Raw genomic sequence first — 144,179 nt, forward strand, 5'->3', positions numbered from 1 at the left:
TATGCAGCACCCCAACTCACCTTTCCCCTTAAGCAAGCATAAGTTGATTTTCTAAATTTGGGACCATGTTCTGTTTTGAAATTCAGTTCCTGTGTAGCCAAGTTTACATTCCGTGTATTAGTGATATCTTATGATGTTTCTTTTTCTGTGTGACTTATTTCAGTTAGAATCATCATACCTGAATCCACTCATTATGCTGCTATGGGCCTGATGACATAGATGTCATTGCTGAGTGATATTGCATTGTACGTAAGTACCACAACTTCTTTATCCATTTTTTGCTTTATGCGATATTGAACTTGTACCGTAAACGAGTTTCTTGTAAACAGAGCCATCCCAAACTTTGGGGTGGCTGTGTCTTTTTGATTTTAATTTCCCTAAGCTGCAGGACCATAAGTGGAAGTGCCCTAGGCTCTGTTGCTTTGTTTTTTAGATGTTTCAGGAAACACCATACACTTCTCCCGAGTGGCTGTTGGCAATTTACATCCCGCCCATCAGCATAACAAGGCTCCCATTTCTCCATGACCTGTCCTGCCTTTCTGGATTTTACACTTTTTTCAGATGGCCCTTTTGACGGGGGGGAAGTGAGACTTCATTGTAGTGCAGATTTCCTTTGCAAGCTTGCTTGGTTGGCCAAAAAGGGCGTATGCGTTTTTTCCTGAATATATTCAGGAAAAAACGCATACGCCCTTTTTGGCCAAGTGCATCATTGTCGACCTTCTGCCTCTTTTCCTATGCTTTAAATGCAATTCCAGTCTACCTCCTGAAATCGGTTTCCTGCAATTCTGCCCGGCTTTCAAGTCCTCTTGGCAGCCTTACTTCAGTATATTTTTGGATGATAGCTGTCATTTATAACTCTGCAGGTTTGTGAATTACAGTGCCCCTGAGCTCCTTTCTTCAACTCGCTTTCTTGTGAGCTGGCCGCAACACCGCAGGATTGCTTCAGGCCCTAATCTGGTTCCGGCATGGCACGCTGAGCCTTTGGTTAATTCCTCTTCCTGGTGGGAAATGAGAGTTAAATTTGCCCGTCCAGACACCTCCAGCTAGTCTCTCATTGGTTCTCCCTATTCCTGTTCATCTTCCGCGGAATTTGCAAACTGGGCCAAACAGGAGGTTAAAGGCACTGACTCTCCAAGTCGGGAGAGTGTTAGTAAAGCATCTGGAATGTTGCACCCGAGTACCAGGGGACGAGAACTGAGACATATTTCAACACGTCTCCTGATCACACGGTTGATCATACTCTGGGTTCCTCATGCATGTTTTAGCTGAAGGAAGAATCCCTTAAACCTGGAGAGTTGAGACCCGTGGAATGGGTACCATGCAATATGACTTCAAAGGGTCTTCATTTGCTCACCAAAACTCTCCAATCCTATCACTGCTGCGTTTTTGCCCCTGTACTCACGATTGATTCACTTTCAGAGACATAGCAATCCATAGGTTTTAAGATACTTACTAGTCAGGTACATTATTAGGCGTTTAATATGGGGTTTTGAGTCCATTTCGTTGAGCAAGGAGTAGCTCTTGTCTATTACATATTTGGCTTAAGGAACTTTATCTGTGCTCATTTCAATCTCTGGTTTTATGCAGCACCCCAACTCACCTTTCCCCTTAAGCAAGCATAAGTTGATTTTCTAAATTTGGGACCATGTTCTGTTTTGAAATTCAGTTCCTGTGTAGCCAAGTTTACATTCCGTGTATTAGTGATATCTTATGATGTTTCTTTTTCTGTGTGACTTATTTCAGTTAGAATCATCATACCTGAATCCACTCATTATGCTGCTATGGGCCTGATGACATAGATGTCATTGCTGAGTGATATTGCATTGTACGTAAGTACCACAACTTCTTTATCCATTTTTTGCTTTATGCGATATTGAACTTGTACCGTAAACGAGTTTCTTGTAAACAGAGCCATCCCAAACTTTGGGGTGGCTGTGTCTTTTTGATTTTAATTTCCCTAAGCTGCAGGACCATAAGTGGAAGTGCCCTAGGCTCTGTTGCTTTGTTTTTTAGATGTTTCAGGAAACACCATACACTTCTCCCGAGTGGCTGTTGGCAATTTACATCCCGCCCATCAGCATAACAAGGCTCCCAGTTCTCCATGGCCTGTCCTGCCTTTCTGGATTTTACACTTTTTTCAGATGGCCCTTTTGACGGGGGGGAAGTGAGACTTCATTGTAGTGCAGATTTCCTTTGGAAGCTTGCTTGGTTGGCCAAAAAGGGCGTATGCGTTTTTTCCTGAATATATTCAGGAAAAAACGCATACGCCCTTTTTGGCCAAGTGCATCATTGTCGACCTTCTGCCTCCTTTCCTATGCTTTAAATGCAATTCCAGTCTACCTCCTGAAATCGGTTTCCTGCAATTCTGCCCGGCTTTCAAGTCCTCTTGGCAGCCTTACTTCAGTATATTTTTGGATGATAGCTGTCATTTATAACTCTGCAGGTTTGTGAATTACAGTGCCCCTGAGCTCCTTTCTTCAACTCGCTTTCTTGTGAGCTGGCCGCAACACCGCAGGATTGCTTCAGGCCCTAATCTGGTTCCGGCATGGCACGCTGAGCCTTTGGTTAATTCCTCTTCCTGGTGGGAAATGAGAGTTAAATTTTCCCGTCCAGACACCTCCAGCTAGTCTCTCATTGGTTCTCCCTATTCCTGTTCATCTTCCGCGGAATTTGCAAACTGGGCCAAACAGGAGGTTAAAGGCACTGACTCTCCAAGTCGGGAGAGTGTTAGTAAAGCATCTGGAATGTTGCACCCGAGTACCAGGGGACGAGAACTGAGACATATTTCAACACGGCTCCTGATCACACGGTTGATCATACTCTGGGTTCCTCATGCATGTTTTAGCTGAAGGAAGAATCCCTTAAACCTGGAGAGTTGAGACCCGTGGAATGGGTACCATGCAATATGACTTCAAAGGGTCTTCATTTGCTCACCAAAACTCTCCAATCCTATCACTGCTGCGTTTTTGCCCCTGTACTCACGATTGATTCACTTTCAGAGACATAGCAATCCATAGGTTTTAAGATACTTACTAGTCAGGTACATTATTAGGCGTTTAATATGGGGTTTTGAGTCCATTTCGTTGAGCAAGGAGTAGCTCTTGTCTATTACATATTTGTCTTAAGGAACTTTATCTGTGCTCATTTCAATCTCTGGTTTTATGCAGCACCCCAACTCACCTTTCCCCTTAAGCAAGCATAAGTTGATTTTCTAAATTTGGGACCATGTTCTGTTTTGAAATTCAGTTCCTGTGTAGCCAAGTTTACATTCCGTGTATTAGTGATATCTTATGATGTTTCTTTTTCTGTGTGACTTATTTCAGTTAGAATCATCATAGCTGAATCCACTCATTATGCTGCTATGGGCCTGATGACATAGATGTCATTGCTGAGTGATATTGCATTGTACGTAAGTACCACAACTTCTTTATCCATTTTTCGCTTTATGCGATATTGAACTTGTACCGTAAACGAGTTTCTTGTAAACAGAGCCATCCCAAACTTTGGGGTGGCTGTGTCTTTTTGATTTTAATTTCCCTAAGCTGCAGGACCATAAGTGAAAGTGTCCTAGGCTCTGTTGCTTTGTTTTTTAGATGTTTCAGGAAACACCATACACTTCTCCCGAGTGGCTGTTGGCAAGTTACATCCCGCCCATCAGCATAACAAGGCTCCCAGTTCTCCATGGCCTGTCCTGCCTTTCCGGATTTTACACTTTTTTCAGATGGCCCTTTTGACGGGGGGGGAAGTGAGACTTCATTGTAGTGCAGATTTCCTTTGCAAGCTTGCTTGGTTGGCCAAAAAGGGCGTATGCGTTTTTTCCTGAATATATTCAGGAAAAAACGCATACGCCCTTTTTGGCCAAGTGCATCATTGTCGACCTTCTGCCTCTTTTCCTATGCTTTAAATGCAATTCCAGTCTACCTCCTGAAATCGGTTTCCTGCAATTCTGCCCGGCTTTCAAGTCCTCTTGGCAGCCTTACTTCAGTATATTTTTGGATGATAGCTGTCATTTATAACTCTGCAGGTTTGTGAATTACAGTGCCCCTGAGCTCCTTTCTTCAACTCGCTTTCTTGTGAGCTGGCCGCAACACCGCAGGATTGCTTCAGGCCCTAATCTGGTTCCGGCATGGCACGCTGAGCCTTTGGTTAATTCCTCTTCCTGGTGGGAAATGAGAGTTAAATTTTCCCGTCCAGACACCTCCAGCTAGTCTCTCATTGGTTCTCCCTATTCCTGTTCATCTTCCGCGGAATTTGCAAACTGGGCCAAACAGGAGGTTAAAGGCACTGACTCTCCAAGTCGGGAGAGTGTTAGTAAAGCATCTGGAATGTTGCACCCGAGTACCAGGGGACGAGAACTGAGACATATTTCAACACGTCTCCTGATCACACGGTTGATCATACTCTGGGTTCCTCATGCATGTTTTAGCTGAAGGAAGAATCCCTTAAACCTGGAGAGTTGAGACCCGTGGAATGGGTACCATGCAATATGACTTCAAAGGGTCTTCATTTGCTCACCAAAACTCTCCAATCCTATCACTGCTGCGTTTTTGCCCCTGTACTCACGATTGATTCACTTTCAGAGACATAGCAATCCATAGGTTTTAAGATACTTACTAGTCAGGTACATTATTAGGCGTTTAATATGGGGTTTTGAGTCCATTTCGTTGAGCAAGGAGTAGCTCTTGTCTATTACATATTTGGCTTAAGGAACTTTATCTGTGCTCATTTCAATCTCTGGTTTTATGCAGCACCCCAACTCACCTTTCCCCTTAAGCAAGCATAAGTTGATTTTCTAAATTTGGGACCATGTTCTGTTTTGAAATTCAGTTCCTGTGTAGCCAAGTTTACATTCCGTGTATTAGTGATATCTTATGATGTTTCTTTTTCTGTGTGACTTATTTCAGTTAGAATCATCATACCTGAATCCACTCATTATGCTGCTATGGGCCTGATGACATAGATGTCATTGCTGAGTGATATTGCATTGTACGTAAGTACCACAACTTCTTTATCCATTTTTTGCTTTATGCGATATTGAACTTGTACCGTAAACGAGTTTCTTGTAAACAGAGCCATCCCAAACTTTGGGGTGGCTGTGTCTTTTTGATTTTAATTTCCCTAAGCTGCAGGACCATAAGTGGAAGTGCCCTAGGCTCTGTTGCTTTGTTTTTTATATGTTTCAGGAAACACCATACACTTCTCCCTAGTGGCTGTTGGCAATTTACATCCCGCCCATCAGCATAACAAGGCTCCCAGTTCTCCATGGCCTGTCCTGCCTTTCTGGATTTTACACTTTTTTCAGATGGCCCTTTTGACGGGGGGGAAGTGAGACTTCATTGTAGTGCAGATTTCCTTTGGAAGCTTGCTTGGTTGGCCAAAAAGGGCGTATGCGTTTTTTCCTGAATATATTCAGGAAAAAACGCATACGCCCTTTTTGGCCAAGTGCATCATTGTCGACCTTCTGCCTCCTTTCCTATGCTTTAAATGCAATTCCAGTCTACCTCCTGAAATCGGTTTCCTGCAATTCTGCCCGGCTTTCAAGTCCTCTTGGCAGCCTTACTTCAGTATATTTTTGAATGATAGCTGTCATTTATAACTCTGCATGTTTGTGAATTACAGTGCCCCTGAGCTCCTTTCTTCAACTCGCTTTTTTGTGAGCTGGCCGCAACACCGCACGATTGCTTCAGGCCCTAATCTGGTTCCGGCATGGCACGCTGAGCCTTTGGTTAATTCCTCTTCCTGGTGGGAAATGAGAGTTAAATTTTCCCGTCCAGACACCTCCAGCTAGTCTCTCATTGGTTCTCCCTATTCCTGTTCATCTTCCGCGGAATTTGCAAACTGGGCCAAACAGGAGGTTAAAGGCACTGACTCTCCAAGTCGGGAGAGTGTTAGTAAAGCATCTGGAATGTTGCACCCGAGTACCAGGGGACGAGAACTGAGACATATTTCAACACGTCTCCCGATCACACGGTTGATCATACTCTGGGTTCCACATGCATGTTTTAGCTGAAGGAAGAATCCCTTAAACCTGGAGAGTTGAGACCCGTGGAATGGGTACCATGCAATATGACTTCAAAGGGTCTTTATTTGCTCACCAAAACTCTCCAATCCTATCACTGCTGCGTTTTTGCCCCTGTACTCACGATTGATTCACTTTCAGAGACATAGCAATCCATAGGTTTTAAGATACTTACTAGTCAGGTACATTATTAGGCGTTTAATATGGGGTTTTGAGTCCATTTCGTTGAGCAAGGAGTAGCTCTTGTCTATTACATATTTGGCTTAAGGAACTTTATCTGTGCTCATTTCAATCTCTGGTTTTATGCAGCACCCCAACTCACCTTTCCCCTTAAGCAAGCATAAGTTGATTTTCTAAATTTGGGACCATGTTCTGTTTTGAAATTCAGTTCCTGTGTAGCCAAGTTTACATTCCGTGTATTAGTGATATCTTATGATGTTTCTTTTTCTGTGTGACTTATTTCAGTTAGAATCATCATACCTGAATCCACTCATTATGCTGCTATGGGCCTGATGACATAGATGTCATTGCTGAGTGATATTGCATTGTACGTAAGTACCACAACTTCTTTATCCATTTTTTGCTTTATGCGATATTGAACTTGTACCGTAAACGAGTTTCTTGTAAACAGAGCCATCCCAAACTTTGGGGTGGCTGTGTCTTTTTGATTTTAATTTCCCTAAGCTGCAGGACCATAAGTGGAAGTGCCCTAGGCTCTGTTGCTTTGTTTTTTAGATGTTTCAGGAAACACCATACACTTCTCCCGAGTGGCTGTTGGCAATTTACATCCCGCCCATCAGCATAACAAGGCTCCCATTTCTCCATGACCTGTCCTGCCTTTCTGGATTTTACACTTTTTTCAGATGGCCCTTTTGACGGGGGGGAAGTGAGACTTCATTGTAGTGCAGATTTCCTTTGCAAGCTTGCTTGGTTGGCCAAAAAGGGCGTATGCGTTTTTTCCTGAATATATTCAGGAAAAAACGCATACGCCCTTTTTGGCCAAGTGCATCATTGTCGACCTTCTGCCTCTTTTCCTATGCTTTAAATGCAATTCCAGTCTACCTCCTGAAATCGGTTTCCTGCAATTCTGCCCGGCTTTCAAGTCCTCTTGGCAGCCTTACTTCAGTATATTTTTGGATGATAGCTGTCATTTATAACTCTGCAGGTTTGTGAATTACAGTGCCCCTGAGCTCCTTTCTTCAACTCGCTTTCTTGTGAGCTGGCCGCAACACCGCAGGATTGCTTCAGGCCCTAATCTGGTTCCGGCATGGCACGCTGAGCCTTTGGTTAATTCCTCTTCCTGGTGGGAAATGAGAGTTAAATTTGCCCGTCCAGACACCTCCAGCTAGTCTCTCATTGGTTCTCCCTATTCCTGTTCATCTTCCGCGGAATTTGCAAACTGGGCCAAACAGGAGGTTAAAGGCACTGACTCTCCAAGTCGGGAGAGTGTTAGTAAAGCATCTGGAATGTTGCACCCGAGTACCAGGGGACGAGAACTGAGACATATTTCAACACGTCTCCTGATCACACGGTTGATCATACTCTGGGTTCCTCATGCATGTTTTAGCTGAAGGAAGAATCCCTTAAACCTGGAGAGTTGAGACCCGTGGAATGGGTACCATGCAATATGACTTCAAAGGGTCTTCATTTGCTCACCAAAACTCTCCAATCCTATCACTGCTGCGTTTTTGCCCCTGTACTCACGATTGATTCACTTTCAGAGACATAGCAATCCATAGGTTTTAAGATACTTACTAGTCAGGTACATTATTAGGCGTTTAATATGGGGTTTTGAGTCCATTTCGTTGAGCAAGGAGTAGCTCTTGTCTATTACATATTTGGCTTAAGGAACTTTATCTGTGCTCATTTCAATCTCTGGTTTTATGCAGCACCCCAACTCACCTTTCCCCTTAAGCAAGCATAAGTTGATTTTCTAAATTTGGGACCATGTTCTGTTTTGAAATTCAGTTCCTGTGTAGCCAAGTTTACATTCCGTGTATTAGTGATATCTTATGATGTTTCTTTTTCTGTGTGACTTATTTCAGTTAGAATCATCATACCTGAATCCACTCATTATGCTGCTATGGGCCTGATGACATAGATGTCATTGCTGAGTGATATTGCATTGTACGTAAGTACCACAACTTCTTTATCCATTTTTTGCTTTATGCGATATTGAACTTGTACCGTAAACGAGTTTCTTGTAAACAGAGCCATCCCAAACTTTGGGGTGGCTGTGTCTTTTTGATTTTAATTTCCCTAAGCTGCAGGACCATAAGTGGAAGTGCCCTAGGCTCTGTTGCTTTGTTTTTTAGATGTTTCAGGAAACACCATACACTTCTCCCGAGTGGCTGTTGGCAATTTACATCCCGCCCATCAGCATAACAAGGCTCCCAGTTCTCCATGGCCTGTCCTGCCTTTCTGGATTTTACACTTTTTTCAGATGGCCCTTTTGACGGGGGGGAAGTGAGACTTCATTGTAGTGCAGATTTCCTTTGGAAGCTTGCTTGGTTGGCCAAAAAGGGCGTATGCGTTTTTTCCTGAATATATTCAGGAAAAAACGCATACGCCCTTTTTGGCCAAGTGCATCATTGTCGACCTTCTGCCTCCTTTGCTATGCTTTAAATGCAATTCCAGTCTACCTCCTGAAATCGGTTTCCTGCAATTCTGCCCGGCTTTCAAGTCCTCTTGGCAGCCTTACTTCAGTATATTTTTGAATGATAGCTGTCATTTATAACTCTGCATGTTTGTGAATTACAGTGCCCCTGAGCTCCTTTCTTCAACTCGCTTTTTTGTGAGCTGGCCGCAACACCGCACGATTGCTTCAGGCCCTAATCTGGTTCCGGCATGGCACGCTGAGCCTTTGGTTAATTCCTCTTCCTGGTGGGAAATGAGAGTTAAATTTTCCCGTCCAGACACCTCCAGCTAGTCTCTCATTGGTTCTCCCTATTCCTGTTCATCTTCCGCGGAATTTGCAAACTGGGCCAAACAGGAGGTTAAAGGCACTGACTCTCCAAGTCGGGAGAGTGTTAGTAAAGCATCTGGAATGTTGCACCCGAGTACCAGGGGACGAGAACTGAGACATATTTCAACACGTCTCCCGATCACACGGTTGATCATACTCTGGGTTCCACATGCATGTTTTAGCTGAAGGAAGAATCCCTTAAACCTGGAGAGTTGAGACCCGTGGAATGGGTACCATGCAATATGACTTCAAAGGGTCTTCATTTGCTCACCAAAACTCTCCAATCCTATCACTGCTGCGTTTTTGCCCCTGTACTCACGATTGATTCACTTTCAGAGACATAGCAATCCATAGGTTTTAAGATACTTACTAGTCAGGTACATTATTAGGCGTTTAATATGGGGTTTTGAGTCCATTTCGTTGAGCAAGGAGTAGCTCTTGTCTATTACATATTTGGCTTAAGGAACTTTATCTGTGCTCATTTCAATCTCTGGTTTTATGCAGCACCCCAACTCACCTTTCCCCTTAAGCAAGCATAAGTTGATTTTCTAAATTTGGGACCATGTTCTGTTTTGAAATTCAGTTCCTGTGTAGCCAAGTTTACATTCCGTGTATTAGTGATATCTTATGATGTTTCTTTTTCTGTGTGACTTATTTCAGTTAGAATCATCATACCTGAATCCACTCATTATGCTGCTATGGGCCTGATGACATAGATGTCATTGCTGAGTGATATTGCATTGTACGTAAGTACCACAACTTCTTTATCCATTTTTTGCTTTATGCGATATTGAACTTGTACCGTAAACGAGTTTCTTGTAAACAGAGCCATCCCAAACTTTGGGGTGGCTGTGTCTTTTTGATTTTAATTTCCCTAAGCTGCAGGACCATAAGTGGAAGTGCCCTAGGCTCTGTTGCTTTGTTTTTTAGATGTTTCAGGAAACACCATACACTTCTCCCGAGTGGCTGTTGGCAATTTACATCCCGCCCATCAGCATAACAAGGCTCCCATTTCTCCATGACCTGTCCTGCCTTTCTGGATTTTACACTTTTTTCAGATGGCCCTTTTGACGGGGGGGAAGTGAGACTTCATTGTAGTGCAGATTTCCTTTGCAAGCTTGCTTGGTTGGCCAAAAAGGGCGTATGCGTTTTTTCCTGAATATATTCAGGAAAAAACGCATACGCCCTTTTTGGCCAAGTGCATCATTGTCGACCTTCTGCCTCTTTTCCTATGCTTTAAATGCAATTCCAGTCTACCTCCTGAAATCGGTTTCCTGCAATTCTGCCCGGCTTTCAAGTCCTCTTGGCAGCCTTACTTCAGTATATTTTTGGATGATAGCTGTCATTTATAACTCTGCAGGTTTGTGAATTACAGTGCCCCTGAGCTCCTTTCTTCAACTCGCTTTCTTGTGAGCTGGCCGCAACACCGCAGGATTGCTTCAGGCCCTAATCTGGTTCCGGCATGGCACGCTGAGCCTTTGGTTAATTCCTCTTCCTGGTGGGAAATGAGAGTTAAATTTTCCCGTCCAGACACCTCCAGCTAGTCTCTCATTGGTTCTCCCTATTCCTGTTCATCTTCCGCGGAATTTGCAAACTGGGCCAAACAGGAGGTTAAAGGCACTGACTCTCCAAGTCGGGAGAGTGTTAGTAAAGCATCTGGAATGTTGCACCCGAGTACCAGGGGACGAGAACTGAGACATTTTTCAACACGTCTCCCGATCACACGGTTGATCATACTCTGGGTTCCACATGCATGTTTTAGCTGAAGGAAGAATCCCTTAAACCTGGAGAGTTGAGACCCGTGGAATGGGTACCATGCAATATGACTTCAAAAAGTCTTCATTTGCTCACCAAAACTCTCCAATCCTATCACTGCTGCGTTTTTGCCCCTGTACTCACGATTGATTCACTTTCAGAGACATAGCAATCCATAGGTTGTAAGATACTTACTAGTCAGGTACATTATTAGGCGTTTAATATGGGGTTTTGAGTCCATTTCGTTGAGCAAGGAGTAGCTCTTGTCTATTACATATTTGGTTTAAGGAACTTTATCTGTGCTCATTTCAATCTCTGGTTTTATGCAGCACCCCAACTCACCTTTCCCCTTAAGCAAGCATAAGTTGATTTTCTAAATTTGGGACCATGTTCTGTTTTGAAATTCAGTTCCTGTGTAGCCAAGTTTACATTCCGTGTATTAGTGATATCTTATGATGTTTCTTTTTCTGTGTGACTTATTTCAGTTAGAATCATCATACCTGAATCCACTCATTATGCTGCTATGGGCCTGATGACATAGATGTCATTGCTGAGTGATATTGCATTGTACGTAAGTACCACAACTTCTTTATCCATTTTTTGCTTTATGCGATATTGAACTTGTACCGTAAACGAGTTTCTTGTAAACAGAGCCATCCCAAACTTTGGGGTGGCTGTGTCTTTTTGATTTTAATTTCCCTAAGCTGCAGGACCATAAGTGGAAGTGCCCTAGGCTCTGTTGCTTTGTTTTTTAGATGTTTCAGGAAACACCATACACTTCTCCCGAGTGGCTGTTGGCAATTTACATCCCGCCCATCAGCATAACAAGGCTCCCAGTTCTCCATGACCTGTCCTGCCTTTCTGGATTTTACACTTTTTTCAGATGGCCCTTTTGACGGGGGGGAAGTGAGACTTCATTGTAGTGCAGATTTCCTTTGCAAGCATGCTTGGTTGGCCAAAAAGGGCGTATGCGTTTTTTCCTGAATATATTCAGGAAAAAACGCATACGCCCTTTTTGGCCAAGTGCATCATTGTCGACCTTCTGCCTCTTTTCCTATGCTTTAAATGCAATTCCAGTCTACCTCCTGAAATCGGTTTCCTGCAATTCTGCCCGGCTTTCAAGTCCTCTTGGCAGCCTTACTTCAGTATATTTTTGGATGATAGCTGTCATTTATAACTCTGCAGGTTTGTGAATTACAGTGCCCCTGAGCTCCTTTCTTCAACTCGCTTTCTTGTGAGCTGGCCGCAACACCGCAGGATTGCTTCAGGCCCTAATCTGGTTCCGGCATGGCACGCTGAGCCTTTGGTTAATTCCTCTTCCTGGTGGGAAATGAGAGTTAAATTTTCCCGTCCAGACACCTCCAGCTAGTCTCTCATTGGTTCTCCCTATTCCTGTTCATCTTCCGCGGAATTTGCAAACTGGGCCAAACAGGAGGTTAAAGGCACTGACTCTCCAAGTCGGGAGAGTGTTAGTAAAGCATCTGGAATGTTGCACCCGAGTACCAGGGGACGAGAACTGAGACATATTTCAACACGTCTCCCGATCACACGGTTGATCATACTCTGGGTTCCACATGCATGTTTTAGCTGAAGGAAGAATCCCTTAAACCTGGAGAGTTGAGACCCGTGGAATGGGTACCATGCAATATGACTTCAAAGGGTCTTCATTTGCTCACCAAAACTCTCCAATCCTATCACTGCTGCGTTTTTGCCCCTGTACTCACGATTGATTCACTTTCAGAGACATAGCAATCCATAGGTTTTAAGATACTTACTAGTCAGGTACATTATTAGGCGTTTAATATGGGGTTTTGAGTCCATTTCGTTGAGCAAGGAGTAGCTCTTGTCTATTACATATTTGGCTTAAGGAACTTTATCTGTGCTCATTTCAATCTCTGGTTTTATGCAGCACCCCAACTCACCTTTCCCCTTAAGCAAGCATAAGTTGATTTTCTAAATTTGGGACCATGTTCTGTTTTGAAATTCAGTTCCTGTGTAGCCAAGTTTACATTCCGTGTATTAGTGATATCTTATGATGTTTCTTTTTCTGTGTGACTTATTTCAGTTAGAATCATCATACCTGAATCCACTCATTATGCTGCTATGGGCCTGATGACATAGATGTCATTGCTGAGTGATATTGCATTGTACGTAAGTACCACAACTTCTTTATCCATTTTTCGCTTTATGCGATATTGAACTTGTACCGTAAACGAGTTTCTTGTAAACAGAGCCATCCCAAACTTTGGGGTGGCTGTGTCTTTTTGATTTTAATTTCCCTAAGCTATAGGACCATAAGTGGAAGTGCCCTAGGCTCTGTTGCTTTGTTTTTTAGATGTTTCAGGAAACACCATACACTTCTCCCGAGTGGCTGTTGGCAAGTTACATCCCGCCCATCAGCATAACAAGGCTCCCAGTTCTCCATGGCCTGTCCTGCCTTTCTGGATTTTACACTTTTTTCAGATGGCCCTTTTGACGGGGGGGAAGTGAGACTTCATTGTAGTGCAGATTTCCTTTGGAAGCTTGCTTGGTTGGCCAAAAAGGGCATATGCGTTTTTTCCTGAATATATTCAGGAAAAAACGCATACGCCCTTTTTGGCCAAGTGCATCATTGTCGACCTTCTGCCTCTTTTCCTATGCTTTAAATGCAATTCCAGTCTACCTCCTGAAATCGGTTTCCTGCAATTCTGCCCGGCTTTCAAGTCCTCTTGGCAGCCTTACTTCAGTATATTTTTGGATGATAGCTGTCATTTATAACTCTGCAGGTTTGTGAATTACAGTGCCCCTGAGCTCCTTTCTTCAACTCGCTTTCTTGTGAGCTGGCCGCAACACCGCAGGATTGCTTCAGGCCCTAATCTGGTTCCGGCATGGCACGCTGAGCCTTTGGTTAATTCCTCTTCCTGGTGGGAAATGAGAGTTAAATTTTCCCGTCCAGACACCTCCAGCTAGTCTCTCATTGGTTCTCCCTATTCCTGTTCATCTTCCGCGGAATTTGCAAACTGGGCCAAACAGGAGGTTAAAGGCACTGACTCTCCAAGTCGGGAGAGTGTTAGTAAAGCATCTGGAATGTTGCACCCGAGTACCAGGGGACGAGAACTGAGACATATTTCAACACGTCTCCCGATCACACGGTTGATCATACTCTGGGTTCCACATGCATGTTTTAGCTGAAGGAAGAATCCCTTAAACCTGGAGAGTTGAGACCCGTGGAATGGGTACCATGCAATATGACTTCAAAGGGTCTTCATTTGCTCACCAAAACTCTCCAATCCTATCACTGCTGCGTTTTTGCCCCTGTACTCACGATTGATTCACTTTCAGAGACATAGCAATCCATAGGTTTTAAGATACTTACTAGTCAGGTACATTATTAGGCGTTTAATATGGGGTTTTGAGTCCATTTCGTTGAGCAAGGAGTAGCTCTTGTCTATTACATATTTGGCTTAAGGAACTTTATCTGTGCTCATTTCAATCTCTGGTTTTATGCAGCACCCCAACTCACCTTTCCCCTTAAGCAAGCATAAGTTGATTTTCTAAATTTGGGACCATGTTCTGTTTTGAAATTCAGTTCCTGTGTAGCCAAGTTTACATTCCGTGTATTAGTGATATCTTATGATGTTTCTTTTTCTGTGTGACTTATTTCAGTTAGAATCATCATACCTGAATCCACTCATTATGCTGCTATGGGCCTGATGACATAGATGTCATTGCTGAGTGATATTGCATTGTACGTAAGTACCACAACTTCTTTATCCATTTTTCGCTTTATGCGATATTGAACTTGTACCGTAAACGAGTTTCTTGTAAACAGAGCCATCCCAAACTTTGGGGTGGCTGTGTCTTTTTGATTTTAATTTCCCTAAGCTATAGGACCATAAGTGGAAGTGCCCTAGGCTCTGTTGCTTTGTTTTTTAGATGTTTCAGGAAACACCATACACTTCTCCCGAGTGGCTGTTGGCAAGTTACATCCCGCCCATCAGCATAACAAGGCTCCCAGTTCTCCATGGCCTGTCCTGCCTTTCTGGATTTTACACTTTTTTCAGATGGCCCTTTTGACGGGGGGGAAGTGAGACTTCATTGTAGTGCAGATTTCCTTTGGAAGCTTGCTTGGTTGGCCAAAAAGGGCATATGCGTTTTTTCCTGAATATATTCAGGAAAAAACGCATACGCCCTTTTTGGCCAAGTGCATCATTGTCGACCTTCTGCCTCTTTTCCTATGCTTTAAATGCAATTCCAGTCTACCTCCTGAAATCGGTTTCCTGCAATTCTGCCCGGCTTTCAAGTCCTCTTGGCAGCCTTACTTCAGTATATTTTTGAATGATAGCTGTCATTTATAACTCTGCATGTTTGTGAATTACAGTGCCCCTGAGCTCCTTTCTTCAACTCGCTTTCTTGTGAGCTGGCCGCAACACCGCACGATTGCTTCAGGCCCTAATCTGGTTCCGGCATGGCACGCTGAGCCTTTGGTTAATTCCTCTTCCTGGTGGGAAATGAGAGTTAAATTTTCCCGTCCAGACACCTCCAGCTAGTCTCTCATTGGTTCTCCCTATTCCTGTTCATCTTCCGCGGAATTTGCAAACTGGGCCAAACAGGAGGTTAAAGGCACTGACTCTCCAAGTCGGGAGAGTGTTAGTAAAGCATCTGGAATGTTGCACCCGAGTACCAGGGGACGAGAACTGAGACATATTTCAACACGTCTCCCGATCACACGGTTGATCATACTCTGGGTTCCACATGCATGTTTTAGCTGAAGGAAGAATCCCTTAAACCTGGAGAGTTGAGACCCGTGGAATGGGTACCATGCAATATGACTTCAAAGGGTCTTCATTTGCTCACCAAAACTCTCCAATCCTATCACTGCTGCGTTTTTGCCCCTGTACTCACGATTGATTCACTTTCAGAGACATAGCAATCCATAGGTTTTAAGATACTTACTAGTCAGGTACATTATTAGGCGTTTAATATGGGGTTTTGAGTCCATTTCGTTGAGCAAGGAGTAGCTCTTGTCTATTACATATTTGGCTTAAGGAACTTTATCTGTGCTCATTTCAATCTCTGGTTTTATGCAGCACCCCAACTCACCTTTCCCCTTAAGCAAGCATAAGTTGATTTTCTAAATTTGGGACCATGTTCTGTTTTGAAATTCAGTTCCTGTGTAGCCAAGTTTACATTCCGTGTATTAGTGATATCTTATGATGTTTCTTTTTCTGTGTGACTTATTTCAGTTAGAATCATCATACCTGAATCCACTCATTATGCTGCTATGGGCCTGATGACATAGATGTCATTGCTGAGTGATATTGCATTGTACGTAAGTACCACAACTTCTTTATCCATTTTTTGCTTTATGCGATATTGAACTTGTACCGTAAACGAGTTTCTTGTAAACAGAGCCATCCCAAACTTTGGGGTGGCTGTGTCTTTTTGATTTTAATTTCCCTAAGCTGCAGGACCATAAGTGGAAGTGCCCTAGGCTCTGTTGCTTTGTTTTTTAGATGTTTCAGGAAACACCATACACTTCTCCCGAGTGGCTGTTGGCAATTTACATCCCGCCCATCAGCATAACAAGGCTCCCAGTTCTCCATGGCCTGTCCTGCCTTTCTGGATTTTACACTTTTTTCAGATGGCCCTTTTGACGGGGGGGGAAGTGAGACTTCATTGTAGTGCAGATTTCCTTTGCAAGCTTGCTTGGTTGGCCAAAAAGGGCGTATGCGTTTTTTCCTGAATATATTCAGGAAAAAACGCATACGCCCTTTTTGGCCAAGTGCATCATTGTCGACCTTCTGCCTCTTTTCCTATGCTTTAAATGCAATTCCAGTCTACCTCCTGAAATCGGTTTCCTGCAATTCTGCCCGGCTTTCAAGTCCTCTTGGCAGCCTTACTTCAGTATATTTTTGGATGATAGCTGTCATTTATAACTCTGCAGGTTTGTGAATTACAGTGCCCCTGAGCTCCTTTCTTCAACTCGCTTTCTTGTGAGCTGGCCGCAACACCGCAGGATTGCTTCAGGCCCTAATCTGGTTCCGGCATGGCACGCTGAGCCTTTGGTTAATTCCTCTTCCTGGTGGGAAATGAGAGTTAAATTTTCCCGTCCAGACACCTCCAGCTAGTCTCTCATTGGTTCTCCCTATTCCTGTTCATCTTCCGCGGAATTTGCAAACTGGGCCAAACAGGAGGTTAAAGGCACTGACTCTCCAAGTCGGTAGAGTGTTAGTAAAGCATCTGGAATGTTGCACCCGAGTACCAGGGGACGAGAACTGAGACATATTTCAACACGTCTCCTGATCACACGGTTGATCATACTCTGGGTTCCTCATGCATGTTTTAGCTGAAGGAAGAATCCCTTAAACCTGGAGAGTTGAGACCCGTGGAATGGGTACCATGCAATATGACTTCAAAGGGTCTTCATTTGCTCACCAAAACTCTCCAATCCTATCACTGCTGCGTTTTTGCCCCTGTACTCACGATTGATTCACTTTCAGAGACATAGCAATCCATAGGTTTTAAGATACTTACTAGTCAGGTACATTATTAGGCGTTTAATATGGGGTTTTGAGTCCATTTCGTTGAGCAAGGAGTAGCTCTTGTCTATTACATATTTGGCTTAAGGAACTTTATCTGTGCTCATTTCAATCTCTGGTTTTATGCAGCACCCCAACTCACCTTTCCCCTTAAGCAAGCATAAGTTGATTTTCTAAATTTGGGACCATGTTCTGTTTTGAAATTCAGTTCCTGTGTAGCCAAGTTTACATTCCGTGTATTAGTGATATCTTATGATGTTTCTTTTTCTGTGTGACTTATTTCAGTTAGAATCATCATACCTGAATCCACTCATTATGCTGCTATGGGCCTGATGACATAGATGTCATTGCTGAGTGATATTGCATTGTACGTAAGTACCACAACTTCTTTATCCATTTTTCGCTTTATGCGATATTGAACTTGTACCGTAAACGAGTTTCTTGTAAACAGAGCCATCCCAAACTTTGGGGTGGCTGTGTCTTTTTGATTTTAATTTCCCTAAGCTGCAGGACCATAAGTGAAAGTGTCCTAGGCTCTGTTGCTTTGTTTTTTAGATGTTTCAAGAAACACCATACACTTCTCCCTAGTGGCTGTTGGCAATTTACATCCCGCCCATCAGCATAACAAGGCTCCCAGTTCTCCATGACCTGTCCTGCCTTTCTGGATTTTACACTTTTTTCAGATGGCCCTTTTGACGGGGGGGAAGTGAGACTTCATTGTAGTGCAGATTTCCTTTGCAAGCTTGCTTGGTTGGCCAAAAAGGGCGTATGCGTTTTTTCCTGAATATATTCAGGAAAAAACGCATACGCCCTTTTTGGCCAAGTGCATCATTGTCGACCTTCTGCCTCTTTTCCTATGCTTTAAATGCAATTCCAGTCTACCTCCTGAAATCGGTTTCCTGCAATTCTGCCCGGCTTTCAAGTCCTCTTGGCAGCCTTACTTCAGTATATTTTTGGATGATAGCTGTCATTTATAACTCTGCAGGTTTGTGAATTACAGTGCCCCTGAGCTCCTTTCTTCAACTCGCTTTCTTGTGAGCTGGCCGCAACACCGCAGGATTGCTTCAGGCCCTAATCTGGTTCCGGCATGGCACGCTGAGCCTTTGGTTAATTCCTCTTCCTGGTGGGAAATGAGAGTTAAATTTTCCCGTCCAGACACCTCCAGCTAGTCTCTCATTGGTTCTCCCTATTCCTGTTCATCTTCCGCGGAATTTGCAAACTGGGCCAAACAGGAGGTTAAAGGCACTGACTCTCCAAGTCGGGAGAGTGTTAGTAAAGCATCTGGAATGTTGCACCCGAGTACCAGGGGACGAGAACTGAGACATATTTCAACACGTCTCCCGATCACACGGTTGATCATACTCTGGGTTCCACATGCATGTTTTAGCTGAAGGAAGAATCCCTTAAACCTGGAGAGTTGAGACCCGTGGAATGGGTACCATGCAATATGACTTCAAAGGGTCTTCATTTGCTCACCAAAACTCTCCAATCCTATCACTGCTGCGTTTTTGCCCCTGTACTCACGATTGATTCACTTTCAGAGACATAGCAATCCATAGGTTTTAAGATACTTACTAGTCAGGTACATTATTAGGCGTTTAATATGGGGTTTTGAGTCCATTTCGTTGAGCAAGGAGTAGCTCTTGTCTATTACATATTTGGCTTAAGGAACTTTATCTGTGCTCATTTCAATCTCTGGTTTTATGCAGCACCCCAACTCACCTTTCCCCTTAAGCAAGCATAAGTTGATTTTCTAAATTTGGGACCATGTTCTGTTTTGAAATTCAGTTCCTGTGTAGCCAAGTTTACATTCCGTGTATTAGTGATATCTTATGATGTTTCTTTTTCTGTGTGACTTATTTCAGTTAGAATCATCATACCTGAATCCACTCATTATGCTGCTATGGGCCTGATGACATAGATGTCATTGCTGAGTGATATTGCATTGTACGTAAGTACCACAACTTCTTTATCCATTTTTCGCTTTATGCGATATTGAACTTGTACCGTAAACGAGTTTCTTGTAAACAGAGCCATCCCAAACTTTGGGGTGGCTGTGTCTTTTTGATTTTAATTTCCCTAAGCTATAGGACCATAAGTGGAAGTGCCCTAGGCTCTGTTGCTTTGTTTTTTAGATGTTTCAGGAAACACCATACACTTCTCCCGAGTGGCTGTTGGCAAGTTACATCCCGCCCATCAGCATAACAAGGCTCCCAGTTCTCCATGGCCTGTCCTGCCTTTCTGGATTTTACACTTTTTTCAGATGGCCCTTTTGACGGGGGGGAAGTGAGACTTCATTGTAGTGCAGATTTCCTTTGCAAGCTTGCTTGGTTGGCCAAAAAGGGCATATGCGTTTTTTCCTGAATATATTCAGGAAAAAACGCATACGCCCTTTTTGGCCAAGTGCATCATTGTCGACCTTCTGCCTCTTTTCCTATGCTTTAAATGCAATTCCAGTCTACCTCCTGAAATCGGTTTCCTGCAATTCTGCCCGGCTTTCAAGTCCTCTTGGCAGCCTTACTTCAGTATATTTTTGGATGATAGCTGTCATTTATAACTCTGCAGGTTTGTGAATTACAGTGCCCCTGAGCTCCTTTCTTCAACTCGCTTTCTTGTGAGCTGGCCGCAACACCGCAGGATTGCTTCAGGCCCTAATCTGGTTCCGGCATGGCACGCTGAGCCTTTGGTTAATTCCTCTTCCTGGTGGGAAATGAGAGTTAAATATTCCCGTCCAGACACCTCCAGCTAGTCTCTCATTGGTTCTCCCTATTCCTGTTCATCTTCCGCGGAATTTGCAAACTGGGCCAAACAGGAGGTTAAAGGCACTGACTCTCCAAGTCGGGAGAGTGTTAGTAAAGCATCTGGAATGTTGCACCCGAGTACCAGGGGACGAGAACTGAGACATATTTCAACACGTCTCCCGATCACACGGTTGATCATACTCTGGGTTCCACATGCATGTTTTAGCTGAAGGAAGAATCCCTTAAACCTGGAGAGTTGAGACCCGTGGAATGGGTACCATGCAATATGACTTCAAAGGGTCTTCATTTGCTCACCAAAACTCTCCAATCCTATCACTGCTGCGTTTTTGCCCCTGTACTCACGATTGATTCACTTTCAGAGACATAGCAATCCATAGGTTTTAAGATACTTACTAGTCAGGTACATTATTAGGCGTTTAATATGGGGTTTTGAGTCCATTTCGTTGAGCAAGGAGTAGCTCTTGTCTATTACATATTTGGCTTAAGGAACTTTATCTGTGCTCATTTCAATCTCTGGTTTTATGCAGCACCTCAACTCACCTTTCCCCTTAAGCAAGCATAAGTTGATTTTCTAAATTTGGGACCATGTTCTGTTTTGAAATTCAGTTCCTGTGTAGCCAAGTTTACATTCCGTGTATTAGTGATATCTTATGATGTTTCTTTTTCTGTGTGACTTATTTCAGTTAGAATCATCATACCTGAATCCACTCATTATGCTGCTATGGGCCTGATGACATAGATGTCATTGCTGAGTGATATTGCATTGTACGTAAGTACCACAACTTCTTTATCCATTTTTCGCTTTATGCGATATTGAACTTGTACCGTAAACGAGTTTCTTGTAAACAGAGCCATCCCAAACTTTGGGGTGGCTGTGTCTTTTTGATTTTAATTTCCCTAAGCTGCAGGACCATAAGTGGAAGTGCCCTAGGCTCTGTTGCTTTGTTTTTTAGATGTTTCAGGAAACACCATACACTTCTCCCGAGTGGCTGTTGGCAATTTACATCCCGCCCATCAGCATAACAAGGCTCCCAGTTCTCCATGGCCTGTCCTGCCTTTCTGGATTTTACACTTTTTTCAGATGGCCCTTTTGACGGGGGGGAAGTGAGACTTCATTGTAGTGCAGATTTCCTTTGCAAGCTTGCTTGGTTGGCCAAAAAGGGCGTATGCGTTTTTTCCTGAATATATTCAGGAAAAAACGCATACGCCCTTTTTGGCCAAGTGCATCATTGTCGACCTTCTGCCTCTTTTCCTATGCTTTAAATGCAATTCCAGTCTACCTCCTGAAATCGGTTTCCTGCAATTCTGCCCGGCTTTCAAGTCCTCTTGGCAGCCTTACTTCAGTATATTTTTGGATGATAGCTGTCATTTATAACTCTGCAGGTTTGTGAATTACAGTGCCCCTGAGCTCCTTTCTTCAACTCGCTTTCTTGTGAGCTGGCCGCAACACCGCAGGATTGCTTCAGGCCCTAATCTGGTTCCGGCATGGCACGCTGAGCCTTTGGTTAATTCCTCTTCCTGGTGGGAAATGAGAGTTAAATTTGCCCGTCCAGACACCTCCAGCTAGTCTCTCATTGGTTCTCCCTATTCCTGTTCATCTTCCGCGGAATTTGCAAACTGGGCCAAACAGGAGGTTAAAGGCACTGACTCTCCAAGTCGGGAGAGTGTTAGTAAAGCATCTGGAATGTTGCACCCGAGTACCAGGGGACGAGAACTGAGACATATTTCAACACGTCTCCCGATCACACGGTTGATCATACTCTGGGTTCCACATGCATGTTTTAGCTGAAGGAAGAATCCCTTAAACCTGGAGAGTTGAGACCCGTGGAATGGGTACCATGCAATATGACTTCAAAGGGTCTTCATTTGCTCACCAAAACTCTCCAATCCTATCACTGCTGCGTTTTTGCCCCTGTACTCACGATTGATTCACTTTCAGAGACATAGCAATCCATAGGTTTTAAGATACTTACTAGTCAGGTACATTATTAGGCGTTTAATATGGGGTTTTGAGTCCATTTCGTTGAGCAAGGAGTAGCTCTTGTCTATTACATATTTGGCTTAAGGAACTTTATCTGTGCTCATTTCAATCTCTGGTTTTATGCAGCACCCCAACTCACCTTTCCCCTTAAGCAAGCATAAGTTGATTTTCTAAATTTGGGACCATGTTCTGTTTTGAAATTCAGTTCCTGTGTAGCCAAGTTTACATTCCGTGTATTAGTGATATCTTATGATGTTTCTTTTTCTGTGTGACTTATTTCAGTTAGAATCATCATACCTGAATCCACTCATTATGCTGCTATGGGCCTGATGACATAGATGTCATTGCTGAGTGATATTGCATTGTACGTAAGTACCACAACTTCTTTATCCATTTTTCGCTTTATGCGATATTGAACTTGTACCGTAAACGAGTTTCTTGTAAACAGAGCCATCCCAAACTTTGGGGTGGCTGTGTCTTTTTGATTTTAATTTCCCTAAGCTGCAGGACCATAAGTGGAAGTGCCCTAGGCTCTGTTGCTTTGTTTTTTAGATGTTTCAGGAAACACCATACACTTCTCCCGAGTGGCTGTTGGCAATTTACATCCCGCCCATCAGCATAACAAGGCTCCCAGTTCTCCATGGCCTGTCCTGCCTTTCTGGATTTTACACTTTTTTCAGATGGCCCTTTTGACGGGGGGGAAGTGAGACTTCATTGTAGTGCAGATTTCCTTTGCAAGCTTGCTTGGTTGGCCAAAAAGGGCGTATGCGTTTTTTCCTGAATATATTCAGGAAAAAACGCATACGCCCTTTTTGGCCAAGTGCATCATTGTCGACCTTCTGCCTCTTTTCCTATGCTTTAAATGCAATTCCAGTCTACCTCCTGAAATCGGTTTCCTGCAATTCTGCCCGGCTTTCAAGTCCTCTTGGCAGCCTTACTTCAGTATATTTTTGGATGATAGCTGTCATTTATAACTCTGCAGGTTTGTGAATTACAGTGCCCCTGAGCTCCTTTCTTCAACTCGCTTTCTTGTGAGCTGGCCGCAACACCGCAGGATTGCTTCAGGCCCTAATCTGGTTCCGGCATGGCACGCTGAGCCTTTGGTTAATTCCTCTTCCTGGTGGGAAATGAGAGTTAAATTTGCCCGTCCAGACACCTCCAGCTAGTCTCTCATTGGTTCTCCCTATTCCTGTTCATCTTCCGCGGAATTTGCAAACTGGGCCAAACAGGAGGTTAAAGGCACTGACTCTCCAAGTCGGGAGAGTGTTAGTAAAGCATCTGGAATGTTGCACCCGAGTACCAGGGGACGAGAACTGAGACATATTTCAACACGTCTCCCGATCACACGGTTGATCATACTCTGGGTTCCACATGCATGTTTTAGCTGAAGGAAGAATCCCTTAAACCTGGAGAGTTGAGACCCGTGGAATGGGTACCATGCAATATGACTTCAAAGGGTCTTCATTTGCTCACCAAAACTCTCCAATCCTATCACTGCTGCGTTTTTGCCCCTGTACTCACGATTGATTCACTTTCAGAGACATAGCAATCCATAGGTTTTAAGATACTTACTAGTCAGGTACATTATTAGGCGTTTAATATGGGGTTTTGAGTCCATTTCGTTGAGCAAGGAGTAGCTCTTGTCTATTACATATTTGGCTTAAGGAACTTTATCTGTGCTCATTTCAATCTCTGGTTTTATGCAGCACCCCAACTCACCTTTCCCCTTAAGCAAGCATAAGTTGATTTTCTAAATTTGGGACCATGTTCTGTTTTGAAATTCAGTTCCTGTGTAGCCAAGTTTACATTCCGTGTATTAGTGATATCTTATGATGTTTCTTTTTCTGTGTGACTTATTTCAGTTAGAATCATCATACCTGAATCCACTCATTATGCTGCTATGGGCCTGATGACATAGATGTCATTGCTGAGTGATATTGCATTGTACGTAAGTACCACAACTTCTTTATCCATTTTTCGCTTTATGCGATATTGAACTTGTACCGTAAACGAGTTTCTTGTAAACAGAGCCATCCCAAACTTTGGGGTGGCTGTGTCTTTTTGATTTTAATTTCCCTAAGCTGCAGGACCATAAGTGGAAGTGCCCTAGGCTCTGTTGCTTTGTTTTTTAGATGTTTCAGGAAACACCATACACTTCTCCCGAGTGGCTGTTGGCAAGTTACATCCCGCCCATCAGCATAACAAGGCTCCCAGTTCTCCATGGCCTGTCCTGCCTTTCTGGATTTTACACTTTTTTCAGATGGCCCTTTTGACGGGGGGGGGGGGGAAGTGAGACTTCATTGTAGTGCAGATTTCCTTTGCAAGCTTGCTTGGTTGGCCAAAAAGGGCGTATGCGTTTTTTCCTGAATATATTCAGGAAAAAACGCATACGCCCTTTTCGGCCAAGTGCATCATTGTCGACCTTCTGCCTCTTTTCCTATGCTTTAAATGCAATTCCAGTCTACCTCCTGAAATCGGTTTCCTGCAATTCTGCCCGGCTTTCAAGTCCTCTTGGCAGCCTTACTTCAGTATATTTTTGGATGATAGCTGTCATTTATAACTCTGCAGGTTTGTGAATTACAGTGACCCTGAGCTCCTTTCTTCAACTCGCTTTCTTGTGAGCTGGCTGCAACACCGCAGGATTGCTTCAGGCCCTAGTGTGGTTCCGGCATGGCACGCTGAGCCTTTGGTTAATTCCTCTTCCTGGTGGGAAATGAGAGTTAAATTTTCCCGTCCAGGCACCTCCAGCTAGTCTCTCATTGGTTCTCCCTATTCCTGTTCATCTTCCGCGGAATTTGCAAACTGGGCCAAACAGGAGGTTAAAGGCACTGACTCTCCAAGTCGGGAGAGTGTTAGTAAAGCGTCTGGAATGTTGCACCCGAGTACCAGGGGACGAGAACTGAGACATATTGGAACACGTCTCCCGATCACACGGTTGATCATACTCTGGGTTCCACATGCATGCTTTAGCTGAAGGAAGAATCCCTTAAACCTGGAGAATTGAGACTCGTGGAATGGGTACCATGCAATATGACTTCAAAGGGTCTTCATTTGCTCACCGAACCTCTCCAAACCTATCACTGCTGCGTTTATGCCCCTGTACACACGCTTGATTCTCTTTCAGAGACATAGCAATCCATAGGTTTTAAGATACTTACTAGTCAGGCACATTCTTAGGCGTTTAATATGGGGTTTTGAGTCCATTTCATTGAGCAAGGAGTAGCTCTTGTCTATTACATATTTGGCTTAAGGAACTTTATCTGTGTTCATTTCAATCTCTGGTTTTATGCAGCACCCCAACTCACCTTTCCCCTTAAGCAAGCATAAGTTGGTTTTCTAAATTTGAGACCCTCTTTTTTTTGTAATCCAGTTCCTGCGTAGCCAAGTTTACATTCCATGTATTAGTGATATCTTATGATGTTTCTGTTTCTGTGTGACTTATTTCAGTTAGAGTCATCATACCTGAATCCACTCATTATGCTGCTACGGGCCTGATGACATAGATTTCATTGCTGAGTGATATTGCATTGTACGTAAGTACCACAACTTCTTTATCCATATTTTGCTATCTGCGATATTGAACTTGTACCGTAAACGAGGTTCTTGTAAACAGAGCCATCCCAAACTTTGGGGTGGCTGTGTCTTTTTGATTTTAATTTCCCTAAGCTATAGGACCATAAGTGGAAGTGCCCTAGGCTCTGTTACTTTGTTTTTTAGATGTTTCAGGAAACACCATACACTTCTCCCGAGTGGCTGTTGGCAATTTACATCCCGCCCATCAGCATAACAAGGCTCCCAGTTCTCCATGGCCTGTCCTGCCTTTCTGGATTTTACACTTTTTTCAGATGACCCTTTTGACCGGGGGGAAGTGAGACTTCATTTTAGTGCAGATTTCCTTTGCAAGCTTGCTTGGTTGGCCAAAAAGTGCGTATGCGTTTTTTCCTGAATATATTCAGGAAAAAAAGCATACGCCCTTTTTGGCCAAGTGCATCATTGTCGACGTTCTGCCTCTTTTCCTATGCTTTAAATGCAATTCCAGTCTACCTCCTGAAATCGGTTTCCTGCAATTTTGGCCCGCTTTCAAGTCCGCTTGGCAGCCCTGCTTCAGTATATTTTTGGACGATAGCTGTCATTTATAACTCTGCAGGTTTGTGAATTACAGTGTTCTTGAGCTCCTTTCTTCAACTCGCTTTCTTGTGAGCTGCCCGCAACACCGCAGGATTGCTTCATGCCCTAATCTGGGTCCGGCACGGCACGCTGAGCCTTTGGCTAATCCTCTTCCTCGTGTGAAATATGAGTTAAATTTGCCCGTCCAGACACCTCCAGCTAGTCTCTCATTGGTTCTCCCTATTCCTGTTCATCTTCCGCAGAAATTGCAAACTGGGCCAAACAGGAGGTTAAAGGCACTGACTCTCCAAGTCGGCAGAGCGTTACTAAAGCGTCTGGAATTTTGCACCTGAGTACCAGGGGACGAGAACTGAGACATATTGGAACACGTCTCCCGATCACACGGTTGATCATACTCTGGGTTCCACAAGCATGTTTTAGCTGAAGGAAGAATCCCTTAAACCTGGAGAATTGAGACCCGTGGAATGGGTACCATGCAATATGACTTCAAAGGGTCTTCATTTGCTCACCAAACCTCTCCAATCCTATCACTGCTGCATCTACGCCCCTGCACACATGCCTGATTCTCTTTCGGAGACATAGCAATCCATAGGTTTTAAGATATTTACTAGTCAGGTACATTCTTAGGCGTTTAATATGGGGTGTTGAGTCCATTTCGTTGAGCAAGGAGTGGCTCTTGTCTATTACATATTTGGCTTAAGGAACTTTATCTGTGTTCATTTCAAACTCTGGTTTTATGCAGCACCCCAACTCACCTTTCCCCTTAAGCAAGCATATGTTGGTTTTCTAAATTTGAGACCCTGTTCTGTTTTGTAATCCAGTTCCTGTGTCGCCAAGTTTACATTCCGTGGATTAGTGATATCTTATGATGTTTCTTTTTCTGTGTGACTTATTTCAGTTAGAATCATCATACCTGAATCCACTCATTATGCTGCTGCGGTGCTGATGACATAGATGTCATTGCTGAGTGATATTGCATTGTACGTAAGTACCACAACTTCTTTATCCATTTTTCGCTTTCTGCGATATTGAACTTGTACCGTAAACGAGGTTCTTGTAAACAGAGCCGTCCCAAACTTTGGGGTGGCTGTGTCTTTTTGATTTTAATTTCCCTAAGCTACAGGACCATAAGTGGAAGTACCCTAGGCTCTGTTGCTTTCTTTCTTAGATGTTTCAGGAAACACCATACACTTCTCCCGAGTGGCTGTTGGCAATTTACATCCCGCCCATCAGCATAACAAGGCTCCCAGTTCTCCATGGCCTGTCCTGCCTTTCTGGATTTTACACTTTTTTCAGATGGCCCTTTTGACCGGGGGGAAGTGAGACTTCATTGTAGTGCAGATTTCCTTTGCAAGCTTGCTTGGTTGGCCAAAAAGGGCGTATGCGTTTTTTCCTGAATATATTGAAGAAAAAACGCATACGCCCTTTTTGGCCAAGTGCATCATTGTCGACGTTCTGCCTCTTTTCCTATGCTTTAAATGAAATTCCAGTCTACCTCCTGAAATCGGTTTCCTGCAATTCTGCCCCGCTTTCAAGTCCTCTTGGCAGCCTTACTTCAGTATATTTTTGGACGATAGCTGTCATTTATAACTCTGCAGGTTTGTGAATTACAGTGCCCCTGAGCTCCTTTCTTCAACTCGCTTTCTTGTGAGCTGGCCGCAACACCGCAGGATTGCTTCAGGCCCTAATCTGGTTCTGGCACGGCACGCTGAGCCTTTGGTTAATTCCTCTTCCTGGTGGGAAATGAGAGTTAAATTTGCCCGTCCAGACACCTCCAGCTAGTCTCTCATTGGTTCTCCCTATTCCTGTTCATCTTCCGCGGAAATTGCAAACTGGGCCAAACAGGAGGTTAAAGGCCCTGACTCTCCAAGTTGGGAGAGAGTTAGTAAAGCGTCTGGAATGTTGCACCCGAGTACCAGGGGACGAGAACTGAGACATATTGGAACACGTCTCCCGATCACACGGTTGATCATACTCTGGGTTCCACATGCATGTTTTAGCTGAAGGAAGAATCCCTTAAACCTGGAGAGTTGAGACCCGTGGAATGGGTAGCCTGCAATATGACTTCAAAGGGTCTTCATTTGCTAACCGAACCTCTCCAGTCCTATCACTGCTGCGTTTATGCCCCTGTACACACGCTTGATTCTCTTTCGGAGACATAGCAATCCATAGGTTTTAAGATACTTACTAGTCAGGTACATTCTTAGGCGTTTAATATGGGGTGTTGAGTCCATTTCGTTGAGCAAGGAGTAGCTCTTGTCTGTTACATATTTGGCTTAAGGAAATTTATCTGTGCTCATTTCAATCTCTGGTTTTATGCAGCACCCCAAGTCCCCTTTCCCCTTAAGCAAGCATAAGTTGGTTTTCTAAATTTGAGACCCTCTTCTGTTTTGTAATCAGGTTCCTGTGTAGCCAAGTTTACATTCCGTGTATTACTGATATCTTATGATGTTTCTTTTTCTGTGTGACTTATTTCAGTTAGAATCATCATACCTGAATCCACTCATTATGCTGCTACGGGCCTGATGACATAGATTTCATTGCTGAGTGATATTGCTTTGTACGTAAGTACCACAACTTCTTTATCCATTTTTCGCTTTCTGCGATATTGAACTTGTACCATAAACGAGGTTCTTGTAAACAGAGCCGTCCCAAACTTTGGGGTGGCTGTGTCTTTTTGATTTTAATTTCCCTAAGCTATAGGACCATAATTGGAAGTGCCCTAGGCTCTGTTGCTTTGTTTTTTAGATGTTTCAGGAAACACCATACACTTCTCCCCAGTGGCTGTTGGCAATTTACATCCCGCCCATCAGCATAAATAGGCTCCCAGTTCTTCATGTCCTGTCCTGCCTTTCAGGATTTTACACTTTTATCAGATGGCCCTTTTGACCAGGGTGAAGTGAGACTTCATTGTAGTGCAGATTTCCTTTCCAAGCTTGCTTGGTTGGCCAAAAAGGGCGTATGCATCTTTTCCTGAATATATTCAGGAGAAAATGCATACACCCGTTTTGGCCAAGTGCATCATTGTCGACCTTCTGCCTCTTTTCCTATGCTTTAAATGCAATTCCAGTCTACCTCCTGAAATCGGATTCCTGCAATTATGCCCCGCTTTCAACTCCTCTTGGCAGCCTTACTTCAGTATATTTTTGGACGATAGCTGTCATTTATAACTCTGCAGGTTTGTGATTACAGTGCCCCTGAGCTCCTTTCTTCAACTCGCTTTCTTGTGAGCTGGCCGCAACACCGCAGGATTTCTTCAGGCCCTAATCTGGCTCCGGCACGGCACGCTGAGCCTTTGGTTAATTCCTCCTGCTGGGGGGAAATGAGAGTTAAATTTGCCCGTCCAGACACCTCCAGCTAGTCTCTCATTGATTCTCCCTATTCCTGTTCATCTTTCGCAGAAATTGCAAACTGGGCCTAACAGGAGGTTAAAGGCACTGACTCTCCAAGTCGGGAGAGTATTAGTAAAGCATCTGCAATGTTGCACCCAAGTACCAGGGGACGAGAACTGAGACATATTTCAACACGTCTCCCGATCACACGGTTGATCATACTCTGGGTTCCACATGCATGTTTTAGCTGAAGGAAGAATCCCTTAAACCTGGAGAGTTGAGACCCGTGGAATGGGTACCATGCAATATGACTTCAAAGGTTCTTCATTTGCTCACTGAACTTCGCCAGTCCTATCACTGCTGCGTTTATGCCTCTGTACACATGCTTGATTCTCTATCGGAGACATAGCAATCCATAAGTTTTAAGATACTTACTAGTCAGGTACATTCTTAAGCGTTTATTATGGGATGTTGAGCCCATTTCGTTGAGCAAGGAGTAGCTCTTGTCTATTCAATATTTGGCTTAAGGAACTTTATCTGTGCTCATTTCAATCTCTGGTTTTATACAGCACCCCAACTCACCTTTCCCCTTAAGCAAGCATAAGTTGGTTTTCTAAATTTGAGACCCTGTTCTGTTTTGTAATTCAGTTCCTGTGTAGCCAAGTTTACATTCCATGTATTAGTGATATCTTATGATGTTTCTTTTTCTGTGTGACATATTTCAGTTAGAATCATCATACCTGAATCCACTCATTATGCTGCTACGGGCCTGATGACATAGATTTCATTGCTGAGTGATATTGCATTGTACTTAAGTAACACAACTTCTTTATCCATTTTTTGCTTTCTGCGATATTGAACTTGTACCATAAACGGGGTTCTTGTAAACAGAGCCGTCCCAAACTTTGGGGTGGCTGTGTCTTTTTGATTTTAATTTCCCTAAGCTATAGGACCATAAGTTGAAGTGCCCTAGGCTCTGTTGCTTTCTTTTTTAGATGTTTCAGGAAACACCATACACATCTCCCAAGTGGCTGTTGTCAATTTACATCCCACTCATCAGCATAACAAGGCTCCCAGTTCTCCATGGCCTGTCCTGCCTTTCTGGATTTTACACTTTTTTCAGATGGCCCTTTTGACCGGGGGGGAAGTGAGACTTCATTGTAGTGCAGATTTCCTTTGCAAGCTTGCTTGGTTGGCCAAAAAGGGCGTATGCGTTTTTTCCCTGAATATATTCAAAAAAAACGCATATGCCCTTTTTGGCCAAGTGCATCATTGTCGACGTTCTGCCTCTTTCCCTATGCTTTAAATCCAATCCAGTCTCCCTCCTGAAATCGGATTCCTGCAATTATGCCCCGCTTTCAAGTCCTCTTGGCAGCCTTACTTCAGTATATTTTTGGATGATAGCTGTCATTTATAACTCTGCAGGTTTGTGAATTACAGTGCCCCTGAGCTCCTTTCTTCAACTCGCTTTCTTGTGAGCTGGCCGCAACACCGCAGGATTGCTTCAGGCCCTCATCTGGTTCCGGCACGGCATGCTGAGCCTTTGGTTAATTCCTCTTCCTGGTGGGAAATGAGAGTTAAATTTGCCCGTCCAGACACCTCCAGCTAGTCTCTCATTGGTTCTCCCTATTCCTGTTCATCTTCCGCAGAAATTGCAAACTGGGCCAAACAGGAGGTTAAAGGCACTGACTCTCCAAGTCCGGAGAGTGTTAGTAAAGCATCTGGAATATTGCCCCTGAGTACCAGGGGACGAGAATTGAGACATATTGGAACACGTCTCCCGATCACACAGTTGATCATCCTCTGGGTTCCACATGCATGATTTAGCTGAAGGAAGAATACTTTAAACCAGGAGAGTTGAGACCCGTGGAATGGGTACCATGCAATATGACTTCAAAGGGTCTTCATTTGCTCACCGAACCTCTCCAATCCTATCACTGCTGCGTTTATGCCCCTGTACACACGTTTGATTCTCTTTTGGAGACATAGCAATCCATAGGTTTTAAGATGCTTACTAGTCAGGTACATTCATAGGCATTTAATATGGGGTGTTGAGTCCATTTCGTTGAGCAAGGAGTAGCTCTTGTCTATTACATATTTGGCTTAAGGAACTTTATCTGTGCTCATTTCAATCTCTGGTTTTATGCAGCACCCCAACTCACCTTTCCCCTTAAGCAAGCATAAGTTGGTTTTCTAAATTTGAGACTCTGTTCTGTTTTGTAATCCAGTTCCTGTGTAGCCAAGTTTACATTCCGTGTATTTGTGATATCTTATGATGTTTCTTATTCTGTGTGACTTATTTCAGTTAGAATCATCATACCTGAATCCACTCTATGCTGCTACGGGCCTGATGACATAGATTTCATTCCTGAGTGATATTGCATTGTACATAAGTACCACAACTTCTTTATCCATTTTTCACTTTCTCTGATATTGAACTTGTACCGTAAATGAGGTTCTTGTAAACAGAGCCGTCCCAAACATTGGGGTGGCTGTGTCTTTTTGATTTTAATTTCCCTAAGCTGCAGGACCATAAGTGGAAGTGCCCTAGGCTCTGTTGCTTTGTTTTAGATGTTCCAGGAAACACCATACACTTCTCCTGAGTGGCTGTTGGCAAGTTACATCCCGCCCATCAGCATAACAAGGCTCCCAGTTCTCTATGGCCTGTCCTGCCTTTCTGGATTTTACACTTTTTTCAGATGGCCCTTTTGACTGGGGGGAAGTGAGACTTCATTGTAGTGCAGATTTCCTTTGCAAGCTTGCTTGGTTGGCCAAAAAGGTCGTATGCACTTTTTCCTGAATATATTCAGGAAAAAACGCATACGCCCTTTTTGGCCAACTGCATCATTGTCAACGTTCTGCCTCTTTTCCTATGTTTTAAATGCAATTCCAGTCTACCTCCTGAAATCGGTTTCCTGCAATTCTGCCCCGCTTTCAAGTCCTCTTGGCAGCCTTACTTCAGTATATTTTTGGATGATAGCTGTCATTTATAACTCTGCAGGTTTGTGAATTACAGTGCCCCTGAGCTCCTTTCTTCAACTCGCTTTCTTGTGAGCTGGCCGCAACACCGCAGGATTGCTTCAGGCCCTCATCTGGTTCCGGCACGGCATGCTGAGCCTTTGGTTAATTCCTCTTCCTGGTGGGAAATGAGAGTTAAATTTGCCCGTCCAGACACCTCCAGCTAGTCTCTCATTGGTTCTCCCTATTCCTGTTCATCTTCCGCAGAAATTGCAAACTGGGCCAAACAGGAGGTTAAAGGCACTGACTCTCCAAGTCCGGAGAGTGTTAGTAAAGCATCTGGAATATTGCCCCTGAGTACCAGGGGACGAGAATTGAGACATATTGGAACACGTCTCCCGATCACACAGTTGATCATCCTCTGGGTTCCACATGCATGATTTAGCTGAAGGAAGAATACTTTAAACCAGGAGAGTTGAGACCCGTGGAATGGGTACCATGCAATATGACTTCAAAGGGTCTTCATTTGCTCACCGAACCTCTCCAATCCTATCACTGCTGCGTTTATGCCCCTGTACACACGTTTGATTCTCTTTTGGAGACATAGCAATCCATAGGTTTTAAGATGCTTACTAGTCAGGTACATTCATAGGCATTTAATATGGGGTGTTGAGTCCATTTCGTTGAGCAAGGAGTAGCTCTTGTCTATTACATATTTGGCTTAAGGAACTTTATCTGTGCTCATTTCAATCTCTGGTTTTATGCAGCACCCCAACTCACCTTTCCCCTTAAGCAAGCATAAGTTGGTTTTCTAAATTTGAGACTCTGTTCTGTTTTGTAATCCAGTTCCTGTGTAGCGAAGTTTACATTCCGTGTATTTGTGATATCTTATGATGTTTCTTATTCTGTGTGACTTATTTCAGTTAGAATCATCATACCTGAATCCACTCTATGCTGCTACGGGCCTGATGACATAGATTTCATTGCTGAGTGATATTGCATTGTACATAAGTACCACAACTTCTTTATCCATTTTTCACTTTCTCTGATATTGAACTTGTACCGTAAATGAGGTTCTTGTAAACAGAGCCGTCCCAAACATTGGGGTGGCTGTGTCTTTTTGATTTTAATTTCCCTAAGCTGCAGGACCATAAGTGGAAGTGCCCTAGGCTCTGTTGCTTTGTTTTACATGTTCCAGGAAACACCATACACTTCTCCTGAGTGGCTGTTGGCAAGTTACATCCCGCCCATCAGCATAACAAGGCTCCCAGTTCTCTATGGCCTGTCCTGCCTTTCTGGATTTTACACTTTTTTCAGATGGCCCTTTTGACTGGGGGGAAGTGAGACTTCATTGTAGTGCAGATTTCCTTTGCAAGCTTGCTTGGTTGGCCAAAAAGGTCGTATGCACTTTTTCCTGAATATATTCAGGAAAAAACGCATACGCCCTTTTTGGCCAAGTGCATCATTGTCAACGTTCTGCCTCTTTTCCTATGTTTTAAATGCAATTCCAGTCTACCTCCTGAAATCGGTTTCCTGCAATTCTGCCCCGCTTTCAAGTCCTCTTGGCAGCCTTACTTCAGTATATTTTTGGACAATAGCTGTCATTTATAACTCTGCAGGTTTGTGAATTACAGTGCCCCTGAGCTCCTTTCTTCAACTCGCTTTCTCGTGAGCTGGCCGCAACACCGCAGGATTGCTTCAGGCCCTAATCTGGATCCGGCACGGCACGCTGAGCCTTTGGTTAATTCCTCTTCCTGGTGGGAAATGAGAGTTAAATTTGCCCGTCCAGACACCTCCAGCTAGTCTCTCATTGGTTCTCCCTATTCCTGTTCATCTTCCGCAGAAATTGCAAACTGGGCGAAACAAGAGGTTAAAGGCACTGACTCTCCAAGTCGGGAGAGTGTTAGTAAAGCATCTGGAATGTTGTACCCGAGTACCAGGGGAGGAAAACTGAGACATATTTGAACAAGTCTCCCGGTCACACGGTTGATCATACTCTGGGTTCCACATGCATGTTTTAGCTGAAGGAAGAATCCCTTAAACCTTGAGAGTTGAGACCCGTGGAATGGGTACCATTCAATATGACTTCAAAGGGTCTTCGTTTGCTCACCAAACCTCTCCAATCCTATCACTGCTGCGTTTATGCCCCTCTACACATGCTTGATTCTCTTTCGGAGACATAGTAATCCATAGATTTTAAGATATTACTAGTCAGGTACATTCTTAGGCGTTTAATATGGGGTTTTGAGTCCATTTCCTTGAGCAAGGAGTAGCTCGTGTCTATGATATATTTGGCTTAAGGAACTTTATTTGTGCTCATTTCAATCTCTGGTTTTATGCAGCACCCCAACTCACCTTTCCCCTTAAGCAAGCATAAGTTGATTTTCTAAATATGGGACCATGTTCTGTTTTGAAATTCAGTTCCTGTGTAGCCAAGTTTACATTCCGTGTATTAGTGATATCTTATGATGTTTCTTTTTCTGTGTGACTTATTTCAGTTAGAATCATCATAGCTGAATCCACTCATTATGCTGCTATGGGCCTGATGACATAGATGTCATTGCTGAGTGATATTGCATTGTACGTAAGTACCACAACTTCTTTATCCATTTTTCGCTTTATGCGATATTGAACTTGTACCGTAAACGAGTTTCTTGTAAACAGAGCCATCCCAAACTTTGGGGTGGCTGTGTCTTTTTGATTTTAATTTCCCTAAGCTATAGGACCATAAGTGGAAGTGCCCTAGGCTCTGTTGCTTTGTTTTTTAGATGTTTCAGGAAACACCATACACTTCTCCCGAGTGGCTGTTGGCAATTTACATCCCGCCCATCAGCATAACAAGGCTCCCAGTTCTCCATGGCCTGTCCTGCCTTTCTGGATTTTACACTTTTTTCAGATGGCCCTTTTGACGGGGGGGAAGTGAGACTTCATTGTAGAGCAGATTTCCTTTGCAAGCTTGCTTGGTTGGCCAAAAAGGGCGTATGCGTTTTTTCCTGAATATATTCAGGAAAAAACGCATACGCCCTTTTTGGCCAAGTGCATCATTGTCGACCTTCTGCCTCTTTTCCTATGCTTTAAATGCAATTCCAGTCTACCTCCTGAAATTGGTTTCCTGCAATTCTGCCCGGCTTTCAAGTCCTCTTGGCAGCCTTACTTCAGTATATTTTTGGATGATAGCTGTCATTTATAACTCTGCAGGTTTGTGAATTACAGTGCCCCTGAGCTCCTTTCTTCAACTCGCTTTCTTGTGAGCTGGCCGCAACACCGCAGGATTGCTTCAGGCCCTAATCTGGTTCCGGCATGGCACGCTGAGCCTTTGGTTAATTCCTCTTCCTGGTGGGAAATGAGAGTTAAATTTTCCCGTCCAGACACCTCCAGCTAGTCTCTCATTGGTTCTCCCTATTCCTGTTCATCTTCCGCGGAATTTGCAAACTGGGCCAAACAGGAGGTTAAAGGCACTGACTCTCCAAGTCGGGAGAGTGTTAGTAAAGCATCTGGAATGTTGCACCCGAGTACCAGGGGACGAGAACTGAGACATATTTCAACACGTCTCCCGATCACATGGTTGATCTTACTCTGGGTTCCACATGCATGTTTTAGCTGAAGGAAGAATCCCTTAAACCTGGAGAGTTGAGACCCGTGGAATGGGTACCATGCAATATGACTTCAAAGGGTCTTCATTTGCTCACCAAAACTCTCCAATCCTATCACTGCTGCGTTTTTGCCCCTGTACTCACGATTGATTCACTTTCAGAGACATAGCAATCCATAGGTTTTAAGATACTTACTAGTCAGGTACATTATTAGGCGTTTAATATGGGGTTTTGAGTCCATTTCGTTGAGCAAGGAGTAGCTCATGTCTATTACATATTTGGCTTAAGGAACTTTATCTGTGCTCATTTCAATCTCTGGTTTTATGCAGCACCCCAACTCACCTTTCCCCTTAAGCAAGCATAAGTTGATTTTCTAAATTTGGGACCATGTTCTGTTTTGAAATTCAGTTCCTGTGTAGCCAAGTTTACATTCCGTGTATTAGTGATATCTTATGATGTTTCTTTTTCTGTGTGACTTATTTCAGTTAGAATCATCATACCTGAATCCACTCATTATGCTACTATGGGCCTGATGACATAGATGTCATTGCTGAGTGATATTGCATTGTACGTAAGTACCACAACTTCTTTATCCATTTTTCGCTTTATGCGATATTGAACTTGTACTGTAAACGAGTTTCTTGTAAACAGAGCCATCCCAAACTTTGGGGTGGCTGTGTCTTTTTGATTTTAATTTCCCTAAGCTGCAGGACCATAAGTGGAAGTGCCCTAGGCTCTGTTGCTTTGTTTTTTAGATGTTTCAGGAAACACCATACACTTCTCCCGAGTGGCTGTTGGCAATTTACATCCCGCCCATCAGCATAACAAGGCTCCCAGTTCTCCATGGCCTGTCCTGCCTTTCTGGATTTTACACTTTTTTCAGATGGCCCTTTTGACGGGGGGGAAGTGAGACTTCATTGTAGTGCAGATTTCCTTTGCAAGCTTGCTTGGTTGGCCAAAAAGGGCGTATGCGTTTTTTCCTGAATATATTCAGGAAAAAACGCATATGCCCTTTTTGGCCAAGTGCATCATTGTTGACCTTCTGCCTCTTTTCCTATGCTTTAAATGCAATTCCAGTCTACCTCCTGAAATCGGTTTCCTGCAATTCTGCCCGGCTTTCAAGTCCTCTTTGCAGCCTTACTTCAGTATATTTTTGGATGATAGCTGTCATTTATAACTCTGCAGGTTTGTGAATTACAGTGCCCCTGAGCTCCTTTCTTCAACTCGCTTTCTTGTGAGCTGGCCGCAACACCGCAGGATTGCTTCAGGCCCTTACCTGGTCGGGCATTGCACGCTGAGCCTTTGGTTAATTCCTCTTCCTGGTGGGAAATGAGAGTTAAATTTGCCCGTCCAGACACCTCCAGCTAGTCTCTCATTGGTTCTCCCTATTCCTGTTCATCTTCCGCAGAAATTGCAAACTGGGCCAAACAGGAGGTTAAAGGCACTGACTCTCCACGTCGGGAGAGTGTTAGTAAAGCATCTAGAATGTTGCACCCGAGTACCAGGGGAGGAAAACTGAGACATATTTGAACACGTCTCCCGATCACATGGTTGATCATACTCTGGGTTCCACATGCATGTTTTAGCTGAAGGAAGAATCCCTTAAACCTGGAGAGTTGAGACCCGTGGAATGGGTACCATGAAATATGACTTCAAAGGGTCTTTGTTTGCTCACCGATCCTCTCCAATCCTATCACTGCTGCGTTTATGACCCTCTACACATGCTTGATTCTCTTTCAGAGACATAGCAATCCATAGATTTTAAGATATTACTAGTCAGGTACATTCTTAGGCGTTTAATATGGGGTTTTGAGTCCATTTCATTGAGCAAGGAGTAGCTCTTGTCTATTACATATTTGGCTTAAGGAACTTTATTTGTGCTCATTTCAATCTCTGGTTTTATGCAGCAACCCAACTCACCTTTCCCCTTATGCAAGCATAAGTTGATTTTCTAAATTTGGGACCATGTTCTGTTTTGAAATTCAGTTCCTTTGTAGCCAAGTTTACATTCCGTGTATTAGTGATATCTTATGATGTTTCTTTTTCTGTGTGACTTATTTCAGTTAGAATCATCATACCTGAATCCACTCATTATGCTGCTACGGGCCTGATGACATAGATGTCATTGCTGAGTGATATTGCATTGTACGTAAGTACCACAACTTCTTTATCCATTTTTCACTTTCTGCGATATTGAACTTGCACCGTAAACGAGGTTCTTGTAAACAGAGCCGTCCCAAATTTTGGGGTGGCTGTGTCTTTTTGATTTTAATTTCCCTAAGCTCTAGGACCATAACTGGAAGTGCCCTAGGCTCTGTTGCTTTGTTTTTTAGATGTTTCAGGAAACACCATACACTTCTCCCGAGTGGCTGTTGGCAATTTACATCCCGCCCATCAGCATAACAAGGCTCCCAGTTCTCCATGGCCTGTACTGACTTTCTGGATTTTACACTTTTTTCAGATGGCCCTTTTGACGGGGGGGAAGTGAGACTTCATTGTAGTGCAGATTTCCTTTGCAAGCTTGCTTGGTTGGCCAAAAAGGGCGTATGCGTTTTTTCCTGAATATATTCAGGAAAAAACGCATACGCCCTTTTTGGCCAAGTGCATCATTGTCGACCTTCTGCCTCTTTTCCTATGCTTTAAATGCAATTCCAGTCTACCTCCTGAAATCGGTTTCCTGCAATTCTGCCCCGATTTCAAGTCGGCTTGGCAGCCTTACTTTAGTATATTTTTGGACGATAGCTGTCATTTATTACTCTGCAGGTTTGTGAATTACAGTGCCCCTGAGCTCTTTTCTTCAACTCGCTTTCTTGTGAGCTGCCCGCAACACCGCAAGATTGCTTCAGGCCCTAATCTTGTTCTGGCACGGCCTGCTGAGCCTTTGGTTAATTCCTTTTCCTGGTGGGAAATGAGAGTTAAATTTGCCAGTCCAGAAACCTCCAGCTAGTCTCTCATCGGTTCTCCCTATTCCTGTTCGTCTTCCGCAGAAATTGAAAACTGGGTCAAACAGAAGGTTAAAGGCACTGACTCTCTAAGTCGGGAGAGTGTTAGTAAAGCGTCTGGAATGTTGCACCCGAGTACCAGGGGACGAGAACTGAGACATATTGGAACACGTCTCCCGATCACACGGTTGATCATACTCTGGGTTCCACATGCATGCTTTAGCTGAAGGAAGAATCCCTTAAACCTGGAGAGTTGAGACCCGTGGAATGGGTACCATGCAATATGACTTCAAAGGGTCTTCATTTGCTCACCAAAACTCTCCAATCCTATCACTGCTGAGTTTGCCCCTGTACTCACGATTGATTCACTTTCAGAGACATAGCAATCCATAGGTTTTAAGATACTTACTAGTCAGGTACATTATTAGGCGTTTAATATGGGGTTTTGAGTCCATTTCGTTGAGCAATGAGTAGCTCTTGTCTATTACATATTTGGCTTAAGGAACTTTATCTGTGCTCATTTCAATCTCTGATTTTATGTAGCACCCCAACTCACCTTTCCCCTTAAGCAAGCATAAGTTGATTTTCTAAATTTGGGACCATGTTCTGTTTTGAAATTCAGTTCCTGTGTAGCCAAGTTTACATTCCGTGTATTAGTGATATCTTATGATGTTTCTTTTTCTGTGTGACTTATTTCAGTTAGAATCATCATACCTGAATCCACTCATTATGCTGCTATGGGCCTGATGACATAGATGTCATTGCTGAGTGATATTGCATTGTACGTAAGTACCACAACTTCTTTATCCATTTTTCGCTTTATGCGATATTGAACTTGTACCGTAAACGAGTTTCTTGTAAACAGAGCCATCCCAAACTTTGGGGTGGCTGTGTCATTTTGATTTTAATTTCCCTAAGCTGCAGGACCATAAGTGGAAGTGCCCTATTCTCTGTTGCTTTGTTTTTTAGATGTTTCAGGAAACACCATACACTTCTCCCGAGTTGCTGTTGGCAATTTACATCCCACCCATCAGCATAACAAGGCTCCCAGTTCTCCATGGCCTGTCCTGCCTTTCTGGATTTTACACTTTTTTCAGATGGCCCTTTTGACGGGGGGGGAAGTGAGACTTCATTGTAGTGCAGATTTCCTTTGGAAGCTTGCTTGGTTGGCCAAAAAGGGCGTATGCGTTTTTTCCTGAATATATTCAGGAAAAAACGCATACGCCCTTTTTGGCCAAGTGCATCATTGTCGACCTTCTGCCTCTTTTCCTATGCTTTAAATGCAATTCCAGTCTACCTCCTGAAATTGGTTTCCTGCAATTCTGCCCGGCTTTCAAGTCCTCTTGGCAGCCTTACTTCAGTATATTTTTGGATGATAGCTGTCATTTATAACTCTGCAGGTTTGTGAATTACAGTGCCCCTGAGCTCCTTTCTTCAACTCGCTTTCTTGTGAGCTGGCCGCAACACCGCAGGATTGCTTCAGGCCCTAATCTGGTTCCGGCATGGCATGCTGAGCCTTTGGTTAATTCCTCTTCCTGGTGGGAAATGAGAGTTAAATTTTCCCGTCCAGACACCTCCAGTTAGTCTCTCATTGGTTCTCCCTATTCCTGTTCATCTTCCGCGGAATTTGCAAACTGGGCCAAACAGGAGGTTAAAGGCACTGACTCTCCAAGTCGGGAGAGTGTTAGTAAAGCATCTGGAATGTTGCACCCGAGTACCAGGGGACGAGAACTGAGACATATTTCAACACGTCTCCCGATCACACGGTTGATCATACTCTGGGTTCCACATGCATGTTTTAGCTGAAGGAAGAATCCCTTAAACCTGGAGAGTTGAGACCCGTGGAATGGGTACCATGCAATATGACTTCAAAGGGTCTTCATTTGCTCACCAAAACTCTCCAATCCTATCACTGCTGCGTTTTTGCCCCTGTACTCACGATTGATTCACTTTCAGAGACATAGCAATCCATAGGTTTTAAGATACTTACTAGTCAGGTACATTATTAGGCGTTTAATATGGGGTTTTGAGTCCATTTCGTTGAGCAAGGAGTAGCTCTTGTCTATTACATATTTGGCTTAAGGAACTTTATCTGTGCTCATTTCAATCTCTGGTTTTATGCAGCACCCCAACTCACCTTTCCCCTTAAGCAAGCATAAGTTGATTTTCTAAATTTGGGACCATGTTCTGTTTTGAAATTCAGTTCCTGTGTAGCCAAGTTTACATTCCGTGTATTAGTGATATCTTATGATGTTTCTTTTTCTGTGTGACTTATTTCAGTTAGAATCATCATACCTGAATCCACTCATTATGCTGCTATGGGCCTGATGACATAGATGTCATTGCTGAGTGATATTGCATTGTACGTAAGTACCACAACTTCTTTATCCATTTTTCGCTTTATGCGATATTGAACTTGTACCGTAAACGAGTTTCTTGTAAACAGAGCCATCCCAAACTTTGGGGTGGCTGTGTCTTTTTGATTTTAATTTCCCTAAGCTGCAGGACCATAAGTGGAAGTGCCCTAGGCTCTGTTGCTTTGTTTTTTAGATGTTTCAGGAAACACCATACACTTCTCCCGAGTTGCTGTTGGCAATTTACATCCCACCCATCAGCATAACAAGGCTCCCAGTTCTCCATGGCCTGTCCTGCCTTTCTGGATTTTACACTTTTTTCAGATGGCCCTTTTGACGGGGGGGAAGTGAGACTTCATTGTAGTGCAGATTTCCTTTGCAAGCTTGCTTGGTTGGCCAAAAAGGGCGTATGCGTTTTTTCCTGAATATATTCAGGAAAAAACGCATACGCCCTTTTCGGCCAAGTGCATCATTGTCGACCTTCTGCCTCTTTTCCTATGCTTTAAATGCAATTCCAGTCTACCTCCTGAAATCGGTTTCCTGCAATTCTGCCCGGCTTTCAAGTCCTCTTGGCAGCCTTACTTCAGTATATTTTTGGATGATAGCTGTCATTTATAACTCTGCAGGTTTGTGAATTACAGTGCCCCTGAGCTCCTTTCTTCAACTCGCTTTCTTGTGAGCTGGCCGCAAAACCGCAGGATTGCTTCAGGCCCTAATCTGGTTCCGGCATGGCACGCTGAGCCTTTGGTTAATTCCTCTTCCTGGTGGGAAATGAGAGTTAAATTTTCCCGTCCAGGCACCTCCAGCTAGTCTCTCATTGGTTCTCCCTATTCCTGTTCATCTTCCGCGGAATTTGCAAACTGGGCCAAACAGGAGGTTAAAGGCACTGACTCTCCAAGTCGGGAGAGTGTTAGTAAAGCGTCTGGAATGTTGCACCCGAGTACCAGGGGACGAGAACTGAGACATATTGGAACACGTCTCCCGATCACACGGTTGATCATACTCTGGGTTCCACATGCATGCTTTAGCTGAAGGAAGAATCCCTTAAACCTGGAGAGTTGAGACCCGTGGAATGGGTACCATGCAATATGACTTCAAAGGGTCTTCATTTGCTCACCAAAACTCTCCAATCCTATCACTGCTGCGTTTTTGCCCCTGTACTCACGATTGATTCACTTTCAGAGACATAGCAATCCATAGGTTTTAAGATACTTACTAGTCAGGTACATTATTAGGCGTTTAATATGGGGTTTTGAGTCCATTTCGTTGAGCAAGGAGTAGCTCTTGTCTATTACATATTTGGCTTAAGGAACTTTATCTGTGCTCATTTCAATCTCTGGTTTTATGCAGCACCCCAACTCACCTTTCCCCTTAAGCAAGCATAAGTTGATTTTCTAAATTTGGGACCATGTTCTGTTTTGAAATTCAGTTCCTGTGTAGCCAAGTTTACATTCCGTGTATTAGTGATATCTTATGATGTTTCTTTTTCTGTGTGACTTATTTCAGTTAGAATCATCATACCTGAATCCACTCATTATGCTGCTATGGGCCTGATGACATAGATGTCATTGCTGAGTGATATTGCATTGTACGTAAGTACCACAACTTCTTTATCCATTTTTCGCTTTATGCGATATTGAACTTGTACCGTAAACGAGTTTCTTGTAAACAGAGCCATCCCAAACTTTGGGGTGGCTGTGTCTTTTTGATTTTAATTTCCCTAAGCTGCAGGACCATAAGTGGAAGTGCCCTAGGCTCTGTTGCTTTGTTTTTTAGATGTTTCAGGAAACACCATACACTTCTCCCGAGTTGCTGTTGGCAATTTACATCCCACCCATCAGCATAACAAGGCTCCCAGTTCTCCATGGCCTGTCCTGCCTTTCTGGATTTTACACTTTTTTCAGATGGCCCTTTTGACGGGGGGGAAGTGAGACTTCATTGTAGTGCAGATTTCCTTTGCAAGCTTGCTTGGTTGGCCAAAAAGGGCGTATGCGTTTTTTCCTGAATATATTCAGGAAAAAACGCATACGCCCTTTTCGGCCAAGTGCATCATTGTCGACCTTCTGCCTCTTTTCCTATGCTTTAAATGCAATTCCAGTCTACCTCCTGAAATCGGTTTCCTGCAATTCTGCCCGGCTTTCAAGTCCTCTTGGCAGCCTTACTTCAGTATATTTTTGGATGATAGCTGTCATTTATAACTCTGCAGGTTTGTGAATTACAGTGCCCCTGAGCTCCTTTCTTCAACTCGCTTTCTTGTGAGCTGGCCGCAAAACCGCAGGATTGCTTCAGGCCCTAATCTGGTTCCGGCATGGCACGCTGAGCCTTTGGTTAATTCCTCTTCCTGGTGGGAAATGAGAGTTAAATTTTCCCGTCCAGGCACCTCCAGCTAGTCTCTCATTGGTTCTCCCTATTCCTGTTCATCTTCCGCGGAATTTGCAAACTGGGCCAAACAGGAGGTTAAAGGCACTGACTCTCCAAGTCGGGAGAGTGTTAGTAAAGCGTCTGGAATGTTGCACCCGAGTACCAGGGGACGAGAACTGAGACATATTGGAACACGTCTCCCGATCACACGGTTGATCATACTCTGGGTTCCACATGCATGCTTTAGCTGAAGGAAGAATCCCTTAAACCTGGAGAATTGAGACCCGTGGAATGGGTACCATGCAATATGACTTCAAAGGGTCTTCATTTGCTCACCGAACCTCTCCAAACCTATCACTGCTGCGTTTATGCCCCTGTACACACGCTTGATTCTCTTTCAGAGACATAGCAATCCATAGGTTTTAAGATACTTACTAGTCAGGCACATTCTTAGGCATTTAATATGGGGTTTTGAGTCCATTTCATTGAGCAAGGAGTAGCTCTTGTCTATTACATATTTGGCTTAAGGAACTTTATCTGTGTTCATTTCAATCTCTGGTTTTATGCAGCACCCCAACTCACCTTTCCCCTTAAGCAAGCATAAGTTGGTTTTCTAAATTTGAGACCCTCTTTTTTTTGTAATCCAGTTCCTGCGTAGCCAAGTTTACATTCCATGTATTAGTGATATCTTATGATGTTTCTGTTTCTGTGTGACTTATTTCAGTTAGAGTCATCATACCTGAATCCACTCATTATGCTGCTACGGGCCTGATGACATAGATTTCATTGCTGAGTGGTATTGCATTGTACGTAAGTACCACAACTTCTTTATCCATATTTTGCTATCTGCGATATTGAACTTGTACCGTAAACGAGGTTCTTGTAAACAGAGCCATCCCAAACTTTGGGGTGGCTGTGTCTTTTTGATTTTAATTTCCCTAAGCTATAGGACCAAAAGTGGAAGTGCCCTAGGCTCTGTTACTTTGTTTTTTAGATGTTTCAGGAAACACCATACACTTCTCCCGAGTGGCTGTTGGCAATTTACATCCCGCCCATCAGCATAACAAGGCTCCCAGTTCTCCATGGCCTGTCCTGCCTTTCTGGATTTTACACTTTTTTCAGATGGCCCTTTTGACCGGGGGCAAGTGAGACTTCATTTTAGTGCAGATTTCCTTTGCAAGCTTGCTTGGTTGGCCAAAAAGTGCGTATGCGTTTTTTCCTGAATATATTCAGGAAAAAAAGCATACGCCCTTTTTGGCCAAGTGCATCATTGTCGACGTTCTGCCTCTTTTCCTATGCTTTAAATGCAATTCCAGTCTACCTCCTGAAATCGGTTTCCTGCAATTTTGGCCCGCTTTCAAGTCCGCTTGGCAGCCCTGCTTCAGTATATTTTTGGACGATAGCTGTCATTTATAACTCTGCAGGTTTGTGAATTACAGTGTTCTTGAGCTCCTTTCTTCAACTCGCTTTCTTGTGAGCTGCCCGCAACACCGCAGGATTGCTTCATGCCCTAATCTGGGTCCGGCACGGCACGCTGAGCCTTTGGCTAATCCTCTTCCTCGTGTGAAATATGAGTTAAATTTGCCCGTCCAGACACCTCCAGCTAGTCTCTCATTGGTTCTCCCTATTCCTGTTCATCTTCCGCAGAAATTGCAAACTGGGCCAAACAGGAGGTTAAAGGCACTGACTCTCCAAGTCGGCAGAGCGTTACTAAAGCGTCTGGAATTTTGCACCTGAGTACCAGGGGACGAGAACTGAGACATATTGGAACACGTCTCCCGATCACACGGTTGATCATACTCTGGGTTCCACAAGCATGTTTTAGCTGAAGGAAGAATCCCTTAAACCTGGAGAATTGAGACCCGTGGAATGGGTACCATGCAATATGACTTCAAAGGGTCTTCATTTGCTCACCAAACCTCTCCAATCCTATCACTGCTGCATTTACGCCCCTGCACACATGCCTGATTCTCTTTCGGAGACATAGCAATCCATAGGTTTTAAGATATTTACTAGTCAGGTACATTCTTAGGCGTTTAATATGGGGTGTTGAGTCCATTTCGTTGAGTAAGGAGTGGCTCTTGTCTATTACATATTTGGCTTAAGGAACTTTATCTGTGATCATTTCAAACTCTGGTTTTATGCAGCACCCCAACTCACCTTTCCCCTTAAGCAAGCATATGTTGGTTTTCTAAATTTGAGACCCTGTTCTGTTTTGTAATCCAGTTCCTGTGTCGCCAAGTTTACATTCCGTGGATTAGTGATATCTTATGATGTTTCTTTTTCTGTGTGACTTATTTCAGTTAGAATCATCATACCTGAATCCACTCATTATGCTGCTGCGGTGCTGATGACATAGATGTCATTGCTGAGTGATATTGCATTGTACGTAAGTACCACAACTTCTTTATCCATTTTTCGCTTTCTGCGATATTGAACTTGTACCGTAAACGAGGTTCTTGTAAACAGAGCCGTCCCAAACTTTGGGGTGGCTGTGTCTTTTTGATTTTAATTTCCCTAAGCTACAGGACCATAAGTGGAAGTACCCTAGGCTCTGTTGCTTTCTTTCTTAGATGTTTCAGGAAACACCATACACTTCTCCCGAGTGGCTGTTGGCAATTTACATCCCGCCCATCAGCATAACAAGGCTCCCAGTTCTCCATGGCCTGTCCTGCCTTTCTGGATTTTACACTTTTTTCAGATGGCCCTTTTGACCGGGGGGAAGTGAGACTTCATTGTAGTGCAGATTTCCTTTGCAAGCTTGCTTGGTTGGCCAAAAAGGGCGTATGCGTTTTTTTCTGAATATATTCAGGAAAAAACGCATACGCCCTTTTTGGCCAAGTGCATCATTGTCGACGTTCTGCCTCTTTTCCTATGCTTTAAATGTAATTCCAGTCTACCTCCTGAAATCGGTTTCCTGCAATTGTGCCTTGCTTTCAATGCCTCTTCATAGCCTTATCTCAATATGTTTTTTGAAAATAGTTGGCCTTTATAACTCTGCAGGTTTTTGAATTGCAGTGGCCCTTAGCTCCATTTTTCAGCTCTTATTTTTGTTATCTTGCCTCATAACCACAGGATTCCTTCAGGCCCTATTCTTCTTCTGGGGCACCTTGCTGTGCCTTTGGTTTATTCTTCTTACTGATGTGAAATTAGAGTGACATGTGCCCATTGACACTGTTACAGCTAGTTTCTCCTTGGTTCCCCCTATTCCCATTCATCCTCCGCACTAACTGCAGACTGTGCGATACCAGATCTTAAAGGCATTGACTCTCCATGTGGGGATATTGTTAGTAAAGCGGCTGGAATGTCGATCTGGAGCCCCAGTAGAGGAAAAATGATGTGTGTTTTAGAAACCTTTCCCGATCATATGGTATACCAGTCGCTGGGTTTCCCAAGCATGGTTTAGCTGTAGGAAGATTCCCTTCAACCTGGATTGTTGGGACCCTTGGAATGAGTAGCATGAAGTATTGCATTAAACTTTTGGCAGTTGCTCACCAAAGCTCACCAATCCTCTCAGCCCCAAGTGTCCAGCCTTATGTCTTATCCAGCTGTGGGTTTATATGTGGTCAATCCAGGTTGCATCACAGCCCCTGAGCAAATTTTGTAAGAATTTTTCTCTCTTTCATTGTTTCTGCGTTTTGTTTTTAAAATTTATTTCTATAATGGGGTTTAGCTCATTTTCACTGCTGTGTTTGTGCCGCTCTGCACACACTTGATTCCCTTATGGAGATATATCAATACATGGGTTTTAAGATTCTTATTACTCAGATATATTTCTCTGCGGTGTATAGGGTGTGTTGAGGCCAGTTCATTGAGCAAGGTGTAGATCTTGTCTAATATCTATTTGGTTTATTGAACGGTATCTGTGCTAATTTCAAACTCTGGTTTTATGCATCACCCCACCTCTCCTTTCCCCTTAAGCTGACATAAGTGTGTTTTCTAAATGTGAGACACTGTTCTGTTCTGTAATTCATTTCTTGTGCAGCCATATTTACCCTCCCTCTATAAGTGATATCTTATGATATGTTTCTTTTTCTGTTTGACTCATTTCAAGTAGTATTATCGGACCTAAATCCACTCTTTATCCTTCTACTAGCCTTATTACCTTGATTTCATGGTGAAGAGATATTCCATTGTACATAAGTACCACATCTTCTTTATCCATTGTTCTCTTTCCTGGGATATTTAAGGTGTACTGAAGTTGAGGTTCTTGTAAACAGAGTAGCCCTAAACTGTGGTGTGCTTGTGTCTTGTTGATTTTTAGACTTCCCTAGATATACTCCCATGATTGGAAGTGTCCTATGCTCTGTAGCTCTGTTTTTTAGATGATTTAGGAACCACCATACACTTCTCCAGAGTGGCTCTTGGCAGTTCACACACTGCCCATCAGCGTATAAAGGCTCCCTGTTCTCCATGGCCTGTCCTGCATTTCTGGTTTTTACAATTTTTTAGGATGGCCCTTTTGACTGGTGGGAAATGAGACTTCTTTGTTGTGCACATTTGCATTGCTTGCTTGCTTCGTTGCCCATAAAGTGCGTATGCGTTTTTTCCTGGATATAATCAGGAAAAAACGCATACGCCCTTTTGGGCCAACTGCATCATTGTCGAAATTCTGCCGCTTTTCATGTGCTTTAAAGACGAGTCCAATCTATCTCTTGAAATCTGTTTCTTGCAATTCTGTCTTGCATTCAGATCCTCTTCTTTCCCTTACCTCAACATATTTTTGGACGTTAGTTTTCATTTATAACTCTGCAGGTTTGTGAATTGCAGTGACCCTGAGCTCCATTTTTTAAGTTGCTCTTTTGTGAGCTGGCCTCAAACCCGCAGGATTGCTTCAGGCCCTATTTTGGCTCCGGCGAGGCGGGCTGAGCCTTTTTTCAATTCTTATTCTTAATGGGAAATTAGAGTGATATGTGCCCGTCCAAACCCCTACAACTATTCTCTCATTGGTTCCCCCTCTTCCCATTCATCCTCCTCACAACTTGCAAAATGTGTGAAACAGAAGTTGAAATGTGCTGATTCTCCAAGTGGGGAGATTCTAAGTAACGTGGCTGGAATGGTGAACAGGTGCACCAGGAGAGGATAAATGAGCTGCATTTTAGACACATCTCCCGATCACATGGTGTACAGTCCTCTGGGTTTTCCATGCATGTTTTAGCTGTAGGAAGATCCCTTGAACCTGCAGATTTGGGACCCATTGAATGGGTACCAGGTAGTATTACTTTAAAGGGTGTGCATTTCCTCACCCAACCTCACATTTCTCTTAGTGCAAACAGTTTCCAGCCTTATGTCTCATCCTGCTGTGGGTCTAGATGTGTTCAATCCATGTTGCATCACCATCCCTGAGGAAAAGTTGTAAGAGGTTTTCTCTGTCTCTCTGTCGTTTATTTTTTTCAATTTATTACTATATTGGTTACAGCTGATTTTCAAAGCTCTGTTTCTTGCTGCTGTACATCCACTTGATTCACGTACAGAGAGACATCAGTAAATTCTTTTTCAGATTCTTACCAGTCGTATATATTCTTTTCCGGTGACTTGAGTGTGCTGAGTGCAGTTCTTGTAGCTACCGTGTAGGCCTTGTTGATTATCAGTTTGGTATTTGGAATGGTATCTTTGCTAATTTCAACCTCCTGGATGATGCCTCACCCCTCCCCACCTTTCCCGTTTAGCAGCCTTATGCGTGTTTTCTACATATTTGACTATGTTTTTGTTTTGTAATTTATTTCATGTGTAGCCATTTTGGATTCCACCTTTAAGTGATATCTTATGATATGTGTCTTTTTCTTTTTGAATTATGTCACTTAGAAAGATCATACGTAACTCCTCCGGAGTTGTTACAACTGGCCATATTTCATTGATTTCCAGGCTGAATAATATTCCACTCTACCTAAGTACCACATCTCTATCCATTTTTTCCCTCCAGAGACATTTAAGTTATATCCTAGTCGAGGATCTTTTAAACAGAGAGGGGGTAAACATTGGGGTGCCTGTGTCCTCTCAATTTTTGTTTTTCCCAAGATATACGCCCATGAGTGCAAGTGCCCTATGCTCTGTAGCTCATTTTTTAGATGCTTTAGTAAACACAATACACTTCTCCAGAATGGCCGTTGGCAATATACATTTCCACTATAAGTCTCACAGGGCTCCCTCTTCTCCTTGCCCTGTCCTGCATTTCTGTTGTTTACGCTTTATGAGGATGGCTCTTCTGACTGATGCGAAGTGATATCTTTTGTAGTATTGACTTCCAGTGCCCACCTGTTTGGTTGGCTAAAAAAGTGTATGCCCTTTTCTTGAATATATACAGAAAAAAACGCATACACCCTTTTTGGCCAACTGCAATGTTGGCAATGTTCAGCTCCTTTTCTCGTGCTTAATGGTGAGTCCTTTCTACCTCCTCAGATCCCTTTCCTGCCATTCTCCCTTGCTTACAAGTCCTTTTCTCTGACTTTCCTCAAGACATCTTTCAGTGATGGATATTTTCAACTCTGCAGTTTCGTGAATTTTACTGCCCCTGAGTTCCATTGTTCAACTTGTGTTTATGGGAACTGGCCACAAAGCAGTGGGATTTCCTCAAGCCCTATACTGTTTCCATGGGCAACCCTAGCCTTTGGTCAATTCGTCTTCCTGATTGGAAATTAGAGTGACATGTGCCTGTCTGAACACCTAGGAATTGTCTCTCATTGTTCCTCATCCTTCCGCTTCATCCTCTGGACAAATTCCAAACTGTACGCAACAGGATGTTGACAGTGCTGACATCTCCAAGTGGGGAGACTGTTAGTAAAGACGCTGGAGGGGTGAACCTGAGCACCAGGAGATGAGGAGATGAGATGCCTTTTCCAAACTCTTCCCGATCAGACGGTATACCATCCTCTGGGTGTGACAGACATGTTTTAGCAGTAGGAAGAGTCCCATTCATGTAAGGAGAACACCAGGGCTTTTTCAAAATCAGTGTCTGCCCAAAACCCAAACTGGGGAATTTTTAAAGCTACGGCTACACATATGTTCATTAAGGGCCTGGGGAAGTAGGCAGAGTCCAAACTTTAGATGATTGAAGTCTTCAGGGTCAGAAGCACTCACCACCAGCTTCCCTTAGGTTACACTTTAACTGTCATTGATAGATGACAATGACAATAAAAATATCTATTCTTTTCCAGATTATTTCCCCTTATAGCTTATTGCAAAATGTTGAGTGTAGTTCCCTGTGCTATACAGTAGTTCCTTGTTGATGATCTATTTTATACATAGCAGTGTGTATGTGTTAATCCCAAACTGTTAATTTATCCCTCCTCCCACCTTTCCCCTTTGGTAATAATAAATTATAAGATTTTATACTTCTCAGAAATGGGGGAGCTGAAAGAGAGGTATCATTTTCAATGGAAAAGCATTTAAAACAAGATTGAAGCTTTAACCAAGATTATTAGATGTACATCCTTGGAAAGAAATCACTTCGTTTCTCTAATATTGACCTGACAAATAAGACAAACCTTTTCACTGAACTTGCTTATAATAAAGTGATGGAAATATCAAATGGAAGTGTTAGAAACATCTTATTTTACCCGAGCCTTATACACTGTTCTATGTTAACTACAGTTTGGCTCACACATCTGTTCATTGAGGTTACAATAGTCTCAATTTCTGTTACTGATCCTCCAGAGTGGACCCCAACAAGTGTCCCCCTGCCCAGTGTCATTGGGGCCAACAGATCGAGACTGAGTTTGGTTCACAAGCAAAGGAAACTTTATATTTTGATCAGAGAATGGAGAGGTGAGAGCATGCACTACCCCGTGGGCTGTGGGCTGGGCTGTTGTGTAGAGATCCTGTCAGAGTCAGTGGGAGGGAGGGGGCGGAGCTCTCGAGGGCCGGGTTGGCTGCAGCTCAGGCTCTATATCACGGAGTCTGCACTGGGCCCCAGGAGCTGAGGTGTCGTCCCAGCCATTCTGCACTAGGAAATCTGGTCTGAAGTGCCGGGTGTGGAACCTCTGCATGTGGGACCCTAGGAGCACATGAAATTAGACAAAGCACAAAGGATAAAAACGGTTAGACTTGACTTTATTGCCCAGATTCTATTTTTATCTCCCAGGGATTTTTAATGGGCTTTGCTGGGGACAAACCCCTCCTCTGCCTTTTGTCCCGTTCCTCATTCTTGGAGTGCTGAGGGTGCAGACCCTTCTTTTGTAACTGCTGAGTGCTGAGTTGGGAGCCCTCATACCCGGGGGCGAGGGTCAGAGCTTCTCCCCAGCAGCCTCCAGATGACGTTGATTGTCCCCAGGCCCCCTGCCTCCCTGCTCGTCCACCTGAGCACCAGCATTGGAAGTGTTATAGATTCTAATGACCTTTAAGGGTCCAGGAAAGAGATGTGCAGAGACGCTGTGTGGACCGGTGTCACCCCGCCCCACATTTGTTCAGCCACCTTAGGCTGAGCGTTTCTGCCAGCCTAGATGCTCTGACCAGTAGTCTGCGTTTTCTTCAATTAGGCCCCTGAATTAACGTACAAACAGCACCAGGTGTCAGAGCCCTGCCCGCTCAACTCCCAGACAGTCCAGGGTCAGTGCTGATCAAGGACCATGATGGCCACTGAGTCAACAGCCTTTTTTTTTTGAACAGTAAATTAAAGGACCATTTTGGGGGTTTTTTTGTATTTATTTATTTGTTGGCTATGCTAGGTCATTTCTGTGTGAGGGCTTTCCCTATTTGTGGCAAGCGGGGGCCACTCCTCATCGCGGTGCACAGGCCTCTCACTATCGCGGCCTCTCTTGTTGTGGAGCACAGGCTCCAGACGCGCAGGCTCAGCAGTCGTGGCTCACGGGCCTAGTTGCTCCGCGGCATGGAGGATCCTCCCAGACCAAGGCTCGAACCCGTGTCCCCTGCATTGGCAGGCAGACTCTCAACCACTGCGCCACCAGGGAAGCCCACCTCAACAGCCTTTTGAAGTAAACAGGAGTCCAGCCAGTCTCATTGGCCACCATCATCACGGTGTCTGTAGGCTTTTCTATGGTGACAGTGTGATATACGGTTCCCCCGCCAAGATTATTAGCTCCCCTCTGGGTGCAGTAAGTCCTGCAAGCAGTAGTCTACTCTTTTGGGACACACTCTTGTTGTTTTATGAGAGAAACTCCAGGTCAAGTGATGTTCACATGAGTCGTCATGGTGCCCTGTTGCCCCCGGTTATCTCTCTGGATGTTGGAGTTGGAAGGCCTCCTCACTCGAGGTTGGTGTGCCCACAGAGCGAACCCTGCAACTTCAGAGCATGGTTGGTGGTTAGGATCACCATGTGGGGTCCTTTTCCCTTAGGAGGGAGGTGGCCTTTGGGGCTGCTGATTTCCAGGTTTTTAGATACCGCCAGTATCTTGGCCAGATGTGGCAGTGGGCCAAGCCCCTTGGTGACCGTAGTTTATCCTACCTGGATGGCATTCTTGCATTGTTCCATTTCAAGTGGTCCCAGTTTTTGCACTAATTCTCCAATGGCGATTCACCTTTCACCGGGAATGTAAAGGTCAAAGGGTTTAGCTAAATTAGGGAGTTCCAGGGCAAGGGTCTGAATTGACTGCTCTTTCCATTCTTGAAAGGCCACTTCTGGATTCTATTCAAAAGGATCATCAACTTTTCCTTTCAGTGTTTCATATAGAGGCCCAGCTAGTAGACTGTAGTTAGGGATCCAGAAGCAGCAAACCCTGGCCTCCCCAGGAACCCCTAAGCTGTCTTCTAGTTTTAGAAAGGGGTAAGGCTGAAAATGGTTTCTTTCCTTTCCTGGGATGGGCTTCTCCGACCTTCTGTGAGAATGAAGCCCAGGCAGGTCACCGCAGTCTGTGATATTTGAGCTTTTTCTTGGACAACTTCTATCCTTTATTGGCTTGGTAGTTCAGAGGCCTCCTTAGTAGGGCTGGCGATCAGAATGTCATCTGTGTACTGAAGGAGAGTTTCCTTTTCCAGAGGTAGAACTTTTAGGTCTTTAGCTAAGCTTTCCCCAAAGATGGTGTGGGAATTTTTGCACCCTTGGGGCAAGACGGCCCAGAAGTATTGTTTTAGTTGTATGTTGAGTCCTGCCACTCACAAGCCAAAATTTCTTGTGACTCTGGGACTAATAGAATACAAAAGAAGGCATCATTGAAGACTAATACAGAATACCATGTCCTGGTGGTTGGTAGAATGACCAGCAGGGTGTAGGAATTAGGAGCAGTTGGAGGTATATCCTCGGTGGCTTCACTGACTGTCCTGACATACTTTACCAGGTCCCCAGCGCCCATGGGGCTCTCGTGGTCAGACCAATCCCAGAATATGGAGCTCACCTGGGCAGGTACCCCACCCCCACCCCAGCCCACGGGGCTCTCGTGGTCAGGCCCCTCCCAGGATACAGAGCTACCCTTGCAGGTACCGTGGCAGGGCTGGGCACACAGGAACCGTGCACATAGCCCTCATTGCAGAGCACCCCCAGCTCACCTGTCGCTCAGAGCTGACACAGAGCACCTCAGAGCAGGACTGGAACTAACAAACAGCAGCTGCGACAGGTCTGTGACCCTGGGCATCACTCTGTGCGGCCTCCCTCCACCTGGTCTTCAAGAGACTTCCACTGCACCCGGGGCACCAGGCCTCTGTCTCCAACCACCACCCACCCCTCCTCTCCCTGACTCCTGGGTTCCTCTCATTAGGAGAGGGTTTTCTTGAAGTTGTCTCCCACTCATGGGCCAGATAAAATGATTAGAAAACAAGCCAAAGCTGCAGCCCCTTGTCTATCCTGACTCTCAGGAGCCCACACCTGTTCCTTGGACCTGGCCGGTTCAGCAAGTTCCATTTTCTGCAACTGTGAGCCCCTGAGGGGTGATGATTGGCTGACCTGGGCAGCCTTACCGTGCCGGCCAGCCCTCCCCAGGTGTGCCTGGGTTGAGATCAATATAAATACCACTCCAGGCAGCAAGAGCCCCTGCAGCCGTGCCTGACGCCATTTTCTCTGCCCTGTCAGCAGTCTCGGGGCTGGGCTGGTGGGAGGGAGTGAGAGGCCACGGCTTTGTGGGTGGCCCAGTGTGAGTGGGGCTCTGCTGGACTTTCTGCAGCAGTTGCCAGGCTGCCACCTGCTAAAGAAGAGGATGTGTCACCCATACCTGCTGCTGGAATTTCTCCCTGGGCAGAGGTGAGAAAGGAAAAAAGCAGTGGGGGCAGGGACAGGACGGGTATCTCAGGCAGGGAAATGGAAATCTTCCAGAAGAGCACCCAGGGCCAGGACCATCCTGGCTGGCCTGCAGGCACCAAGTCGGCCAGCATGCTGTCACTCGTGTGGCTCTATGGCCCTTCCTCTAGGCTTTCAAGTCCTTGTATATATTCAGGTGTTTTACCTGGGACGGGTGGGAATAGTTCAGCAGCAACTGGCCTGGGGCTCAGCTCACGTTTACTCACAGATGCCTCGGCACGGTGCCCCAGCTTTGCAATGAGGACGCTTGTTGCGTGGGGGCTGCTGGCTGAATGGGAGACGATTCCCCACCACTGACCAACTTCAGAATTGTTTACAACTGGAGCAAGTGCCCTGATACGGTTTTCCTCTGTGGAACTGGTGGGTTCTGTGATTTTTTTCTCTTTTTCGTTTTTGGTTCAAGGTAGATTTTATTCCTCTATTTTGTATTTACAGATATAAGCATGGAAATAATTTATTCATATAAATACATGTATGTGAAGGGAATAATTGTTTTTTCTGTTTTATTTTTTAAATTTTATTTCTTTTTAATTTTGAATTTTATTTTATATTTTTATACAGCAGGTTCTTATTGGTTATCTATTTTATACATATAAATGTATACATGCCAATCCCAGTCTCTCAACTCCTCCCACCACCACCCCCCCAACAGCTTTCCCCCCTTGTTGTCCATACGTTTGTTGTCTACATCTGTTGCTCTATTTATGCCTTGCAAAATGGTTAACCTGTACAGTATTTCTAGGTTCCACATATATGCATGAATATACAAGATTTGTTTTTCTCTTTCTGACTTACTTCACTCTGTATGACACTCTCTAGATCCATCGACGTCTCTACAAATGACCCAATTTCATTCCTTTTCATGGCTTACTAATATTCCATTTTATATATGTACCACAGCTTTATGCATTCGTCTGTCTGTGGGCATTTAGGTTGCTTCCATTACCTCGATATTGTAAAGAGTGAGGCAATGAACATTGCGGTGAATGTCTCTTTTTGATTTATGGTTTTGTCTGGGTATATGTCCAGAACTGGGATTGCTGTATCATATGGTAATTCTACTGTTAGTTTCTTAAGAAACTCCATATTGTTCTCCATAGTGACTGTATCAATTTATATTCCCAACAATAGTGGAAGAGGGTTCCTTTTCTCCACACCCTTTCCAGCATTTTTTGTTTGTAGATTTTCTGATGATGCCCATTCTACCAGGTGTGAGGTGATATCTCATTGTTGAGTCCATTTCCTTGAGCAAAGGGTCGGTCTTGTCTATTACATATTTAGCTTATGGAACGGTATCTGTGCTAATTTTAAACTCAGGTTTTATGCAGCACCCCAACTCACGTTCCCCCTTAAGCAAGCATAAGTTGGTTTTCTAAACATGAGACCCTGTTCTGTTTTGTAATTCAGTTCATGAGTAGCCAAGTTCTCATTCCATGTATTAGTGGTACCTTATGATGTTTTTTTTCTGTGTGACATTTTTCACTTAGAATCACCGTGCCTCAATCCACTCATTATGCTGGTACGGGCATGGTGACATAGTTTTCATTGCTGAGAGGTATTCTGTTGTACGTAAGTACCGCAACTTCTTTATCCATTATTTGCTATCTGACATATTTAACTTGTGCTGCAGAAGAGGTTCCTGTAAACAGAGCCATCCCAAATTTTGGGGTGGATGTGTCTTTTTTATTTTAATTTCCCTAAGCTATAGGACCATAAGTGGAAGTGCCCTAGGCTCTGTTGCTTTGTTTTTTAGATGTTTCAGGAAACACCATACACTTCACCCTAGTGGCTGTTGGCAATTTACATCCCGCCCATCAGCATAACAAGGCTCCCAGTTCTCCATGGCCTGTCCTGCCTTTCTGGATTTTACACTTTTTTCAGATGGCCCTTTTGACGGGGGGGGAAGTGAGACTTCATTGTAGTGCAGATTTCCTTTGCAAGTTGCTTGGTTGGCCAAAAAGGGCGTATGCGTTTTTTCCTGAATATATTCAGGAAAAAACGCATACGCCCTTTTTGGCCAAGTGCATCATTGTCGACCTTCTGCCTCTTTTCCTATGCTTTAAATGCAATTCCAGTCTACCTCCTGAAATCGGCTTCCTGAAATTCTGCCCCGCTTTCAAGTCCTCTTGGCAGCCTTACTTCAGTATATTTTTGGACGATAGCTGTCATTTATAACTCTGCAGGTTTGTGAATTACAGTGCCCCGAGCTCCTTTCTTCAACTCGCTTTCTTGTGAGCTGGCCACAACACCGCAGGATTGCTTCAGGCCCTAATCTGGTTCCGGCACAGCAGGCTGAGCCTTTCGTTAATTCCTCTTCCTGGTGGGAAATGAGAGTTAAATTTGCCCGTCCAGACACCTCCAGCTAGTCTCTCATTGGTTCTCCCTATTCCTGTTCATCTTCCGCGGAATTTGCAAACTGGGCCAAACAGGAGGTTAAAGGCACTGACTCTCCAAGTTGGGAGAGTGTTAGTAAAGCGTCTGGAATGTTGCACCCGAGTACCAGGGGATGAGAACTGAGACATATTTGAACATGACTCACGATCACATGGTTGATCATAGTCTGGGTTCCACATGCATGTTTAGCTGAAGGTAGAATCCCTTAAACCTGGAGAGTTGACACCCGTGGAATGGGTACCATGCAATATGATTTCAAAGGGTCTTCATTTGCTCACCAAACCTCTCCAATCCTATCACTGCTGCGTTTATGCCCCTGTACTCACGCCTGATTCTCTTTCAGAGACATAGCAATCTATAGGTTTTAAGATGCTTACTAGTCAGGTACATTCTTAGGCGTTTAATATGGGGTTTTGAGTCCATTTCGTTGAGCAAGGAGTAGCTCTTTTCTATTCCATATTTGGCTTAAGGAACTTTATCTGTGCTCATTTCAATCTCTGGTTTTATGCAGCACCCCAACTCACCTTTCCCCTTAAGCAAGCATAAGGTGGTTTTCTAAATTTGAGACCCTGTTCTGTTTTGTAATCCAGTTCCTGTGTAGCCAAGTTTACATTCCGTGTATTAGTGATATCTTATGTTTCTTTTTCTGTGTGACTTATTTCAGTTAGAATCATCATACCTGAATGCACTCATTATGCTGCTACGGGCCTGATGACATAGATTTCATTGCTGAGTGATATTGCATTGTACATAAGTACCACAACTTCTTTATCCATTTTTCGCTTTCTGCGATATTGAACTTGTACCATAAACGAGGTTCTTGTAAACAGAGCCGTCCCAAATTTTGGGGTGGCTGTGTCTTTTTGATTTTAATTTCCCTAAGCTATAGGACCATAATTGGAAGTGCCCTAGGGTCTGTTGCTTTGTTTTTTAGATGTTTCAGGAAACACCATACACATCTCCCGAGTGGCTGTTGGCAATTTACATCCCGCCGATCAGCATAACAACGCTCCCAGTTCTCCACGGCCTGTCGTGCCTTTCTGGATTTTACACTTTTTTCAGATGGCCCTTTTGACCGGGGGGAAGTGAGACTTCATTATAGTGTAGATTTCCTTTTCAAGCTTCCTTGGTTGGCCAAAAAGGGCGTATGTGTTTTTTCCTGAATATATTCAGGAAAAAACACATACGCCCTTTTTTGCCAGGTGTATCATTGTCGACGTTCTGCCTCTTTTCCTAGGCTTTAAATGCAATTCCAGTCTACCTCCTGAAATCGGTTTCCTGCAATTCTGCCCCGCTTTGAAATCCTCTTGGCAGCCATTCTTCAGTATATTTTTGGATGATTGCTGTCATTTATAACTCTGCAGGTTTGTGAATTACAGTGCCCCTGAGCTCCTTTCTTCAACTCACTTGCTTGTAAGCTGGCCGCAACACCACAGGATTGCTTCAGGCCCTAATCTTGTTCTGGCACGGCAAGCTGAGCCTTTGGTTAATTCCTCTTCCTGGTGGGAAATGAGAGTTAAATTTGCCCGTCCAGACACCTCCAGCTAGTCTCTCATTGGTTCTCCCTATTCCTGTTCATCTTCCGCTGAAATTGCAAACTGCGCAAAACAAGAGGTTAAAGGCACTGACTCTCCAAGTCGGGAGAGTGTTAGTAAAGCATCTGGAATGTTGCACCCGAGTACCAGGGGACGAGAACTGAGACATATTAGAACACGTCTCCCGATCACACGGTTGATCATACTCTGGGCTCCACATGCATGTTTTAGCTGAAGGAAGAATCCCTTAAACCTGGAGAGTTGAGACTTGTGGAATGGGTACAATGCAATATGACCTCCAAGGGTCTTCATTTGCTCAGCGAACCTCTCCAATCCTTTCACTGCTCCGTTTATGTCCCTGTACACACACTTGATTCTCTTTCAGAGACATAGCAATCCATAGGTTTTCAGATACTTACTAGTCAAGTACATTCTTAGGCGTTTAATATGGGGTGTTGAGTCCATTTCGTTGAGCAAGGAGTAGCTCTTGTCTATTCCATATTTGGCTTAAGGAACTTTATCTGTGCTCATTTCAATCTCTGGTTTTATGCAGCACCCCAACTCACGTTCCCCCTTAAGCAAGCATAAGTTGGTTTTCTAAACATGAGACCCTGTTCTGTTTTGTAATTCAGTTCATGAGTAGCCAAGTTCTCATTCCATGTATTAGTGATATCTTATGTTTCTTTTTCTGTGTGACTTATTTCAGTTAGAATCATCATACCTGAATCCACTCATTATGCTGCTATGGGCCTGATGACATAGATTTCATTGCTGAGTGATATTGCATTGTACGTAAGTACCACAACTTCTTTATCCATTTTTCGCTTTCTGCGATATTGAAGTTGTACCGTAAATGAGGTTCTTGTAAACAGAGCCGTCCCAAACATTGGGGTGGCTGTGTCTTTTTGATTTTAATTTCCCTAAGCTATAGGACCATAAGTGGAAGTGCCCTTGGCTCTGTTGCTTTGTTTTTTACATGTTTCAGGAAACACCATAAACTTCTCCAGAGTGGCTGTTGGCAACTTACATCCCGCCCATCAGCATAACAAGGCTCCCAGTTCTCCATGGCCTGTCCTGCCTTTCTGGATGTTACAATTATTTCAGATGGGCCTTTTCCCCGGGGGGAAGTGAGACTTCATTGTAGTGCAGATTTCCTTTGCAAGCTTGCTTGGTTGGCCAAAGAGAGTGTATGCGTTTTTTCCTGAATATATTCAGGAAAAAACGCATACGCCCTTTTTGGCCAAGTGCATCATTGTCGACGTTCTGCCTCTTTTCCTATGCTTTAAATGCAATTCCAGTCTACGTCCTGAAATCGGTTTCCTGCAATTCTGCGCCACTTTCAAGTCCTCTTGGCAGCCTTACTTCAGTATATTTTTGGACGATAGCTGTCATTTATAACTCTGCAGGATTGTGAATTACAGTGCCCCTGAGCTCCTTTCTTCAACTCGCTTTCTTGTGAGCTGGCCGCAACACCGCAGGATTGCTTCAGGCCCTAATCTGTTTCCGGCACAGCACGCTGAGCCTTTGGTTAATTCCTCTTCCTGGTGGGAAATGAGAGTTAAATTTGCCCGTCCAGACACCTCCAGCTAGTCTCTCATTGGTTCTCCCTATTCCTGTTCATCTTCCGCAGAAATTGCAAACTGGGCCAAACAGGAGGTTAAAGTCGTTGACTCTCCAAGTTGGGAGAGTGTTAGTAAAGCATCTGGAATGTTGCACCTGAGTACCAGGGGACGAAAACTGAGATATATTTGAACACGTGTCCCGATCACACCGCTGATCATACTCTGGGTTCCACATGCATGTTTTAGCTGAAGGAAGAATCCCTTAAACCTGGAGAGTTGAGACCCGTGGAATGGGTACCATGCAATATGACTTCAAAGGGTCTTCATTTGCTCACCGAACCTCTCCAGTCCTATCACTGCTGCGTTTATGCCTCTGTACACACGCTTGATTCTCTTTCGGAGACATAGCAATCCATAGGTTTTAAGATACTTACTAGTCAGGTACATTCTTAGGCGTTTAATATGGGGTGTTGAGTCCATTTCGTTGAGCAAGGAGTAGCTCTTGTCTGTTACATATTTGGCTTAAGGAAATTTATCTGTGCTCATTTCAATCTCTGGTTTTATGCAGCACCCCAACTCCCCTTTACCCTTAAGCAAGCATAAGTTGGTTTTCTAAATTTGAGACCCTCTTCTGTTTTGTAATCAGGTTCCTGTGTAGCCAAGTTTACATTCCGTGTATTACTGTTATCTTATGATGTTTCTTTTTCTGTGTGACTTATTTCAGTTAGAATCATCATACCTGAATCCACTCATTATGCTGCTATGGGCCTGATGACATAGATTTCATTGCTGAGTGATATTGCTTTGTACGTAAGTACCACAACTTCTTTATCCATTTTTCGCTTTCTGCGATATTGAACTTGTACCATAAACGAGGTTCTTGTAAACAGAGCCGTCCCAAACTTTGGGGTGGCTGTGTCTTTTTGATTTTAATTTCCCTAAGCTATAGGACCATAATTGGAAGTGCCCTAGGCTCTGTTGCTTTGTTTTTTAGATGTTTCAGGAAACACCATACACTTCTCCCCAGTGGCTGTTGGCAATTTACATCCCGCCCATCAGCATAACAAGGCTCCCAGTTCTTCATGTCCTGTCCTGCCTTTCAGGATTTTACACTTTTATCAGATGGCCCTTTTGACCAGGGTGAAGTGAGACTTCATTGTAGTGCAGATTTCCTTTGCAAGCTTGCTTGGTTGGCCAAAAAGTGCGTATGCATCTTTTCCTGAATATATTCAGGAGAAAATGCATACACCCGTTTTGGCCAAGTGCATCATTGTCGACGTTCTGCCTCTTTTCCTATGCTTTAAATGCAATTCCAGTCTACCTCCTGAAATCGGATTCCTGCAATTATGCCCCGCTTTCAACTCCTCTTGGCAGCCTTACTTCAGTATATTTTTGGACGATAGCTGTCATTTATAACTCTGCAGGTTTGTGATTACAGTGCCCCTGAGCTCCTTTCTTCAACTCGCTTTCTTGTGAGCTGGCCGCAACACCGCAGGATTTCTTCAGGCCCTAATCTGGCTCCGGCACGGCACGCTGAGCCTTTGGTTAATTCCTCCTGCTGGGGGGAAATGAGAGTTAAATTTTCCCGTCCAGACACCTCCAGCTAGTCTCTCATTGATTCTCCCTATTACTGTTCATCTTTCGCAGAAATTGCAAACTGGGCCTAACAGGAGGTTAAAGGCACTGACTCTCCAAGTCGGGAGAGTATTAGTAAAGCATCTGGAATGTTGCACCCAAGTACCAGGGGACGAGAACTGAGACATATTTCAACACGTCTCCCGATCACACGGTTGATCATAGTCTGGGTTCCACATGCATGTTTTAGCTGAAGGAAGAATCCCTTAAACCTGGAGCGTTGAGACCCGTGGAATGGGTACCATGCAATATGACTTCAAAGGTTCTTCATTTGCTCACCGAACTTCGCCAGTCCTATCACTGCTGCGTTTATGCCTCTGTACACACGCTTGATTCTCTATCGGAGACATAGCAATCCATATGTTTTAAGATACTTACTAGTCAGGTACATTCTTAAGCGTTTATTATGGGATGTTGAGCCCATTTCTTTGAGCAAGGAGTAGCTCTTGTCTATTCAATATTTGGCTTAAGGAACTTTATCTGTGCTCATTTCAATCTCTGCTTTTATACAGCACCCCAACTCACCTTTCCCCTTAAGCAAGCATAAGTTGGTTTTCTAAATTTGAGACCCTGTTCTGTTTTGTAATTCAGTTCCTGTGTAGCCAAGTTTACATTCCATGTATTAGTGATATCTTATGATGTTTCTTTTTCTGTGTGACATATTTCAGTTAGAATCATCATACCTGAATCCACTCATTATGCTGCTACGGGCCTGATGACATAGATTTCATTGCTGAGTGATATTGCATTGTACTTAAGTAACACAACTTCTTTATCCATTTTTTGCTTTCTGCGATATTGAACTTGTACCATAAACGGGGTTCTTGTAAACAGAGCCGTCCCAAACTTTGGGGTGGCTGTGTCTTTTTGATTTTAATTTCCCTAAGCTATAGGACCATAAGTTGAAGTGCCCTAGGCTCTGTTGCTTTGTTTTTTAGATGTTTCAGGAAACACCATACACATCTCCCAAGTGGCTGTTGTCAATTTACATCCCACTCATCAGCATAACAAGGCTCCCAGTTCTCCATGGCCTGTCCTGCCTTTCTGGATTTTACACTTTTTTCAGATGGCCCTTTTGACCGGGGGGGAAGTGAGACTTCATTGTAGTGCAGATTTCCTTTGCAAGCTTGCTTGGTTGGCCAAAAAGGGCGTATGCGTTTTTTCCCTGAATATGTTCAAAAAAAACGCATATGCCCTTTTTGGCCAAGTGCATCATTGTCGACGTTCTGCCTCTTTCCCTATGCTTTAAATCCAATCCAGTCTCCCTCCTGAAATCGGATTCCTGCAATTATGCCCCGCTTTCAAGTCCTCTTGGCAGCCTTACTTCAGTATATTTTTGGATGATAGCTGTCATTTATAACTCTGCAGGTTTGTGAATTACAGTGCCCCTGAGCTCCTTTCTTCAACTCGCTTTCTTGTGAGCTGGCCGCAACACCGCAGGATTGCTTCAGGCCCTCATCTGGTTCCGGCACGGCATGCTGAGCCTTTGGTTAATTCCTCTTCCTGGTGGGAAATGAGAGTTAAATTTGCCCGTCCAGACACCTCCAGCTAGTCTCTCATTGGTTCTCCCTATTCCTGTTCATCTTCCGCAGAAATTGCAAACTGGGCCAAACAGGAGGTTAAAGGCACTGACTCTCCAAGTCCGGAGAGTGTTAGTAAAGCATCTGGAATATTGCCCCTGAGTACCAGGGGACGAGAATTGAGACATATTGGAACACGTCTCCCGATCACACAGTTGATCATCCTCTGGGTTCCACATGCATGATTTAGCTGAAGGAAGAATACTTTAAACCAGGAGAGTTGAGACCCGTGGAATGGGTACCATGCAATATGACTTCAAAGGGTCTTCATTTGCTCACCGAACCTCTCCAATCCTATCACTGCTGCGTTTATGCCCCTGTACACACGTTTGATTCTCTTTTGGAGACATAGCAATCCATAGGTTTTAAGATGCTTACTAGTCAGGTACATTCATAGGCATTTAATATGGGGTGTTGAGTCCATTTCGTTGAGCAAGTAGTAGCTCTTGTCTATTCCATATTTGGCTTAAGGAACTTTATCTGTGCTCATTTCAATCTCTGGTTTTATGCAGCACCCCAACTCACCTTTCCCCTTAAGCAAGCATAAGTTGGTTTTCTAAATTTGAGAACCTCTTCTGTTTTATAATCCAGTTCCTGTGTAGCCAAGTTTACATTCCGTGTATTAGTGATATCTTATGATGTTTCTTTTTCTGTGTGACTTATTTCAGATAGAATCATCATACCTGAATCCACTCATTATGCTGCTACGGGCCTGATGACATAGATTTCATTGTTGAGTGATATTGCATTGTACGTAAGTACCACAACTGCTTTATCCATTTTTCACTTTCTGCGATATTGAACTTGCACCGTAAACGAGTTTCTTGTAAACAGAGCCTTCCCAAACTTAGGGGTGGCTGTATCTTTTTGATTTTAATTTCCCTAAGCTCTAGGACCATATGTGGAAGTGCCCTAGGCTCTGTTGCTTTGTTTTTTAGATGTTTCAGGAAACACCATACACTTCTCCCAAGTGGCTGTTGGCAATTTACATACCGCCCATCAGCATAACAAGGCTCCCAGTACTCCATGGCCTGTCCTGCCTTTCTGGATTTTACACTTTTTTCAGATGGCCCTTTTGACCAGGGGGAAGTGAGACTTCATTGTAATGCAGATTTCCTTTGCAAGCTTGCTTGGTTGGCCAAAAAGGGCGTATGCGTTTTTTCCTGAATATATTCAGGAAAAAATGCATACGCCCTTTTTGGCCAAGTGCATCATTGTCGACGTTCTGCGTCTTTTCCTATGCTTTAAGTGCAATTCCTGTCTACCTCCTGAAATCGGTTTCCTGCAATTCTGCCCCCCTTTCAAGTCCTCTTGGCAGACTTACTTCAGTATATTTTTGGACGAAAGCTGTCATTTATGACTCTGCAGGTTTGTGAATTACAGTGCCCCTGAGCTCCTTTCTTCAACTCGCTTTCTTTTGAGCTGGTCGCAACACCGCAGGATTGCTTCAGGCCCTAATCTGGTCCGGCACGGCACGCTGAGCCTTTGGTTAATTCCTCTTCCTGGTGGGAAATGAGAGTTAAATTTTCCCGTCCAGACACCTCCAGCTAGTCTCTCATTGGTTCTCCCTATACCTGTTCATCTTCCGCAGAAATTGCAAACTGGGCCAAACAGGAGTTTAAAGGCACTGACTCTCCAAGTCGGGAGAGTGTTAGTAAAGCGTCTGGAATGTTGCACCCGAGTACCAGGGGACGAGAACTGAGACATATTGGAACACGTCTCCCGATCACACGGTTGATCATACTCTGGGTTCCACATGCATGCTTTAGCTGAAGGAAGAATCCCTTAAACCTGGAGCGTTGAGACCCGTGGAATGGGTACCATGCAATATGACTTCAAAGGGTCTTCATTTGCTCACTGAACCTCTCCAATCCTATCACTGCTGCGTTTATGCCCCTGTACACACGCTTGATTCTCTTTCAGAGACATAGCGATCCATAGGTTTAAAGATACTTACTAGTCAGGTACACTCTTAGGCGTTTAATATGTGGTGTTGAGTCCATTTCGTTGAGCAAGGAGTAGCACTTGTCTGTTACATATTTGGCTTAAGGAACTTTATCTGTGCTCATTTCATTCTCTGGTTTTATGCAGCACCCCAACTCCCCTTTACCCTTAAGCAAGCATAAGTTGGTTTTCTAAATTTGAGACCCTGTTCTCTTTTGTAATCCAGTACCTGTGTAGCCAAGTTTACATTCCGTGTATTAGTGATATCTTATGATGTTTCTTTTTCTGTGTGACTTATTTCAGTTAGAATCATCATACCTGAATCCACTCATTATGCTTCTACGGGCCTGATGACAGAGATTTCATTGCTGAGTGATATTGCATTGTACGTAAGTACCACAACTTCTTTATCCATTTTTCACTTTCTGCGATATTGAACTTGTACCGTAAACGAGGGTCTTGTAAACAGAGCCGTCCCAAACTTTGGGGTGGCTGTGTCTTTTTGATTTTAATTTCCCTAAGCTATAGGACCATAAGTGGAATTGCCCTAGGCTCTGATGCTTTGTTTTTTAGATTTTTCAGGAAACACCATACACTTCACCCGAGTGGCTGTTGGCAATTTACATCCCGCTCATCAGCATAACAAGGCTCCCAGTTCTCCATGGCCTGTCCTGCCTTTCTGGATTTTACACTTTTTTCAGTTGGCCCTTTTGACCGGGGGAAAGTGAGACTTCATTGTAGTGCAGATTTCCTTTGCAAGCTTGCTTGGTTGGCCAAAAAGGGCGTATGCGTTTTTTCCTGAATATATTGAAGAAAAAACGCATACGCACTTTTTGGCCAAGTGCATCATTGTCGACGTTCTGCCTCTTTTCCTATGCTTTAAATGCAATTCCAGTCTACCTCCTGAAATCGGTTTCCTGCAATTCTGCCCCGCTTTCAAGTCCTCTTGGCAGCCTTACTTCAGTATATTTTTGGACGATAGCTGTCATTTATAACTCTGCAGGTTTGTGAATTACAGTGCCCCTGAGCTCCTTTCTTCAACTCGCTTTCTTGTGAGCTGGCCGCAACACCGCAGGATTGCTTCAGGCCCTAATCTGGTTCCGGCACGGCACGCTGAGCCTTTGGTTAATTCCTCTTCCTGGTGGGAAATAAGAGTTAAATTTGCCCGTCTAGAAACCTCCATCTAGTCTCTCATTGGTTCTCCTTATTCCTGTTCATCTTCCGCAGAAATTGCGAACTAGGCCAAACAGGAGGTTAAAGGCACTGACTCTCCAAGTCGTGAGAGTGTTAGTAAAGCGTCTGGAATGTTGCACCCGAGTACCAGGGGACGAGAACTGAGACGTATTGGAACACGTCTCCAGATCACATGGTTGATCATACTCTGGGTTCCACATGCCTGATTTTGCTGAAGGAAGAATCCCTTAAACCTGGAGAGTTGAGACCCGTGGAATGGGTACCATGCAATATGACTTCAAAGGGTCTTCATTTGCTCACCGAACCTCTCCAATCCTATCACTGCTGTGTTTATGCCCGTGTACACACGCTTGATTCTCTTTCGGAGACATAGAGATCCATAGGTTTTAAGATACTTACTAGTAAGGTACATTCTTAGGCATTTAATATGGGGTGTTGAGTCCATTTCATTGAGCAAGGAGTAGCTCTCGTGTATTACATATTTGGCTTAAGGAACTTTATCTGTGCTCATTTCAATCTCTGGTTTTATGCAGCACCCCAACTCACCTTTCCCCTTAAGCAAGCATAAGTTGGTTTTCTAAATTTGAGACCCTCTTCTGTTTTGAAATCCAGTTCCTGTGTAGCCAAGTTTACATTCCGTGTATTAATGATATCTTATGATGTTTCTTTTTCTTGTGACTTATTTCAGTTAGAATCATCATACCTGAATGCACTCATTATGCTGCTACGGGCCTGATGACATAGATTTCATTGCTGAGTGATATTGCATTGTACGTAAGTACCAAAACTTCTTTATCCATTTTTCACTTTCTGCGATATTGAACTTGTCCCGTAAACGAGGTTCTTGTAAGCAGAGCCGTCCCAAACTTTGGGGTGGCTGTGTCTTTTTGATTTTAATTTCCCTAAGATATACGACCATAAGTGGAATTGCCCTAGGCTCTGTTGCTTTGTTGTTTAGATGTTTCAGGAAACACCATACACTTCTTCCTAGTGGCTGTTGGCAAATTACATCCAGCCCATCAGCATAACAAGGCTCCCAGTTCTCCATGGCCTGTCCTGCCTTTCTGGATTTTACACTATTTTCAGATGGCCCTTTTGACCGGGGAGATGTGAGACTTCATTGTAGTGCAGATTTCCTTTGCAAGCTTGCTTGGCTCGCCAAAAGGCATATGCGGTTTTTCCTGAATATATTCAGGAAAAAGCGCATACGCCCTTTTTGGCCAAGTGCATCATTGTCGACGTTCTGCCTCTTTTCCTATGCTTTAAATGCAATTCCAGTCTACCTCCTGAAATCTGTGTCCTGCAATTCTGCCCCATTTTCAAGTCCTCTTGCCAGCCTTACTTCAGTATATTTTTGGACGATAGCTGTCATTTATAACTCTGCAGGTTTGTGAATTACAGTGCCCCTGAGCTCCTTTCTTCAACTCGCTTTCTTTTGAGCTGGCTGCAACACCGCAGTATTGCTTCAGGCCCTAATCTGGTTCCGGCATGGCATGCTGAGCCTTTGGTTAATTCCTCTTCCTGGTGGGAAATGAGAGTTAAATTTGCCCGTCCAGACACCTCCAGCTTGTCTCTCATTGGTTCTCCCTATTCCTGTTCATCTTCCGCAGAATTTGCAAACTGGGTCAAACAGGAGGTTAAAGGCCCTGACTCTCCAAGTCGGGAGAGTGTTAGTAAAGTGTCTGGAATGTTGCACCTGAGTACCAGGGGACGAGAACTCAGATATATTGGCACACGTCTCCCGATCACACGGTTGATCATACTCTGGGTTCCACATGCATGTTTTAGCTGAAGGAAGAATCCCTTAAACCTGGAGAGTTGAGACCCGTGGAATGGGTACCATGCAATATGATTTCAAAGGGTCTTCGTTTGCTCACCGAACCTCTCCAATCCTATCACTGCTGCGTTTATGCCCCTGTACACATGCTTGATTCTCTTTCGGAGACATAGCAATGCATATTTTTTAAGATACTTACTAGTCAGGTACAATCTTAGGCGTTTAATATGGGGTGTTGAGTCCATTTCGTTGAGCAAGGAGTAGCTCTTGTCTATTACATATTTGGCTTAAGGAACTTTATCTGTGCTCATTTCAATCTCTGGTTTTATGCAGCACCCCAACTCACCTTTCCCCTTAAGCAAGCATAAGTTGGTTTTCTAAATTTGAGACCCTGTTCTCCTTTGTAAGCCAGTTCCTGTGTAGCCAAGTTTACATTCCGTGTATTAGTGATATCTTATGATGTTTCTTTTTCTGTGTGACTTATTTAAGTTAGAATCATCATACCTGAATCTACTCATTATGCTGCTACTGGCCTGATGACATAGATTTCATTGCTGAGTGATATTGCATTGTACGTAAGTACCACAACTTCTTTATCCATTTTTCACTTTCTGTGATATTGAACTTGTCCCGTAAACGAGTTTCTTGTAAACAGAGCCGTCCCAAACTTTGGGGTGGCTGTGTCTTTTTGATTTTAATTTCCCTAAGCTATAGGGCCATAAGTGGAAGTGCCCTAGGCTCTGTTGCTTTGTTTTTTAGATGTTTCAGGAAACACCATACACTTCTCCCGAGTGGCTGTTGGCAATATACATCCCGCCCATCAGCATAACAAGGCTCCCAGTTCTCCATGGCCTGTCCTGCCTTTCTGGATTTTACACTTTTTTCAGTTGGCCCTTTTGACAGGGGGGAAGTGAGACTTCATTGTAGTGCAGATTTCCTTTGCAAGCTTGCTTGGTTGGCCAAAAAGTGCGTATGCGTTTTCTCCTGAATATACTCAGGAAAGAACGCATACGCCCTTTTTGGCCAAGTGCATCATTGTCGACGTTCTGCCTCTTTTCCTATTCTTTAAATGCAATTCCAGTCTACCTCCTGAAATCGGTTTCCTGCAATTCTGCCCCGCTTTCAAGTCCTCTTGGCAGCCTTACTTCAGTATATTTTTGGACGATAGCTGTCATTTATAACTCTGCAGGTTTGTGAATTACAGTGCCCCTGAGCTCCTTTCTTCAACTCGCTTTCTTGTGAGCTGGCCGCAACACCGCAGGATTGCTTCAGGCCCTAATCTGGTTCCCCCCCGGCACGCTGAGACTTTGGTTAATTCCTCTTCCTGGTGGGAAATGAGAGTTAAATTTGCCCGTCCAGACACCTCCAGCTAGTCTCTCATTGGTTCTCCCTATTCCTGTTCATCTTCCACGGAATTTGCAAACTGGGCCAAACAGGAGGTTAAAGGCACTGACTCTCCAAGTTGGGAGAGTGTTAGTAAAGCGTCTGGAATGTTGCACCCGAGTACCAGGGGATGAGAACTGAGACATATTTAAACATGACTCACGATCACATGGTTGATCATAGTCTGGGTTCCACATGCATGTTTAGCTGAAGGTAGAATCCCTTAAACCTGGAGAGTTGAGACCCGTGGAATGGGTACCATGCAATATGATTTCAAAGGGTCTTCATTTGCTCACCAAACCTCTCCAATCCTATCACTGCTGCGTTTATGCCCCTGTACTCACGCCTGATTCTCTTTCAGAGACATAGCAATCTATAGGTTTTAAGATGCTTACTAGTCAGGTACATTCTTAGGCGTTTAATATGGGGTTTTGAGTCCATTTCGTTGAGCAAGGAGTAGCTCTTTTCTATTCCATATTTGGCTTAAGGAACTTTATCTGTGCTCATTTCAATCTCTGGTTTTATGCAGCACCCCAACTCACCTTTCCCCTTAAGCAAGCATAAGTTGGTTTTCTAAATTTGAGACCCTGTTCTGTTTTGTAATCCAGTTCCTGTGTAGCCAAGTTTACATTCCGTGTATTAGTGATATCTTATGTTTCTTTTTCTGTGTGACTTATTTCAGTTAGAATCATCATACCTGAATGCACTCATTATGCTGCTACGGGCCTGATGACATAGATTTCATTGCTGAGTGATATTGCATTGTACATAAGTACCACAACTTCTTTATCCATTTTTCGCTTTCTGCGATATTGAACTTGTACCATAAACGAGGTTCTTGTAAACAGAGCCGTCCCAAATTTTGGGGTGGCTGTGTCTTTTTGATTTTAATTTCCCTAAGCTATAGGACCATAATTGGAAGTGCCCTAGGGTCTGTTGCTTTGTTTTTTAGATGTTTCAGGAAACACCATACACATCTCCCGAGTGGCTTTTGGCAATTTACATCCCGCCGATCAGCATAACAACGCTCCCAGTTCTCCACGGCCTGTCGTGCCTTTCTGGATTTTACACTTTTTTCAGATGGCCCTTTTGACCGGGGGGAAGTGAGACTTCATTATAGTGTAGATTTCCTTTTCAAGCTTCCTTGGTTGGCCAAAAAGGGCGTATGTGTTTTTTCCTGAATATATTCAGGAAAAAACACATACGCCCTTTTTTGCCAGGTGTATCATTGTCGACGTTCTGCCTCTTTTCCTATGCTTTAAATGCAATTCCAGTCTACCTCCTGAAATCGGTTTCCTGCAGTTCTGCCCCGCTTTGAAATCCTCTTGGCAGCCATTCTTCAGTATATTTTTGGATGATTGCTGTCATTTATAACTCTGCAGGTTTGTGAATTACAGTGCCCCTGAGCTCCTTTCTTCAACTCACTTGCTTGTAAGCTGGCCGCAACACCACAGGATTGCTTCAGGCCCTAATCTTGTTCTGGCACGGCAAGCTGAGCCTTTGGTTAATTCCTCTTCCTGGTGGGAAATGAGAGTTAAATTTTCCCGTCCAGACACCTCCAGCTAGTCTCTCATTGGTTCTCCCTATTCCTGTTCATCTTCCGCTGAAATTGCAAACTGCGCAAAACAAGAGGTTAAAGGCACTGACTCTCCAAGTCGGGAGAGTGTTAGTAAAGCGTCTGGAATGTTGCACCCGAGTACCAGGGGACGAGAACTGAGACATATTAGAACACGTCTCCCGATCACACGGTTGATCATACTCTGGGCTCCACATGCATGTTTTAGCTGAAGGAAGAATCCCTTAAACCTGGAGAGTTGAGACTTGTGGAATGGGTACAATGCAATATGACCTCCAAGGGTCTTCATTTGCTCAGCGAACCTCTCCAATCCTTTCACTGCTCCGTTTATGTCCCTGTACACACACTTGATTCTCTTTCAGAGACATAGCAATCCATAGGTTTTCAGATACTTACTAGTCAAGTACATTCTTAGGCGTTTAATATGGGGTGTTGAGTCCATTTCGTTGAGCAAGGAGTAGCTCTTGTCTATTCCATATTTGGCTTAAGGAACTTTATCTGTGCTCATTTCAATCTCTGGTTTTATGCAGCACCCCAACTCACGTTCCCCCTTAAGCAAGCATAAGTTGGTTTTCTAAACATGAGACCCTGTTCTGTTTTGTAATTCAGTTCATGAGTAGCCAAGTTCTCATTCCATGTATTAGTGATATCTTATGTTTCTTTTTCTGTGTGACTTATTTCAGTTAGAATCATCATACCTGAATCCACTCATTATGCTGCTACGGGCCTGATGACATAGATTTCATTGCTGAGTGATATTGCATTGTACGTAAGTACCACAACTTCTTTATCCATTTTTCGCTTTCTGCGATATTGAAGTTGTACCGTAAATGAGGTTCTTGTAAACAGAGCCGTCCCAAACATTGGGGTGGCTGTGTCTTTTTGATTTTAATTTCCCTAAGCTATAGGACCATAAGTGGAAGTGCCCTTGGCTCTGTTGCTTTGTTTTTTACATGTTTCAGGAAACACCATAAACTTCTCCAGAGTGGCTGTTGGCAACTTACATCCCGCCCATCAGCATAACAAGGCTCCCAGTTCTCCATGGCCTGTCCTGCCTTTCTGGATGTTACAATTATTTCAGATGGGCCTTTTCCCCGGGGGGAAGTGAGACTTCATTGTAGTGCAGATTTCCTTTGCAAGCTTGCTTGGTTGGCCAAAGAGAGCGTATGCGTTTTTTCCTGAATATATTCAGGAAAAAACGCATACGCCCTTTTTGGCCAAGTGCATCATTGTCGACGTTCTGCCTCTTTTCCTATGCTTTAAATGCAATTCCAGTCTACGTCCTGAAATCGGTTTCCTGCAATTCTGCGCCACTTTCAAGTCCTCTTGGCAGCCTTACTTCAGTATATTTTTGGACGATAGCTGTCATTTATAACTCTGCAGGATTGTGAATTACAGTGCCCCTGAGCTCCTTTCTTCAACTCGCTTTCTTGTGAGCTGGCCGCAACACCGCAGGATTGCTTCAGGCCCTAATCTGTTTCCGGCACAGCACGCTGAGCCTTTGGTTAATTCCTCTTCCTGGTGGGAAATGAGAGTTAAATTTGCCCGTCCAGACACCTCCAGCTAGTCTCTCATTGGTTCTCCCTATTCCTGTTCATCTTCCGCAGAAATTGCAAACTGGGCCAAACAGGAGGTTAAAGGCGCTGACTCTCCAAGTTGGGAGAGTGTTAGTAAAGCATCTGGAATGTTGCACCCGAGTACCAGGGGAGGAAAACTGAGATATATTTGAACACGTGTCCCGATCACACCGCTGATCATACTCTGGGTTCCACATGCATGTTTTAGCTGAAGGAAGAATCCCTTAAACCTGGAGAGTTGAGACCCGTGGAATCGGTACCATGCAATATGACTTCAAAGGGTCTTCATTTGCTCACCGAACCTCTCCAGTCCTATCACTGCTGCGTTTATGCCCCTGTACACACGCTTGATTCTCTTTCAGAGACATAGCAATCCATAGGTTTTAAGATACTTACTAGTCAGGTACATTCTTAGGCGTTTAATATGGGGTGTTGAGTCCATTTCGTTGAGCAAGGAGTAGCTCTTGTCTGTTACATATTTGGCTTAAGGAAATTTATCTGTGCTCATTTCAATCTCTGGTTTTATGCAGCACCCCAACTCCCCTTTCCCCTTAAGCAAGCATAAGTTGGTTTTCTAAATTTGAGACCCTCTTCTGTTTTGTAATCAGGTTCCTGTGTAGCCAAGTTTACATTCCGTGTATTACTGATATCTTATGATGTTTCTTTTTCTGTGTGACTTATTTTAGTTAGAATCATCATACCTGAATCCACTCATTATGCTGCTACGGGCCTGATGACATAGATTTCATTGCTGAGTGATATTGCTTTGTACGTAAGTACCACAACTTCTTTATCCATTTTTCGCTTTCTGCGATATTGAACTTGTACCATAAACGAGGTTCTTGTAAACAGAGCCGTCCCAAACTTTGGGGTGGCTGTGTCTTTTTGATTTTAATTTCCCTAAGCTATCGGACCATAATTGGAAGTGCCCTAGGCTCTGTTGCTTTGTTTTTTAGATGTTTCAGGAAACACCATACACTTCTCCCCAGTGGCTGTTGGCAATTTACATCCCGCCCATCAGCATAAATAGGCTCCCAGTTCTTCATGTCCTGTCCTGCCTTTCAGGATTTTACACTTTTATCAGATGGCCCTTTTGACCAGGGTGAAGTGAGACTTCATTGTAGTGCAGATTTCCTTTGCAAGCTTGCTTGGTTGGCCAAAAAGGGCGTATGCATCTTTTCCTGAATATATTCAGGAGAAAATGCATACACCCGTTTTGGCCAAGTGCATCATTGTCGACGTTCTGCCTCTTTTCCTATGCTTTAAATGCAATTCCAGTCTACCTCCTGAAATCGGATTCCTGCAATTATGCCCCGCTTTCAACTCCTCTTGGCAGCCTTACTTCAGTATATTTTTGGACGATAGCTGTCATTTATAACTCTGCAGGTTTGTGATTACAGTGCCCCTGAGCTCCTTTCTTCAACTCGCTTTCTTGTGAGCTGGCCGCAACACCACAGGATTTCTTCAGGCCCTAATCTGGCTCCGGCACGGCACGCTGAGCCTTTGGTTAATTCCTCCTGCTGGGGGGAAATGAGAGTTAAATTTGCCCATCCAGACACCTCCAGCTAGTCTCTCATTGATTCTCCCTATTACTGTTCATCTTTCGCAGAAATTGCAAACTGGGCCTAACAGGAGGTTAAAGGCACTGACTCTCCAAGTCGGGAGAGTATTAGTAAAGCATCTGGAATGTTGCACCCAAGTACCAGGGGACGAGAACTGAGACATATTTCAACACGTCTCCCGATCACACGGTTGATCATACTCTGGGTTCCACATGCATGTTTTAGCTGAAGGAAGAATCCCTTAAACCTGGAGAGTTGAGACCCGTGGAATGGGTACCATGCAATATGACTTCAAAGGTTCTTCATTTGCTCACCGAACTTCGCCAGTCCTATCACTGCTGCGTTTATGCCTCTGTACACACGCTTGATTCTCTATCGGAGACATAGCAATCCATATGTTTTAAGATACTTACTAGTCAGGTACATTCTTAAGCGTTTATTATGGGATGTTGAGCCCATTTCGTTGAGCAAGGAGTAGCTCTTGTCTATTACATATTTGGCTTAAGGAACTTTATCTGTGCTCATTTCAATCTCTGGTTTTATACAGCACCCCAACTCACCTTTCCCCTTAAGCAAGCATAAGTTGGTTTTCTAAATTTGAGACCCTGTTCTGTTTTGTAATTCAGTTCCTGTGTAGCCAAGTTTACATTCCATGTATTAGTGATATCTTATGATGTTTCTTTTTCTGTGTGACATATTTCAGTTAGAATCATCATACCTGAATCCACTCATTATGATGCTACGGGCCTGATGACATAGATTTCATTGCTGAGTGATATTGCATTGTACTTAAGTAACACAACTTCTTTATCCATTTTTTGCTTTCTGCGATATTGAACTTGTACCATAAACGGGGTTCTTGTAAACAGAGCCGTCCCAAACTTTGGGGTGGCTGTGTCTTTTTGATTTTAATTTCCCTAAGCTATAGGACCATAAGTTGAAGTGCCCTAGGCTCTGTTGCTTTGTTTTTTAGATGTTTCAGGAAACACCATACACATCTCCCAAGTGGCTGTTGTCAATTTACATCCCACTCATCAGCATAACAAGGCTCCCAGTTCTCCATGGCCTGTCCTGCCTTTCTGGATTTTACACTTTTTTCAGATGGCCCTTTTGACCGGGGGGGAAGTGAGACTTCATTGTAGTGCAGATTTCCTTTGCAAGCTTGCTTGGTTGGCCAAAAAGGGCGTATGCGTTTTTTCCTGAATATATTCAGGAAAAAACGCATACGCCCTTTTTGGCCAAGTGCATCATTGTCGACGTTCTGCCTCTTTCCCTATGCTTTAAATCCAATCCAGTCTCCCTCCTGAAATCGGATTCCTGCAATTATGCCCCGCTTTCAAGTCCTCTTCGCAGCCTTACTTCAGTATATTTTTGGATGATAGCTGTCATTTATAACTCTGCAGGTTTGTGAATTACAGTGCCCCTGAGCTCCTTTCTTCAACTCGCTTTCTTGTGAGCTGGCCGCAACACCGCAGGATTGCTTCAGGCCCTCATCTGGTTCCGGCACGGCATGCTGAGCCTTTGGTTAATTCCTCTTCCTGGTGGGAAATGAGAGTTAAATTTGCCCGTCCAGACACCTCCAGCTAGTCTCTCATTGGTTCTCCCTATTCCTGTTCATCTTCCGCAGAAATTGCAAACTGGGCCAAACAGGAGGTTAAAGGCACTGACTCTCCAAGTCCGGAGAGTGTTAGTAAAGCATCTGGAATATTGCCCCTGAGTACCAGGGGACGAGAATTGAGACATATTGGAACACGTCTCCCGATCACACAGTTGATCATCCTCTGGGTTCCACATGCATGATTTAGCTGAAGGAAGAATACTTTAAACCAGGAGAGTTGAGACCCGTGGAATGGGTACCATGCAATATGACTTCAAAGGGTCTTCATTTGCTCACCGAACCTCTCCAATCCTATCACTGCTGCGTTTATGCCCCTGTACACACGTTTGATTCTCTTTTGGAGACATAGCAATCCATAGGTTTTAAGATGCTTACTAGTCAGGTACATTCATAGGCATTTAATATGGGGTGTTGAGTCCATTTCGTTGAGCAAGTAGTAGCTCTTGTCTATTCCATATTTGGCTTAAGGAACTTTATCTGTGCTCATTTCAATCTCTGGTTTTATGCAGCACCCCAACTCACCTTTCCCCTTAAGCAAGCATAAGTTGGTTTTCTAAATTTCAGAACCTCTTCTGTTTTATAATCCAGTTCCTGTGTAGCCAAGTTTACATTCCGTGTATTAGTGATATCTTATGATGTTTCTTTTTCTGTGTGACTTATTTCAGATAGAATCATCATACCTGAATCCACTCATTATGCTGCTACGGGCCTGATGACATAGATTTCATTGTTGAGTGATATTGCATTGTACGTAAGTACCACAACTGCTTTATCCATTTTTCACTTTCTGCGATATTGAACTTGCACCGTAAACGAGTTTCTTGTAAACAGAGCCTTCCCAAACTTAGGGGTGGCTGTATCTTTTTGATTTTAATTTCCCTAAGCTCTAGGACCATATGTGGAAGTGCCCTAGGCTCTGTTGCTTTGTTTTTTAGATGTTTCAGGAAACACCATACACTTCTCCCAAGTGGCTGTTGGCAATTTACATACCGCCCATCAGCATAACAAGGCTCCCAGTACTCCATGGCCTGTCCTGCCTTTCTGGATTTTACACTTTTTTCAGATGGCCCTTTTGACCAGGGGGAAGTGAGACTTCATTGTAATGCAGATTTCCTTTGCAAGCTTGCTTGGTTGGCCAAAAAGGGCGTATGCGTTTTTTCCTGAATATATTCAGGAAAAAATGCATACGCCCTTTTTGGCCAAGTGCATCATTGTCGACGTTCTGCGTCTTTTCCTATGCTTTAAGTGCAATTCCTGTCTACCTCCTGAAATCGGTTTCCTGCAATTCTGCCCCCCTTTCAAGTCCTCTTGGCAGACTTACTTCAGTATATTTTTGGACGAAAGCTGTCATTTATGACTCTGCAGGTTTGTGAATTACAGTGCCCCTGAGCTCCTTTCTTCAACTCGCTTTCTTTTGAGCTGGTCGCAACACCGCAGGATTGCTTCAGGCCCTAATCTGGTCCGGCACGGCACGCTGAGCCTTTGGTTAATTCCTCTTCCTGGTGGGAAATAAGAGTTAAATTTGCCCGTCCAGACACCTCCAGCTAGTCTCTCATTGGTTCTCCTTATTCCTGTTCATCTTCCGCAGAAATTGCGAACTAGGCCAAACAGGAGGTTAAAGGCACTGACTCTCCAAGTCGTGAGAGTGTTAGTAAAGCGTCTGGAATGTTGCACCCGAGTACCAGGGGACGAGAACTGAGACGTATTGGAACACGTCTCCAGATCACATGGTTGATCATACTCTGGGTTCCACATGCCTGATTTTGCTGAAGGAAGAATCCCTTAAACCTGGAGAGTTGAGACCCGTGGAATGGGTACCATGCAATATGACTTCAAAGGGTCTTCATTTGCTCACCGAACCTCTCCAATCCTATCACTGCTGTGTTTATGCCCGTGTACACACGCTTGATTCTCTTTCGGAGACATAGAGATCCATAGGTTTTAAGATACTTACTAGTAAGGTACATTCTTAGGCATTTAATATGGGGTGTTGAGTCCATTTCATTGAGCAAGGAGTAGCTCTCGTGTATTACATATTTGGCTTAAGGAACTTTATCTGTGCTCATTTCAATCTCTGGTTTTATGCAGCACCCCAACTCACCTTTCCCCTTAAGCAAGCATAAGTTGGTTTTCTAAATTTGAGACCCTCTTCTGTTTTGAAATCCAGTTCCTGTGTAGCCAAGTTTACATTCCGTGTATTAATGATATCTTATGATGTTTCTTTTTCTTGTGACTTATTTCAGTTAGAATCATCATACCTGAATGCACTCATTATGCTGCTACGGGCCTGATGACATAGATTTCATTGCTGAGTGATATTGCATTGTACGTAAGTACCAAAACTTCTTTATCCATTTTTCACTTTCTGCGATATTGAACTTGTCCCGTAAACGAGGTTCTTGTAAGCAGAGCCGTCCCAAACTTTGGGGTGGCTGTGTCTTTTTGATTTTAATTTCCCTAAGATATACGACCATAAGTGGAATTGCCCTAGGCTCTGTTGCTTTGTTGTTTAGATGTTTCAGGAAACACCATACACTTCTTCCTAGTGGCTGTTGGCAAATTACATCCAGCCCATCAGCATAACAAGGCTCCCAGTTCTCCATGGCCTGTCCTGCCTTTCTGGATTTTACACTATTTTCAGATGGCCCTTTTGACCGGGGAGATGTGAGACTTCATTGTAGTGCAGATTTCCTTTGCAAGCTTGCTTGGCTCGCCAAAAGGCATATGCGGTTTTTCCTGAATATATTCAGGAAAAAGCGCATACGCCCTTTTTGGCCAAGTGCATCATTGTCGACGTTCTGCCTCTTTTCCTATGCTTTAAATGCAATTCCAGTCTACCTCCTGAAATCTGTGTCCTGCAATTCTGCCCCATTTTCAAGTCCTCTTGCCAGCCTTACTTCAGTATATTTTTGGACGATAGCTGTCATTTATAACTCTGCAGGTTTGTGAATTACAGTGCCCCTGAGCTCCTTTCTTCAACTCGCTTTCTTTTGAGCTGGCTGCAACACCGCAGTATTGCTTCAGGCCCTAATCTGGTTCCGGCATGGCATGCTGAGCCTTTGGTTAATTCCTCTTCCTGGTGGGAAATGAGAGTTAAATTTGCCCGTCCAGACACCTCCAGCTTGTCTCTCATTGGTTCTCCCTATTCCTGTTCATCTTCCGCAGAATTTGCAAACTGGGTCAAACAGGAGGTTAAAGGCCCTGACTCTCCAAGTCGGGAGAGTGTTAGTAAAGTGTCTGGAATGTTGCACCTGAGTACCAGGGGACGAGAACTCAGATATATTGGCACACGTCTCCCGATCACACGGTTGATCATACTCTGGGTTCCACATGCATGTTTTAGCTGAAGGAAGAATCCCTTAAACCTGGAGAGTTGAGACCCGTGGAATGGGTACCATGCAATATGATTTCAAAGGGTCTTCGTTTGCTCACCGAACCTCTCCAATCCTATCACTGCTGCGTTTATGCCCCTGTACACATGCTTGATTCTCTTTCGGAGACATAGCAATGCATATTTTTTAAGATACTTACTAGTCAGGTACAATCTTAGGCGTTTAATATGGGGTGTTGAGTCCATTTCGTTGAGCAAGGAGTAGCTCTTGTCTATTACATATTTGGCTTAAGGAACTTTATCTGTGCTCATTTCAATCTCTGGTTTTATGCAGCACCCCAACTCACCTTTCCCCTTAAGCAAGCATAAGTTGGTTTTCTAAATTTGAGACCCTGTTCTCCTTTGTAAGCCAGTTCCTGTGTAGCCAAGTTTACATTCCGTGTATTAGTGATATCTTATGATGTTTCTTTTTCTGTGTGACTTATTTAAGTTAGAATCATCATACCTGAATCTACTCATTATGCTGCTACTGGCCTGATGACATAGATTTCATTGCTGAGTGATATTGCATTGTACGTAAGTACCACAACTTCTTTATCCATTTTTCACTTTCTGTGATATTGAACTTGTCCCGTAAACGAGTTTCTTGTAAACAGAGCCGTCCCAAACTTTGGGGTGGCTGTGTCTTTTTGATTTTAATTTCCCTAAGCTATAGGGCCATAAGTGGAAGTGCCCTAGGCTCTGTTGCTTTGTTTTTTAGATGTTTCAGGAAACACCATACACTTCTCCCGAGTGGCTGTTGGCAATATACATCCCGCCCATCAGCATAACAAGGCTCCCAGTTCTCCATGGCCTGTCCTGCCTTTCTGGATTTTACACTTTTTTCAGTTGGCCCTTTTGACAGGGGGGAAGTGAGACTTCATTGTAGTGCAGATTTCCTTTGCAAGCTTGCTTGGTTGGCCAAAAAGTGCGTATGCGTTTTCTCCTGAATATACTCAGGAAAGAACGCATACGCCCTTTTTGGCCAAGTGCATCATTGTCGACGTTCTGCCTCTTTTCCTATTCTTTAAATGCAATTCCAGTCTACCTCCTGAAATCGGTTTCCTGCAATTCTGCCCCGCTTTCAAGTCCTCTTGGCAGCCTTACTTCAGTATATTTTTGGACGATAGCTGTCATTTATAACTCTGCAGGTTTGTGAATTACAGTGCCCCTGAGCTCCTTTCTTCAACTCGCTTTCTTGTGAGCTGGCCGCAACACCGCAGGATTGCTTCAGGCCCTAATCTGGTTCCCCCCCGGCACGCTGAGACTTTGGTTAATTCCTCTTCCTGGTGGGAAATGAGAGTTAAATTTGCCCGTCCAGACACCTCCAGCTAGTCTCTCATTGGTTCTCCCTATTCCTGTTCATCTTCCACGGAATTTGCAAACTGGGCCAAACAGGAGGTTAAAGGCACTGACTCTCCAAGTTGGGAGAGTGTTAGTAAAGCGTCTGGAATGTTGCACCCGAGTACCAGGGGATGAGAACTGAGACATATTTGAACATGACTCACGATCACATGGTTGATCATAGTCTGGGTTCCACATGCATGTTTAGCTGAAGGTAGAATCCCTTAAACCTGGAGAGTTGAGACCCGTGGAATGGGTACCATGCAATATGATTTCAAAGGGTCTTCATTTGCTCACCAAACCTCTCCAATCCTATCACTGCTGCGTTTATGCCCCTGTACTCACGCCTGATTCTCTTTCAGAGACATAGCAATCTATAGGTTTTAAGATGCTTACTAGTCAGGTACATTCTTAGGCGTTTAATATGGGGTTTTGAGTCCATTTCGTTGAGCAAGGAGTAGCTCTTTTCTATTCCATATTTGGCTTAAGGAACTTTATCTGTGCTCATTTCAATCTCTGGTTTTATGCAGCACCCCAACTCACCTTTCCCCTTAAGCAAGCATAAGTTGGTTTTCTAAATTTGAGACCCTGTTCTGTTTTGTAATCCAGTTCCTGTGTAGCCAAGTTTACATTCCGTGTATTAGTGATATCTTATGTTTCTTTTTCTGTGTGACTTATTTCAGTTAGAATCATCATACCTGAATGCACTCATTATGCTGCTACGGGCCTGATGACATAGATTTCATTGCTGAGTGATATTGCATTGTACATAAGTACCACAACTTCTTTATCCATTTTTCGCTTTCTGCGATATTGAACTTGTACCATAAACGAGGTTCTTGTAAACAGAGCCGTCCCAAATTTTGGGGTGGCTGTGTCTTTTTGATTTTAATTTCCCTAAGCTATAGGACCATAATTGGAAGTGCCCTAGGGTCTGTTGCTTTGTTTTTTAGATGTTTCAGGAAACACCATACACATCTCCCGAGTGGCTTTTGGCAATTTACATCCCGCCGATCAGCATAACAACGCTCCCAGTTCTCCACGGCCTGTCGTGCCTTTCTGGATTTTACACTTTTTTCAGATGGCCCTTTTGACCGGGGGGAAGTGAGACTTCATTATAGTGTAGATTTCCTTTTCAAGCTTCCTTGGTTGGCCAAAAAGGGCGTATGTGTTTTTTCCTGAATATATTCAGGAAAAAACACATACGCCCTTTTTTGCCAGGTGTATCATTGTCGACGTTCTGCCTCTTTTCCTATGCTTTAAATGCAATTCCAGTCTACCTCCTGAAATCGGTTTCCTGCAGTTCTGCCCCGCTTTGAAATCCTCTTGGCAGCCATTCTTCAGTATATTTTTGGATGATTGCTGTCATTTATAACTCTGCAGGTTTGTGAATTACAGTGCCCCTGAGCTCCTTTCTTCAACTCACTTGCTTGTAAGCTGGCCGCAACACCACAGGATTGCTTCAGGCCCTAATCTTGTTCTGGCACGGCAAGCTGAGCCTTTGGTTAATTCCTCTTCCTGGTGGGAAATGAGAGTTAAATTTTCCCGTCCAGACACCTCCAGCTAGTCTCTCATTGGTTCTCCCTATTCCTGTTCATCTTCCGCTGAAATTGCAAACTGCGCAAAACAAGAGGTTAAAGGCACTGACTCTCCAAGTCGGGAGAGTGTTAGTAAAGCGTCTGGAATGTTGCACCCGAGTACCAGGGGACGAGAACTGAGACATATTAGAACACGTCTCCCGATCACACGGTTGATCATACTCTGGGCTCCACATGCATGTTTTAGCTGAAGGAAGAATCCCTTAAACCTGGAGAGTTGAGACTTGTGGAATGGGTACAATGCAATATGACCTCCAAGGGTCTTCATTTGCTCAGCGAACCTCTCCAATCCTTTCACTGCTCCGTTTATGTCCCTGTACACACACTTGATTCTCTTTCAGAGACATAGCAATCCATAGGTTTTCAGATACTTACTAGTCAAGTACATTCTTAGGCGTTTAATATGGGGTGTTGAGTCCATTTCGTTGAGCAAGGAGTAGCTCTTGTCTATTCCATATTTGGCTTAAGGAACTTTATCTGTGCTCATTTCAATCTCTGGTTTTATGCAGCACCCCAACTCACGTTCCCCCTTAAGCAAGCATAAGTTGGTTTTCTAAACATGAGACCCTGTTCTGTTTTGTAATTCAGTTCATGAGTAGCCAAGTTCTCATTCCATGTATTAGTGATATCTTATGTTTCTTTTTCTGTGTGACTTATTTCAGTTAGAATCATCATACCTGAATCCACTCATTATGCTGCTACGGGCCTGATGACATAGATTTCATTGCTGAGTGATATTGCATTGTACGTAAGTACCACAACTTCTTTATCCATTTTTCGCTTTCTGCGATATTGAAGTTGTACCGTAAATGAGGTTCTTGTAAACAGAGCCGTCCCAAACATTGGGGTGGCTGTGTCTTTTTGATTTTAATTTCCCTAAGCTATAGGACCATAAGTGGAAGTGCCCTTGGCTCTGTTGCTTTGTTTTTTACATGTTTCAGGAAACACCATAAACTTCTCCAGAGTGGCTGTTGGCAACTTACATCCCGCCCATCAGCATAACAAGGCTCCCAGTTCTCCATGGCCTGTCCTGCCTTTCTGGATGTTACAATTATTTCAGATGGGCCTTTTCCCCGGGGGGAAGTGAGACTTCATTGTAGTGCAGATTTCCTTTGCAAGCTTGCTTGGTTGGCCAAAGAGAGCGTATGCGTTTTTTCCTGAATATATTCAGGAAAAAACGCATACGCCCTTTTTGGCCAAGTGCATCATTGTCGACGTTCTGCCTCTTTTCCTATGCTTTAAATGCAATTCCAGTCTACGTCCTGAAATCGGTTTCCTGCAATTCTGCGCCACTTTCAAGTCCTCTTGGCAGCCTTACTTCAGTATATTTTTGGACGATAGCTGTCATTTATAACTCTGCAGGATTGTGAATTACAGTGCCCCTGAGCTCCTTTCTTCAACTCGCTTTCTTGTGAGCTGGCCGCAACACCGCAGGATTGCTTCAGGCCCTAATCTGTTTCCGGCACAGCACGCTGAGCCTTTGGTTAATTCCTCTTCCTGGTGGGAAATGAGAGTTAAATTTGCCCGTCCAGACACCTCCAGCTAGTCTCTCATTGGTTCTCCCTATTCCTGTTCATCTTCCGCAGAAATTGCAAACTGGGCCAAACAGGAGGTTAAAGGCGCTGACTCTCCAAGTTGGGAGAGTGTTAGTAAAGCATCTGGAATGTTGCACCCGAGTACCAGGGGAGGAAAACTGAGATATATTTGAACACGTGTCCCGATCACACCGCTGATCATACTCTGGGTTCCACATGCATGTTTTAGCTGAAGGAAGAATCCCTTAAACCTGGAGAGTTGAGACCCGTGGAATCGGTACCATGCAATATGACTTCAAAGGGTCTTCATTTGCTCACCGAACCTCTCCAGTCCTATCACTGCTGCGTTTATGCCCCTGTACACACGCTTGATTCTCTTTCAGAGACATAGCAATCCATAGGTTTTAAGATACTTACTAGTCAGGTACATTCTTAGGCGTTTAATATGGGGTGTTGAGTCCATTTCGTTGAGCAAGGAGTAGCTCTTGTCTGTTACATATTTGGCTTAAGGAAATTTATCTGTGCTCATTTCAATCTCTGGTTTTATGCAGCACCCCAACTCCCCTTTCCCCTTAAGCAAGCATAAGTTGGTTTTCTAAATTTGAGACCCTCTTCTGTTTTGTAATCAGGTTCCTGTGTAGCCAAGTTTACATTCCGTGTATTACTGATATCTTATGATGTTTCTTTTTCTGTGTGACTTATTTTAGTTAGAATCATCATACCTGAATCCACTCATTATGCTGCTACGGGCCTGATGACATAGATTTCATTGCTGAGTGATATTGCTTTGTACGTAAGTACCACAACTTCTTTATCCATTTTTCGCTTTCTGCGATATTGAACTTGTACCATAAACGAGGTTCTTGTAAACAGAGCCGTCCCAAACTTTGGGGTGGCTGTGTCTTTTTGATTTTAATTTCCCTAAGCTATAGGACCATAATTGGAAGTGCCCTAGGCTCTGTTGCTTTGTTTTTTAGATGTTTCAGGAAACACCATACACTTCTCCCCAGTGGCTGTTGGCAATTTACATCCCGCCCATCAGCATAAATAGGCTCCCAGTTCTTCATGTCCTGTCCTGCCTTTCAGGATTTTACACTTTTATCAGATGGCCCTTTTGACCAGGGTGAAGTGAGACTTCATTGTAGTGCAGATTTCCTTTGCAAGCTTGCTTGGTTGGCCAAAAAGGGCGTATGCATCTTTTCCTGAATATATTCAGGAGAAAATGCATACACCCGTTTTGGCCAAGTGCATCATTGTCGACGTTCTGCCTCTTTTCCTATGCTTTAAATGCAATTCCAGTCTACCTCCTGAAATCGGATTCCTGCAATTATGCCCCGCTTTCAACTCCTCTTGGCAGCCTTACTTCAGTATATTTTTGGACGATAGCTGTCATTTATAACTCTGCAGGTTTGTGATTACAGTGCCCCTGAGCTCCTTTCTTCAACTCGCTTTCTTGTGAGCTGGCCGCAACACCGCAGGATTTCTTCAGGCCCTAATCTGGCTCCGGCACGGCACGCTGAGCCTTTGGTTAATTCCTCCTGCTGGGGGGAAATGAGAGTTAAATTTGCCCATCCAGACACCTCCAGCTAGTCTCTCATTGATTCTCCCTATTACTGTTCATCTTTCGCAGAAATTGCAAATTGGGCCTAACAGGAGGTTAAAGGCACTGACTCTCCAAGTCGGGAGAGTATTAGTAAAGCATCTGGAATGTTGCACCCAAGTACCAGGGGACGAGAACTGAGACATATTTCAACACGTCTCCCGATCACACGGTTGATCATACTCTGGGTTCCACATGCATGTTTTAGCTGAAGGAAGAATCCCTTAAACCTGGAGAGTTGAGACCCGTGGAATGGGTACCATGCAATATGACTTCAAAGGTTCTTCATTTGCTCACCGAACTTCGCCAGTCCTATCACTGCTGCGTTTATGCCTCTGTACACACGCTTGATTCTCTATCGGAGACATAGCAATCCATATGTTTTAAGATACTTACTAGTCAGGTACATTCTTAAGCGTTTATTATGGGATGTTGAGCCCATTTCGTTGAGCAAGGAGTAGCTCTTGTCTATTACATATTTGGCTTAAGGAACTTTATCTGTGCTCATTTCAATCTCTGGTTTTATACAGCACCCCAACTCACCTTTCCCCTTAAGCAAGCATAAGTTGGTTTTCTAAATTTGAGACCCTGTTCTGTTTTGTAATTCAGTTCCTGTGTAGCCAAGTTTACATTCCATGTATTAGTGATATCTTATGATGTTTCTTTTTCTGTGTGACATATTTCAGTTAGAATCATCATACCTGAATCCACTCATTATGATGCTACGGGCCTGATGACATAGATTTCATTGCTGAGTGATATTGCATTGTACTTAAGTAACACAACTTCTTTATCCATTTTTTGCTTTCTGCGATATTGAACTTGTACCATAAACGGGGTTCTTGTAAACAGAGCCGTCCCAAACTTTGGGGTGGCTGTGTCTTTTTGATTTTAATTTCCCTAAGCTATAGGACCATAAGTTGAAGTGCCCTAGGCTCTGTTGCTTTGTTTTTTAGATGTTTCAGGAAACACCATACACATCTCCCAAGTGGCTGTTGTCAATTTACATCCCACTCATCAGCATAACAAGGCTCCCAGTTCTCCATGGCCTGTCCTGCCTTTCTGGATTTTACACTTTTTTCAGATGGCCCTTTTGACCAGGGGGAAGTGAGACTTCATTGTAATGCAGATTTCCTTTGCAAGCTTGCTTGGTTGGCCAAAAAGGGCATATGCGTTTTTTCCTGAATATATTCAGGAAAAAATGCATACGACCTTTTTGGCCAAGTGCATCATTGTCGACGTTCTGCGTCTTTTCCTATGCTTTAAGTGCAATTCCTGTCTACCTCCTGAAATCGGTTTCCTGCAATTCTGCCCCCCTTTCAAGTCCTCTTGGCAGACTTACTTCAGTATATTTTTGGACGAAAGCTGTCATTTATGACTCTGCAGGTTTGTGAATTACAGTGCCCCTGAGCTCCTTTCTTCAACTCGCTTTCTTTTGAGCTGGTCGCAACACCGCAGGATTGCTTCAGGCCCTAATCTGGTCCGGCACGGCACGCTGAGCCTTTGGTTAATTCCTCTTCCTGGTGGGAAATGAGAGTTAAATTTTCCCGTCCAGACACCTCCAGCTAGTCTCTCATTGGTTCTCCCTATACCTGTTCATCTTCCGCAGAAATTGCAAACTGGGCCAAACAGGAGTTTAAAGGCACTGACTCTCCAAGTCGGGAGAGTGTTAGTAAAGCGTCTGGAATGTTGCACCCGAGTACCAGGGGACGAGAACTGAGACATATTTCAACACGTCTCCCGATCACACGGTTGATCATACTCTGGGTTCCACATGCATGCTTTAGCTGAAGGAAGAATCCCTTAAACCTGGAGCGTTGAGACCCGTGGAATGGGTACCATGCAATATGACTTCAAAGGGTCTTCATTTGCTCACTGAACCTCTCCAATCCTATCACTGCTGCGTTTATGCCCCTGTACACACGCTTGATTCTCTTTCGGAGACATAGCGATCCATAGGTTTAAAGATACTTACTAGTCAGGTACACTCTTAGGCGTTTAATATGTGGTGTTGAGCCCATTTCGTTGAGCAAGGAGTAGCACTTGTCTGTTACATATTTGGCTTAAGGAACTTTATCTGTGTTCATTTCATTCTCTGGTTTTATGCAGCACCCCAACTCACCTTTCCCCTTAAGCAAGCATAAGTTGGTTTTCTAAATTTGAGACCCTGTTCTCTTTTGTAATCCAGTACATGTGTAGCCAAGTTTACATTCCGTGTATTAGTGATATCTTATGATGTTTCTTTTTCTGTGTGACTTATTTCAGTTAGAATCATCATACCTGAATCCACTCATTATGCTTCTACGGGCCTGATGACAGAGATTTCATTGCTGAGTGATATTGCATTGTACGTAAGTACCACAACTTCTTTATCCATTTTTCACTTTCTGCGATATTGAACTTGTACCGTAAACGAGGGTCTTGTAAACAGAGCCGTCCCAAACTTTGGGGTGGCTGTGTCTTTTTGATTTTAATTTCCCTAAGCTATAGGACCATAAGTGGAATTGCCCTAGGCTCTGATGCTTTGTTTTTTAGATTTTTCAGGAAACACCATACACTTCACCCGAGTGGCTGTTGGCAATTTACATCCCGCCCTTCAGCATAACAAGGCTCCCAGTTCTCCATGGCCTGTCCTGCCTTTCTGGATTTTACACTTTTTTCAGTTGGCCCTTTTGACCGGGGGGAAGTGAGACTTCATTGTAGTGCAGATTTCCTTTGCAAGCTTGCTTGGTTGGCCAAAAAGGGCGTATGCGTTTTTTCCTGAATATATTGAAGAAAAAACGCATACGCACTTTTTGGCCAAGTGCATCATTGTCGACGTTCTGCCTCTTTTCCTATGCTTTAAATGCAATTCCAGTCTACCTCCTGAAATCGGTTTCCTGCAATTCTGCCCCGCTTTCAAGTCCTCTTGGCAGCCTTACTTCAGTATATTTTTGGACGATAGCTGTCATTTATAACTCTGCATGTTTGTGAATTACAGTGCCCCTGAGCTCCTTTCTTCAACTCGCTTTCTTGTGAGCTGGCCGCAACACCGCAGGATTGCTTCAGGCCCTAATCTGGTTCCGGCACGGCACGCTGAGCCTTTGGTTAATTCCTCTTCCTGGTGGGAAATAAGAGTTAAATTTGCCCGTCTAGACACCTCCATCTAGTCTCTCATTGGTTCTCCTTATTCCTGTTCATCTTCCGCAGAAATTGCGAACTAGGCCAAACAGGAGGTTAAAGGCACTGACTCTCCAAGTCGTGAGAGTGTTAGTAAAGCGTCTGGAATGTTGCACCCGAGTACCAGGGGACGAGAACTGAGACGTATTGGAACACATCTCCAGATCACATGGTTGATCATACTCTGGGTTCCACATGCCTGATTTTGCTGAAGGAAGAATCCCATAAACCTGGAGAGTTGAGACCCGTGGAATGGGTACCATGCAATATGACTTCAAAGGGTCTTCATTTGCTCACCGAACCTCTCCAATCCTATCACTGCTGTGTTTATGCCCGTGTACACACGCTTGATTCTCTTTCGGAGACATAGAGATCCATAGGTTTTAAGATACTTACTAGTAAGGTACATTCTTAGGCATTTAATATGGGGTGTTGAGTCCATTTCATTGAGCAAGGAGTAGCTCTCGTGTATTACATATTTGGCTTAAGGAACTTTATCTGTGCTCATTTCAATCTCTGGTTTTATGCAGCACCCCAACTCACCTTTCCCCTTAAGCAAGCATAAGTTGGTTTTCTAAATTTGAGACCCTCTTCTGTTTTGAAATCCAGTTCCTGTGTAGCCAAGTTTACATTCCGTGTATTAATGATATCTTATGATGTTTCTTTTTCTTGTGACTTATTTCAGTTAGAATCATCATACCTGAATGCACTCATTATGCTGCTACGGGCCTGATGACATAGATTTCATTGCTGAGTGATATTGCATTGTACGTAAGTACCAAAACTTCTTTATCCATTTTTCACTTTCTGCGATATTGAACTTGTCCCGTAAACGAGGTTCTTGTAAGCAGAGCCGTCCCAAATTTTGGGGTGGCTGTGTCTTTTTGATTTTAATTTCCCTAAGCTATAGGACCATAAGTGGAAGTGCCCTAGGCTCTGTTGCTTTATTTCTTAGATGTTTCAGGAAACACCATACACTTCTCCCGAGTGGCTGTTGGCAAATTACATCCCGCCCATCAGCATAACAAGGCTCCCAGTTCTCCATGGCCTGTCCTGCCTTTCTGGATTTTACACTTTTTTCAGATGGCCCTTTTGACCGGGGGGAAGTGAGACTTCATTGTAGTGCAGATTTCCTTTGCAAGCTTGCTTGGTTGGCCAAAAAGGGCGTATGCGTTTTCTCCTGAATATACTCAGGAAAGAACGCATACGCCCTTTTTGGCCAAGTGCATCATTGTCGACGTTCTGCCTCTTTTCCTATGCTTTAAATGCAATTCCAGTCTACCTCCTGAAATCGGTTTCCTGCAATTCTGCCCCGCTTTCAAGTCCTCTTGGCAGCCTTACTTCAGTATATTTTTGGACGATAGCTGTCATTTATAACTCTGCAGGTTTGTGAATTACAGTGCCCCTGAGCTCCTTTCTTCAACTCGCTTTCTTGTGAGCTGGCCGCAACACCGCAGGATTGCTTCAGGCCCTAATCTGGTTCCGGCACGGCATGCTGAGCCTTTGGTTAATTCCTCTTCCTGGTGGGAAATGAGAGTTAAATTTGCCCGTCCAGACACCTCCAGCTAGTCTCTCATTGGTTCTCCCTATTCCTGTTCATCTTCCGCGGAAATTGCAAACTGGGCCAAACAGGAGGTTAAAGGCACTGACTCTCCAAGTTAGGAGAGAGTTAGTAAAGCGTCTGGAATGTTGCACCCGAGTACCAGGGGACGAGAACTGAGACATATTGGAACACGTCTCCCGATCACACGGTTGATCATACTCTGGGTTCCACATGCATGTTTTAGCTGAAGGAAGAATCCCTTAAACCTGGAGAGTTGAGACCCGTGGAATGGGTAGCCTGCAATATGACTTCAAAGGGTCTTCATTTGCTAACCGAACCTCTCCAATCCTATCACTGCTGCGTTTATGCCCCTGTACACACGCTTGATTCTCTTTCGGAGACATAGCAATCCATAGGTTTTAAGATACTTACTAGTCAGGTACATTCTTAGGCGTTTAATATGGGGTGTTGAGTCCATTTCGTTGAGCAAGGAGTAGCCCTTGTGTATTCCATATTTGGCTTAAGGAACTTTATCTGTGCTCATTTCAATCTCTGGTTTTATGCAGCACCCCAACTCACCTTTCCCCTTAAGCAAGCATAAGTTGGTTTTCTAAATTTGAGACCCTGTTGTGATTTGTAATCCAGTTCCTGTGTAGCCAAGTTTACATTCCGTGTATTAGTGATATCTTATGATGTTTCTTTTTCTGTGTGACTTATTTCAGTTAGAATCATCATACCTGAATCCACTCATTATGCTGCTACGGGCCTGATGACATAGATTTCATTGCTGAGTGATATTGCATTGTACGTAAATACCACAACTTCTATATCCATTTTTCACTTTCTGCAATATTGAACTTGTACCATAAACGAGGTTCTTGTAAACATAGCCATCCCAAACTTTGGGGTGGCTGTGTCTTTTTGATTTTAATTTCCCTAAGATATACGACCATAAGTGGAATTGCCCTAGGCTCTGTTGCTTTGTTGTTTAGATGTTTCAGGAAACACCATACACTTCTTCCTAGTGGCTGTTGGCAAATTACATCCAGCCCATCAGCATAACAAGGCTCCCAGTTCTCCATGGCCTGTCCTGCCTTTCTGGATTTTACACTATTTTCAGATGGCCCTTTTGACCGGGGAGATGTGAGACTTCATTGTAGTGCAGATTTCCTTTGCAAGCTTGCTTGGCTCGCCAAAAGGCGTATGCGTTTTTTCCTGAATATATTCAGGAAAAAGCGCATACGCCCTTTTTGGCCAAGTGCATCATTGTCGACGTTCTGCCTCTTTTCCTATGCTTTAAATGCAATTCCAGTCTACCTCCTGAAATCTGTGTCCTGCAATTCTGCCCCATTTTCAAGTCCTCTTGGCAGCCTTACTTCAGTATATTTTTGGACGATAGCTGTCATTTATAACTCTGCAGGTTTGTGAATTACAGTGCCCCTGAGCTCCTTTCTTCAACTCGCTTTCTTTTGAGCTGGCTGAAACACCGCAGTATTGCTTCAGGCCCTAATCTGGTTCCAGCATGGCATGCTGAGCCTTTGGTTAATTCCTCTTCCTGGTGGGAAATGAGAGTTAAATTTGCCCGTCCAGACACCTCCAGCTTGTCTCTCATTGGTTCTCCCTATTCCTGTTCATCTTCCGCAGAATTTGCAAACTGGGTCAAACAGGAGGTTAAAGGCCCTGACTCTCCAAGTCGGGAGAGTGTTAGTAAAGTGTCTGGAATGTTGCACCTGAGTACCAGGGGACGAGAACTCAGATATATTGGCATACGTCTCCCGATCACACGGTTGATCATACTCTGGGTTCCACATGCATGTTTTAGCTGAAGGAAGAATCCCTTAAACCTGGAGAGTTGAGACCCGTGGAATGGGTACCATGCAATATGATTTCAAAGGGTCTTCGTTTGCTCACCGAACCTCTCCAATCCTATCACTGCTGCGTTTATGCCCCTGTACACATGCTTGATTCTCTTTCGGAGACATAGCAATGCATATTTTTTAAGATACTTACTAGTCAGGTACAATCTTAGGCGTTTAATATGGGGTGTTGAGTCCATTTCGTTGAGCAAGGAGTAGCTCTTGTCTATTACATATTTGGCTTAAGGAACTTTATCTGTGCTCATTTCAATCTCTGGTTTTATGCAGCACCCCAACTCACCTTTCCCCTTAAGCAAGCATAAGTTGGTTTTCTAAATTTGAGACCCTGTTCTGTTTTGTAATGCAGTTCCTGTGTAGCCAAGTTTACATTCCGTGTATTAGTGATATCTTATGATGTTTCTTTTTCTGTGTGACTTATTTAAGTTAGAATCATCATACCTGAATCCACTCATTATGCTGCTACTGGCCTGATGACATAGATTTCATTGCTGAGTGATATTGCATTGTACGTAAGTACCACAACTTCTTTATCCATTTTTCACTTTCTGTGATATTGAACTTGTCCCGTAAACGAGTTTCTTGTAAACAGAGCCGTCCCAAACTTTGGGGTGGCTGTGTCTTTTTGATTTTAATTTCCCTAAGCTATAGGGCCATAAGTGGCAGTGCCCTAGGCTCTGTTGCTTTGTTTTTTAGATGTTTCAGGAAACACCATACACTTCTCCCGAGTGGCTGTTGGCAATATACATCCCGCCCATCAGCATAACAAGGCTCCCAGTTCTCCATGGCCTGTCCTGCCTTTCTGGATTTTACACTTTTTTCAGTTGGCCCTTTTGACAGGGGGGAAGTGAGACTTCATTGTAGTGCAGATTTCCTTTGCAAGCTTGCTTGGTTGGCCAAAAAGTGCGTATGCATTTTCTCCTGAATATACTCAGGAAAGAACGCATACGCCCTTTTTGGCCAAGTGCATCATTGTCGACGTTCTGCCTCTTTTCCTATTCTTTAAATGCAATTCCAGTCTACCTCCTGAAATCGGTTTCCTGCAATTCTGCCCCGCTTTCAAGTCCTCTTGGCAGCCTTACTTCAGTATATTTTTGGACGATAGCTGTCATTTATAACTCTGCAGGTTTGTGAATTACAGTGCCCCTGAGCTCCTTTCTTCAACTCGCTTTCTTGTGAGCTGGCCGCAACACCGCAGGATTGCTTCAGGCCCTAATCTGGTTCCCCCCCGGCACGCTGAGCCTTTGGTTAATTCCTCTTTCTGGTGGGAAATGAGAGTTAAATTTGCCCGTCCAGACACCTCCAGCTAGTCTCTCATTGGTTCTCCTTATTCCTGTTCATCTTCCGCAGAAATTGCAAACTGGGCCAAACAGCAGGTTAAAGGCACTGACTCTCCAAGTCGGGAGAGTGTTAGTAAAGCGTCTGGAATGTTGCACCCGAGTACCAGGGGACGAGAACTGAGACATATTGGAACACGTCTCCCGATCACACGGTTGATCATACTCCGGGTTCCACATGCCTGATTTAGCTGAAGGAAGAATCCCTTAAACCTGGAGAGTTGAGACCCGTGGAATGGGTAGCCTGCAATATGACTTCAAAGGGTCTTCATTTGCTCACCGAACCTCTCCAATCCTATCACTGCTGCGTTTATGCCCCTGTACACACGCTTGATTCTCTTTCGGAGACATAGTGATCCATAGGTTTTAAGATACTTACTAGTCAGGTACATTCTTAGGCGTTTAATATGGGGTGTTGAGTCCATTTCGTTGAGCAAGGAGTAGCTCTTGTCTATTACATATTTGGCTTAAGGAACTTTATCTGTGCTCATTTCAATCTCTGGTTTTATGCAGCACCCCAACTCACCTTTCCCCTTAAGCAATCATAAGTTGGTTTTCTAAATTTGAGACCCTGTTCTGTTTTGTAATCCAGTTCCTGTGTAGCCAAGTTTACATTCCGTGTATTAGTGATATCTCATGATGTTTCTTTTTCTGTGTGACTTATTTCAGTTAGAATCATCATACTTGAATCCACTCATTATGCTGCTATGGGCCTGATGACATAGATTTCATTGCTGAGTGATATTGCATTGTACGTAAGTACCACAACATCTTTATCCATTTTTCACTTTCTGCGATATTGTACTTGTACCGTAAACAAGGTTCTTGTAAACAGAGCCGTCCCAAACTTTGGGGTGGCTGTGTCTTTTTGATTTTAATTTCCCTAAGCTATAGGACCATAAGTGGAAGTGTCCTAGGCTCTGTTGCTTTGTTTTTTAGATGTTTCAGGAAACACCATACACTTCTCCTGAGTGGCTGTTGGCAATTTACATCCCGCCCATCAGCATAACAAGGCTCCCAGTTCTCCATGGCCTGTCCTGCCTTTCTGGATTTTACACTTTTTTCAGATGGCCATTTTGACCGGGGGGAAGTGAGACTTCATTGTAGTGCAGATTTCTTTGCAAGCTTGCTTGGTTGGCCAAAAAGGGCGTATGCGTTTTTTCCTGAATATATTCAGGAAAAAACGCATACGCCCTTTTTGGCCAAGTGCATCATTGTGGACGTTCTGCCTCTTTTCCTATGCTTTAAATGCAATTCCAGTCTACCTCCTGAAATCGGTTTCCTGCAATTCTGCCCCGCGTTCAAGTCCTCTTGGCAGCCTTACTTCAGTATATTTTTGGACAATAGCTGTCATTTATAACTCTGCAGGTTTGTGAATTACAGTGCCCCTGAGCTCCTTTCTTCAACTCGCTTTCTTGTGAGCTGGCCGCAACACCGCAGGATTGCTTCAGGCCCTAATCTGGTTCCGGCACGGCACGCTGAGCCTTTGGTTAATTCCTCTTCCTGGTGGGAAATGAGAGTTAAATTTGCCCGTCCAGACACCTCCAGCTAGTCTCTCATTGGTTCTCCCTATTCCTGTTCATCTTCCGCAGAAATTGCAAACTGGGCCAAACAGGAGGTTAAAGGCACTGACTCTCCAAGTCGGGAGAGTGTTAGTAAAGCATCTGGAATGTTGCACCCGAGTACCAGGGGACGAGAACTGAGACATATTGGAACACGTCTCCCGATCACATGGTTGATCATACTCTGGGTTCCACATGCATGATTTAGCTGAAGGAAGAATCCCTTAAACCTGGAGAGTTGAGACCCGTGGAATGGGTTCCATGCAATATGACTTCAAAGGGTCTTCATTTGCTCACTGAACCTCTCCAATCCTATCACTGCTGCGTTTATGCCCCTGTACACATGCTTGATTCTCTTTCGGAGACATAGCGATCCATAGGTTTTAAGATACTTACTAGTCAGGTACATTCTTAGGCGTTTAATATGGGGTGTTGAGTCCATTTCGTTGAGCAAGGAGTAGCTCTTGTCTATTCCATATTTGGCTTAAGGAACTTTATCTGTGCTCATTTCAATCTCTGGTTTTATGCAGCACCCCAACTCACCTTTCCCCTTAAGCAAGCATAAGTTGGTTTTCTAAATTTGAGACCCTGTTCTGTTTTGTAATCCAGTTCCTGTGTAGCCAAGTTTATATTCCGTGTATTAGTGATATCTTATGATGTTTCTTTTTCTGTGTGACTTATTTCAGTTAGAATCATCATACCTGAATCCACTCATTATGCTGCTACGGGCCTGATGACATAGATTTCATTGCTGAGTGATATTACATTGTACGTAAGTACCACAACTTCTTTATCCATTTTTCACTTTCTGTGATATTGAACTTGTCCCGTAAACGAGTTTCTTGTAAACAGAGCCGTCCCAAACTTTGGGGTGGCTGTGTCTTTTTGATTTTAATTTCCCTAAGCTATAGGACCATAAGTGGAAGTGCCCTAGGCTCTGTTGCTTTGTTTTTTAGATGTTTCAGGAAACACCATTCACTTCTCCCAAGTGGCTGTTGGCAATTTACATCCCGTCCATCAGCATAACAAGGCTCCCAGTTCTCCATGGCCTTTCCTGCCTTTCTGGATTTTACACTTTTTTCAGATGGCCCTTTTGACTGTGGGAAGTGAGACTTCATTGTAGTGCAGAATTCCTTTGCAAGCTTGCTTGGTTGGCCAAAAAGGGCGTATGCGTTTTTTCCTGAATATATTCAGGAAAAAACGCATACGCCCTTTTCGGCCAAGTGCATCATTGTCGACCTTCTGCCTCTTTTCCTATGCTTTAAATGCAATTCCAGTCTACCTCCTGAAATCGGTTTCCTGCAATTCTGCCCCGCTTTCAAGTCCTCTTGGCAGCCTTACTTCAGTATATTTTTGGAAGATAGCTGTCATTTATAACTCTGCAGGTTTGTGAATTACAGTGCCCCTGAGCTCCTTTCTTCAACTCGCTTTCTTGTGAGCTGGCTGCAACACCGCAGGATTACTTCAGGCCCTAATCTGGTTCTGGCACGGCCCGTTGAGCCTTTGGTTAATTCCTCTAACTGGTGCGAAATGAGAGTTAAATTTGCCCGTCCACACACCTCCAGCTAGTCTCTCCTTGGTTCTCCCTATTCCTGTTCATCTTCCGCAGAAATTGCAAACTGGGCCAAACAGGAGGTTAAAGGCACTGACTCTCCAAGTCGGGAGAGTGTTAGTAAAGCATCTGGAATATTGCACCCGAGTACCAGGGGACGAGAACTGAGACATATTGGAACACGTCTCCCGATCAAACGGTTGATCATACTCTGGGTTCCACATGCATGTTTTAGCTGAAGGAAGAATCCCTTAAACCTGGAGAGTTGAGACCCGTGGAATGGTTATCATGCAATATGACTTCAAAGGGTCTTCATTTGCTCACCGAACCCATCAAATCCTATCACTGCTGCGTTTATGCCCCTGTACACACGCTTGATTCTCTTTCGGAGACATAGCGATCCATAGCTTTTAAGATACTTACTAGTCAGGTACATTCTTAGGCGTTTAATATGGGGTGTTGAGTCCATTTCGTTGAGCAAGGAGTAGCTCTTGTCTATTACATATTTGGCTTAAGGAACTTTATCTGTGCTCATTTCAATCTCTGGTTTTATGCAGCACCCCAACTCACCTTTCCCCTTAAGCAAGCATAAGTTGGTTTTCTAAATTTGAGACCCTGTTCTGTTTTGTAATCCAGTTCCTGTGTAGCCAAGTTTACATTCCGTGTATTAGTGATATCTTATGATGTTTCTTTTTCTGTGTGACTTATTTCAGTTAGAATCATCATACCTGAATCCACTCATTATGCTGCTACGGGCCTGATGACATAGATTTCATTGCTGAGTGATATTGCATTGTACATAAGTACCACAGCTTCTTTATCCATTTTTCACTTTCTGCGATATTGAAGTTGTCCCGTAAACGAGTTTCTTGTAAACAGAGCTGTCCCAAACTTTGGGGTGGCTGTGTCTTTTTGATTTTAATTTCCCTAAGCTATAGGACCATAAGTGGTAGTGCCCTAGGCTCTGTTGCTTTTTTTCTTAGATGTTTCAGGAAACACCATACAATTCTCCCAACTGGCTGTTGGCAATTTACATCCCGCCCATCAGCATAACAAGGCTCCTAGTTCTCCATGTCCTGTCCTGCCTTTCTGGATTTTACACTTTTTTCAGATGGCCCTTTTGACCGGGGGGAAGTGAGACTTCATTGTAGTGCAGATTTCCTTTGCAAGCTTGCTTGGTTGGCCAAAATGGGCGTATGCGTTTTTTCCTGAATATATTCAGGAAAAAACACATGCGCACATTTTGGCCAAGTGCATCATTGTCGACGTTCTGCCTCTTTTCCTATGCTTTCAATGCAATTCCAGTCTACCTCCTGAAATCGGTTTCCTGCAATTCTGCCCCGCTTTCAAGTCCTCTTGGCAGCCTTACTTCAGTATATTTTTGGACGATAACTGTCATTTATAACTCTGCAGGTTTGTGAATTACAGTGCCCCTGAGCTCCTTTCTTCAACTCGCTTTCTTGTGAGCTGGCCGCAACACCGCAGGATTGCTTCAGGCCCGAATCTGGTTCCGGCACGGCATGCTGAGCCTTTGGTTAATTCCTCTTTCTGGTGGGAAATGAGAGTTAAATTTGCCCGTCCAGACACCTCCAGCTAGTCTCTCGTTGGTTCTCCCTATTCCTGTTCATCTTCCGCAGAAATTGCAAACTGGGCCAAACAGGAGGTTAAAGGCACTGACTCTCCAAGTCGGGAGAGTGTTAATAAAGTGTCTGGAATGTTGCACCCGAGTACCAGGGGAGGAAAACTGAGATATATTTGAACACGTGTCCCGATCACACGGCGGAACATACTCTGGGTTCCACATGCATGTTTTAGCTGAAGGAAGAATCCCTTAAACCTGGAGAGTTGAGACCCGTGGAATGGGTACCATGCAATATGACTTCAAAGGGTCTTCATTTGCTCACCGAACCTCTCCAATCCTATCACTGCTGCATTTATGCCCCTGTACTCACGCTTGATTCTCTTTCAGAGACATAGCAATCTTTAGGTTTTAAGATACTTACTAGTCAGGTACATTATAAGGTGTTTAACATGGGGTTTTGAGTCCATTTCGTTGAGCAAGGAGTAGCTCTTGTCTATTACATATTTGGCTTAAGGAACTTTATCTGTGCTCATTTCAATCTCTGGTTTTATGCAGCACCCCACCTCACCTTTCCCCTTAAGCAAGCATAAGTTGGTTTTCTAAATTTGAGCCCCTGTTCTGTTTTGTAATCCAGTTCCTGTGTAGCCAAGTTTACATTCCGTGTATTAGTGATATCTAATGATGTTTCTTTTTCTGTGTGACTTATTTCAGTTAGAATCATCATACCTGAATCGACTCATTATGCTGCTATGGGCCTGATGACATAGATTTCATTGCTGAGTGATATTGCATTGTATGTAAGTACCACAACTTCTTTATCCATTTTTCACTTTCTGCGATATTGAACTTGCACCGTAAACGAGGTTCTTGTAAACAGAGCCGTCCCAAATTTTGGCGTGGCTGTGTCTTTTTGATTTTAATTTCCCTAAGCTATAGGACCATAAGTGGAATTGACCTAGGCTCTGTTGCTTTGTTTTTTAGATGTTTCAGGAAACACCATACACTTCTCCCCAGTGGCTGTTGGCCATTTACATCCCGCCCATCAGCATAACAAGGCTCCCAGTTCTCCATGGCCTGTCCTGCTTTCTGGATTTTACACTTTTTTCAGATGGCCCTTTTGACAGGGGGGAAGTGAGACTTCATTGTAGTGCAGATTTCCTTTGCAAGCTTGCTTGGTTGGCAAAAAAGGGCGTATGCGTTTTTTCCTGAATATATTCAGGAAAAAACACATACGCACTTTTTGGCCCAGTGCATCATTGTCGACGTTCTGCCTCTTTTCTAATGCTTTAAATGCAATTCCAGTCTACCTCCTGAAATCGGTTTCCTGAAATTCTGCCCGGCTTTCAAGTCCTCTTGGCAGCCTTACTTCAGTATATTTTTGGATGATAGCTGTCATTTATAACTCTGCAGGTTTGTGAATTACAGTGCCCCTGAGCTCCTTTCTTCAACTCGCTTTCTTGTGAGCTGGCCGCAACACCGCAGGATTGCTTCAGGCCCTAATCTGGTTCCGGCATGGCACGCTGAGCCTTTGGTTAATTCCTCTTCCTGGTGGGAAATGAGAGTTAAATTTTCCCGTCCAGACACCTCCAGCTAGTCTCTCATTGGTTCTCCCTATACCTGTTCATCTTCCGCAGAAATTGCAAACTGGGCCAAACAGGAGTTTAAAGGCACTGACTCTCCAAGTCGGGAGAGTGTTAGTAAAGCGTCTGGAATGTTGCACCCGAGTACCAGGGGACGAGAACTGAGACATATTGGAACACGTCTCCCGATCACACGGTTGATCATACTCTGGGTTCCACATGCATGCTTTAGCTGAAGGAAGAATCCCTTAAACCTGGAGCGTTGAGACCCGTGGAATGGGTACCATGCAATATGACTTCAAAGGGTCTTCATTTGCTCACTGAACCTCTCCAATCCTATCACTGCTGCGTTTATGCCCCTGTACACACGCTTGATTCTCTTTCAGAGACATAGCGATCCATAGGTTTAAAGATACTTACTAGTCAGGTACACTCTTAGGCGTTTAATATGTGGTGTTGAGCCCATTTCGTTGAGCAAGGAGTAGCACTTGTCTGTTACATATTTGGCTTAAGGAACTTTATCTGTGCTCATTTCATTCTCTGGTTTTATGCAGCACCCCAACTCACCTTTCCCCTTAAGCAAGCATAAGTTGGTTTTCTAAATTTGAGACCCTGTTCTCTTTTGTAATCCAGTACCTGTGTAGCCAAGTTTACATTCCGTGTATTAGTGATATCTTATGATGTTTCTTTTTCTGTGTGACTTATTTCAGTTAGAATCATCATACCTGAATCCACTCATTATGCTTCTACGGGCCTGATGACAGAGATTTCATTGCTGAGTGATATTGCATTGTACGTAAGTACCACAACTTCTTTATCCATTTTTCACTTTCTGCGATATTGAACTTGTACCGTAAACGAGGGTCTTGTAAACAGAGCCGTCCCAAATTTTGGGGTGGCTGTGTCTTTTTGATTTTAATTTCCCTAAGCTATAGGACCATAAGTGGAATTGCCCTAGGCTCTGATGCTTTGTTTTTTAGATTTTTCAGGAAACACCATACACTTCACCCGAGTGGCTGTTGGCAATTTACATCCCGCCCTTCAGCATAACAAGGCTCCCAGTTCTCCATGGCCTGTCCTGCCTTTCTGGATTTTACACTTTTTTCAGTTGGCCCTTTTGACCGGGGGGAAGTGAGACTTCATTGTAGTGCAGATTTCCTTTGCAAGCTTGCTTGGTTGGCCAAAAAGGGCGTATGCGTTTTTTCCTGAATATATTGAAGAAAAAACGCATACGCACTTTTTGGCCAAGTGCATCATTGTCGACGTTCTGCCTCTTTTCCTATGCTTTAAATGCAATTCCAGTCTACCTCCTGAAATCGGTTTCCTGCAATTCTGCCCCGCTTTCAAGTCCTCTTGGCAGCCTTACTTCAGTATATTTTTGGACGATAGCTGTCATTTATAACTCTGCAGGTTTGTGAATTACAGTGCCCCTGAGCTCCTTTCTTCAACTCGCTTTCTTGTGAGCTGGCCGCAACACCGCAGGATTGCTTCAGGCCCTAATCTGGTTCCGGCACGGCACGCTGAGCCTTTGGTTAATTCCTCTTCCTGGTGGGAAATAAGAGTTAAATTTGCCCGTCTAGACACCTCCATCTAGTCTCTCATTGGTTCTCCTTATTCCTGTTCATCTTCCGCAGAAATTGCGAACTAGGCCAAACAGGAGGTTAAAGGCACTGACTCTCCAAGTCGTGAGAGTGTTAGTAAAGCGTCTGGAATGTTGCACCCGAGTACCAGGGGACGAGAACTGAGACGTATTGGAACACATCTCCAGATCACATGGTTGATCATACTCTGGGTTCCACATGCCTGATTTTGCTGAAGGAAGAATCCCTTAAACCTGGAGAGTTGAGACCCGTGGAATGGGTACCATGCAATATGACTTCAAAGGGTCTTCATTTGCTCACCGAACCTCTCCAATCCTATCACTGCTGTGTTTATGCCCGTGTACACATGCTTGATTCTCTTTCGGAGACATAGAGATCCATAGGTTTTAAGATACTTACTAGTAAGGTACATTCTTAGGCATTTAATATGGGGTGTTGAGTCCATTTCATTGAGCAAGGAGTAGCTCTCGTGTATTACATATTTGGCTTAAGGAACTTTATCTGTGCTCATTTCAATCTCTGGTTTTATGCAGCACCCCAACTCACCTTTCCCCTTAAGCAAGCATAAGTTGGTTTTCTAAATTTGAGACCCTCTTCTGTTTTGAAATCCAGTTCCTGTGTAGCCAAGTTTACATTCCGTGTATTAATGATATCTTATGATGTTTCTTTTTCTTGTGACTTATTTCAGTTAGAATCATCATACCTGAATGCACTCATTATGCTGCTACGGGCCTGATGACATAGATTTCATTGCTGAGTGATATTGCATTGTACGTAAGTACCAAAACTTCTTTATCCATTTTTCACTTTCTGCGATATTGAACTTGTCCCGTAAACGAGGTTCTTGTAAGCAGAGCCGTCCCAAATTTTGGGGTGGCTGTGTCTTTTTGATTTTAATTTCCCTAAGCTATAGGACCATAAGTGGAAGTGCCCTAGGCTCTGTTGCTTTATTTCTTAGATGTTTCAGGAAACACCATACACTTCTCCCGAGTGGCTGTTGGCAAATTACATCCCGCCCATCAGCATAACAAGGCTCCCAGTTCTCCATGGCCTGTCCTGCCTTTCTGGATTTTACACTTTTTTCAGATGGCCCTTTTGACCGGGGGGAAGTGAGACTTCATTGTAGTGCAGATTTCCTTTGCAAGCTTGCTTGGTTGGCCAAAAAGGGCGTATGCGTTTTCTCCTGAATATACTCAGGAAAGAACGCATACGCCCTTTTTGGCCAAGTGCATCATTGTCGACGTTCTGCCTCTTTTCCTATGCTTTAAATGCAATTCCAGTCTACCTCCTGAAATCGGTTTCCTGCAATTCTGCCCCGCTTTCAAGTCCTCTTGGCAGCCTTACTTCAGTATATTTTTGGACGATAGCTGTCATTTATAACTCTGCAGGTTTGTGAATTACAGTGCCCCTGAGCTCCTTTCTTCAACTCGCTTTCTTGTGAGCTGGCCGCAACACCGCAGGATTGCTTCAGGCCCTAATCTGGTTCCGGCACGGCATGCTGAACCTTTGGTTAATTCCTCTTCCTGGTGGGAAATGAGAGTTAAATTTGCCCGTCCAGACACCTCCAGCTAGTCTCTCATTGGTTCTCCCTATTCCTGTTCATCTTCCGCGGAAATTGCAAACTGGGCCAAACAGGAGGTTAAAGGCACTGACTCTCCAAGTTAGGAGAGAGTTAGTAAAGCGTCTGGAATGTTGCACCCGAGTACCAGGGGACGAGAACTGAGACATATTGGAACACGTCTCCCGATCACACGGTTGATCATACTCTGGGTTCCACATGCATGTTTTAGCTGAAGGAAGAATCCCTTAAACCTGGAGAGTTGAGACCCGTGGAATGGGTAGCCTGCAATATGACTTCAAAGGGTCTTCATTTGCTAACCGAACCTCTCCAATCCTATCACTGCTGCGTTTATGCCCCTGTACACACGCTTGATTCTCTTTCGGAGACATAGCAATCCATAGGTTTTAAGATACTTACTAGTCAGGTACATTCTTAGGCGTTTAATATGGGGTGTTGAGTCCATTTCGTTGAGCAAGGAGTAGCCCTTGTGTATTCCATATTTGGCTTAAGGAACTTTATCTGTGCTCATTTCAATCTCTGGTTTTATGCAGCACCCCAACTCACCTTTCCCCTTAAGCAAGCATAAGTTGGTTTTCTAAATTTGAGACCCTGTTGTGATTTGTAATCCAGTTCCTGTGTAGCCAAGTTTACATTCCGTGTATTAGTGATATCTTATGATGTTTCTTTTTCTGTGTGACTTATTTCAGTTAGAATCATCATACCTGAATCCACTCATTATGCTGCTACGGGTGATGACATAGATTTCATTGCTGAGTGATATTGCATTGTACGTAAATACCACAACTTCTATATCCATTTTTCACTTTCTGCAATATTGAACTTGTACCATAAACGAGGTTCTTGTAAACATAGCCATCCCAAACTTTGGGGTGGCTGTGTCTTTTTGATTTTAATTTCCCTAAGATATACGACCATAAGTGGAATTGCCCTAGGCTCTGTTGCTTTGTTGTTTAGATGTTTCAGGAAACACCATACACTTCTTCCTAGTGGCTGTTGGCAAATTACATCCAGCCCATCAGCATAACAAGGCTCCCAGTTCTCCATGGCCTGTCCTGCCTTTCTGGATTTTACACTATTTTCAGATGGCCCTTTTGACCGGGGAGATGTGAGACTTCATTGTAGTGCAGATTTCCTTTGCAAGCTTGCTTGGCTCGCCAAAAGGCGTATGCGTTTTTTCCTGAATATATTCAGGAAAAAGCGCATACGCCCTTTTTGGCCAAGTGCATCATTGTCGACGTTCTGCCTCTTTTCCTATGCTTTAAATGCAATTCCAGTCTACCTCCTGAAATCTGTGTCCTGCAATTCTGCCCCATTTTCAAGTCCTCTTGGCAGCCTTACTTCAGTATATTTTTGGACGATAGCTGTCATTTATAACTCTGCAGGTTTGTGAATTACAGTGCCCCTGAGCTCCTTTCTTCAACTCGCTTTCTTTTGAGCTGGCTGAAACACCGCAGTATTGCTTCAGGCCCTAATCTGGTTCCAGCATGGCATGCTGAGCCTTTGGTTAATTCCTCTTCCTGGTGGGAAATGAGAGTTAAATTTGCCCGTCCAGACACCTCCAGCTTGTCTCTCATTGGTTCTCCCTATTCCTGTTCATCTTCCGCAGAATTTGCAAACTGGGTCAAACAGGAGGTTAAAGGCCCTGACTCTCCAAGTCGGGAGAGTGTTAGTAAAGTGTCTGGAATGTTGCACCTGAGTACCAGGGGACGAGAACTCAGATATATTGGCATACGTCTCCCGATCACACGGTTGATCATACTCTGGGTTCCACATGCATGTTTTAGCTGAAGGAAGAATCCCTTAAACCTGGAGAGTTGAGACCCGTGGAATGGGTACCATGCAATATGATTTCAAAGGGTCTTCGTTTGCTCACCGAACCTCTCCAATCCTATCACTGCTGCGTTTATGCCCCTGTACACATGCTTGATTCTCTTTCGGAGACATAGCAATGCATATTTTTTAAGATACTTACTAGTCAGGTACAATCTTAGGCGTTTAATATGGGGTGTTGAGTCCATTTCGTTGAGCAAGGAGTAGCTCTTGTCTATTACATATTTGGCTTAAGGAACTTTATCTGTGCTCATTTCAATCTCTGGTTTTATGCAGCACCCCAACTCACCTTTCCCCTTAAGCAAGCATAAGTTGGTTTTCTAAATTTGAGACCCTGTTCTGTTTTGTAATGCAGTTCCTGTGTAGCCAAGTTTACATTCCGTGTATTAGTGATATCTTATGATGTTTCTTTTTCTGTGTGACTTATTTAATTTAGAATCATCATACCTGAATCCACTCATTATGCTGCTACTGGCCTGATGACATAGATTTCATTGCTGAGTGATATTGCATTGTACGTAAGTACCACAACTTCTTTATCCATTTTTCACTTTCTGTGATATTGAACTTGTCCCGTAAACGAGTTTCTTGTAAACAGAGCCGTCCCAAACTTTGGGGTGGCTGTGTCTTTTTGATTTTAATTTCCCTAAGCTATAGGGCCATAAGTGGCAGTGCCCTAGGCTCTGTTGCTTTGTTTTTTAGATGTTTCAGGAAACACCATACACTTCTCCCGAGTGGCTGTTGGCAATATACATCCCGCCCATCAGCATAACAAGGCTCCCAGTTCTCCATGGCCTGTCCTGCCTTTCTGGATTTTACACTTTTTTCAGTTGGCCCTTTTGACAGGGGGGAAGTGAGACTTCATTGTAGTGCAGATTTCCTTTGCAAGCTTGCTTGGTTGGCCAAAAAGTGCGTATGCATTTTCTCCTGAATATACTCAGGAAAGAACGCATACGCCCTTTTTGGCCAAGTGCATCATTGTCGACGTTCTGCCTCTTTTCCTATTCTTTAAATGCAATTCCAGTCTACCTCCTGAAATCGGTTTCCTGCAATTCTGCCCCGCTTTCAAGTCCTCTTGGCAGCCTTACTTCAGTATATTTTTGGACGATAGCTGTCATTTATAACTCTGCAGGTTTGTGAATTACAGTGCCCCTGAGCTCCTTTCTTCAACTCGCTTTCTTGTGAGCTGGCCGCAACACCGCAGGATTGCTTCAGGCCCTAATCTGGTTCCCCCCCGGCACGCTGAGCCTTTGGTTAATTCCTCTTTCTGGTGGGAAATGAGAGTTAAATTTGCCCGTCCAGACACCTCCAGCTAGTCTCTCATTGGTTCTCCTTATTCCTGTTCATCTTCCGCAGAAATTGCAAACTGGGCCAAACAGCAGGTTAAAGGCACTGACTCTCCAAGTCGGGAGAGTGTTAGTAAAGCGTCTGGAATGTTGCACCGGAGTACCAGGGGACGAGAACTGAGACATATTGGAACACGTCTCCCGATCACACGGTTGATCATACTCCGGGTTCCACATGCCTGATTTAGCTGAAGGAAGAATCCCTTAAACCTGGAGAGTTGAGACCCGTGGAATGGGTAGCCTGCAATATGACTTCAAAGGGTCTTCATTTGCTCACCGAACCTCTCCAATCCTATCACTGCTGCGTTTATGCCCCTGTACACACGCTTGATTCTCTTTCGGAGACATAGTGATCCATAGGTTTTAAGATACTTACTAGTCAGGTACATTCTTAGGCGTTTAATATGGGGTGTTGAGTCCATTTCGTTGAGCAAGGAGTAGCTCTTGTCTACATATTTGGCTTAAGGAACTTTATCTGTGCTCATTTCAATCTCTGGTTTTATGCAGCACCCCAACTCACCTTTCCCCTTAAGCAATCATAAGTTGGTTTTCTAAATTTGAGACCCTGTTCTGTTTTGTAATCCAGTTCCTGTGTAGCCAAGTTTACATTCCGTGTATTAGTGATATCTCATGATGTTTCTTTTTCTGTGTGACTTATTTCAGTTAGAATCATCATACTTGAATCCACTCATTATGCTGCTATGGGCCTGATGACATAGATTTCATTGCTGAGTGATATTGCATTGTACGTAAGTACCACAACATCTTTATCCATTTTTCACTTTCTGCGATATTGTACTTGTACCGTAAACAAGGTTCTTGTAAACAGAGCCGTCCCAAACTTTGGGGTGGCTGTGTCTTTTTGATTTTAATTTCCCTAAGCTATAGGACCATAAGTGGAAGTGTCCTAGGCTCTGTTGCTTTGTTTTTTAGATGTTTCAGGAAACACCATACACTTCTCCTGAGTGGCTGTTGGCAATTTACATCCCGCCCATCAGCATAACAAGGCTCCCAGTTCTCCATGGCCTGTCCTGCCTTTCTGGATTTTACACTTTTTTCAGTTGGCCCTTTTGACCGGAGGGAAGTGAGACTTCATTGTAGTGCAGATATCCTTTGCAAGCTTGCTTGGTTGGCCAAAAAGGGCGTATGCGTTTTTTCCTGAATATATTCAGGAAAAAACGCATACGCCCTTTTTGGCCAAGTGCATCATTGTGGACGTTCTGCCTCTTTTCCTATGCTTTAAATGCAATTCCAGTCTACCTCCTGAAATCGGTTTCCTGCAATTCTGCCCCGCTTTCAAGTCCTCTTGGCAGCCTTACTTCAGTATATTTTTGGACAATAGCTGTCATTTATAACTCTGCAGGTTTGTGAATTACAGTGCCCCTGAGCTCCTTTCTTCAACTCGCTTTCTTGTGAGCTGGCCGCAACACCGCAGGATTGCTTCAGGCCCTAATCTGGTTCCGGCACGGCACGCTGAGCCTTTGGTTAATTCCTCTTCCTGGTGGGAAATGAGAGTTAAATTTGCCCGTCCAGACACCTCCAGCTAGTCTCTCATTGGTTCTCCCTATTCCTGTTCATCTTCCGCAGAAATTGCAAACTGGGCCAAACAGGAGGTTAAAGGCACTGACTCTCCAAGTCGGGAGAGTGTTAGTAAAGCGTCTGGAATGTTGCACCCGAGTACCAGGGGACGAGAACTGAGACATATTGGAACACGTCTCCCGATCACATGGTTGATCATACTCTGGGTTCCACATGCATGATTTAGCTGAAGGAAGAATCCCTTAAACCTGGAGAGTTGAGACCCGTGGAATGGGTTCCATGCAATATGACTTCAAAGGGTCTTCATTTGCTCACTGAACCTCTCCAATCCTATCACTGCTGCGTTTATGCCCCTGTACACATGCTTGATTCTCTTTCGGAGACCTAGCGATCCATAGGTTTTAAGATACTTACTAGTCAGGTACATTCTTAGGCGTTTAATATGGGGTGTTGAGTCCATTTCGTTGAGCAAGGAGTAGCTCTTGTCTATTCCATATTTGGCTTAAGGAACTTTATCTGTGCTCATTTCAATCTCTGGTTTTATGCAGCACCCCAACTCACCTTTCCCCTTAAGCAAGCATAAGTTGGTTTTCTAAATTTGAGACCCTGTTCTGTTTTGTAATCCAGTTCCTGTGTAGCCAAGTTTATATTCCGTGTATTAGTGATATCTTATGATGTTTCTTTTTCTGTGTGACTTATTTCAGTTAGAATCATCATACCTGAATCCACTCATTATGCTGCTACGGGCCTGATGACATAGATTTCATTGCTGAGTGATATTACATTGTACGTAAGTACCACAACTTCTTTATCCATTTTTCACTTTCTGTGATATTGAACTTGTCCCGTAAACGAGTTTCTTGTAAACAGAGCCGTCCCAAACTTTGGGGTGGCTGTGTCTTTTTGATTTTAATTTCCCTAAGCTATAGGACCATAAGTGGAAGTGCCCTAGGCTCTGTTGCTTTGTTTTTTAGATGTTTCAGGAAACACCATTCACTTCTCCCAAGTGGCTGTTGGCAATTTACATCCCGTCCATCAGCATAACAAGGCTCCCAGTTCTCCATGGCCTTTCCTGCCTTTCTGGATTTTACACTTTTTTCAGATGGCCCTTTTGACTGTGGGAAGTGAGACTTCATTGTAGTGCAGAATTCCTTTGCAAGCTTGCTTGGTTGGCCAAAAAGGGCGTATGCGTTTTTTCCTGAATATATTCAGGAAAAAACGCATACGCCCTTTTCGGCCAAGTGCATCATTGTCGACCTTCTGCCTCTTTTCCTATGCTTTAAATGCAATTCCAGTCTACCTCCTGAAATCGGTTTCCTGCAATTCTGCCCCGCTTTCAAGTCCTCTTGGCAGCCTTACTTCAGTATATTTTTGGAAGATAGCTGTCATTTATAACTCTGCAGGTTTGTGAATTACAGTGCCCCTGAGCTCCTTTCTTCAACTCGCTTTCTTGTGAGCTGGCTGCAACACCGCAGGATTGCTTCAGGCCCTAATCTGGTTCTGGCACGGCCCGTTGAGCCTTTGGTTAATTCCTCTAACTGGTGCGAAATGAGAGTTAAATTTGCCCGTCCACACACCTCCAGCTAGTCTCTCCTTGGTTCTCCCTATTCCTGTTCATCTTCCGCAGAAATTGCAAACTGGGCCAAACAGGAGGTTAAAGGCACTGACTCTCCAAGTCGGGAGAGTGTTAGTAAAGCATCTGGAATATTGCACCCGAGTACCAGGGGACGAGAACTGAGACATATTGGAACACGTCTCCCGATCAAACGGTTGATCATACTCTGGGTTCCACATGCATGTTTTAGCTGAAGGAAGAATCCCTTAAACCTGGAGAGTTGAGACCCGTGGAATGGTTATCATGCAATATGACTTCAAAGGGTCTTCATTTGCTCACCGAACCCATCAAATCCTATCACTGCTGCGTTTATGCCCCTGTACACACGCTTGATTCTCTTTCGGAGACATAGCGATCCATAGCTTTTAAGATACTTACTAGTCAGGTACATTCTTAGGCGTTTAATATGGGGTGTTGAGTCCATTTCGTTGAGCAAGGAGTAGCTCTTGTCTATTACATATTTGGCTTAAGGAACTTTATCTGTGCTCATTTCAATCTCTGGTTTTATGCAGCACCCCAACTCACCTTTCCCCTTAAGCAAGCATAAGTTGGTTTTCTAAATTTGAGACCCTGTTCTGTTTTGTAATCCAGTTCCTGTGTAGCCAAGTTTACATTCCGTGTATTAGTGATATCTTATGATGTTTCTTTTTCTGTGTGACTTATTTCAGTTAGAATCATCATACCTGAATCCACTCATTATGCTGCTACGGGCCTGATGACATAGATTTCATTGCTGAGTGATATTGCATTGTACGTAAGTACCACAGCTTCTTTATCCATTTTTCACTTTCTGCGATATTGAAGTTGTCCCGTAAACGAGTTTCTTGTAAACAGAGCTGTCCCAAACTTTGGGGTGGCTGTGTCTTTTTGATTTTAATTTCCCTAAGCTATAGGACCATAAGTGGAAGTGCCCTAGGCTCTGTTGCTTTTTTTCTTAGATGTTTCAGGAAACACCATACACTTCTCCCAACTGGCTGTTGGCAATTTACATCCCGCCCATCAGCATAACAAGGCTCCTAGTTCTCCATGTCCTGTCCTGCCTTTCTGGATTTTACACTTTTTTCAGATGGCCCTTTTGACCGGGGGGAAGTGAGACTTCATTGTAGTGCAGATTTCCTTTGCAAGCTTGCTTGGTTGGCCAAAATGGGCGTATGCGTTTTTTCCTGAATATATTCAGGAAAAAACACATGCGCACATTTTGGCCAAGTGCATCATTGTCGACGTTCTGCCTCTTTTCCTATGCTTTCAATGCAATTCCAGTCTACCTCCTGAAATCGGTTTCCTGCAATTCTGCCCCGCTTTCAAGTCCTCTTGGCAGCCTTACTTCAGTATATTTTTGGACGATAACTGTCATTTATAACTCTGCAGGTTTGTGAATTACAGTGCCCCTGAGCTCCTTTCTTCAACTCGCTTTCTTGTGAGCTGGCCGCAACACCGCAGGATTGCTTCAGGCCCGAATCTGGTTCCGGCACGGCATGCTGAGCCTTTGGTTAATTCCTCTTTCTGGTGGGAAATGAGAGTTAAATTTGCCCGTCCAGACACCTCCAGCTAGTCTCTCGTTGGTTCTCCCTATTCCTGTTCATCTTCCGCAGAAATTGCAAACTGGGCCAAACAGGAGGTTAAAGGCACTGACTCTCCAAGTCGGGAGAGTGTTAATAAAGTGTCTGGAATGTTGCACCCGAGTACCAGGGGAGGAAAACTGAGATATATTTGAACACGTGTCCCGATCACACGGCGGAACATACTCTGGGTTCCACATGCATGTTTTAGCTGAAGGAAGAATCCCTTAAACCTGGAGAGTTGAGACCCGTGGAATGGGTACCATGCAATATGACTTCAAAGGGTCTTCATTTGCTCACGGAACCTCTCCAATCCTATCACTGCTGCATTTATGCCCCTGTACTCACGCTTGATTCTCTTTCAGAGACATAGCAATCTTTAGGTTTTAAGATACTTACTAGTCAGGTACATTATAAGGTGTTTAACATGGGGTTTTGAGTCCATTTCGTTGAGCAAGGAGTAGCTCTTGTCTATTACATATTTGGCTTAAGGAACTTTATCTGTGCTCATTTCAATCTCTGGTTTTATGCAGCACCCCACCTCACCTTTCCCCTTAAGCAAGCATAAGTTGGTTTTCTAAATTTGAGCCCCTGTTCTGTATTGTAATCCAGTTCCTGTGTAGCCAAGTTTACATTCCGTGTATTAGTGATATCTAATGATGTTTCTTTTTCTGTGTGACTTATTTCAGTTAGAATCATCATACCTGAATCGACTCATTATGCTGCTATGGGCCTGATGACATAGATTTCATTGCTGAGTGATATTGCATTGTATGTAAGTACCACAACTTCTTTATCCATTTTTCACTTTCTGCGATATTGAACTTGCACCGTAAACGAGGTTCTTGTAAACAGAGCCGTCCCAAATTTTGGCGTGGCTGTGTCTTTTTGATTTTAATTTCCCTAAGCTATAGGACCATAAGTGGAATTGACCTAGGCTCTGTTGCTTTGTTTTTTAGATGTTTCAGGAAACACCATACACTTCTCCCCAGTGGCTGTTGGCCATTTACATCCCGCCCATCAGCATAACAAGGCTCCCAGTTCTCCATGGCCTGTCCTGCTTTCTGGATTTTACACTTTTTTCAGATGGCCCTTTTGACAGGGGGGAAGTGAGACTTCATTGTAGTGCAGATTTCCTTTGCAAGCTTGCTTGGTTGGCAAAAAAGGGCGTATGCGTTTTTTCCTGAATATATTCAGGAAAAAACACATACGCACTTTTTGGCCCAGTGCATCATTGTCGACGTTCTGCCTCTTTTCTAATGCTTTAAATGCAATTCCAGTCTACCTCCTGAAATCGGTTTCCTGAAATTCTGCCCGGCTTTCAAGTCCTCTTGGCAGCCTTACTTCAGTATATTTTTGGATGATAGCTGTCATTTATAACTCTGCAGGTTTGTGAATTACAGTGCCCCTGAGCTCCTTTCTTCAACTCGCTTTCTTGTGAGCTGGCCGCAACACCGCAGGATTGCTTCAGGCCCTAATCTGGTTCCGGCATGGCACGCTGAGCCTTTGGTTAATTCCTCTTCCTGGTGGGAAATGAGAGTTAAATTTTCCCGTCCAGACACCTCCAGCTAGTCTCTCATTGGTTCTCCCTATTCCTGTTCATCTTCCGCGGAATTTGCAAACTGGGCCAAACAGGAGGTTAAAGGCACTGACTCTCCAAGTCGGGAGAGTGTTAGTAAAGCATCTGGAATGTTGCACCCGAGTACCAGGGGACGAGAACTGAGACATATTTCAACACGTCTCCCGATCACACGGTTGATCATACTCTGGGTTCCACATGCATGTTTTAGCTGAAGGAAGAATCCCTTAAACCTGGAGAGTTGAGACCCGTGGAATGGGTACCATGTAATATGACTTCAAAGGGTCTTCATTTGCTCACCAAAACTCTCCAATCCTATCACTGCTGCGTTTTTGCCCCTGTACTCACGATTGATTCACTTTCAGAGACATAGCAATCCATAGGTTTTAAGATACTTACTAGTCAGGTACATTATTAGGCGTTTAATATGGGGTTTTGAGTCCATTTCGTTGAGCAAGGAGTAGCTCTTGTCTATTACATATTTGGCTTAAGGAACTTTATCTGTGCTCATTTCAATCTCTGGTTTTATGCAGCACCCCAACTCACCTTTCCCCTTAAGCAAGCATAAGTTGGTTTTCTAAATTTGAGACTCTGTTCTATTTTGTAATCCAGTTCCTGTGTAGCCAAGTTTACATTCCGTGTATTAGTGATATCTTATGATGTTTCTTATTCTGTGTGACTTATTTCAGGTAGAATCATCATACCTGAATCCACTCTATGCTTCTACGGGCCTGATGACATAGATTTCATTGCTGAGTGATATTGCATTGTACGTAAGTACCACAACTTCTTTATCCATTTTTCACTTTCTGTGATATTGAACTTGTACCGTAAACGAGTTTCTTGTAAACAGAGCCGTCCCAAACATTGGGGTGGCTGTGTCTTTTTGATTTTAATTTCCCTAAGCTGCAGGACCATAAGTGGAAGTACCCTAGGCTCTGTTGCTTTGTTTTAGATGTTCCAGGAAACACCATACACTTCTCCCGAGTGGCTGTTGGCAAGTTACATCCCGCCCATCAGCATAACAAGGCTCCCAGTTCTCTATGGCCTGTCCTGCCTTTCTGGATTTTACACTTTTTTCAGATGGCCCTTTAGACTGGGGGGAAGTGAGACTTCATTGTAGTGAAGATTTCCTTTGCAAGCTTGCTTGGTTGGCCAAAAAGGTCGTATGCACTTTTTCCTGAATATATTCAGGAAAAAACGCATACGCCCTTTTTGGGCAAGTGCATCATTGTCAATGTTCTGCCTCTTTTCCTATGTTTTAAATGCAATTCCAGTCTACCTCCTGAAATCGGTTTCCTGCAATTCTGCCCCGCTTTCAAGTCCTGTTGGCAGCCTTACTTCAGTATATTTTTGGACGATAGCTGTCATTTATAACTCTGCAAGTTTGTGAATTACAGTGCCCATGAGCTCCTTTCTTCAACTCGCTTTCTTGTGAGCTGGCCGCAACACCACAGGATTGCTTCAGGCCCTAATCTGGTTCAGGCACGGTACGCTGAGCCTTTGGTTAATTCCTCTTTCTGGTGGGAAATGAGAGTTAAATTTGCCCGTCCAGACACCTCCAGCTAGTCTCTCATTGGTTCTCCCTATTCCTGTTCATCTTCCGCAGAAATTGCAAACTGGGCCAAACAGGAGGTTAAAGGCACTGACTCTCCAAGTCGGGAGAGTGTTAGTAAAGCATCTGGAATGTTGCACCCGAGTACCAGGGGACGAGAACTGAGACATATTTCAACACGTCTCCCGATCACACGGTTGATCATACTCTGGGTTCCACATGCATGTTTTAGCTGAAGGAAGAATCCCTTAAACCTGGAGAGTTGAGACCCGTGGAATGGGTACCATGCAATATGACTTCAAAGGGTCTTCATTTGCTCACCAAAACTCTCCAATCCTATCACTGCTGCGTTTTTGCCCCTGTACTCACGATTGATTCACTTTCAGAGACATAGCAATCCATAGGTTTTAAGATACTTACTAGTCAGGTACATTATTAGGCGTTTAATATGGGGTGTTGAGTCCATTTCGTTGAGCGAGGAGTAGCTCTTGTCTATTACATATTTGGCTTAAGGAACTTTATCTGTGCTCATTTCAATCTCTGGTTTTATGCAGCACCCCAACTCACCTTTCCCCTTAAGCAAGCATAAGTTGGTTTTCTAAATTTGAGACTCTCTTCTGTTTTGTAATCCAGTTCCTGTGTAGCCAAGTTTACATTCCGTGTATTAGTGATATCTTATGATGTTTCTTTTTCTGTGTGACTTATTTCAGATAGAATCATCATACCTGAATCCACTCATTATGCTGCTGTGGGCCTGATGACATAGATGTCATTGCTGAGTGATATTGCATTGTACGTAAGTACCACAACTTCTTTATCCATTTTTCACTTTATGCGATATTGAACTTGTACCGTAAACGAGTTTCTTGTAAACAGAGCCATCCCAAACTTTGGGGTGGCTGTGTCTTTTTGATTTTAATTTCCCTAAGCTATAGGACCATAAGTGGAAGTGCCCTAGGCTCTGTTGCTTTGTTTTTTAGATGTTTCAGGAAACACCATACACTTCTCCTGAGTGGCTGTTGGCAATTTACATCCCGCCCATCAGCATAACAAGGCTCCCTGTTCTCCATGGCCTGTCCTGCCTTTCTGGATTTTACACTTTTTTCAGATGGCCTTTTTGACAGGGGGGAAGTGAGACTTCATTGTAGTGCAGATTTCCTTTGCAAGCTTGCTTGGTTGGCCAAAAAGGGCGTATGCGTTTTTTCCTGAATATATTCAGGAAAAAACGCATACGCCCTTTTTGGCCAAGTGCATCGTTGTCGACCTTCTGCCTCTTTTCCTATGCTTTAAATGCAATTCCAGTCTACCTCCTGAAATCGGTTTCCTGCAATTGTGCCTTGCTTTCAATGCCTCTTCATAGCCTTATCTCAATATATTTTTTGAAAATAGTTGGCCTTTATAACTCTGCAGGTTTTTGAATTGCAGTGGCCCTTAGCTCCATTTTTCAGCTCTTATTTTTGTTATCTTGCCTCATAACCACAGGATTCCTTCAGGCCCTATTCTTCTTCTGGGGCACCTTGCTGTGCCTTTGGTTTATTCTTCTTACTGATGTGAAATTAGAGTGACATGTGCCCATTGAAACTGTTACAGCTAGTTTCTCACTGGTTCCCCCTATTCCCATTCATCCTCCGCACTAACTGCAGACTGTGCGATACCAGAACTTAAAGGCATTGACTCTCCATGTGGGGATATTGTTAGTAAAGCGCCTGGAATGTCGATCTGGAGCCCCAGGAGAGGAAAAATGATGTGTGTTTTAGAAACCTTTCCCGATCATATGGTATACCAGTCGCTGGGTTTTCCAAGCATGGTTTAGCTGTAGGAAGATTCCCTTCAACCTGGAGTTTTGGGACCCTTGGAATGAGTAGCATGAAGTATTGCATTAAACTTTTGGCAGTTGCTCACCAAAGCTCACCAATCCTCTCAGCCCCAAGTGTCCAGCCTTATGTCTTATCCAGCTGTGGGTTTATATGTGGTCAATCCAGGTTGCATCACAGCCCCTGAGCAAATTTTGTAAGAATTTTTCTCTCTTTCATTGTTTCTGCGTTTTGTTTTTAAAATTTATTTCTATAATGGGGTTTAGCTCATTTTCACTGCTGTGTTTGTGCCGCTCTGCACACACTTGATTCCCTTATGGAGATATATCAATACATGGGTTTTAAGATTCTTATTACTCAGATATATTTCTCTGCGGTGTATAGGGTGTGTTGAGGCCAGTTCATTGAGCAAGGTGTAGATCTTGTCTCATATCTATTTGGTTTATTGAACGGTATCTGTGCTAATTTCAAACTCTGGTTTTATGCATCACCCCACCTCTCCTTTCCCCTTAAGCTGACATAAGTGTGTTTTCTAAATGTGAGACACTGTTCTGTTCTGTAATTCATTTCTTGTGCAGCCATATTTACCCTCCCTCTATAAGTGATATCTTATGATATGTTTCTTTTTCTGTTTGACTTATTTCAAGTAGTATTATCGGACCTAAATCCACTCTTTATCCTTCTACTAGCCTTATTACCTTGATTTCATGGTGAAGAGATATTCCATTGTACATAAGTACCACATCTTCTTTATCCATTTTTCTCTTTCCTGGGATATTTAAGGTGTACTGAAGTTGAGGTTCTTGTAAACAGAGTAGCCCTAAACTGTGGTGTGCTTGTGTCTTGTTGATTTTTAGACTTCCCTAGATATACTCCCATGATTGGAAGTGTCCTATGCTCTGTAGCTCTGTTTTTTAGATGATTTAGGAACCACCATACACTACTCCAGAGTGGCTCTCGGCAGTTCACACACTGCCCATCAGCGTATAAAGGCTCCCTGTTCTCCATGGCCTGTCCTGCATTTCTGGTTTTTACAAATTTTTAGGATGGCCCTTTTGACCGGTGGGAAATGAGACTTCTTTGTTGTGCACATTTGCATTGCTTGCTTGCTTCGTTGCCCATAAAGTGCGTATGCGTTTTTTCCTGGATATAATCAGGAAAAAACGCATACGCCCTTTTGGGCCAACTGCATCATTGTCGAAATTCTGCCGCTTTTCATGTGCTTTAAAGACGAGTCCAATCTATCTCTTGAAATCTGTTTCTTGCAATTCTGTCTTGCATTCAGATCCTCTTCTTTGCCTTACCTCAACATATTTTTGGACGTTAGTTTTCATTTATAACTCTGCAGGTTTGTGAATTGCAGTGACCCTGAGCTCCATTTTTTAAGTTGCTCTTTTGTGAGCTGGCCTCAAACCCGCAGGATTGCTTCAGGCCCTATTTTGGCTCCGGCGAGGCGGGCTGAGCCTTTTTTCAATTCTTATTCTTAATGGGAAATTAGAGTGATATGTGCCCGTCCAAACCCCTACAACTATTCTCTCATTGGTTCCCCCTCTTCCCATTCATCCTCCTCACAATTTGCAAAATGTGTGAAACAGAAGTTGAAATGTGCTGATTCTCCAAGTGGGGAGATTCTAAGTAACGTGGCTGGAATGGTGAACAGGTGCACCAGGAGAGGATAAATGAGCTGCATTTTAGACACATCTCCCGATCACATGGTGTACAGTCCTCTGGGTTTTCCATGCATGTTTTAGCTGTAGGTAGATCCCTTGAACCTGCAGATTTGGGACCCATTGAATGGGTACCAGGTAGTATTACTTTAAAGGGTGTGCATTTCCTCACCCAACCTCACATTTCTCTTAGTGCAAACAGTTTCCAGCCTTATGTCTCATCCTGCTGTGGGTCTAGATGTGTTCAATCCATGTTGCATCACCGTCCCTGAGGAAAAGTTGTAAGAGGTTTTCTCTGTCTCTCTGTCGTTTATTTTTTTCAATTTATTACTATATTGGTTACAGCTGATTTTCAAAGCTCTGTTTCTTGCTGCTGTACATCCACTTGATTCACGTACAGAGAGACATCAGTAAATTCTTTTTCAGATTCTTACCAGTCGTATATATTCTTTTCCGGTGACTTGAGTGTGCTGAGTGCAGTTCTTTTAGCTACCGTGTAGGCCTTGTTGATTATCAGTTTGGTATTTGGAATGGTATCTTTGCTAATTTCAACCTCCTGGATGATGCCTCACCCCTCCCCACCTTTCCCGTTTAGCAGCCTTATGCGTGTTTTCTACATATTTGACTATGTTTTTGTTTTGTAATTTATTTCATGTGTAGCCATTTTGGATTCCACCTTTAAGTGATATCTTATGATATGTGTCTTTTTCTTTTTGAATTATGTCACTTAGAAAGATCATACGTAACTCCTCCGGAGTTGTTACAACTGGCCATATTTCATTGATTTCCAGGCTGAATAATATTCCACTCTACCTAAGTACCACATCTCTATCCATTTTTTCCCTCCAGAGACATTTAAGTTATATCCTAGTCGAGGATCTTTTAAACAGAGAGGGGGTAAACATTGGGGTGCCTGTGTCCTCTCAATTTTTGTTTTTCCCAAGATATACGCCCATGAGTGCAAGTGCCCTATGCTCTGTAGCTCATTTTTTAGATGCTTTAGTAAACACAATACACTTCTCCAGAATGGCCGTTGGCAATATACATTTCCACTATAAGTCTCACAGGGCTCCCTCTTCTCCTTGCCCTGTCCTGCATTTCTGTTGTTTACGCTTTATGAGGATGGCTCTTCTGACTGATGCGAAGTGATATCTTTTGTAGTATTGACTTCCAGTGCCCACCTGTTTGGTTGGCTAAAAAAGTGTATGCCCTTTTCTTGAATATATACAGAAAAAAACGCATACACCCTTTTTGGCCAACTGCAATGTTGGCAATGTTCAGCTCCTTTTCTTGTGCTTAATGGCGAGTCCTTTCTACCTCCTCAAATCCCTTTCCTGCCATTCTCCCTTGCTTACAAGTCCTTTTCTCTGACTTTCCTCAAGACATTTTTCAGTGATGGATATTTTCAACTCTGCAGTTTCATGAATTTTACTGCCCCTGAGTTCCATTGTTCAACTTGTGTTTATGGGAACTGGCCACAAAGCAGCGGGATTTCCTCAAGCCCTATACTGTTTCCATGGGCAATCCTAGCCTTTGGTCAGTTCATCTTCCTGATTGGAAATTAGAGTGACATGTGCCTGTCTGAACACCTAGGACTTGTCTCTCATTGTTCCTCATCCTTCTGCTTCATCCTCTGGACAAATTCCAAACTGTACACAACAGGATGTTGACAGTGCTGACATCTCCAAGTGGGGAGACTGTTAGTAAAGACGCTGGAGGGGTGAACCCGAGCACCAGGAGATGAGGAGATGAGATGCTTTTTCCAAACTCTTCCCGATCAGACGGTATATCATCCTCTGGGTGTGACAGACATGTTTTAGCAGTAGGAAGAGTCCCATTCATGTAAGGAGAACACCAGGGCTTTTTCAAAATCAGTGTCTCCCCGAAACCCAAACTGGAGAATTTTTTAAGCTACGGCTACACATATGTTCATTAAGGGCCTTGGGAAGTAGGCAGAGTCCAAACTTTAGATGATTGAAGTCTTCAGGGTCAGAAGCACTCACCACCAGCTTCCCTTAGGTTACACTTTAACTGTCATTGATAGATGATGTCAATAAAAATATCTATTCTTTTTCAGATTATTTCCCCTTATAGCTTATTGCAAAATGTTGAGTGTAGTTCCCTGTGCTATACAGTAGTTCCTTGTTGATGATCTATTTTATACATGGCAGTGTGTATGTGTTAATCCCAAACTGTTAATTTATCCCTCCTCCCACCTTTCCCCTTTGGTAATAATAAATTATAAGATTTTATACTTCTCAGAAATGGGGGAGCTGAAAGAGAGGTATCATTTTCAATGGAAAAGCATTTAAAACAAGATTGAAGCTTTAACCAAGATTATTAGATGTACATCCTTGGAAAGAAATCACTTTGTTTCTCTAATATTGACCTGACAAATAAGACAAACCTTTTCACTGAACTTGCTTATAATAAAGTGATGGAAATATCAAATGGAAGTGTTAGAAACATCTTATTTTACCCGAGCCTTATACACTGTTCTATGTTAACTACAGTTTGGCTCACACATCTGTTCATTGAGGTTACAATAGTCTCAATTTCTGTTACTGATCCTCCAGAGTGGACCCCAACAAGTGTCCCCCTGCCCAGTGTCATTGGGGCCAACAGATCGAGACTGAGTTTGGTTCACAAGCAAAGGTAACTTTATATTTTGATCAGAGAATGGAGAGGTGAGAGCATGCACTACCCCGTGGGCTGTGGGCTGGGCTGCTGTGTAGAGATCCTGTCAGAGTCAGTGGGAGGGAGGGGGCGGAGCTCTCGAGGGCCGGGTTGGCTGCAGCTCAGGCTCTATATCGCGGAGTCTGCACTGGGCCCCAGGAGCTGAGGTGTCGTCCCAGCCATTCTGCACTAGGAAATCTGGTCTGAAGTGCCGGGTGTGGAACCTCTGCATGCGGGACCCTAGGAGCACATGAAATTAGACAAAGCACAAAGGATAAAAACGGTTAGACTTGACTTTATTGCCCAGATTCTATTTTTATCTCCCAGGGATTTTTAATGGGCTTTGCTGGGGACAAACCCCTCCTCTGCCTTTTGTCCCGTTCCTCATTCTTGGAGTGCTGAGGGTGCAGACCCTTCTTCTGTAACTGCTGAGTGCTGAGTTGGGAGCCCTCATACCCGGGGGCGAGGGTCAGAGCTTCTTCCCAGCAGCCTCCAGATGACGTTGATTGTCCCCAGGCCCCCTGCCTCCCTGCTCGTCCACCTGAGCACCAGCATTGGAAATGTTATAGATTCTAATGACCTTTAAGGGTCCAGGAAAGAGATGTGCAGAGACGCTGTGGGGACCGGTGTCACCCCGCCCCACATTTGTTCGGCCACCTTAGGCTGAGCGTTTCTGCCAGCCTAGATGCTCTGACCAGTAGTCTGCGCTTTCTTCAATTAGGCCCCTGAATTAACGTACAAACAGCACCAGGTGTCAGAGCCCTGCCCGCTCAACTCCCAGACAGTCCAGGGTCAGTGCTGATCAAGGACCATGATGGCCACTGAGTCAACAGCCTTTTTTTTTTTTGAACAGTAAATTAAAGGACCATTTTGGGGGTTTTTTTGTATTTATTTATTTGTTGGCTATGCTAGGTCATTTCTGTGTGAGGGCTTTCCCTATTTGCGGCAAGCGGGGGCCACTCCTCATCGCGGTGCGCAGGCCTCTCACTATCGCGGCCTCTCTTGTTGTGGAGCACAGGCTCCAGACGCGCAGGCTCAGCAGTTGTGGCTCACGGGCCTAGTTGCTCCGCGGCATGGAGGATCCTCCCAGACCAAGGCTCGAACCCGCGTCCCCTGCATTGGCAGGCAGACTCTCAACCACTGTGCCACCAGGGCAGCCCACCTCAACAGCCTTTTGAAGTAAACAGGAGTCCAGCCAGTCTCATTGGCCACCATCATCACGGTGTCTGTAGGCTTTTCTATGGTGACAGTGTGATATACGGTTCCCCCGCCAAGATTATTAGCTCCCCTCTGGGTGCAGTAAGTCCTGCAAGCAGTAGTCTACTCTTTTGGGACACACTCTTGTTGTTTTATGAGAGAAACTCCAGGTCAAGTGATGTTCACATGAGTCGTCATGGTGCCCTGTTGCTCCCGTTTATCTCTCTGGATGTTGGAGTTGGAAGGCCTCCTCACTCGAGGTTGGTGTGCCCACAGAGCGAACCCTGCAACTTCAGAGCATGGTTGGTGGTTAGGATCACCACGTGGGGTCCTTTTCCCTTAGGAGGGAGGTGGCCTTTGGGGCTGCTGATTTCCAGGTTTTTAGATACCGCCAGTATCTTGGCCAGATGTGGCAGTGGGCCAAGCCCCTTGGTGACCGTAGTTTATCCTACCTGGATGGCATTCTTGCATTGTTCCATTTCAAGTGGTCCCAGTTTTTGCACTAATTCTCCAATGGCGATTCACCTTTCACCGGGAATGTAAAGGTCAAAGGGTTTAGCTAAATTAGGGAGTTCCAGGGCAAGGGTCTGAATTGACTGCTCTTTCCATTCTTGAAAGGCCACTTCTGGATTCTATTCAAAAGGATCATCAACTTTTCCTTTCAGTGTTTCATATAGAGGCCCAGCTAGTAGACTGTAGTTAGGGATCCAGAAGCAGCAAACCCTGGCCTCCCCAGGAACCCCTAAGCTGTCTTCTAGTTTTAGAAAGGGGTAAGGCTGAAAATGGTTTCTTTCCTTTCCTGGGATGGGCTTCTCCGACATTCTGTGAGAATGAAGCCCAGGCAGGTCACCGCAGTCTGTGATATTTGAGCTTTTTCTTGGACAACTTCTATCCTTTATTGGCTTGGTAGTTCAGAGGCCTCCTTAGTAGGGCTGGCGATCAGAATGTCGTCTGCGTACTGAAGGAGAGTTTCCTTTTCCAGAGGTAGAACTTTTAGGTCTTTAGCTAAGCTTTCCCCAAAGATGGTGTGGGAATTTTTGCACCCTTGGGGCAAGACGGCCCAGAAGTATTGTTTTAGTTGTATGTTGAGTCCTGCCACTCACAAGCCAAAATTTCTTGTGACTCTGGGACTAATGGAATACAAAAGAAGGCATCATTGAAGACTAATACAGAATACCATGTCCTGGTGGTTGGTAGAATGACCAGCAGGGTGTAAGAATTAGGAGCAGTTGGAGGTATATCCTCGGTGGCTTCACTGACTGTCCTGACATCCTTTACCAGGTCCCCAGCGCCCATGGGGCTCCCGTGGTCAGACCAATCCCAGAATATTGAGCTCACCTGGGCAGGTACCCCACCCCCACCCCAGCTCACGGGGCTCTCGTGGTCAGGCCCCTCCCAGGATACAGAGCTACCCTTGCAGGTACCGTGGCAGGGCTGGGCACACAGGAACCGTGCACATAGCCCTCATTGCAGAGCATCCCCAGCTCACCTGTCGCTCAGAGCTGACACAGAACACCTCAGAGCAGGACTTGAACTAACAAACAGCAGCTGCGACAGGTCTGTGACCCTGGGCATCACTCTGTGCGGCCTCCCTCCACCTGGTCTTCCAGAGACTTCCACTGCACCCGGGGCACCAGGCCTCTGTCTCCAACCACCACCCACCCCTCCTCTCCCTGACTCCTGGGTTCCTCTCATTAGGAGAGGGTTTTCTTGAAGTTGTCTCCCACTCATGGGCCAGATAAAATGATTAGAAAACAAGCCAAAGCTGCAGCCCCTTGTCTATCCTGACTCTCAGGAGCCCACACCTGTTCCTTGGACCTGGCCGGTTCAGCAAGTTCCATTTTCTGCAACTGTGAGCCCCTGAGGGGTGATGATTGGCTGACCTGGGCAGCCTTACCGTGCCGGCCAGCCCTCCCCAGGTGTGCCTGGGTTGAGATCAATATAAATACCACTCCAGGCAGCAAGAGCCCCTGCAGCCATGCCTGACGCCATTTTCTCTGCCCTGTCAGCAGTCTCGGGGCTGGGCTGGTGGGAGGGAGTGAGAGGCCACGGCTTTGTGGGTGGCCCAGTGTGAGTGGGGCTCTGCTGGACTTTCTGCAGCAGTTGCCAGGCTGCCACCTGCTAAAGAAGAGGATGTGTCACCCATACCTGCTGCTGGAATTTCTCCCTGGGCAGAGGTGAGAAAGGAAAAAAGCAGTGGGGGCAGGGACAGGACGGGTATCTCAGGCAGGGAAATGGAAATCTTCCAGAAGAGCACCCAGGGCCAGGACCATCCTGGCTGGCCTGCAGGCACCAAGTCGGCCAGCATGCTGTCACTCGTGTGGCTCTATGGCCCTTCCTCTAGGCTTTCAAGTCCTTGTATATATTCAGGTGTTTTACCTGGGACGGGTGGGAATAGTTCAGCAGCAACTGGCCTGGGGCTCAGCTCACGTTTACTCACAGATGCCTCGGCACGGTGCCCCAGCTTTGCAATGAGGACGCTTGTTGCGTGGGGGCTGCTGGCTGAATGGGAGACGATTCCCCACCACTGACCAACTTCAGAATTGTTTACAACTGGAGCAAGTGCCCTGATACGGTTTTCCTCTGTGGAACTGGTGGGTTCTGTGTTTTTTTTCTCTTTTTCGTTTTTGGTTCAAGGTAGATTTTATTCCTCTATTTTGTATTTACAGATATAAGCATGGAAATAATTTATTCATATAAATACATGTATGTGAAGGGAATAATTGTTTTTTCTGTTTTATTTTTTAAATTTTATTTCTTTTTAATTTTGAATTTTATTTTATATTTTTATACAGCAGGTTCTTATTGGTTATCTATTTTATACATATAAATGTATACATGCCAATCCCAGTCTCTCAACTCCTCCCACCACCACCCCCCCAACAGCTTTCCCCCCTTGTTGTCCATACGTTTGTTGTCTACATCTGTTGCTCTATTTATGCCTTGCAAAATGGTTAACCTGTACAGTTTTTCTAGGTTCCACATATATGCATGAATATACAAGATTTGTTTTTCTCTTTCTGACTTACTTCACTCTGTATGACACTCTCTAGATCCATCGACGTCTCTACAAATGACCCAATTTCATTCCTTTTAATGGCTTAGTAATATTCCATTTTATATATGTACCACAGCTTTATGCATTCGTCTGTCTGTGGGCATTTAGGTTGCTTCCATTACCTCGATATTGTAAAGAGTGAGGCAATGAACATTGCAGTGAATGTCTCTTTTTGATTTATGGTTTTGTCTGGGTATATGTCCAGAACAGGGATTGCTGTATCATATGGTAATTCTACTGTTAGTTTCTTAAGAAACTCCATATTGTTCTCCATAGTGACTGTATCAATTTATATTCCCAACAATAGTGGAAGAGGGTTCCTTTTCTCCACACCCTTTCCAGCATTTTTTGTTTATAGAATTTGTGATGATGCCCATTGTACCAGGTGTGAGGTGATACCTCATTGTTCAGTCCATTTCCTTGAGTAAGGGTTAGGTCTTGTCTATTACATATTTAGCTTATGGAACGGTATCTGTGCTAATTTCAAACTCTGGTTTTATGCAGCACCCCAACTCACGTTCCCCCTTAAGCAAGCATAAGTTGGTTTTCTAAACATGAGACCCTGTTCTGTTTTGTAATTCAGTTCATGTGTAGCCAAGTTCTCATTCCATGTATTAGTGGTACCTTATGATGTTTCTTTTTCTGTGTGACATTTTTCACTTAGAATCACCATGCCTCAATCCACTCATTATGCTCGCACGGGCTTGGTGACATAGTTTTCATTGCTGAGAGGTATTCTGTTGTTCGTAAGTATGGCAACTTCTTTATCCATTATTTGCTCTCTGGCATATTTAACTTGTGCTGCAGAAGAGGTTCCTGTAAACAGAGCCATCCCAAATTTTGGGGTGGCTGTGTCTTTTTGATTTTAATTTCCCTAAGCTATAGGACTATAAGTGGAAGTGCCCTAGGCTCTGTTGCTTTGTTTTTTAGATGTTTCAGGAAACACCATACACTTCTCCCGACTGGCTGTTGGCAATTTACATCCCGCCCATCAGCATAACAAGGCTCCCAGTTCTCCATGGCCTGTCCTGCCTTTCTGGATTTTACACTTTTTTCAGATGGCCCTTTTGACCAGGGGGAACTGAGACTTCATTGTAGTGCAGATTTCCTTTGCAAGCTTGCTTGGTTGGCCAAAAAGGGCGTATGCGTTTTTTCCTGAATATATTCAGGAAAAAACGCATACGTCTTTTTGGCCAAGTACATCATTGTGGACGTTCTGCCTCTTTTCCTATGCTTTAAATGCAATTCCAGTCTACCTCCAGAAATCGCTTTCCTGCAATTCTGCCCCACTTTCAAGTCCTCTTGGCAGGCTTACTTCAGTATATTTTTGGACGATAGCTGTCATTTATAACTCTGCAGGTTTGTGAATTACAGTGGCCCTGAGCTCCTTTCTTCAACTCGCTTTCTTGTGAGCTGACCGCAACACCGCAGGATTGCTTCAGGCCCTAATCTTGTTCTGGCATGGCACGCTGAGCCTTTGGTTAATTCCTCTTCCTGGTGGGAAATGAGAGTTAAATTTGCCCGTCCAGACACCTCCAGCTAGTCTCTCATCGGTTGTCCTTATTCCTGTTCATCTTCCGCAGAAATTTCAAACTGGGCCAAACAGCAGGTTAAAGGCACTGACTCTCCAACTCGGGAGAGTGTTAGTAAAGTGTCGGGAATGTTGCACCCGAGTACCAGGGGAGGAAAACTGAGACATATTGGAACACGTCTCCCGATCATACGGTTGATCATACTGTGGGTTCCGCAAGCATGTTTTAGCTGAAGGAAGAAACCCTTAAACCTGGAGTGTTGAGACCCGTGGAATGGGTTCCATGCAATATGACTTCAAAGGGTCTTCATTTGCTCACCGAACCCATCAAATCCTATCACTGCTGCGCTTATGCCCCTGTACACACGCTTGATTCTCTTTCAGAGATATAGCAATCCATAAGTTTTAGATACTTACTAGTCAGGTACATTCTTAGGCGTTTAATATGGGGTGTTGAGTCCATTTCGTTGAGCAAGGAGTAGCTCTTGTCTATTACGCGTTTGGCTCAAGGAACCTTATCTGTGCTCATTTAAATCTCTGGTTTTATGCAGTACCCCAACTCACCTTTCCCCTTATGCAAGCATAAGTTGGTTTCCTAAATTTGAGATCCTGTTCTATTTTGTAATTCAGTACCTGTGTAGCCAAGTTTACATTCCGTGTATTAGTGATATCTTATGATGTTTCTTTTTCTGTGTGACTTATTTCAGTTATAATCATCATACCTGAATCAACTCATTATGCTGCTACGGGCCTGATGACATAGATTTCATTGCTGAGTGATAGTGCATTGTACGTAAGTACCAGAAGTTCTTTTTCCATTTTTCGCTTTCTGTGATATTCAACTTGTACCGTAAAGGAGGTTCTTGTAAACAGAGCCATCCCAAACTTTGGGGTGGCTGTGTCTTTTTGATTTTAATTTCCCTAAGCTATAGGACCATAAGTGGAAGTGACCTAGGCTCTGTTGCTTTGTTTTTTAGATGTTTCAGGAAACACCATACACTTCCCCCCACTGCCTGTTGGCAATTTACATCCCGCCCATCAGCATAACAAGTCTCCCAGTTCTCCATGGCCTGTCGTGCCTTTCTGGATTGTAAACTTTTTTCAGATGGCCCTTTTGACTGGGGGGAAGTGAGACTTCATTGTAGTGCAGATTTCCTTTGCAAGCTTGCTTGGTTGGCCAAAAAGGGCGTATGCGTTTTTTCCTGAATATATTCAAGAAAAAACGCATACGTCCTTTGTGGCCAAGTGCATCATTGTCGACGTTCTGTCTCTTTTCCTATGCTTTAAATGCAATTCCAGTCTACCTCCGGAAATCGCTTTCCTGCAATTCTGCCCCACTTTCAAGTCCTCTTGGCAGGCTTACTTCAGTATATATTTGGACGATAGCTGTCATTTATAACTCTGCAGGTTTGTGAATTACAGTGGCCCTGAACTCCTTTCTTCAACTCGCGTTCTTGTGAGCTGGCCGCAATACCGCAGGATTGCTTCAGGCCCTAATCTGATTCCGGCATGGCACACTGAGCCTTTGGTTAATTCCTCTTCCTGGTTGGAAATGAGAGTTAAATTTGCCCGTCCAGACACCTCCAGCTAGTCTCTCATTGGTTCTCCCTTTTCCTGTTCATCTTCGGCAGAAATTACAAAGTGTGCAAAACATGAGGTTAAAGGCACTGACTCTCCAAGACGGAAGAGTGTTAGTAAAGCATCTGGAATGTTGCACCTGAGTACCAGGGAACGAGAACTGAGACATATTGGAACCCATCTCCCGATCACACGGTTGATCATAGTCTGGGTTCCACATGCATGTTTTAGCTGAAGGAAGAATCCCTTAAACCTGGAGAGTTGAGACCCGTGGAATGGGTACCATGCAATATGATTTCAAAGGGTCTTCATTTGCTCACCGAACCTCTCCAATCCTATCACGGCTGCATTTATGCCCCTGTACACATGCTTGATTCTCTTTTGGAGACATAGCAATCCATAGGTTTTAAGATACTTACTAGTCAGCTACATTCTTAGGTGTTTAATATGGGGTGTTGAGTCCATTTCGTTGAGCAAGCAGTAGCTCTTGTCTATTACATGTTTGGCTTAACGAACTTTATCTGTGCTCATTTCAATCTCTGGTTTTATGCAGTACCCCAACTCACCTTTCCCCTAAGCAAGCATAAGTTGATTTTCTAAATTTGAGACCCTGTTCCGTTTTGTAATTCAGTTCCTGTGTAGCCAAGTTTACATTCCCTGTATTAGTGATATCTTATGATGTTTCTTTTTCTGTGTGACTTATTTCAGTTAGAATCATCATACCTGAATCCACTCATTATGCTGCTACGGGCCTGATGACATAGATTTCATTGCTGAGTGATATTGCATTGTACGTAAGTACCACAACTTCTTTATCCATTTTTCGCTTTCTGCGATATTGAACATGTACCGAAAACGAGGTTCTTGTAAACAGAGCCGTCCCAAACTTTGGGGTGGCTGTGTCTTTTTGATTTTAATTTCCCTAAGCTATAGGACCATAAGTGGAAGTGCCCTACGCTCTGTTGCTTTTTTTTTATATGTTTCAGGAAACACCATACACTTCTCCAGAGTGGCTGTTGGCAATATACATGCCGCCCATCAGCATAACAAGGCTCCCAGTTCTCCATGGCCTGTCCTGCCTTTCTGGATTCTACACTTTTTTCAGATAGCCCTTTTGACCTGGGGGAAGTGAGACTTCATTGTAGTGCAGATTTCCTTTGCAAGCTTGCTTGGTTGGCCAAAAAGGGCGTATGCGTTTTTTCCTGAATATATTCAGGAAAAAACGCATACACCCTTTTTGACCAAGTGCATCATTGTCGACGTTCTGCCTCTTTTCCTATGCTTTAAATGCAATGCCAGTCTACCTCCTGATCGGTTTCCTGCAATTCTGCCCCGCTTTCAAATCCTCTTGGCAGCCATTCTTCAGTATATTTTTGGATGATTGCTGTCATTTATAACTCTGCAGGTTTGTGAATTACAGTGCCCAGGAGCTCCTTTCTTCAACTCGTTTTCTTGTGAGCTGGCCGCAATACCGCAGGATTGCTTCAGGCCCTAATCTTGTTCTGGCATGGCACGCTGAGCCTTTGGTTAATTCCTCTTCCTGGTGGGAAATGAGAGTTAAATTTGCCCGTCCAGACACCTCCAGCTAGTCTCTCATTGGTTCTCCCTACTCGTGTTCATCTTCCGCGGAATTTGCAAACTGGGCCAAACAGGAGGTTAAAGGCACTGACTCTCCAAGTTGGGAGAGTGTTAGTAAAGCATCTAGAATGTTGCACCCGAGTACCAGGGGATGAGAACTGAGACATATTTGAACATGACTCACGATCACACGGTTGATCATAGTCTGGGTTCCACATGCATGTTTAGCTGAAAGTAGAATCCCTTAAACCTGGAGAGTTGAGACCCGTGGAATGGGTACCATGCAATATGACTTCAAAGGGTCTTCATTTGCTCACGAAACTTCTCCAATCCTATCACTGCTGCGTTTATGCCCCTGTACTCACGCTTGATTCTCTTTCAGAGACATAGCAATGGATAGGTTTTAAGATACTTACTAGTCAGTTACATCCTTAGGCGTTTAATATGGGGTGTTGAGTCCATTTCGTTGAGCAAGGAGTAGCTCTTTTCTATTCCATATTTGGCTTAAGGAACTTTATCTGTGCTCATTTCAATCTCTGGTTTTATGCAGCACCCCAACTCACCTTTCCCCTTAAGCAAGCATAAGTTGGTTTTCTAAATTTGAGACCCTTTTCTGTTTTGTAATCCAGTTCCTGTGTAGCCAAGTTTACATTCCGTGTATTAGTAATATCTTATGATGTTTCTTTTTCTGTGTGACTTATTTCAGTTAGAATCATCATACCTGAATCCACTCATTATGCTGCTACGTGCCTGATGGCATAGATTTCTTTGCTGAGTGATATTGCATTGTACGTAAGTACCAAATTCTTTATCCATTTTTCACTTTCTGTGATATTGAACTTGTACCGTAAATGAGGTTCTTGTAAACAGAGCCGTCCCAAATTTTGGGGTGGCTGTGTCTTTTTGATTTTAATTTTCCTAAGCTATAGGACCATAAGTGGAAGTGCCCTAGGCTCTGTTGCATTGTTTTTTAGATGTTTCAGGAAACACCATACACTTCTCCCAAGTGGCTGTTGGCAATTTACATCCCACCCATCAGCATAACAAGGCTCCCAGTGCTCCATGGCCTGTCCTGACTTTCTGGATTTTACACTTTTTTCAGATGGCCCTTTTGACCGGGGGGAAGTGAGACTTCATTGTAGTGCAGATTTCCTTTGCAAGCTTGCTTGGTTGGCCAAAAAGGGCGTATGCGTTTTTTCCTGAATATATTCAGGAAAAAACGCATACGCCCTTTTTGGCCAAGTGCATCATTGTCGACGTTCTGCCTCTTTTCCTATGCTTTAAATGCAATTCCAGTCTACCTCCTGAAATCGGTTTCGTGCAATTCTGCGCCGCTTTCAAGTCCTCTTGGCAGCCTTACTTCAGTATATTTTTGGACAATAGCTGTCATTTATAACTCTGCAGGTTTGTGAATTACAGTGCCCCTGAGCTCCTTTCTTCAACTCGCTTTCTTGTGAGCTGGCCGCAACACCGCAGGATTGCTTCAGGCCCTAATCTGGTTCTGGCACGGCACGCTGAACCTTTGGTTAATTCCTCTTCATGGTGGGAAATGAGAGTTAAATTTGCCCGTCCAGACACCTCCAGCTAGTCTCTCATTGGTTCTCCCTATTCCTGTTCATCTTCCGCAGAAATTGCAAACTGGCCCAAATAGGAGGTTAAAGGCACTGACTCTCCAAGTTGGGAGAGTGTTAGTAAAGCATCTGGAATGTTGCACCCGAGTACCAGGGGAGGAAAACTGAAATATATTTGAACACGTGTCCCGATCACACGGCTGATCATACTCTGGGTTCCACATGCATGTTTTAGCTGAAGGAAGAATCCCTTAAACCTGGAGAGTTGAGACCCGTGGAAAGGGTACCATGCAATATGACTTCAAAGGGTCTTCATTTGCTCACCGAACCTCTCCAATCCTATAACTGCTGCGTTTATGCCCCTGTACACACGCTTGATTCTCTTTCAGAGACATAGCAATCCATAGGTTTTAAGATACTTTCTAGTCAGGTACATTCTTAGGCATTTAATATGGGGTGTTGAGTCCATTTCGTTGAGCAAGGAGTAGCTCTTGTCTGTTACGTATTTGGCTTAAGGATATTTATCTGTGCTCATTTCAATCACTGGTTTTATGCAGCACCCCAACTCACCTTTCCCCTTAAGCAAGCATAAGTTGGTTTTCTAAATTTGAGACCCTCTTCTGTTTTGTAATCAGGTTCCTGTGTAGCCAAGTTTACATTCCGTGTATTACTGATATCTTATGATGTTTCTTTTTCTGTGTGACTTATTTCACTTAGAATCATCATACCTGAATCCACTCATTATGCTGCTACGGGCCTGATGACATAGATTTCATTGCTGAGTGATATTGCTTTGTACGTAAGTACCACAACTTCTTTATCGATTTTTCGCTTTCTGCGATATTGAACTTGTACCATAAACGAGGTTCTTGTAAACAGAGCCGTCCCAAACTTTCGGGTGGCTGTGTCTTTTTGATTTTAATTTCCCTAAGCTATAGGACCATAATTGGAAGTGCCCTAGGCTCTGTTGCTTTGTTTTTTAGATGTTTCAGGAAACACCATACACTTCTCCCCAGTGGCTGTTGGCAATTTACATCCCGCCCATCAGCATAACAAGGCTCCCAGTTCTCCATGTCCTGTCCTGCCTTTCTGGATTTTACACGTTTATCAGATGGCCCTTTTGACCGGGGTCTAGTGAGACTGCATTGTAGTGCAGATTTCCTTTGCAAGCTTGCTTTGTTGGCTAAAAAGCGCGTATGCGTCTTTTCCTGAATATATTCAGGGGAAAATGCATACGCCCGTTTTGGCCAAGTCCATCATTGTCGACGTTCTGCCTCTTTTCCTATGCTTTAAATGCAATTCCAGTCTACCTCCTGAAATCGGATTCCTGCAATTATGCCCCACTTTCAATTCCTCTTGGCAGCCTTACTTCAGTATATTTTTGGACGATAGCTGTCATTTATAACTCTGCAGGTTTGTGATTACAGTGCCCCTGAGCTCCTTTCCTCAACTCGCTTTCTTGTGAGCTGGCCGCAACACCGCAGGATTTCTTCAGGCCCTAATCTGGCTCCGGCATGGCACGCTGAGCCTTTGGTTAATTCTTCCTCCTGGGGGGAAATGAGAGTTAAATTTGCCCGTCCAGACACCTCCAGCTAGTCTCTCATTGATTCTCCCTATTCCTGTTCATCTTTCGCAGAAATTGAAAACTGGGCCAAACAGGAGGTTAAAGGCACTGACTCTCCAAGTCGGGAGAGTGTTAGTAAAGCATCTGGAATGTTGCACCCAAGTACCAGGGGATGAGAACTGAGACATATTTCAACACGTCTCCCGATCACACGGTTGATGATACTCTGGGTTCCAGATGCATGTTTTAGCTGAAGGAAGAATCCCTTAAACCTGGAGAGTTGAGAACCATGGAATGGGTACCATGCAATATGACTTCAAAGGGTCTTCATTTGCTCACCGAACCTCTCCAATCCTATCACTGCTGCGTTTATGCCCCTGTACACACGCTTGATTCTCTTTTGGAGACATAGCAATCCATAGGTTTTAAGATACTTACTAGTCAGGTACATTCTTAGACGTTTAATATGGGGTGTTGAGTCCATTTCGTTGAGCAAGGAGTAGCTCTTGTCTATTACATATTTGGCTTAAGGAAGTTTATCTGTGCTCATTTCAATCTCTGGTTTTATGCAGCACCCCAACTCACCTTTCCCCTTAAGCAAGCATAAGTTGGTTTTCTAAATTTGAGACCCTCTTCTGTTTTGTAATCCAGTTCCTGTGTAGCCAAGTTTACATTCCGTGTATTAGTGATATCTTATGTTTCTTTTTCTGTGTGACTTATTTCAGTTAGAATCATCATACCTGAATCCACTCATTATGCTGCTATGGGCCTGATGACATAGATTTCATTGCTGAGTGATATTGCATTGTACGTAAGTACCACAACTTCTTTATCCAATTTTCGCTTTCTGCGATATTGAACTTGTACCGTAAACGAGGTTCTTGTAAACAGAGCCGTCCCAAACTTTGGGGTGGCTGTGTCTTTTTGATTTTAATTTCCCTAAGCTATAGGAGCATAAGTGGAAATGCCCTTGGCTCTGTTGCTTTGTTTTTTAGATGTTTCAGGAAACACCATACACTTCTCCAGAGTGGCTGTTGGCAACTTATATCCCACCCATTAGCATAACAAGGCTCCCAGTTCTCCATGGCCTGTCCTGCCTTTCTGGATGTTACACTTTTTTCAGATGGCCCTTTTGACCGGGGGGAAGTGAGACTTCATTGTAGTGCAGATTTCCTTTGCAACCTTGCTTGGTTGGCCAAAAAGGGCGTATGCGTTTTTTCCTGAAGATATTCAGGAAAAAACGCATATGCCCTTTTTGGCCAAGTGCATCATTGTCGACGTTCTGCCTCTTTTCCTATGCTTTAAATGCAATTCCAGTCTACCTCCTGAAATCGGTTTCCTGCAATTCTGCGCCGCTTTCACGTCCTCTTGGCAGCCTTACTTCAGTATATTTTTGGATGATAGCTGTGATTTATAACTCTGCAGGTTTGTGAATTACAGTGCCCCTGAGCTCCTTTCTTCAACTCGCTTTCTTGTGAGCTGGCCACAACACTGCAGGATTGCTTCAGGCCCTAATCTGGCTCCGGCATGGCACGCTGAGCCTTTGGTTAATTCTTCCTCCTGGGGGGAAATGAGAGTTAAATTTGCCCGTCCAGACACCTCCAGCTAGTCTCTCATTGATTCTCCCTATTCCTGTTCATCTTTCGCAGAAATTGAAAACTGGGCCAAACAGGAGGTTAAAGGCACTGACTCTGCAAGTCGGGAGAGTGTTAGTAAAGAATCTGGAATGTTGCACCCAAGTACCAGGGGACGAGAACTGAGACATATTCCAACACGTCTCCCGATCACACGGTTGATCATACTCTGGGTTCCACATGCATGTTTTAGCTGAAGGAAGAATCCCTTAAACCTGGAGAGTTGAGAACCATGGAATGGGTACCATGCAATATGACTTGAAAGGGTCTTCATTTGCTCACCGAAACTCTCCAATCCTATCACTGCTGCGTTTATGCCCCTGTACTCACGCTTGATTCTCTTTCAGAGACATAGCAATCCATAGGTTTTAAGATACTTACTAGTCAGGTACATTCTTAGGCGTTTAATATGGGGTGTTGAGTCCATTTCGTTGAGCAAGGAGTAGCTCTTGTCTATTACATATTTGGCTTAAGGAACTTTACCTGTGCTCATTTCAATCTCTGGTTTTATGCAGCACCCCAACTCCCCTTTCCCCTTAAGCAAGCATAAGTTGGTTTTCTAAATTTGAGACCCTCTTCTGTTTTGTAATCAGGTTCCTGTGTAGCCAAGTTTACATTCCGTGTATTACTGATATCTTATGATGTTTCTTTTTCTGTGTGACTTATTTCAGTTAGAATCATCATACCTGAATCCACTCATTATGCTGCTACGGGCCTGATGACATAGATTTCATTGCTGAGTGATATTGCTTTGTACGTAAGTACCACAACTTCTTTATCCATTTTTCGCTTTCTGCGATATTGAACATGTACCATAAACGAGGTTCTTGTACACAGAGCCGTCCCAAACTTTGGGGTGGCTGTGTCTTTTTGATTTTAATTTCCCTAAGCTATAGGACCATAATTGGAAGTGCCCTAGGCTCTGTTGCTTTGTTTTTTAGATGTTTCAGGAAACACCATACACTTCTCCCCAGTGGCTGTTGGCAATTTACATCCCGCCCATCAGCATAACAAGGCTCCCAGTTCTCCATGTCCTGTCCTGCCTTTCTGGATTTTACACGTTTATCAGATGGCCCTTTTGACCGGGGTCTAGTGAGACTGCATTGTAGTGCAGATTTCCTTTGCAAGCTTGCTTTGTTGGCCAAAAAGCGCGTATGCGTCTTTTCCTGAATATATTCAGGGGAAAATGCATACGCCCGTTTTGGCCAAGTCCATCATTGTCGACGTTCTGCCTCTTTTCCTATGCTTTAAATGCAATTCCAGTCTACCTCCTGAAATCGGATTCCTGCAATTATGCCCCACTTTCAATTCCTCTTGGCAGCCTTACTTCAGTATATTTTTGGACGATAGCTGTCATTTATAACTCTGCAGGTTTGTGATTACAGTGCCCCTGAGCTACTTTCCTCAACTCGCTTTCTTGTGAGCTGACCGCAACACCGCAGGATTTCTTCAGGCCCTAATCTGGCTCCGGCATGGCACGCTGAGCCTTTGGTTAATTCTTCCTCCTGGGGGGAAATGAGAGTTAAATTTGCCCGTCCAGACACCTCCAGCTAGTCTCTCATTGATTCTCCCTATTCCTGTTCATCTTTCGCAGAAATTGAAAACTGGGCCAAACAGGAGGTTAAAGGCACTGACTCTCCAAGTCGGGAGAGTGTTAGTAAAGCATGTGGAATGTTACACCCAAGTACCAGGGGACGAGAACTGAGATATATTTCAACACGTCTCCCGATCACACGGTTGATCATACTCTGGGTTCCACATGCATGTTTTAGCTGAAGGAAGAATCCCTTAAACCTGGAGAGTTGAGAACCATGGAATGGGTACCATGCAATATGACTTCAAAGGGTCTTCATTTGCTCACCGAACCTCTCCAATCCTATCACTGCTGCGTTTATGCCCCTGTACACACGCTTGATTCTCTTTTGGAGACATAGCAATCCATAGGTTTTAAGATACTTACTAGTCAGGTACATTCTTAGGCGTTTAATATGGGGTGTTGAGTCCATTTCGTTGAGCAAGGAGTAGCTCTTGTCTATTACATATTTGGCTTAAGGAAGTTTATCTGTGCTCATTTCAATCTCTGGTTTTATGCAGCACCCCAACTCACCTTTCCCCTTAAGCAAGCATAAGTTGGTTTTCTAAATTTGAGACCCTCTTCTGTTTTGTAATCCAGTTCCTGTGTAGCCAAGTTTACATTCCGTGTATTAGTGATATCTTATGTTTCTTTTTCTGTGTGACTTATTTCAGTTAGAATCATCATACCTGAATCTACTCATTATGCTGCTACGGGCCTGATGACATAGATTTCATTGCTGAGTGATATTGCATTGTACGTAAGTACCACAACTTCTTTATCCATTTTTCGCTTTCTGCGATATTGAACTTGTACCGTAAACGAGGTTCTTGTAAACAGAGCCTTCCCAAACATTGGGGTGGCTGTGTCTTTTTGATTTTAATTTCCCTAAGCTATAGGACCATAAGTGGAAGTGCCCTTGGCTCTGTTGCTTTGTTTTTTACATGTTTCAGGAAACACCATACACTTCTCCAGAGTGGATGTTGGCAACTTACATCCCGCCCATCAGCATAACAAGGCTCCCAGTTCTCCATGGCCTGTCCTGCCTTTCTGGATGTTACACTTTTTTCAGATGGCCCTTTTGACCGGGGGGAAGTGAGACTTCATTGTAGTGCAGATTTCCTTTGCAAGCTTGCTTGGTTGGCCAAAAAGGGCGTATGCGTTTTTTCCTGAATATATTCAGGAAAAAACGCATACGCCCTTTTTGGCCAAGTGCATCATTGTGGACGTTCTGCCTCTTTTCCTATGCTTTAAATGCAATTCCAGTCTACCTCCTGAAATCGGTTTCCTGCAATTCTGCGCCGCTTTCAAGTCCTCTTGGCAGCCTTACTTCAGTATATTTTTGGATGATAGCTGTCATTTATAACTCTGCAGGTTTGTGAATTACAGTGCCCCTGAGCTCCTTTCTTCAACTCGCTTTCTTGTGAGCTGGCCGCAACACCGCAGGATTGCTTCAGGCCCTAATCTCTTTCCGGCACAGCACGCTGAGCCTTTGGTTAATTCCTCTTCCTGGTGGGAAATGAGAGTTAAATTTTCCCTCCAGACACCTCCAGCTAGTCTCTCATTGGTTCTCCCTATTCCTGTTCATGTTCCGCAGAAATTGCAAACTGGGACAAACAGGAGGTTAAAGGCACTGACTCTCCAAGTCGGGAGAGTGTTAGTAAAGCATCTGGAATGTTGCACCCGAGTACCAGGGGAGGAAAACTGAGATATATTTGAACACGTGTCCCGATCACACGGCTGATCATACTCTGGGTTCCACATGCATGTTTTAGCTGAAGGAAGAATCCCTTAAACCTGGAGAGTTGAGACCCGTGGAATGGGTACCATGCAATATGACTTCAAAGGGTCTTCATTTGCTCACCGAACCTCTCCAATCCTATCACTGCTGCGTTTATGCCCCTGTACACACGTTTGATTCTCTTTTGGAGACATAGCAATCCATAGGTTTTAAGATACTTACTAGTCAGGTACATTATTAGGCGTTTAATATGGGGTTTTGATTCCATTTCGTTAAGCAAGGAGTAGCTCTTGTCTATTACATATTTGGCTTAAGGAACTTTATCTGTGTTCATTTCAATCTCTGGTTTTATGCAGCACCCCAACTCACCTTTCCCCTTAAGCAAGCATAAGTTGGTTTTCTAAATTTGAGACCCTGTTCTGTTTTGTAATCCAGTTCCTGTGTAGCCAAGTTTCCATTCCGTGTATTAGTGATAACTTATGATGTTTCTTTTTCTGTGTGACTTATTTCAGTTAGAATCATCATACCTGAATCCACTCATTATGCTGCTACGGGCCTGATGACATAGATTTCATTGCTGAGTGGTATTGCATTGTACATAAGTACCACAATTTCTTTATCCATTTTTCACTTTCTGCGATATTTAACTTGTCCTGTAAACGAGGTTCTTGTAAACAGAGCCGTCCCAAACTTAGGGGTGGCTGTGTCTTTCTGATTTTAATTTCCCTAAGCTATAGGACCATAAGTGGAAGTGCCCTAGGCTCTGTTGCTTTGTTTTTTAGATGTTTCAGGAAACACCATACACTTCTCCCTAGTGGCTGTTGGCAATTTACATCCCACCCATCAGCATAACAAGGCTCCCAGTTCTCCATGGCCTCTCCTGCCTTTCTGGATTTTACACTTTTTTCAGATGGCCCTTTTGACTGGGGGGAAGTGAGACTTCATTGTATTGCAGATTTCCTTTGCAAGCTTGCTTGGTTGGCCAAAAAGGGCGTATGCGTTTTTTCCTGAACATATTAAGGAAAAAACGCATACGCTCTTTTTGGCCAAGTGCATCATTGTCGACGTTCTGCCTCTTTTCCTATGCTTTAAATGCAATTCCATTCTACCTCCTGAAATCTGTTTCCTGCAATTCTGCCCCGCTTTCAAGTCCTCTTGGCAGCCTTACTTCAGTATATCTTTGGACGATAGCTGTCATTTATAACTCTGCAGGTTTGTGAATTACAGTGCCCCTGGGCTCCTTTCTTCAACTCGCTTTCTTGTGAGATGGCCGCAACACCGCAGGATTGCTTCAGGCCGTAATCTGGTTCCGGCAGGGCACGCTGAGCCTTTGGATAATTCCTCTTCCTGGTGGGAAATGAGAGTTAAATTTGCCCGTCCAGACACCTCCGGCTAGTCTCTCATTGGTTCTCCGTATACCTGTTCATCCCCCATAGAAATTTCAAACTGGGCCAAACAGGAGGTTAAAGGCACTGACTCTCCATGTTGGGAGAGTGTTAGTTAAACTTCTGGAATGTTGCACCCGAGTACAAGGGGACGAGAACTGAGACATATTGGAACACATCTCCCGATCACACGGTTGATCATACTCTGGGTTCCACATGCATGTTTTAGCTGAAGGAAGAATCCCTTAAACCTGAAGAGTTGAGACCCGTGTAATGGGTACCATACTATACGACTTCAAAGGGTCTTCATTTGCTCACCAAAACTCTCCAATCCTATCACTGCTGCGTTTATGCCCCTGTACTCACGATTGATTCACTTTCAGAGACATAGCAATCCATAGGTTTTAAGATACTTACTACTCAGGTACATTATTAGGCATTTAATATGGGGTTTTGAGTCCATTTCGTTGAGCAAGGAGTAGCTCTTGTCTATTACATATTTGGCTTAAGGAACTTTATCTGTGCTCATTTCAATCTCTGGTTTTATGCGGCACCCCAACTCACCTTTCCCCTTAAGCAAGCATAAGTTGGTTTTCTAAATTTGAGACTCTGTTCTGTTTTGTCATCCAGTTCCTGTGTAGCCAAGTTTACATTCCGTGTATTAGTGATATCTTATGATGTTTCTTATTCTGTGTGACTTATTTCAGTTAGAATCATCATACCTGAATCCACTCTATGCTGCTACGGGCCTGATGACATAGATTTCATTGTTGAGTGATATTGCATTGTACGTAAGTACCACAACTTCTTTATCCATTTTTCACTTTCTGTGATATTGAACTTGTACCGTAAACGAGGTTCTTGTAAACAGAGCCGTCCCAAACATTGGGGTGGCTGTGTCTTTTTGATTTTAATTTCCCTAAGCTACAGGACCATAAGTGGAAGTGCCCTAGGCTCTGTTGCTTTGTTTTAGATGTTCCAGGAAACACCATACACTTCTTCCGAGTGGCTGTTGGCAATTTACATCCCGCCCATCAGCATAACAAGGCTCCCAGTTCTCCATGGCCTGTCCTGCCTTTCTGGATTTTACACTTTTTTCAGATGGCCCTTTTGACTGGGGGGAAGTGAGACTTCATTGTAGTGCAGATTTCCTTTGCAAGCTTGCTTGGTTGGCCAAAAAGTGCGTATGCTTTTTTTCCTGAATATATTCAGGAAAAAAAGCATACGCCCTTTTTGGCCAAGTGCATCATTGTCGTCGTTCTGCCTCTTTTCCTGTGCTTTAAATGCAAATCCAGTCTACCTCCTGAAATCGGTTTCCTGCAGTTCTGCCCCGCTTTCAAGTCCTCTTGGCAGCCTTACTTCAGTATATTTTTGGACGATAGCTGTCATTTATAACTCTGTAGGTTTGTGAATTACAGTGCCCCTGAGCTCCTTTCTTCAACTCGCTTTCTTGTGAGCTGGCCGCAACACTGCAGGATTGCTTCACGCCCTAATCTGGTTCCGGCACGGCACGCTGAGCTTTTGGTTAATTACTCTCCCTGGTGGGAAGTGAGAGATAAATTTGCCCGTCCAGACGCCTCCAGCTAGTCTCTCATTTGTTCTCCCTATTCCTGTTCATCTTCCGTGGAATTTGCAAACTGGGCCAAACAGGAGGTTAAAGGCAATGACTCTCCAAGTCGGGAGAGTGTTAGTAAAGCATCTGGAATGTTGCACCCGAGTACCAGGGGAGGAAAACTGAGACATATTTGAACACGTCTCCTGATCACACGGTTGATCATACTCTGGGTTCCACATGCATGTTTTAGCTGAAGGAAGAATCCCTTAAACCTGGAGAGTTGAGACCCGTGGAATGGGTACCATGCAATATGACATCAAAGGGTCTTCGTTTGCTCACCGAACCTCTCCAATCCTATCACTGCTGCGTTTATGCCCCTCTACACATGCTTGATTCTCTTTCGGAGACATAGCAATCCATAGATTTTAAGATATTACTAATCAGGTACATTCTTAGGCGTTTAATATGGGGTTTTGAGTCCATTTCGTTGAGCAAGGAGTAGCTCTTGTCTATTACATATTTGGCTTAAGGAACTTTATTTGTGCTCATTTCAATCTCTGGTTTTATGCAGCACCCCAACTCACCTTTCCCCTTAAGCAAGCATAAGTTGATTTTCTAAATTTGGGACAATGTTCTGTTTTGAAATTCAGTTCCTGTGTAGCCAAGTTTACATTCCGTGTATTAGTGATATCTTATGATGTTTCTTTTTCTGTGTGACTTATTTCAGTTAGAATCATCATACCTGAATCCACTCATTATGCTGCTACGGGCCTGATGACATAGATTTCATTGCTGAGTGATATTGCATTGTACGTAAGTACCACAACTTCTTTATCCATTTTTCACTTTCTGCGATATTGATTATGTACCGTAAACGAGGTTCTTGTAAACAGAGCCATCCCAAACTTTGGGGTGGCTGTGTCTTTTTTATTTTAATTTCCCTAAGCTATAGGACCATAAGTGGAAGTGCCCTAGGCTCTGTTGCTTTGTTTTTTAGATGTTTCAGGAAACACCATACACTTCTCCGGAGTGGCTGTTGGCAATTTACATCCCGCCCATCAGCATAACAAGGCTCCCAGTTCTCCATGGCCTGTCCTGCCTTTCTGGATTTTACACTTTTTTCAGATGGCCCTTTTGACCCGGGGGAAGTGAGACTTCATTGTAGTGCAGATTTCCTTTGCAAGCTTGCTTGATGGCCTAAAAGTGCATATGCGTTTTTTCATGAATATATTCAGGAAAGAACGCATATGCCCTTTTTGGCCAAGTGCATCATTGTCGACGTTCTGCCTCTTTTCCTATGCTTTAAATGCAATTCCAGTCTACCTCCTGAAATTGGTTTCCTGCATTTCTGCCCCGCATTCAAGGACTCTTGGCAGCCTTACTTCGTATATTTTTGGACGATAGCTGTCATTTATAACTGTGCAGGGTTGTGAATTACAGTGCCCCTGAGCTCCTTTCTTCAACTCGCTTTCTTGTGAGCTGGCCGCAACACCGCAGGATTGCTTCAGGCCCTAATCTCGTTCCGGCATGGCATGCTGTGCCTTTGGTTAATGCATCTTCCTGGTGGGAAATGAGAGTTAAATTTGCCCGTCCAGACACCTCCAGCTAGTCTCTCATTGGTTCTTCCTATTCCTGTTCATCTTCCACAGAAATTGCAAACTGAGTCAAACAGCAGGTTAAAGGCACTGACTCTCCAAGTCGGGAGAGTGTTAGTAAAGCGTCTGGAATTTTGCACCCGAGTACCAGGCGACGAGAACTGAGACATATTTGAACACGTCTCCCGATCACACGGTTGATCATACTCTGGGTTCCACATGCATGTTTTAGCTGAAGGAAGAATCCCTTAAACCTTGAGAGTTGAGACCCGTGGAATGGGTACCATGCAATATGATTTCAAAGGGTCTTCGTTTGCTCACCGAACCTCTCCAATCCTATCACTGCTGCGTTTATGCCCCTATACACACGCTTGATTCTCTTTTGGAGACATAGCAATCCATAGGTTTTAAGATACTTACTAGTCAGGTACATTCTTAGGCGTTTAATATGGGTTGTTGAGTCCATTTCGTTGAGCAAGGAGTAGCTCTTGTCTATTACATATTTGGCTTAAGGAACTTTATCTGTGCTCATTTCAAGCTCTGTTTTTATGCAGCACCCCAACTCACCTTTCCCCTTAAGCAAGCATAAGTTGGTTTTCTAAATTTGAGACCCTGTTGTGTTTTGTAATTCAGTTCCTGTGTAGCCAAGTTTTCATTCCGTGTATTAGTGATTTCTCATGATGTTTCTTTTTCTGTGTGACTTATTTCAGTTAGAATCATCATACCTGAATCCACTCATTATGCTGCTACGGGCCTCATGACATAGATTTCATTGCTGAGTGATATTGCATTGTACGTAAGTACCAGAACTTGTTTATCCATTTTTCGCTTTCTGGGAAATTGAACTTGTACCGTAAACGAGGTTCTTGTAAACAGAGCCGTCCCAAACTTTCGGCTGGCTATGTCTTTTTGATTTTAATTTCCCTAAGCTATAGGACCATAAGTGGAATTGACCTAGGCTCTGTTGCTTTGTTTTTTAGATGTTTCAGGAAACACCATACACTTCTCCGGAGTGGCTGTTGGCCATTTACATCCCGCCCATCAACATAACAAGGCTCCCAGTTCTCCATGGCCTGTACTGCCTTTCTGGATTTTACACTTTTTTCAGATGGCCCTTTTGACTGGGGGGAAGTGAGACTTCATTGTAGTGCAGATTTCCTTTGCAAGCTTGCTTGGTTGGCCAAAAAGGGCGTATGCGTTTTTTCCTGAATATATTCAGGAAAAAACGCATACGCGCTTTTTGGCCAAGTGCATCATTGTCCACCTTCTGCCTCTTTTCCTATGCTTTAAATGCAATTCCAGTCTATCTCCTGAAATCGGTTTCCTGCAATTCTGCCCCGCATTCAAGTCCTCTTGCAGCCTTACTTCAGTATATTTTTGGACGATAGCTGTCATTTATAACTCTGCAGGTTTGTGAATTACAGTGCCCCTGAGCTGCTTTCTTCAACTCGCTTTCTTGTGAGCTGGCCTCAACACCGCCGGATTGATTCAGGCCCTAATCTGGTTCCGGCACGGCACGCTGAACCTTTGGTTAATTCCTCTTCCTGGTGGGAAATGAGAGTTAAATTTGCCCGTCCAGACACCTCCAGCTAGTCTCTCATTGGTTCTCCCTATTCCTGTTCATCTTCCGCAGAAATGGCAAACTGGGCCAAACAGGAGGTTAAAGGCACTGACTCTCCAAGACGGGAGAGTGTTAGTAAAGCGTCTGGAATGTTGCACCCGAGTACCAGGGGACGAGAACTGAGACATATTGGAACACGTCTCCCGATCCCACGGTTGATCATACTCTGGGTTCCACATGCATAATTTAGCTGAAGGAAGAATCCCTTAAACCTGGAGAGTTGAGACCCTTGGAATGGTTACCATGCAATATGACTTCAAAGGGTCTTCATTTGCTCACCGAACCTCTCCAATCCTATCACTGCTGCGTTTATGCCCCTGTACACACGGTTGATTCTCTTTCGGAGACATAGCAATCCATAGGTTTCAAGATACTTACTAGTCAGATACATTCTTAGGCGTTTAATATGGGGTGTTGAGTCCATTTCGTTGAGCAAGGAGTAGCTCTTGTCTATTCCATATTTGGCTTAAGGAACTTTATCTGTGCTCATTTCAATCTCTGGATTTATGCAGCACCCCAACTCACCTTTCCCCTTAGGCAAGCATAAGGTGGTTTTCTAAATTTGAGACCCTGTTCTGTTTTGTAATCCAGTTCCTGTGTATCTAAGTTTACACTCCGTGTATTAGTGTTATCTTAAGATGTTTCTTTTTCTGTGTAACTTATTTCAGTTGGAATCATCATACCTGAATCCACTCTATGTTCTACAGGCCTGATGACATAGATTTGATTGCTGAGTGATATTGCATTGTATGTAAGTACCACAACTTCTTTATCCATTTTTCACTTTCTGTGATATTGAATTTGTACCA

The sequence above is a fragment of the Orcinus orca genome, chromosome 6 (assembly GCF_937001465.1).
Source record: "Orcinus orca chromosome 6, mOrcOrc1.1, whole genome shotgun sequence".
Classification (NCBI taxonomy): domain Eukaryota; kingdom Metazoa; phylum Chordata; class Mammalia; order Artiodactyla; family Delphinidae; genus Orcinus; species Orcinus orca.